The sequence below is a fragment of the Macrotis lagotis genome, chromosome 4, assembly GCF_037893015.1.
Source record: "Macrotis lagotis isolate mMagLag1 chromosome 4, bilby.v1.9.chrom.fasta, whole genome shotgun sequence".
NCBI lineage: Eukaryota > Metazoa > Chordata > Mammalia > Peramelemorphia > Peramelidae > Macrotis > Macrotis lagotis.
In genome coordinates this window covers 202,375,328-202,519,506 of record NC_133661.1, presented here as the reverse complement: position 1 = coordinate 202,519,506, position 144,179 = coordinate 202,375,328, and the positions used below count along the sequence as shown (strand labels likewise).

Here is a 144,179-nt window from a genome sequence, read left to right as displayed (position 1 = left end):
CCAAGCTGCCTTTAGAAAGAATATTTATTTCTCTCAATGAATAACAATTTTTATTTTATTTGAAAAATAAATCCTTCTCTAAATTGTCATAAACTCCAATAAAAGAAATCCCCACATTACCCATGTCTGAAAATGTATGCATAAGAAAATTTTTAAACCCTTTCCTTTTCAAAAACAATTGGGGTAATGACTTGCCCAGAGGCACAGTTAGTATTTGAACTCAAATCCTCCTGACTCCAAAGCCTATGCTCAATTCATTGTGTCATCTAGCTACTCAATCCATTGCTTTTCAGAGTCATACCTCAAGAATGGCCTGATCCACTGGGTTCATACCCAGTCTGATATTTCTACCTTTTAATTTGTGGTTCACCAAGTTGTGACATTCAAAGATTGGAATTCCAACAAAATAAAATTTTTTGCTACCAAGCTGGGTGAAGACAACATTTAAACACATATTCAAAGCAAGCAACATACAAGATAAATAGGAAGTAATTAGGACTTAACCAAACAGTTCAGTAGAGATAGATAAAACCAGAAGTGTCTTTCTCTCTCTATTAAAAAAGCATGATAGGGTTTTAATTTTAGTTTGCATTTTTTATTGCATTTTCTTTATTGCTTTCTTGAGTCTATACAAGTCAGCAGAAAAATAAATTAAGCCCTGGTTTGTAGGTTTTGCAATATCTGATCATAAATGCTCACTCTGAAAATTTAACAATTTGCTCTCAAGACCTGGCTCCAGCACATGCTCTTTGGGGGGGGGGGGTGAGGGTGGCGAGGGGAACAATTGGGATTAAGTGATTTGCTTGGGATCCCACAGCTAGAAAGTGACTTGAGGCCAGATTTGAGCATGGATCTTCTCGACTTTGGGACCAGTACTCTATCCTTTGCACCTCCTAACTGCCCCTCTACCAGAGGCTTTCCTTACAGAGAATAAGGAATGTCATACAAAATAGTTTGGTTGTGCCAAAGAGAGGAAAGACTTTTGTGAGTCTGTCCTGCTTCTCTAACTGAGCCTGAATCCAATTCAGAGCTGGCCCCTAAAGAACATACAGTCAGCACTTTGCCTCAGGTTGCTGGACATCTGAAGTTTCAACTTCCTCCCCCTTGAGATTCTCTCATAGCTCATGACAGCCCCTGCATCCACAGCATAATAACTTGTACTACCTGTCTCCTGAAATCAGACTCCCTAGAAACTTCCTAGAAACTTCCTAATTGGGTGATCCTGGGAAGTCGAAGTCCCCCCCCTCCCCTCCCTTCCCCTCCCCTCCCCTCCTCTCTTCCCTTCCCTCTCTCTCCCTCTCTCTCTTTCTCTCTCTCTGCCTCATTTTCCTAACTTGTAAAACAAGATGTAGAGATAGATAAATAGATAGAATTCTATACATTCTTTCTTTCTAAGCAACTTTCACTTCTTAAATTCCAATGTTGCTGTCTCTCTCCTTATGGAATTATGTCCTGTGGTATCTCCTTTAGTGGACCTTTGTTCCAAAGAAGATTTCCCCTCTTGCTCCAAATGCAAGGCCATTTCTTCTTTAATTCTTTCTTTTTTTCCAAACAGAAATATGAAGGAAAGTTGTCATGCCAAAAAGAGGCTGTGTGCCAGGGCCAGAATCCCCTCCCAATATACCTCACCCTCAATGTGAAAGATAACATAAGCAATCAGGATTTCAGAGGTAATTTCACATCCTTTGCATAGTTAACACACTTATATCTTGGGGATCTAATTTGAGATTACAGTTGGTGTTTCCTGCTCCTGTCCCAACATTCCTAAGAGACCACACTACCATCTTTCTTATCTCTACAACAAAGATTAAATAAATATCCTGTGCCTCAGTTTCCTCAACTGTAAAATAGAGTGGTGGGGGGAAGTTGGACTAAATGACCTCTGCTCACTTTATTTTTTTTAGGTTTTTGCAAGGCAAATGGGGTTACGTGGCTTGCCCAAGGCCACACAGCTAGGTAATTATTAAGCTTGTGAGACCATATTTGAACCCAGGTACTCCTGACTCCAGGGCCGGTGCTTTATCCACTGTGCCACCTAGCGGCCCCCTTTCTGCTCACTTTAGATCTATGATCCTATAAAATCTTTCTTTATAGCCCCAATACTTACATGCTAAAATTAATTAATTTAACATGTTAATTTGCTGTCCCCCTGGCTCTCATGACTCCCCTGCTTTGTCAGAATCATCTATCACTTTCCCAGTTTTGAATCATATAGGATAGGAAGAATGCAACTTCTGCAAAAGAAAGGAATTCTATACATTTTTTCTGTCTAAGGGACAGGACTCTGCAGATTCCTAGAGAGAATCTGATTTTCCATTTTCAGTCTTACTTTATTAGACTGTGGGGAGTAAATTTCTTTGGGCGATTTTACTTGTTTTTCAGTGTCATTGATTTGGAGCCAGCCCGCTTCTTCTGGGTCACTGTCTGTTTTGGGGCAGATACTGCCCTCCCCTGTCTTCTGTTGGAATTGCAACTTCTTCATTCCTCCCATACTCTTGAGAATAGCTTAACCCCTGGTGGGGACCATGAATAAATTTGAGCCCGGTCAATGAACTTACATGGGAAAAAAGTTACATTTTTAATTTCACTAATCTCTAATTGAAGTTTAACATTTCACTATCCACCCCCAGACAAAGAGCTGACTAAAAGCATGCTTTTTTTAAAAAAAACAACAACTATTTTTTGAGGGATTTTTAACCTATATTTTCTTTCATGACTCTAATGGAAATGTTTTGCAGAGTAAACAAATATAACCTATATCAAATTGCTTACTTCCTCAGTGGGCAGGGCCAGTGGAGGAAGGGAGGGAATTTGGAAATCAAAGTGTTAAAAATGAATGTTAATGGAAACAATGCAAAGATTATCAGATTAGGGGTAGGCTAGGTGGCCCAGTGGAAAGACTACCTGGGTTCAAATCCGATCTCAGGCACTTAATAATCACCTACCTCTGTGGCCTTGGGCAAGCCACTTAACCCTATTTGCCTTGCAAAAACCTAAAAAAAAAAAAGATTATCAGATTGCCATCTATGGGGTGGGGTAGAGGGAGGGAAGGGAGGGTGAGAGGAAGAGCTATGCTACATTTCTCAATAGTCCTAACTTTTTCAGATTGATTTTTTATTTTATTTTCACAATTACTTGTTATGAAAGTTTTTCAATATTCAACCACTTGCATACTTTTCTAGTTACACATTTTTCTATCAACCTCCCTTTCTATCCCCCCTCCCCTCATTGGCAAACAATCCAGTGAATATTGTACATTTTTACATATTAATATTTAATGTTTACATATTAGTCATTTTGTGTATGAGGAATTAGGACCAAGGGAAAAGAAAGAAAATCATGGGATAGGAAGGAAAAAACATAAGAAAAATTTTAGTATCCATTCAGATTCTGTGTTTTTTTTTGTCATTTTTATTGTTTGTTGTTTCTTTTTCAGTAGTCCTAACTTGAAGCTCTCTTTTGGGGTCCCCTGAAAAGAAATGGTTCCTCATACCTTTCCTTTTGCTATTTTGTACACAGAATGGGTGGAGTTCACCCCCTATGAAGTGGGATTCCAGAAATATGGAGCCTTTGTCCCCACGGAACATTTTGGCTCTGAATTCTACATGGGACGATTGATGAAAAAGCTCCCAGAATCCAGGCTATGTTACATGATGGGTAACTTTTTATCTTGGGACATCTATTTGTCTGGAAGAAGGCTGAAGGTTTTCAGTGTAGCCCTAGTAGAAAGACTATGTTGACTGTAGGGTTAGCAGACTTGGGTTCAAATTCCACCTCTGACTTACTTTCTGTGTGATCTTGGTTAAACTCTCTGGGTCGCAGTTTTTCCACATCTGTAAAATGAAAGGGTTGAGCTGGGTGACTTATGAGGTTCCTTATAGTTAGTTCTAAATCTGTGATCCTATGACTTAAGCTACCCTGGATGCTCCATTGGTTCTAGGTCACATAGCCAACTTGGGCTGCAGTTTCCCTCAGGGCTGCTGGTGATAACAATAGATAGAGCAGCTGACCTTGAGTCAGTAAGGCCTGAGTTCAAATTTGACCCCAATACTTAGTAGGTGATTTCTTGACCCTGGACAAGTCATTTAATCCTGTTACCTGAGTTTCATCCTTTATCAAATGAGCTGGAGAAAGAAATAACAAATCATTTTAGGATCTTTTTCAAGAAAGTCCCAAATGGGGTCACCAAGAATCAGATATGTCTGAAAAATGACTGAACAGCAATAACTTGGCTATTCTAAGTCAGTTTTAACCAGTCCATTGCAAAATTTTCATTGTGAATCTCAGAAATCAGCAAATGTTACAAATCAGGGCTTGATTTATTATTTTGTTCATTTTCTGTACTTAACACAATGGAGAAAATATTGATAATACTGATTGAACTTAAAACCCTACGAATATTTTCCCTAGAAAGTCAATTGTTAAACATTTACCAGCACACTGCTGCTCAGGCTCATTGTCTGTAGGGTCCCTTCTTATAAGTCTCAATCTATGATTCTATGGGCTTTGGGTGGAAGATGTCTGAGTTGAAATGATAGTAACTTCATAATTTTGTCCTTTCAGTGGTTCCCTATATACTGTAGGTGTACAATAAATGCTTGATGACTGATAAGAGAAAGGAATAAAGAATCATAGATTTAGAGCAAAAAAATGACCTTGGTAATCATCTAGTTGAATTCCCTCATTTTATTTGTAGAGAGACCAGAGAGGTTTTATGCTGGCCGTATATTTTATACATGTCTGTATAAAAGTGAGGAAACTGAGATCCCTTGAAATTAAATTACTCTTATCCAAGGGTACACAATACAGCAAGTGACAGAACTGAATTTGAATCATCAATCACTCTCCTTATGTAGAAGGCAAGTTGATGTGGGGGATTGGGATATTGGGGTTTTGCCTCCTTTTCCTCTTTCATTATACAGTGATCAGGCAGAAATTTAGCCTTCCTCTTTCCTCTGCCCTCCTTCCCTTCTCCTCTGGAGAATTTAATGGACTCAGACAATAACTCTGGGAGTTATTGGAGAAGGAAGGAAGGAAAGAAGGAAAGAATGAAGGAAGGAAGGAAAGAGGAAAGGATGGAAGGAAAGAAGGAAGGAAGGAAAGAAAGAAAGGAAAGAAGGGAGCGAAGAGGGAAGGGAGGGAGGAGAGAAGAAAGGAAAGAAGGTAGAGTAAAGGAAAGATAAAGCATTTATTAAGCACCTACTACATGCTGGGCACTATGCTAAAATGTTTAACAAATATTATCTTATTTGATCCTCACAATAACCTGCAAGTCAGGTTGAGGAAACAGAATTTAAGTGACTTGCCCAGGGTATCTGAGGCCAGATTTGTACCACTGGATATCCTAAGAATCTCACTGTTACTTCCTCTCCCCCAGGTCTATGGAGTAGCATCTTCTCCCTGAACATACTTGATGCCTGGAATTTATCCCAAAATTCGGAGGAATTTTTCCACAGGTGGACAAGAGAAAAAGTGAATGATATTGGTGGGTAACTAACCAGTTGACCTCCCTGAATAGGGGGGAATTTAGATACTAACCACAGACCTAAATTGCAATGCTGCATGGCTCTCTGAGAGGCTGAGGCAGACATAGAAGGAGGCACCATTTGGGGTGGATAGAACTGGAAGGGAGTAGTTTATATAAGGATGGTGAGGAGAATGAAATAGAGGATGATTGCTTTGGAATGCAGGGAACAGAAAAGCAGGCTGAGGTTTTATTATACTGCAGTAAGAGAATATACTCTGAATTTGGAGTCATTGGGCTAAATCTAATGAAATAGAAATGAAAAGGGATTCCCATCAAGTTTATACTTGGATTCAAAAAATTCTTCTCTACAAGTAAAGACAGACAAAGGGAAAGATTAATGGCATGGTGAGATAATTTATATGAAAAAGATCTGGAGGGTTTAGTGGACCACAAGCTCAATATGAGATAATAGTGTGAGATCTATACCCAAAATAACTAATGCTTCTCCATTAAGAAAGATAACTTCATTAAGGAATAAGAAGGAGATAGCTCCACTGGGTACTGTGCCCTAGTTAGACCACATCTGAAGTTTTATAATTAGTCTTTAGCCTTGCATTTAAAAATTTTCTTTAACATTCACTTTTATAAGATTTTTAGTTCCAAAAATTTTCCCTCCTTCCTCCCCTCTCATCTTCTCTCCTCCCTTCCCAAGAAAGCAAGCAATCTGATATATAAAATATACAATCATATTAGTCCTCTTTCACATGAAAAAAGAATCAGAAAAGGGAAAAATCATGAGAAAAAAACAAAAAAGAATGAAAATAGTATGCTTTGATTTGTATTCAGACTCCATAGTTCTTTCTTCTTTCTCTGGATGTGAATGGCATTTTCCATGCTGAGTCTTTTGGAATTATCTTGGGTCACTATATTACTGAGAAGAGTTAACTCTGTCATACTTAATCATCACATAGTGTTGCTATTACTGTCTACAATGTTCTCCTGGTTCTGTTCAATTCACTTGGAATCAGTTCACATAAGTCTTTCCAGGTTTTTTCTGAGCACTACATTTTAGAAAGAGGATGTTCAGGAGTCAGCTCTTCTAGCCAGCCAATTGTTAAATCGACATAAACATTTATGCCTTGAAAATCAGCACACTATAAATCAAGATTTGATGCTGAGTGCCTGACTTAAGAAAGTTTTGGAGAAGATGCTAATACAGATTAAATTTAAGAGGTGTCCAGAGTTTTCAGATCTGGTTGTTAAACACTTATCCAAAATACGCCTGGGAATAAAATTAGAAAGTACCCAAGGGAAGATAACCAAGATGGTAAAGCGTCTTGAGCTGATGCCTTCTGAGAACAAATTGAAGAAACTGAATATGTTTAATTTCACTTGTGAAAGTGAAGGTTCAGAACAAAAAGAACCTATTTACTTATGTGCTATCTCTCCCATTAGCATGTGAACTCCTTAAAAGCAGGAACTGTCTTTGTCTTTCTTGGTATACCTAGGATTGAGCACAGAATATTTACTTTATCTAGCACAGAATAAAAAATTAATTTAACTTTAAAAATTCTTGTTGATTGATTAACAAAAAGGAATGTTTAAGGGATATGATAACTATCTTCAATTTTTCAAAGACTCTTGTAGAGGAGATTAGACTTGGTCCCAGATTACAAAAATAGGAGCAAAAGATAAAATTGACAAAAATGCATATACAGTTTGATATAAGGTGAAAACCTACTGCTAATTGGAGTCATTCCAAAAATGCCTTTTGACACAGTAGCTTCACCATCATTGAACTCATTAAGTAGAGTCAGGATGACTACCTATTGGATACCTGATGGAATTATTTGGAGGACTGGGTTGGACTAGAGGGCTATAGAGATCTTTTTTGACTCTAAAATTCTGTGATTCTGTGATCCTGTGAATCTGAGATGGAATTTCATGCATGGAGAATAGTAAATAGACCATTTATATGGTCTTATTAAGGAGAACAGCATTTCTTAAGCCCCCTGGAAAAATAAGTTGAAGGCAGATCATTATTATTATTATTAATTCTGCTCGTTACTATCTGTGATGTGGGCTAGTCACATAACTTTTATGATCCCCAGTCTCTTCAGCTGCAAAAAAGAGAAAATAATACTTTCATTTCTAGTACTTGCATATATTTCTAAGTATCATAAAACGTATAAATATATTTTATAAAAATAGACAGCATTTCCAATATTTTCAGTGAAATAATACTTACTCAGCTCATGGGAGTCTTGAGAGGCAAAGTACTCTGTGAAATGCTTATAAATGTATGTCTAGGATTTTCCACTGAATTCCCACTCCAATCCCTGGAATCTTGAAGGCTCTTCCAGGGGAATACAACCTCTGAGAGATTCTGTCACTCTGGATGAGCATAAAGGAAGAGAAGAGGGACTTTGAGTGAGACTGTGTTTCTGTTGACTGAGTACCTACCTGCCCAGCTAGGTGGAAGGAGGCTCATTAATACATGTCTAGGGAGGTCGGCTAGGTGACACAGTGGACAGAGCACAGCCCTGGAGTCAGGAGTACCTGAGTTCAAATACAAACTCAGACACAATAATTACCTAGCTGTGTGGCCTTGAGCAAGCCATTTAACTCCATTTGCCTTGCTAAAAACTAAAAAACAAAACAAAAAAAAAAACATGTCTAGGGGAAACTAGATGGTGCAGTGGACAGAGCCCCAGTCCTGGAGTCAGGAGGACCTGAGTTCAAATGTGACCTCAGACACTTAATAATTACCTACCTGTGTGACTTTAGGCAAGTCACTTAACCCCATTGCCTTGCAAAAACAAAACATATCTGGCAGTCAGGATCATAAGCCCCAGATTTAGAGCTGGAAAGAGCTGCTAAGGTCATCTGGTCCATTCCCCTTATTTTACAGATGAGGAAATCCACTTAATTTGTAGAAATTAAGTGACTTACCCAAAGTCACACAGATGATAAGGGACCAAGCCAGAATTTTCACCAAGACTGATTCCAAATCCATACCATGCTGTCTCTAAGCTCCCCCCTTCCCAACTCTTAATTTTTTTCTAATACAAACTCATGAAAGCTTATTCCCTTCAAAAAAATTTTTTTCGGTATCAATAAAAGGAAAGCCAGGGCAACTAGGTGACTAAATGGATAGAGTACTACTGGCCCTGGAGCCAGGAGGACCTGAGTTCAAATCCAACCTCAGACACTTAATAATTACCTGTGTGACCTTGGGCAAGTCACTCAATCCCATTGCCTTAAATAAATAAAAAGAAAATTTTAAAAAGGAAAGCCTATAATGATGAAATCACAGATGTCTGAGTATAGGCACTCTTCAAGAAACTGAAGGACCTAGAGATGGTTAATTTGGGGAAGAAAAAGGTTCAGGGAAATATGAAAGTTGTCTTCAAATAGTTGAAGGGTCATAATATGAAAGATATTCTGTTAGACCCCAGAGGGAAGACCCAGGATCCATGCATGAAGGTTACAAGGGGATTATTAGTTACAAGGAAGAAGAAAAAAACTAACTAGACCTAGAAATGGAATGGGCTGTTTTGAGGAACTGTGGATGGATCACACAGATGCCAGATGATCATTTATTATGTATGATAGTAGAGACTGTTTCATTCTTCATTTTTGTATCCCCTTTATCCTGGCACATAGTAGGGGATTAATTAATGCTTGTTGATTAATTGATGGTTATAGTAGGATTTCTTTCAGGTATGGGTTGGATTTAGATGGTCCTTGAAATCCTTTCCAATTCTAAATTCTGTGACTTTGTCACATGGTTTTGTGACACCCCAAAAGATAACTTGAGTGTCCTTCTATTATCTCCTGATGGACTCATAGGCCAGCCTAAGCAGGATTTGAGTTGGAACTAGAGGGGCTTTGGTTGGGTTCAGTAAAGTTTCCAGATGAGGGGGAAGGGGAAGAGGAAGAAGCAAGGACATTCCAAAGGAGCTTTGCTAAAGGCTAAAGGTGGAACAGGATTGTGGCATAAGCAAGATCATAGGACATAGGTTTGTGAACTGGAAAAGTCAAACCATACTAGTGTGTTAAGGAAGACCCAAAGTCAGTGGCCAGGCTTGCAAATTGAGAAACTGAATAAGTTTGAAGAGGCTGTGTTGAATGGAGGAGCACAATTTGATGGGGTTGGGGAGGAAATGGGAAGTGAAGTTTAAGGTCCTGAAATTCTGTGGTTAGTAATTGTCAATCAATAAGCATTTATAACACCTATTAAGGGGCATTGAACTAGAAAATTCCAATTCTCCAAACTTGCCATTCTCCTCTCCTCTGTTAATCTCCATATTGACTGTGTGTGTGTCACAGACCTCCAACTTCAACTTCCCTATGGTTGGGGAGTACCGACTATCACTGTTTTACACACACCTAAAGGAATGCATGAACCTCTCTTTTATTTGTTGAATGTCATTATATTTTGTTTTTTCAATTTCATGCAAAGATTTGTTTTCTACATTCATCTTTTTGTAAGTTTTTGAGTTCCACATTTTCTACCTCCCTCCCCTTCCCTACCCCAAGACAGTTAATAAGCTGATGTAGGTTACACATAATACAATGATGTTTACTATATTTCCATATTAGTCAGATTATGAAAGAAGAATCAACTAAAAGGGGAAAAAACCATGAAAAAAAGAAAAAAACCATAAAAAAAAGTTTTAAAAAATGAACATAGTATGTCTGCATTCAGACTCCATAGACTTTTCTCTGAATGTGGAGGGCATTTTCTGTCTCAAGTCTTCTAAAATTATCTTTAATTACTGAACTGCTGAAAGGAGTTAAGTCCATCATAGTTGATCATCACATAATGTTGCTGTTAATTTGTTAAAATGTTCTGCTCACTTCCCTCAGCATCAACTACCGCAAATCTTTCCAGGCTTTTCTGAAATCTACCCACTCATGATTTCTTACAGAACAGTAGTACTCCATAACATTCAAATTTTATAACTTGTTCAGCCATTCCCCATTTGATGGTCATCCCCTCACTTTCCAATTCTTTGCTACTACATAAAGGGTTGTTATTAATATTTTGTACATGTGGGTCTTTTCCCCTTTTTTTATGATTTCTTTGGGATACAGACCTAGTAGAGGCATTGTTGGATCAAAAGGTATATTCAGTTTTATTGTCCTTTGTTCCAAATTGCTCTCCAGAATGGTTGGATTAGCTCATAACTCCACCAACAGTGTTCCAGTTTTCCCACATCTCCTCCAACATTTTGTCATTTTAGTCAATTTGATAGGTGTGAGGTACTACTTCAGATATGAACCGTTCTTTTAGTATCTCTTCTTTGAGTCTCTCTCTCTCTCTTCCCTTTATCTCTCCTGTCCATTCATAGTCCCTTGGCCTCTTCCTTGTACTGTCTGTCTGTAATGGTTATTGTCTTGGGTTCTTTCTACCTCAAGCCTGGGGTACAGCTACTTGAGTGAAAAGACAGCTTTTTATCAATCATTAATAATAACAACTAGTATTTATATAGCACTTAAATGTTTGAAAAGCATTTTTCAAAGATTATCTCCTCACCTCAGCCTCATGGGATTCCTAGCTTTTGCCAGGGCTAAATTCAAGCCCTGCCAAGAAGTCTTTCTTTCCATCCCTCAAATAACTTTGTATTTATTATATATGTTACTGTTCAGTCATTTGGTCACATTCGACTCTTTATGATCCCATTTGGAATTTTCTTGGCAAAGATACTGGGGTAGTTTGCCATTTCCTTCTCAAGTGCACTTTACTAATGAGGAAACTAAAGGCAAAGTTAAGAGACTTATGCAGAATCACACAGCTAGTAAGTGTCTGAGGCCATTTGAAGTCTGGAAGATGAGTCTTCCTAACTCTAATCCCAACTGTATCACCTAGCTACCCAATATGTCTGTGTGTATACATATGTGTATGTGTGTGTGTGTGTGTGCACATATACTATTTAAATATTTTTGCCAGTCAGCAACAACTCTGGGAGTAGATACTATTATTTTCTCCATTTTTATATTTAAGGAAATATAGACAGATAGAGGTTAAGGGACTTGCCCCAGGTCCCACAACTAGAGTCTGAGGCAGGATTTGAACCAGATCTTCCTGAATCCAGATCTATTGCTCTATCCACTGTGTTATCTAACCAATAAACCAATCAACAAGTATCTTTTAAGTATGAGAGCTTATCATTGTCCTTGGCACTTAGTAGGCAAGTAACATATGTTTCTGGAATTGCTGACCTATTTAAATATTTTTGCTACATACCTATTGCCAGGCTTTGGGGAAGCAAATATATGTATATATAAATAAGCATAAATACACATATATTTATTTACTTTTTTGTTACATGTTTTCTTCTAAATAGAATGAAAGCTCCCTGAGGGAAGGGACTGTTTCATTTTTGTATCTCCAATGCCTAACAATACCATGAGAAAATTACTTAAATTGTGTGCATATATATATATGTATATATATATATATATATATATACACATACGTATGTGTGTGTATTTATCTGTCTGAATATAAATATATCTTTATCTATCTGTATGTCTCTATATCTATCTATATACAAAGAGATAGATCAAAACAGAGGTGGGGGGTGGTAATTTGGACAAAAACTTTGAATCCCAAGAAGCAGAATTGAGGAGATGATGAAAGCATTGTATAAAGGTGTGATGGCAAGAGATAGAATATCAAGTGTGAGAGACTGCAAGGTCATTTTGACTGAAATGAAGGCATAGGCATAAAGGGTAGTCTTGTTTAATAAGTCTAGAAAAGTAGGCTGGAGCAAGACTGTTAAGAGCTTTTAATATTTACAAGAAAAGCACCCCTCAACCATGGAATTCCAACCCTTTCAGGAGATGGGTAGTATCTTGTCAAATGATCTTGTCAGTTTCTAATTCATTATGTGGAGAAATTTTAGTTTCCTCATTCTGCTCTCTTTTCTTCCAGAGGATGAACCGTTATTGCCTGAAATCCCCAAATGTGATGCATTTGCCCTGGAGACAACAGTGGTGACACCTGCGACAAAGCTGGCCAATACTCTACGGGACATCCTTACCTACCGAACCTTTGTGTCTCAGTTCCACAACTTCCTCAAAGGCCTGCAGCTTCACACAGACTACCTGCAAAATAGTCAGTTTTCCAAATGGAAAGGTGAGTCTGATTCTGAGACATTCCCATTTTGGCTTTATCCATTTGGAAGAAATGCAAGTGACTTTTTAGTTTGCCTTCTAGGTAGACAAAAATCCCCAAATATCTGCAAGTATTTTGTTTGGGCTTTTTGATGGGATTTTTTGTTTGATTGATTTTGGTCTGAGCTGTAAAAATTTCCCTCTTTGTCCCTCAGTTCAGTGGCATCAAGCATAGTGGGAGGTCAAGTAGTCAATCAATCTATGAGTGTTTATAAAGGTCCTACTATGTTCTGGGGGGAGAGAGAGAGAGAGAGAGAGAGAGAGAGAGAGAGAGAGAGAGAGAGAGAGAGAGAGAGAGTTCTTAACATTCTTGGTACAATGGGGAAAAAACCTTAGTTCTGGTGTCAGATCCCACCTCTAATAATTACTACCTGTGACTTCGACAAGAGAAGAAAAGGGGAAGGAAGAAGGAAATCAGTATTTATATAGAACCTATATATGCCAGGCACTATTCTAAGGACTGTTTGCAAAATATTATCTCAGTTGATCCTTACATCAACCCAACTGAGGAAACGGAGGCAACTAGAAGTTAAGTGACTTGCCCAGGATCAGAGAGCCAGCAAATTTTGAGGTCAAATTTGAACTCAGGTCCAATGTTCTATTCACTTCACCACCAGCTGTCTCTAACAATCACTACCTGTTTGATTTTAGCTAAGTTACTTCATTTCTTTGTCCCTCAATTTCCTCATCTGTTAAAAAAAAGAGATTCATCTCTGAAGTCTCTTCCATGATCTTTGAGGCTATGCACCTATAAGCACATAGTAGCAATGACCCAAAATCCTCTCATTTTCTCATCCTGACTTCCTTCAAGACTGAGATCAAATCTCACCTTCTAAGAGTCCCTCTCCTACTCCTTCCCTTGACTTTCCACCTTCCAGTCCCAAGGCTTTTTCCTCTGAGATTACCTACCATTCACATGATATACATACAATGAATTTCTAGTTGCATTACATAGATTTTTATTCATTATCACTCTTCTATTGGAGTTTAAGCTCTCTGAAGTCAAGGATCATGTTTTTGCCTTTTTAGCACCCTGGTGACTTAACATTATTCTAGACACATAATATGCATTTAAAAAATAATTGTTGATGATAGAGAGGAGAATCAAGTCTTTGAGTATGACTCTTTTAAAAAATGAATTCATTTTTATTTTTATTCTGAACATCAAACAAAATGGGCATTTGTATGTGTGTTTGCATGTAGGAATATGTGCATGTACATAAATATATAAATGAATATATGTTAAAAAAGGAGAATTGGTCATGGAAACTCACATCTCTATAATATGTACCTTGATTTTCTTTTAAAGTACATAAGAGGGGCAGCTAGGTGGCACAGTGGATAAAGCACTGGCCCTGGAGTCAGGAGTACCTGGGTTCAAATCCGGCCTCAGACACTTAATAATTACCTAGCTGTGTGGCCTTGGGCAAGCCACTTAACTTCATTTGCCTTGCAAAAAAACCCTAAAAAAATAAAGTATATAAGACCAGGGCAGCTAGGTGAGATGGTGGATAGAGCATCTGCCCTGGAGACAGGAAGATTTGAGTTCAAATCCAGCCTCTACACTTAATACTTACTTGGCTATGTGACCTTGGACAAGTCACTTAATTCCATTTCCTTGCAAAAATAAAGTATATAAAACCTAAGCTGTCCTTCCTGCATAATTTCCTTTCTAGACTCCCTTTAGTTCTTTTTTCTCCATTAAAAAAAAGAAATCCTCAAAGATGTACCTTTCATTCTCTACCTTTCATTTCTCTCTTTCCTTTCCTTTTCCCATTCTTTTTTATTCTCTTCCCTTTCTTCCCTTCTTCCTTCCTTCCTTCTTTCCTTCCTTCTTCCTTTCTTCCTTTTCTTTCTTTCCTCCTTCCCTCCTTCTTTCCTTTATTCCTTCCTTTTCTTTCTTTCTTTCTTTCTTTCTTTCTTTCTTTCTTTCTTTCTTTCTGTCTGTCTGTCTTTCTTCCTACATTCCTTCTTTTTTCTTCCCTTCTTCCCCTCTTTCATTTTTTCCCTCTTCTTCTCTTCTTTCTTCCCTTCTTTCCTTCTCTCTCTTTCCTTCTTTTCCCTCTTCCTTTCTTTCCATCTTTCTTTTTTCTTTCAATCCTTTTTCTTTCCATTTTTCTTTCTTTCTTTCCTTCTTCCTTCCTTCCTTTCTCTCTCTCTCTTTCTCTCTTTTTCTCTCTTTCTTTCTCTTTCTTTCTCTTTCTTTTTCTTTCTTTCTTTCTTTCTTTCTTTCTTTCTTTCTTTCTTTCTTTCTTTCTTTCTTTCTTTCTTTCTTTCTTTCTCTCTACTCTCACCCTCCCAACTATTGGGAAAGAAAAAAAAGCCCTTAGATATGACTTTTCATTTTCACCAATTTCTTACTTTGCTGCATCCTGATGGACTTGTAAGCCTGTCTCAATAATTTCAATCAACAAGTACTTAATGAATCAGAGTATATAGCCACATGTATGGCCCTGAGCCAGAGTAGTTCCATAAATTTGTTATGGCTATGTTGAGCCCTTCCCTTTCACTGAGATCTAATGGAATGACATAATTGATTTTCTCTGCTCATACTATGCAAGATCAGCTAAAATCCCTAAGAGAATGTGATCTCTTAATGACCCAGTTAGAAAAGGATTTCAGCTCGCCTAGAGATTGCATTCCATATTTGTGGAGTAGATGGCAAGACTAGAGAATATGCAAGGGATATCTGAGTTATCTTATTGTTTAGTGGGCCTTTTGAGAAAGAGATCAGGCTAGGAAGGATCAGACAGAACAACCAGTCCCCACTTAGAGCCCTTTGCTCTTGCCTGTTGCTAAAGGGACAGTTGTGTTACAATTAGCAAGGGTATATTAATAACTGAAAGGGCTTGACTTTCAGACACAGTGCTGGGACTGTTTCCCAAACCGTCTGACGCAATCTGATAATCATCTCTGCCTGCTGGATACTGCATTCTTCATCAACTCCAGTTACCCACCCCTTCTAAGACCCGAGAGGAAAGCTGATATCATCATCCATCTCAATTATTGTGCAGGCTCCCAGATAAAGGCAAGTGATGGGAAATAATAGTGGTCACAGTGTAATGAAGAAGAAAGAGGGCTAATTTGGAATAACAGGACCTGGTTCTTTCTTGGGCAAGGAAACAGAAACAGAAATAAACTTCCATTTAAATAGAATATCTTTTAAATTTTGAGAATTTTCCAGTACCTGAAATATTGCATTGGGGGGGGGGATATTATGGTATATGAATTTGGGCAAATAGCTTAAGTTCCCTTGCCCTCAGTTTCCTAGTCTGTAAAATGAGGAACTGGCTAGAGGAGATAACCTAAGTCTCTCTCAATTGTATACTATAAACAAGAATTTACTGTCTTCTCATGTATGTGAGATAGATACTGCACATGTGTCATGGAAAGAAAATTGATTCTGGAGTTGGAGACCTTGAGTTCAAATCTCTCCTCTGATCATTAGTTTGCTGTGAGACCTTGGACAAACCACTTAACATCCCTGGGCCTCAGTTTCCTCATCTGTCAATCAAGTGAGAGATTAGACTATATGACCTTTTAAGGTCCCTTCCAGCTGGAAGACTACTTATGATCCATTTAATTCCCATTTTATAGATGAGGTGGTAGTTAGGTAGATCAATGGATAGAGCATGAGAACTGGAACCAAGAAGACCTGAGTTCAAATGTGACCTCAGACACTTACTAACTGTGTGATCCTTTGCAAATCATTTAACCTCTGTTTGCCTTAATCTCTAGAGAAGAAAATGGTAAAAGCATTCCAGTAGTTTTGTCAAGAAAACACCTTATAGGGTGCCAAAGAGTCAGAAACAATTGAATAACAACATAGATAAGGAAACTGAGTCCAAGAAAAGAAGGGGCTTGCAAACAATCTCACAGGGAGAAAGTGTCAGAGCTGAAACCTGAATTCCAAGCCATAGAATTACAGATTTAGACCTGGTAGGAATCTTAGAGATAGTCAAACACTCTCATGTCTTCTTTCTAAAATGAGGGAAATGAGGCCTATAGAGTTAAATAAATTATCCAAGCATCTGACTCCAAGCCCAGAAGAGAAGGTGCTCTAATTTATGTTTTAATCGGGTCAGTCTAAAGAAAATCTGCCTGTACATATTCACACTAAATCTTTGGTCTTAGCCAAGAGTTTTGGATTCTCTTCTGAGATTGATTCATTGGAGCATGTAATTTCTTTCAATTGGGGGGGGGGGCAGCCACCTGGGAGAACACATGAGCTCTAAGTTGAGTGGCTCTCTGGAATCCTAGTCCAAGGCAGAACCTTTGTTCTTTTCCATGAATAACATGAGATCAGCTTTCCTAATGACTAATAAGGCATCCAGCTGGCAATCACATTCATCTAAACATCTGGACTGGAGTTTTAATCAACTCCATTAGTAGACACTTCTCCTAAATACTGATTTGAACCTGCTGCATATGGAAATTCTTAAGAAAAGATAGATCTTAATTCTAAAGCTTTATACCCTTTGAGGGAACCATAGTGTCTTCATTTTAAAAGAAGGGAAGGAAGCTTGTCAAAATTACCCCCAAAAAAATTGTTACAGGTTTCATACTTATTTTGATTTTTGCTTTTAATTTATTCAACCTATATTTATTAAGTATCTCCTAATGAGAGGTTCTAGTAAAGATACCAAGATGAATAAGACATAGGATCACCAACAAGAAAAAATCAAACTCAGGTATTGATTTCAGGATGCCAGTTTTTCAATTTCCTAGTCACCTACCTGCTTATAGTAAGGGACTGGGACAAGCAGAGAAAATTATTGGGAAGGGGTGTTGAAATCAAGTCTTTTGAGGATGAATACCTAAACCAAAATCCATTTCTCACTTCCACCCCTCTGCCAAATTAAGAAGGTCCTGGCCATTTCCTCTCTAACTTCCACCATTCATCTTTTCTGTCCCTTGTTCTTTTCACTACTCCAGAGAAATAAGGGAAGGTTCAGCCAGCTGCTGTACTCTGAATCCTTTACCCTGAGGTGACTGCATTCTCAGTCATAGCTTCCCTTGAAACTTCCCTAAAACTTATACAAATAAAATAAAATTGTTTTTTTTGGGGGGGGGAAGGGGATCTTAGAGCTAAAGCTAGAAGAAGCCCAGAGCTCATGATTCAGTCCAACCCTCTCATTTTACCAATGAAGAAAGTGAAGCTCAGAGAATTTAAATAACTAATACTGGAAGTAAGCATCAGATGTGAAATTTGAACCCAGGTCCTCAGAATCTCTAACCAATGCTATTTCCAATAATGTTTAATAATACTTATTAATGAATTGGTAGTATGATAATCAATTAACCAATTATAGTTGAATGCATTATAATGCTTTGAGGTTTGTAAAGAATTTTATATACATTATCAGATTTTATTCTCATACTAAGCCCATGAGTTCATTACTACAGATGTATAGAGGACAGGCTCAGAGAGGACAGGGGGCATTATAGGGGTAATAAGACATACATGCAATAGCTGACAGAAGTCTGAATGCAGTAAGTGCAGAAGTCCAAAGGAATACAAAACTATAAAATTGTTTCTATTTTTTATAGTGCTTTAGGGAGGCTTTGTTGAACATGTTTTCATTCAAATTTTCTGAGGAAGGTTTTCTAGTATAGCATTTCCCTGCTCTGGCTCTTCTTTATTCTAAAAATAATTGAAAGTGACCAGAACCATTTGGGAGCTAAGTTTGTTTGCTCCACCTTGAAAAACACGAAATTCAGTAGGGGTGTTGGACACTTCTAAAAGCAGAGTCCAGTAAGGTCTGTTGCATTGACAGCCCAAGTCAACAAGAGCTTATTCTGTGACTTCCAGGCACTGCTACATGCTAGGAATGCGTTGGCAAAAGTGAAACAGGACCCTGCCCTCAAATTCTTAGCTAGCATTTATATGGCACTTTAAATGAGGGAACTGAGGCTGAGAAAGATTAAGTGACTAGTCACACAACTAGTAAACATGTAAAGATGAATTTGAACTCAGGTCCTCTGGATTCCAGTTTCAGAGCTCCATCTTCTATGCCACCTGCATTGCAATTTGAGGTATTAGGGTATGGAAGGTTAAATGACTTGCCTGAGGTCATATAACTTCTCTTAGCAGTGAGCCTTCCTGGCTTCCAGACCAGCCTTCTATTCTCTACACCATGTAGCCTTGAACATACATATAGAAGTATATATAAAAGAGACATAAGATATTTGGAAGGGAAGGGGAAAGAAGACATGACCAGGTGAGTAGGATCAGGAAATGTTTCCTAGAGGAGAGATGGCACAGGAGCTGAGCCTTGATTTGGGACAGCTTAGGTGGTGCAGTGGATAGAGCACAGACACTAGAGTCAAGAGGACCTGAATTCAAATCCAACCCCAGATACTCACTAGCTATGTGACCCTAGGCAAATTACTTATTACTTAACCTCAATTGTGAAGCACATCCACAAAAAAAAAAAAAAATCCTGGACCCCAACACTCGAGAAGAAGGAAGAAAACAGGAATATTAAGAAGCAAAGTCACATGAGGAACTAACCTCCATCCAAGTGAGTCCAATCTCTCTTATGACTCTTGTTTTTTCCTCTAGCCCTTAAAACAGACCTGTGAATACTGTGAAGTGCAGAATATCCCCTTCCCCAAATATGACGTGAAAGAAGAAAGTGAGAAGGACCTAAAGGAGTGTTACCTGTTGACACCTGATGATGATGCCTCAGATGCCCCAATAGTACTTTTCTTTCCACTCATCAATGGCTCTTTCCAAAAGTATAAAGCCCCAGGTAAGTCACTTTTCCTTTCAGAATTCCCTCAGGCGTTATCCCAAGGATACTGTTGACTCTTTGAATGAGAACTCTAGAAATAGGAAGTCTTTTCTTAGGGGCTACAGGAACTCTGAGCTCACATAGTTCTTTGGTTAGAAAAAGGACAAACCATGCTGGTTATAAAAGCTACACACACACACCAGAGATTTTAACCAGGGCAACCAAGGCTTTTCCCCAAGGTACATGAATGTAGAAGGCATTGATAGTATTTGATCAGTAGTACAGAAACAACTGAGTTTAGCAAACAGTTATCAAGAATAATTAGCTAAAACAGGAAGCTTGTTGGTTAATTTTCTTCATGAATTTAATTTTTAAGATAAAATAAAATAAAAAAAGAAGTTTGATACTTCTTCCTGCATCCAAGTAAAGTGACATTCCAGGGAAGCTCCTCCTTGACCTAGCAGCAGCCCCTCTCCCCAGACAAGTCATTGATGTGTCCCAGAGCTGCTACTCTATCACTTTGTCCTAGAATGATTATTATAGCTTTGCTGTACATTTAAGTGAGAGTGGATAGAGTCTGTGGAGAGAACCAAGAAGTCCTGAATTCCAATCCTTCCTCAGTACATAACTCATTTAACTTTTCTCTGCCTCTCTTACTTCATCTGTAAAATAAGATTGTTAACTGAACTCTCCTCCCAAGGTTATTGCAAGGACCAAATGAGATAACATATTTAAAATGCTTTGCAAACTCTGAATGCTAGCTCTTATTAACACAGTCCTACACAGAAGGTGTAGGTTGCTTGCCTATGGTAAGGTGATAAAACCATCTAACCAGCCCTACTGGTCTATGTCCAATTGAAGGAGAAGACCAAAAACACAACCAGAGCATCTTTTCAGGACCTTGGTCTTAGAGGGTTGCCTAGAGCATTGAGAGACAAAATTATTTGCCCAAGGTCACACTACCAATATATTTTAGAGCAGGTTTTAAACTCAAGTCTTCCTAGTTTGGGGGCTCACCTATCTACCGTATCTAGCATGTATATATAGGGAAAGAAAGAAGCATGTGATCAGGAAGAATCTCAAGAATGATCATCAGCTTGGGGAATTTCAAGGAGACCTTAAGGGGAGCAGAAACTAGTATGGGAGGATTAGACTTCAGTCCAGAAAATATTATAAATCAAAACTTTTCCTTGACTGAGCTGCTCCTTATTTGGAAGGATTCATTCCAAATGCTCCAGCATCATTCAAATGTTCCCAATCCTTAAGAGGAATATAAGTCAGAGGTCAGCAGAATTTTGATAGTGATTCAAGGATCCCTTTGATATCTCTCCTTAGGTGTGGAGCGTGGCCCAGATGAGATGGAGGATGGAAATGTTGATATCTATGGACACAATACTCCCTATGCCACCAAGGAGGTAACTTATACAGAGTCTGCTTTTGACCGAATGGTGAACCTTTCTGAGTACAACATCCTGAATAATGCAGACATGATCCTTCAGGGCCTACGCCTAGCCATGGAAAGAAAGAAGCAGTCAAAGAAAATGTGTTCATCATAAATGTGATGATCCTCATGGACAGCGTTTCTGTTTCTTTCACCATTGCATCAGAGTCCAGTGTCAACTGATTTGTTGGTAGAGGATGACTACCACAGACTGATATCAGTCTGTGACACAGTCAACCTGACTTGGATATTAGAGGAAGAGATCTGAGGGAAGAAAATAACAAATAGCATTTTCTTATTTAAAAAAAGAAAAAGAAAAAAACTTCCCAAATAACTCCCTGAAATCAAGGAAATACCATTGCCACAGGTTAAGGCATGCCATCATCTGAGAAAACTGAGTGAGGGCTGTAATAGGGGGAAAACCCCAGAATCAGAGCTTCTTTTAACTGCGAGGAAACTTGATACAATAGAAAAAAAGAAATAAAAATAAGAGGATTGGAATCAGAAGATCCAAACTCAAATCTTAGTTTGGTCATTTATTATTTATATAACTGGAGAAGTCATTTAAACTCTCTAATTACAAAATAAGGAGAACTGGACTAAAAGATCATTCCTGTTTTTATAAAATACAGAAGTTTCAACCTCTTCTCTCTCTCATCTGTATGAATGTCCCAAGGAAAAGGGGAGATGTGATCTATAAGGCAGTTTTAAATTTCTCCTGAAAAAAAATTAAATTCATAACATTATGGTCATTTTTATGGGTCAGGATAATATGATGTGTATACAATGAAGCCATTTTGGCATCTTCAATGACATAGTCAACCAGGTAACCAGATTTTAGTTTGCCACTGACTGCTCAGAATTAGAATGAACTCTTGATTATATGAAATGTTGTTTCATCAAATAAATGGAACTCCCATCATTGGCATCTTAGCAAATGCTAGGCAGAGTTTAAGACATGTTTAGATTGCTGATTTTAATGAATAGCACTGCTCAGGAATATAGCTTAGAAAGCTAGGACAAGCTGTAAACCATGAGAGTCCTTCAAAAAGATATTTTAAGTCAACTTCATGGAATGCCATTGACTTTGCAGAATAGGTATTCTCTGGACTGAGAAGATAAAGTCAACTGAAAGTGTGCTCTAAGAGTGCTTGACTTTGGGTCCTTTTCCAACTCTACCTCTCTCCTTACCGTTCACAATCAGGTCATGATTACTATTATTTATCATGTAAGCATAATCTACTTAAGTTATTGAAAATTGATTTAAATTACAGGGCCTGTGTGTGTGATGAAGGCAAAAACAATAGGATCCTAATTTACCTTGAAGCTTATATAATGAAATTTATATACATACTGTATCATATGAAAGTACCGATTCATTGATGGACTTTAATATTGAATTAAAATAATGATCTAACAAATGTATTTGGTTATTTTTCTCTCATTGTCTGATAACATAAATATTAGTCACATCCTCAGCACTTCACACCTGAATTACTAACAGACCTCCAACTCTTTCCCTCCTCCAGTGTATTCTGCATATCTTGGTCATAGGACTCTTATGGATTTGATTGTCATCTCTGTATATATGACTCCCAGATCTATATGATAATAATAGTTAACATTCATATAGTGCTTTAAAGTTTGCAAAACTTTCATACATATTTTATTTGATCCTTATAACAATACTATATGAATTGTCATTCTTCATCCTTTTTTTTCAAAGAGGACTAATAACATCACAAGTGAGGCAAAGTTGTTCAGTCATCAGCCTTACTCCCTCTAATAAAGTCATCAGAGTCCAGTGGCAAGACAAAAGTCGAGATGACTGGTGATGGCAGCCTAGGATGCAGTGGGTGACCTTGATCTTTTTAAATTGTTCTTCCACAGATGTCTGAGGCCATGCTCATTTAATGACTAAAGAGTAAGTAAAAAATGAGACAAAAGATGGCCCAATTTACCATCCAAAAGATCTCAGTCTCAAGAGGTGAAAACTCTCAGAATTTTTGGCCAAAACAGAAAATAACTCTGATTTACACTGAACAATGAACCACAGAGGCCTGGGTTGGGCCTATTATTGGCCATTCAGAGAAAGCCAGAATTATTTGTATAATAATTATAAAGGATAATCAGAGTAGCTCCATTTAAAAGACAATGGGATTTTTAAAGCTTGTTTTTCAGAGTTGTGTTTCAAGAAATCAAATCTGAAAACTGTTTATTGAAGAAGCTATTATAAAATTTTTATTATATCCCCATTTTACAGATGAGGAAACTTGAATCAGAGGTTAATTGACTTGCCCAGGGTCACATAGTGTCTGAAGTAGTCTTGGAACTTGAGACTTCCTGATTACAAGTCTATCTCCATGCCACCTAACTGTCTTGGAGGCCTGGTCTCTCTCTTGAACTCTAGTCCTGAATCATTACTTGCCTATTAGACATTTCTAATTGCATGTCCTCTAGACATCTCAAACTCAACATGTCCAGGATTGAACTCATTATTTCCCCTGTCACTGTTCTTGATTTCCTTATTTCTATGAGAGACAAGGATCCTTCCTGTAACTCAGGTTTGCAACCTCAGAATCATCCTTGACTCTATTCTCTCTTACTTTGAGGCAGCTAGTAGCTCAGTGATTAGATGTCTGAGTCTAGAGTTAGGAAGACCTGAGTTCAAATCCAGATTCAGACATCAGACATGTCTTAACTGTATGACCCTGAGCAAGAAACTAACCTCTTGATTGCCTGACAAAATGGCTCCACTGGAGAAGGAAATGGCAAACCATTTCAGTATATTTGCCAAGAAAACCTCAAACTTGGTCATAAAAGTTCAGACACTGAATAACTGAACAACAGCCCAAGTATCTACTCAGTTATGAAATCCTGTATTTCCTATCTCCTAGCATCTATCTATCACTCTCTCCTCACATGGCTACCACCTTAGTTCAAGCTCTTATCATTCTTGCCCGGACTTTTGCAAAACCTGTCCCTTAAATCTCTCTTCTCCAGCATATCTCCACAATGCTGCCAAAAAGATTGTCCTCAAACACAGATTTAAGCATGGCACTCCTCTGCTCAGTAGGTTCTAATGACTCCTTATGGCCTCTGAGATTAAATATTAACTCCTCTTCTTGGCTTTAGCTTTTACAGCCTAGTCACAAATCTACCTTATGCTATTCCTCACACATAGTTCATCCATCTTCTCTTTCCCTCTATTTAAATTGGCTATTGCCATGGGGTGATTAGGTGATCTGTCAGGAAAATATGAGTTCAAATATAGCCTCAGATACTTACTGGCTATGAGACCCTTGGGAAGTCATTTAACCTCTATTTGCTTCAATTCTTCATCTATAAAATTGGACCACACAGGAAAAGGAAAAGGCAAACCACTCTAGTATCTTTGCCAAGAAAACTCTGTAGACATGTCTATGGGTTAGAAAAAATTAGACTTGACTCAACAATAATTCTCCAATCCTGGACTGTATTCTTCCTACCTCTTAGAATTCCTTGTTTCCTTTAAGATTCATCCTAGGGAACACTTTCCATATGAGATCTTTGGAGATTCTCACAGGTGTTAGTACTTTCACTGCCACAAAAAAAAAATATATATATATAGGTAAATTGGTAAATATATATATATATATATATATATATGGTAAAATGTATATACATATATATGTATGTATGTATGAATATAACTTTAGAATTAATTGTACAGCATGGGAGACACTGGCACAGGACCAGCTAGCATGACATACCCTCATCAGATAGTGCCATAAAATTTTCTCAAATGGCAGTCATCACAGTTCTCTTTGGGAAGTGCTCCTCAACCCTAGATGTCTACTTCATGTCATGGCCTTGTTAGGGGAAGTAAGGTACTATCAAGAGTTCCATTGTAGGAGGAGGAATGATTCCATCAACCCCTCCCCAGGATATTTGTGCCTTATCAGTTATATTATAAAGAATGGGAATCTCCCCTTCCAGGATTCTGTGTCATCCTGTGACTTTTGATACAAAGGGGAGAGCTATATTTGTTACAAGTCACCAAGATTTATATTTGTTTTAGATGACATCTATATATTCATAGACAATGTCTCATATATAGTTCTATACAGGTACAATAGCCATTCCCCAATAGATATATAGTCAAAGCATATGAACAAGCACTTTTCAAAGAAAGAACTTAAAGTATGGAGAAATACTTATTAAAACAACTCTGAAGTTTCACTTCATGTCTATCAGGAACAAGATGGCAAAAAAGCAAAATGGTGAAAGTTGGGGCACTGTGGGAAAATGGATACACATTCAGGACATTCTAGAAAGCAATTTGGAACTTTTTCCAGCCAAGTTGACAAGCTGTGCATACCCTTTCATTTGAAATCAAAGAAGAGAAAAAGAATCTGTAAATAAAAAAATATAGCAGCTCTTTTCTTAGTAACCTGAAATCGAAAACCAGAGTGGTATCCTCTTATTGGGGAGAGGCTCAATAAACATGGTATTTGAATATAAATGATGAAATGGACAGTTTCATAGACATCAGGAAAGATTTGTGAATTGATGTAGAGAAAGGAAGTAGTACTAGGAGAACAATTTATACAAAGATACTAAGTCTTCTGGAGCTTCCATTTTGTGGAAAGGCCAAAGCCTGCCTGCCTTCATTCATCTCCTGGCCCTGTTCTTTCTTGACTTTCTCTTTATTTAAAACCATTCCCCATCTACTGCCATCTCATCCTAGAACTTCCCTCTATAACTAGAGCCTCCTAGCTCTGGAACAGCCTACCTTCCCTATGGCTCATTCTCTAAGGTTATCCCTCCTCAAGATCTCCCTTTGGTGAGTTACTCCTGGATCTTCCATTTTGTGGAAGGTTCCAGGCTGGCCTGCCTTCATACCCCTTTCATACCCTTCCAAGGCCTTTTCTGACTTTCTCTGGACTTTAAAATCATGCCCCATACCCCTCACCATACCCCACACACACACACACACATTTTTGAGCTCCCTTTTTGTGTGTTTTTCTTTTCCCATAAGAATTTAATTTTCGTGTAGGTAGAGAATGCCTCTTTTTTTGTTTGTATTTGCACTCCCAGGGCTTAGCATAGTGTCTAACAAATAGTGATGATTATGATGATGATGACACTGGCAATGGCAGCTAAATGGTGCAGTGGGTAGAGGCCAGGAAGTCAGGAAGACCTGAGTTCAAATCCTGCCTCATATACTTACTAGCTGTGTGACCTTGAAGTCACTTAATTCTGATTGCCTCACATCCAGGGGCTGTCTCCAGTTGTCTTGATTCATTTCTGGTCACTGGACTCAGATGGCTCTGGAAGAGAAAGTGAGGCTAATGACTTAGCAGCAACCCCTCACTTAAATCCAATTCATGTGCTTATCATGGCATCAACTTCCCTAATGTCATGGTCTTCTTTGAGAACAAAGGACAAACATCATCCTCATTTGTATCCCCAGGGCTTAGTAAAGTGCCTAACAAATAGTAAATACTTAATAAATGCTTATTTTCTTGCTTCCTCTATACTAGAGAAAAACAAATAATTTAGAGCTCTGATCAATGCAATAACAAAATGTAAGACCAAAAGAATGATAGTGAAACAGGATACTCATCTCTTGACAGGTGATAAACTTAAAATGTAGAGATAAACATTTTTAAATATCACTAATGTGAGACTATGTAGCTGAAAAGACTTGTGAACTGATATAGATAGTTATTAAGGTATTTGTCATTTAAAACTTTCTTAAATTTGGGATTAAACAGATTAATTTTTTAAAAACTTATTATTTAAATAAAAGTAATAAACTATTTTGATAGATAATATTTTATTCTCCCATTTCATGTTAAATTTTTTTTTAACGTTTGAGTTTTTTTAGGTTTTGAGTTCCATCCTTCCCTTCCTTCTCCCTGATACAGTAAACAATCAGATATAGGTTATACATGTGCAATCATGTAAAACATTTCATATCAGTCAAGTAATAAACCATTTTAAAAGCATAATGTCTAATGTAAATAAGAACATTTGGAAAACCTCACCATAAATAGAGAAAATTTCTTTTATTTGTATTTTGTGTTAGGGAATGCTTCCTAACACTGGCAGACATCTTAGGAGATCATGCTTCCCTAGTTTACAGTATTAAATACAACAAAATTCTGATATAACAAAAGAATTTGAATACTTCACTGGAATTGGTTGTCATAGGACCTTCAACTGAAGAATTAGAATTTTAGTGGAATTTGTATGATGTTGAAGCAATTTAGCTTAGAAAAGGTAAAAAGGCACTAACTAGTCTTCTTCCAATAGATGCAAATTATTATCTGACTCTGTGACCCCATTTGGGATTTTCTTGACAAAGATAATGGAGTGGTTTACCATTTCCTTCTCCAGCACATTTTACAGGTGAGAAAAATGAGGCAAACAGGGATAAGTGACATGTCCAGGGTCAAACAGCTAGTAACTATTTGAAGTTGGATCTTAATACAGATCTGCCCAACTTTAAGTCAATGTTCTAGTTAAATATAATCATAGAAAGTCAATGAGCAGGTAGTCAATTAGCATTTAATTAGTGCCCAATCTGTGCCACTATATATAATATATATATAGTTTATAGTTTATATTTGTATTTATCTATATAATGTATATATATTAGAAATAATCAAGAGAAGGATAGCATTAGCATTAAGGGGATCCTGAAATGGCTTCTTGCAAAAGACCCTGAGAAGCTTCAGCCGAGACTTACAAAAGACAAGTAAGCTAGAAGGCAAAGATAAGGAAGAAGAGAGAGCTCCAGTCTGGGGAGAGTTGGTGGGGTGGGGGTAGGGGGTGTGCAGCCAGTGAAAAATTCTAGTAAAATAGAATAGTGGAAGGGACATTTTATTAGGAAACAACAAATTTTAGACTCATTGAATACTTATCTGATATTGAATAAGTAACATCTCTGGATCTTAGTTGTTTCATCTTTTGTAAAGGAATGTTCTCCCCCAATGAGAGAAGTCCTGGTTGAATTTGGTCTGTTGGAAATAAATATGTGTTAATCGTCCTAGAGTTTGCCCTACTCAAGGACAAGTTACCAGAGGGCTTGACCTTAAGAAAGAACAAACCAGAATTAGGTTAACAAACATATTTAATGCTATTTCTCTAGGTCAAGAATTGCACTAGCATGGGGGGATCAAGCCCAAGGGCCAGACCCCCTCTCTGATGTGCAGATCTCCTGATTTAAATAATGGTGTCCATCAGGAGGTATAATCTGAAATGGCATCTGTGGCTTGTCCATTCAAAGGGGAATGGTGCAGCCCCTAATGTAGGATGGGGAGGGGGTAAGAGTGAAAGAGGTGGAAGAGACTTCAACAATAAGGGACTTCTAGAGTGGGGCAGCTAGGTGGTACAATGGATAGAGCATCAGCCCTAGAGTCAAAAGAAACTGAGTTCAAATCCAACCTTGTACACTTAATAATTACTTAGCTATGTGACATTGGGCAAGTCACTTAATCCCATTGCCTTAAAATAAAATAAGGGATTCTAGAGAAAGGGATCATTTCTTGGAGCTTGTTCTATATAATGGTGTTCTATGGGATAGTAAGGAATGCCTATTGACCCCTTGAGACAATTGGGATTTGAGACTCTGCTCTACCACATAATATTGCTGTAATATTAGCCAAGTCCCACTGAGCCTCAGTTTCTTCATCTGTAAAATGGTTTAATAATACTTCTATAGATTACAGAGCTATAAAATATCATAAAGATAATTTAGTCCATCACCTTTTATTTTACAGATGAGAAAAGAAATCAGCTATCATAAACATTTATTAAGTTCCCACAATGGGCATCACATTAGATTCTGGGAATACAAAGAAAACATTTTTGTCCATGCCTTCAAGGAATTGACCTTCTATGAGAAAAATGACATGTGTGCATACAACTAAATAAAAAGTGATTGGGTGAAAGCAGATGGAGAGGTATTAATAGATGGGCACAAGAGGAAAGACTTCTTCTAGGAAGTAGTTTGAGCTGAACTTTGAAAGTTAATTGAAATTCTAGCCAGATATCAACAAGCTGTAGATGGTGCCTCACTGATACAGGAGGAAGAGAAACTAATTTAAAGGGCAAGAGACTCCCAAAGCATCCAGACCGGCATCAATAATACTGCTTCCTATTAGATTAGATCTTGGGATGGAATGGTTCTGGAAAAGGCAAATGAGAAGGTTGTCTTTGTACAACATTCACCTCACTTTAATAAACATGATTATGCATGCAAGTCATTTTTATCAAGCATATGACAATATGGCCATCTTCATTTACAAAGGATGAATATCATCATCTTCAATAGCTATTTTTTATTTCCACTTTTTTATTTAATATTATTCTCATTTTGTACAAATAATGTTTTTTTATACATTAATAAAATATTCTTGTTTAAGAGTAAATGAAATACCCCCTCCCCTCCCATAAATATTGACTCACTTGAACGATAAAGTAAAGGGGAGAGAAAAAAAAATTAAAATTAAAAAAATAATAGTAATAATTGTAGGTATGGCCAGGTGCCGCAATGGACAGAGCACCAGCCCTGGAGCCATGAGCACCCGAGCCCACATCCGGCCCCATACACCCAACAATCACCCAGCTGCGTGACATGCAAGGCACCCGAACCCCACTGCCCTGCAAAAACCAAAAAAAAAGGAAAAAAGGTCCAAAATAAAATAGTAATAATAGTAGGGGTGGCTGGGTGGCAGACAGAGCACTGGCCCTTGAGCCAGGAGCACCTGGGTCCAAATCCGGCCTCAGACACCCAATGATCACCCTGCTATGTGGCCCCAGGCAGGCCACCCAGCCCCATTTGCTCTGCACCCCCCCCCAAAATAATAATAATAAAAAATGTGCTTGAGTCTTTGTTCCAACACCAACAAATCTGTCACGGGTAGATCACATTCTTTATGATAAGTCCATCACAAAAGTTACTTCCATATTTTTCCACTGTTGCCATTGCTGATCGCAACTCCCTCCTTTTGTATTTCTCCACTACCATGTACTATATTTTCTCTCTCCTTTCACTCTGACTCTGCTGTAGGGTCGCTGAGTGGCGCAGCAGACAGATCCCTGGTCTTGGGGCCAAGAGGCCCCGAGCCCCCCTACCACCCCTTACCCAGCATCCACCTGGCCCTATGGTCCCGGACAGGCCTTCCAATCCCAGCCCCTTGCAAGAAGTAAAAAAGAAAATGTGTTATATCTGACCACTCTCCCCCCATGGTCCATCCTCTCCTCCATCACTCACATCAGCCCCCTTCCCCCTGTTCCCCCCTCTCCTTCTTACTCCAGATGCCTATACCCCATTGAGTATATATGCTGTTTCCTCTCCTAGCCACCTCTGATGAGAGCAAAGATTCCCTCATTCCCCGTTGCCTTCCCCCATTCCATATCATTGCAATAGCTCATTGTAATAAAGAAAAATCTTATTATATGAAATATCTTGGCCTATTACCCCTCTCCTTTTTCTTTCTCCCATTACATTTCCCTTTTTTCTATTGACTCCATTTTACACTATATTTTATCTTCAAATTCAGCTTTCTCCTGTGCTTCAACTATAAAAGCTCCCTCTACCTGCTCTATTAACTGAGAAGGTTCATATGAGTATTATCAATGTCATTTTTCTATACAGGAATACATGTAGTTCATCATCATTAAGTCCCTCATATTTTCCCCTTCTCCTGCAATCTCTATGCTTCACCTGAGTCCTGTATCTGAAGATCAAACCTTCTGTTCAGCTCTGGCCATTCCAACAGGAACATTTGAAATTCCCCTGGTTCATTGAAAGTCCATCTTTTTCCCTGCAAGAGGACATTCAGCCTTGCCGGGTAGTTGATTCTTGGTTGCATTCTAAACTCTTTTGCCTTCCAGTATATTATATTCCAAGCCCTATGAGCTTCCAATGTAGTTGCTGCTAAGTCCTGTGTGATCCTGACTGCAGCTCCACAATATTTGAACTGTGTCTTTCTGGCTGCTTGTAATATTTTCTCTTTGAATTGGGAGTTCTGTAATTTGGCTATAATATTCCTAGGGGTTGGTTTTTTGGGATCTCTTTCTTGGGGGGATTGGTGGATTCTCTCCATTTCTATTTTTCCCTCTGCTTCTAGAATATCAGGGCAATTTTCCTGCAGTAATTCTTTGAAAATGATGTCAAGGCTTTTCCTGATCATGACTTTCAGGTATTCCAATAATTTTTAAATTATCTTTCCTAAGTCTGTTTTCCATATCAGTTGTTTTTGCAATGAGATGTTTCACATTTTCTTCTAATGTTTCATTTTTTGGTTTTGAAGTATTGAGTCCTAATTTCTAGTAAATTCGTCAATCTCCCTGAGTTCTATTCTTTGTCTGATGGATTTGTTCTCTTCAGAATTTTCTTATCTCTTTTTCCATCTGGCCAATTTTGCTTTTAAAAGCATTCTTCACCTCAATAACTTTTTGAACTGTTTTATCCATTTGACCTAAGCTGGTCTTTAGCATGCTATTTTCTTCAGCACTTTTTTGGATTTCCTTGCCTAGGCTGCTGAATTCATTTTCATGTTTTTCCTGCATCTCTCTCCTTTCTTTTCCCAGTTTTTCTTCCAACTCCTTCATTTGATTTTCAAAGTCTTTTTTGAGCTCTATCATAGCCTGAGCCCAATTTCTGTTTTTCTTGGAGTCTTTAGATGCAGGAGCTTGTGCTTCCTCATCTTCAGACTGAGTATTTTGATCCTTCTTGGGCTCACAGACAAAATATTTCTCAATAGTGTTCTTCTTGTTTCTCTGCTTGCTCATTTTCCCAGCCTGAGCCTGGTTTGGGGGTGCTTCCTGAACTTTTGGGGCACTCCCACAAGGGTCTCAGTGTGTGAGGCTCTGTCCTCTCTCCTGGTCTGTGAATGACCATATGTGCCCCCCTCTGCCACGGGGCTGAGGTGGAGGGGGCCCTGCTGTTCTATGGGGGGGTCCTAGACTGTGATCAGGATCTGAATGTGTTCAGAGCCCCAGAGTCCTGTTCCAGGGACAGAGGACAGAGCTTGGCAGTCTCTCTCTCTTCACTTCCCTCCCTAGGTTCAATGGGCTCATGCCCTGGAGGCTCCTGCTTCTATTTCCTGGAACTAGGCTGCAGCTGAGTCAGGAAGGTGACTCAGCCACAGCCCAGCCCCAAGGCTGGGCTTCATGTGCTTGCTCTGCAGAGGTCCCTCCCCCCTTCCTCCAATTTGTGTCTGGTGCTCCCTGGGGTGTAGCTCAGGAAACTCCCCCCGCTACTGTGAGCCTCGGCTCCCAGCACCCTGGGGCTGCCTCTGGGAGGCTGAAGTTCTTTCGCTCTGGCACTGCCCCTCCAACCCTGGGGAGCAGAGCCTTTCTGCTCTTTTCCAGGTTACCTTGAGTAGGAGAACTGCCTCATTCGGTCCCTCTGTGGGTTCTTTCTCTCGAAAATTTAGTTAGAGTACTTAGCTTATAAGTTTTATGAGAGAGTGCCTAAGACATGATCCATTCTTGTCACCATCTTCTTCAATAGCTATTTTTCAAAAAGGTTTTATTTATTTTTCACCCTACTTACAAAGATAGTTTTCAACCATCTTTTTATTGTAAGGTTTTGAGTTTCACATTTTTCTCCCTCCCTCCCTTCTCTTCCCCATCCCCCTTGGCAGAGAGCATTTTAGTATAGGTTATAAATGTACAATTATGTCAAACATATTTCCATACTAATCACATTGTGAAGGAAGAATCAGAACAAAAGGGGAAAATCATGAGAAAGAAAAAATTATAAATTTTAAAAATTGAAAATAGTAAGCTTTGGTCTATATCCTTTTCTGGATGTGAATGGTATTTTCCATTCCAAGTCCTTTAGAATTTCTTTGATTATTGTACTGCTGAAGTGAACAAGTCCATCATAGTTGATCACCATCCACTGTTGTTAATGTGTACAATATTCTTTTGGTTCGGCTCATTTTACTCAGCATCAGTTCTTGCAAGTCCTTCCAGACTTGCATGAAATCCCACCCCTCACAGTTGTTTGTAGAACAATAGCATTTCATCATATATAATCATATATATATATATATATATATATATATATATATATACATATATATATATATATATATATGCCACAGTTTGTTCAGTCATTACCCAACATCAATGGTATTCTAAGGGGTGGAGATGAGGAGAGTGCAGTTCAAGCTTGGGAAATTTCAAAGGCACTGAAATGGAGAGGAAACATCTGGTATCCTTGAGATAATATATCAGTGAGATCAAATGAGAATATTATATGTATCTTTGTGCTTTGCAAACTCTAACATATATACATGTGCTTATATATCTGATATATACACACATATATGATAGGTTGGTAGGCTTTTTGGTTTTTACTAGAAGTTGATGAAATCAAATGCAATATTACTATGTAAAGCACTTTGCAAATGACAATTTTGTGTGTGGGGGGGGGGAGGGTTGTTTTCTGTTTTTTTACTAGAAAAGAATCGATTCTATGTCCATGAAAAAGTCATAATGAAGACAATGACCAATTTTCTATCATCACAGAAGTCCAATTAAATAATAATCCAGTTAAATATCAATCAGAGAGGGATAATATCATCCACATTCAGAGAAAACTATGGAGTCTGAATCCAGACCAAAGCAAACTATTTTCATTTTTAAAAAATTTTTTTTATTCCTCCCCTTCTGATTCTTCCTAGTATGGAAGTATGGTTAATGTAGTTGTTTGTTCATGTATAATCTATAGCAGATTACTCGCTGACAAAGGGAGGGGGGAGGGAAGGGAGGAGGAAGAAAAATGTGGAATTCAAAATCTTACCAAAAAATGAATGTTGAAAAGTATCTTTGAGTGAAATTGGAAAAAAATAAAAATAATAAATGAATGAAAATAAATCAATATAAATCCCAGGGAGTCAGTCAACTAGCAGCTAATTAGTTAAACTAGCCCCCTGTCCTTAGTCCCTTAATCTTAAATCACACACACGTGTCCCGCTGACATTAACGTTGAACTAGCTCTGGGGTGGTGTTGATGTTACCATGTACGAGGCCCCCTGGCTGGGACTCCCCCAGAGACTGTGACAATCAAATGGGCTAAAGCCCTCGGAGTGATGACGGGTCCGGAAGCAAGTGCCATCTGAGCTGGAGGGAGAGTGAGCGGAGGTGGCCCAGCCGCTGCCCAGCCCCGGAGCCACTGGGAAAGCGGGATGCCCGGCGCCCTCATGAATAATTCATGAGGAAGCTCCTCTCCATAGGCTGGCGGCCTGGAAAGCACCCAACCAGGAAGGAGCCCGGGGGGGGAACCTCCGGAGGCGAGAAGGTGAAAGGTGACGTGTCCGAGGACGATTGGTCCGGGCCTCGGGGGGGCGGGGCCCGGGCTTGGGCGGTGGCGGCGCGCGGGCGCCCGCTGCCTCATTCCGCCGGGCGGGCCGCGGGGGCGACGTCGGGGCGCTGCGCAGGGGCCGGAGCGGAGCGGGCCGGGCCGGACCGAGTCGGGATGTTCAGCTGGATGGGGCGGCAGGGCGGGCGCGATCGGGCCGGCGGGGCGGACGCGGTGCAGACGGTGACGGGCGGCCTGCGTTCGCTCTACCTGCGCAAGGTGCTGCCGCTGGAGGAGGCGTACCGCTTCCACGAGTTCCACTCGCCGGCGCTGGAGGACGCCGACTTCGACAACAAGCCCATGGTGCTGCTGGTGGGCCAGTACAGCACGGGCAAGACCACCTTCATCCGGTAACCGCGCCCGCGCCGCCCCGGCCTCCTTGACCCTCCCCTCCCCCGGGTCCCGAGCCCGTGGAGTTGGCCCAGTTCAGCCCGGGAATTAGGCCTCTGCCCCGGCGCCCCTCGCCCCCTCCTCCCCCGGGAGTTTTCCTCCCCGCTCTGTCCACAGCCCTGGCACACCAAAGGCACCTTCTGAGAATAATGCAGACGGGAACCAATTATGGGGCAACACAACTTTTTATCTGCCTCTATCTAAATCTCTATCCATCTACACACACACATTACTCATTCACGGACCTTAACCCTGGCCCCTGAATTCTCTGCCTACGTCGCCCCCCCAGGACTTCCCCCTTTTTCCCTCCCCTCCCTTCTAGGCTCCCTGTAAATTCCGACTCCTCCCCAGAACTTAATTCTAAGTTGAGTGCCAGCATCTCCCTTCCCCTTAGTGCTTTCATCTTAAGGTGCAGCTGAGAGTCGTCCCAGCAGGCCCAAGGACGGTGATCATCACCTGCTTAGTAGTCACCAAAAAAAAAAAAAGCCCTGGTAGCTGTTACCTTCTATTCCCATGTCGTTTCTGTCCTGAGATGAGGGAAAGTTTATTTCCAGTTGTCCTGACAGAGTTGTATAGAAGGGATGGGACAGAACTGAAACAGCAGCATGAGTTAGTGAGAGAAGGACCCTTGTACGTAGGTGTACACAGTCTAAGGGTTTTACTTTTTTGGGGTATGTTAATATAAAGGTGAGTAGATTAGAAGGACTTATTCCTATTGGACATAAGATTCTAGATCTCAGAATTTAGCGATGGAAGCATCAAAAATCATATAATCCAACCGGATCATTTTACAGAGAAGGAAACTGAGATCTGGAGAGGGTCAGCCACTCACTCAAATAGTACTGGAGACAGAATTTTAATCCAAGTCTTCTGACCGCCCTTTGTATGACTTTTAATAACTCAAATTACTTCTACCACCACATTCTATAGTAATAGCAATTTACCTTCCTTAAGCACACCTGCTCTCTGGTAACTATTATTAGTGATAATAATAACTGACATTTCATATAGAGTTTAAAGGTTTATAAAGTATTGGATGCACAGTTTCATATTTGAGCATCTTCACAAGTTGTCTATGATTTGCGCATCTAATATGTCTCAGACATATGGAACTTTGAACCCGGGTCATCCTAACTATACGTCCAATGGATCAGCTAGATGACGTACTAGGGGAAAACCCCTGGCTCTGAAGTCAGGAGGACCTAAGTTTAAATCCAGCCTCAGATACTTATTAGCTGTGTGACCTTGGGCAAGTCACTTAACCCTAATTGCCTCATATCCAGGGCCATCTCCAGTTGTCTTGATTTATATCCGGCCACTGGACCCAGATGACTGTAGGAGAAAGTGAGGCTGGTGAGGCACAGCACCCCCTCACTCAAATTCAATTCATGTGCATATCATGGCATCATCTTCCTGATGTCATTGTCTTCTTTGAGAATGAATAACAAACATCATCCACTAAACCATGTTACCTTTCATGTTTTGTATTACAAATGTTTTTATGTCCATTTTATGGATATAGAAACTGAGACCTAGAGAGGTAAATGATTTATCTATGGCCATTCAGCTGGTTAAGAATCAGAGTTGGGATTCAAACTCAAATTTTCTTGATGACAAGTCCAGAGCTCTCTCTAGTTCCTCTTTCCACTCCCTTCTCATTTCAGGGTTAATCTGGAGTTTAGGGCAAGGTAATGAGAATGACCATGCCAGCCTTGCTCCCTTATTGTGGTAGGGGAAACTTTATTAGTTTCCATTTCCTTAGGTGGGAAGTTTCTTCATCCCCAATAACTGAAAATATTTATAATTCTTACACTATTATTAAAAGCAGGCAGTTAAATGAACTCTGACTCAAATCAAAAACTGTCTCAAAGGAAACTTAAGATATTTCTAACTTTTCATGTGAAATAATTTTCCTTAAAATTGTTTGATTTTTGAGGCCATTTTATAAAAAAATGAATACCTCAATAAAACTCACTTCTTTTTTAAATTTTTTTTTATTTTTTAAAGATTTTATTTATTTCGAGTAAAACTCCTTAAAATCTTGAACAAATCTTGAAAAATATTTGTTTTCTTTTGCTCTTCAGAGTTTGTTTTGAATGATAGTTACTGAATATATTTTTGGTCCCAATTTTCCTAGGGCAAAAAAAAAAACATAGTTTGGAAACCACTTCATAAATGATACAAATACTTCTGGGAACTGAGAAAGTTTTGGCTACATGTCATCTCTATTTGACAGTGACTTATTTCTTTGCCCAAGTAGACTGAATAGTTCCTACAAATGATGAAAAATGTAGTTATTATTATTATTATTATTATAGGACATTTGTGTACTGAATGCAAGGATGTATATTTAGATATGAATATTCAGATGTATTCATATACACAACATTTTTTTTGTTTTGGCTAGACCAGTGTAGTTTAGAGTGCCCTTGATGAGATGAAGAACACTCTCCAAGAAAGCAGGTCAGCACTTGTATGTGCTTAAGGATTTGCCTAGAACACTAAGAGATAAAAGGGACTTGTCCAGGGTCACAAAGCCAGAGTATGAGGCAGGACTGCAGCCCAGGTCTTCCTGACTTGAAGGTCAGCTATCTCTCTACTACTTCCCATTTCCTCTCCATCTGTAAAATAAGGATAAGAATACTCACACTACCTATCTCACAGTGTTGTTTTAAGGAAAGGACTTTGTAAATCATGAAAGACTATATTTGTGTATTTATGCCTGTGGCATAAACAAGATATGTTACTGAAATTAGAATTCAGAATATATGTTCTAAGAAGCAGGTGGATAAACTGAAGGGATTCTGGGAGAGATCAACCAGGGTAGTGAAGGTCCTGTAGGTCTCATGCCATACATATTTAGAGACAGCTAGGCTAGAACACATGAGCCTGGAATCAGGAAGACCTGAGTTTGAATTCTGCCTCAAGCACTTACAAGCTGCATGATGCTGCACAAGCCACTTAATCTCTCTCAACCTCAATTTCCTCATCTTTATAATGGGAATAAAGGAGAGCATCTGCCTCCCAGGGGTGGGTAGTTAAGAACAAAATTAGATAATCTTTGTAAATGCTATATAAATAAGTTACTTACAGGGATCATTTGAAGGAACTAGAAATATTTAGCCTGGAAAAAGCAAGACTTGGGGAGTGGGGAGCAGGAGAGAGGGGAGCTGAACTGGGTAAGAGCTGCCATGTCTTCCTTGACTCCAGAGATCATAACCAAAAGCAGTGTGTATGAAAAGGTGTCCAACTTTTTAGCTCTTCTGGGCCACACTGTTCAACAAAAACCTGGCAAGCATAACATACAGAATTCAATATTCATTTATGACTACAATGTAAACCACACCACAAATAGTCATGAGTGACCCATGAGGGTCAGGTTGGACACACCTGGTAGAGGCTACAGAAAGACAGATATTTTTTCCATGTAAGGAAAAGATTTCTAACAATTGGCACTTCCAAAGTGGAATAGACTACTTCCACAAAATGTAATAGATTACCTACTTCCAGAGGTAATAAGGGCCTCCTTGTTAGAAGACTTCAAGCAAAGACTTGATAAATCCTGGATGAAAGTGCTAGAGAGGTGATTTTTGTTCAGCTAGGGGTTGAATCAGATGACTACTAATGGCCCTTCCACTGGAGAGAGTATTTCTGAACAAATTTGTCTTGTTATGCACTGAAGGAAGATGTCATTGAGCAATAATCCTGGTTTGTTTTTGTTTCTTGGAAGGGTAGTAGAAGGGGTACTTTTAAATCTATTTTAAAAATTATGTATTTTGTTCTCTACCAGAAATCTCAGTCTGAAATGCAGCAAATAAGTTTTACATCTGAAGATTCAGGCATATTGAGCATCTTTCAAATTCACAAGTAATAAAACCTTATATGTTAAGTGACAGGCACAGAGGTAGATGATGGGAATTCCATGGCATCTATAGATAAAAGGCACAATGTAAGTACATAATATATAATTACAGTACCCCAAATATTATTTGTTCAGAGGCTGGTGTTGTTATACCAGTTTGTATTTGTCATTATGACTTGTGTGTGCTGTTATTAATCATTTATTAAACACTAACCTGAAGCTTTACAAACTTGAAGATGACACATTGCATTCTTAGCTACAGTCCAAGTAAGAATTGAGAAATGAACTAGAAAAGCCCTCAAAAATGATGAATGAATTTCAGTGGAAATGCAGTTGGTTTAGATGTTGATGTGTCATCATTTTTTGGTGTATCCTTTCTGCTTTTATCTTTGTCATTTGGAGGGAAACAATTTTTATTAACAGAGTTTATTAAAGAAATTGTTATTCAGTCCTATCTGGCTCTTCATGACTCCATTTGGGATTTTCTTGGCAGAGACTGGACCCCATTTGCCGTTTCCTTCTCCAGCTTGTTTCACAGATGAGGAAACTGGCGCAAACAGGGTTAAGTGACTTGCCCAGAGTCACATAGCTAGTGAGGTCTGAGGCCAGTTTTGAACTCAGGAAGATGAGTCTGGGAAAGTCACAACTTCTGTCTGCTTCAGTCACCTTCACTATGAAATTGGGTGCTAATAATAGCACCTATCTCTCCTAGGGTTGTTGTGAGGATCAAATGAGATAATATTTTAAAAGCATTTAGTACAGTGCCTGGTATGACAGATGAACTTAATAAATACTTGTTCCCAACTCCTTCCCTAAATGATCTTGTATAAACTAGGCAAGATAAGTTCAAATAGTTGGAGAGCAAAAAGGAACAAGATTGTTTTGTAGTTGGAATAGCAAACAGGATAAAGGAAAAATTTTGCTAGATAAGGAAAGACCTGAATTGTTTTGAAAATAGAAAAGAATTAGAAGAAAAAAGAGACTATTCTTTGGGGAAAAAGGCAAAATAAATGAGAGCTCAGTAGGGTCAGAAGGGTACTCACTGGATTTGGAGTAAGGAAATATGGGTTTTAATCCTCACTCTGTCTCTCATTTGCATGACCTTAGTAAATCACTTAACCTTTCTGTGCCTTGGTTTCCTCATCTGTAAACAAAGCGTTTAGACTGTACATCTTCATGCACTAAACGGCTCTCTAAGATTTAAGTTATAGAGAAAGCACAAAAAAACCACAGATCAAGACCCTTTTGAAGTTTTACAGTTGAAAAAAATGAAGGTTTACTGTCAGACTGGCAAAGAAGACAAAAGAAAAAAATGACAAATGTTGAAGGACTGTGGAAAAATCGGAACTCTGGTGCACAATTGATCCATTCTGGAAAGCAGTTTGGAACTATGCCAATAAAGTTACCAAACGGTGCATACCCTTTGACCAAAGCTATTCCTCTTCTAGGTCCATACCCCAAAGAAATCAAAGAGTAAAAGAATCAATAGGTTTAATGTACACACACACACACACACACACACACACACACACGTACACATGTACACACGTACACACATATGTATGTTAGCTGTTTTTATGGTAGCCAAAAACTAGAAACTGGGAGACTGTCCTAATGGGGAATGGCATGTGAATATAATGAAATATTATTGTACCTTGAGAAATGATAGAATAGACAGTTTCAGGGAAAAATGAGAAAACCTTTTTGAACTGATAAAGATCAAAGTGAGCAGGCCTAGGAGAACAACTTATACAGTGATAATGATAGTATAAAGAAAAACAACTTTGAAAAATAGTCAAAAAAATGAAAATAACACATGTCCTTCACCTTCTAACAAAGATGTAACAAACCTAAAATGCACAAAGAGCCATATGTTCTCAGATTGTTGTTGTCTGATGACTTTTCTTTTCTGAGAATTTTAAACATGAAATTGACCCCAAAATTTATGCATTCTTCATGGTGATTCTCACTTAACAACTGAAGGAAAAAATTTATATAGCTAACTTCTTAGGACCACATGGAAACTATTTAAATGTTGACTGCTGATATGATTGTTTACTTTTTTTTTTTAGGTTTTTGGAAGACAAATGGGGTTAACTGGCTTGCCCAAGGTCACACAGCTAGGTTATTATTAAGTGTCTGAGGTCGGATTTGAACCCAGGTACTCCTGACTTCAGGGCCAGTGTTTTATCCACTACGCCACCTAGTCACCCCATGTTTACTTTTTTCAATGACTTTAGGAAGATTACAATTTTTAAAATGGGTGAGGTAAGTTGAATTGAGATTCTTTTCATTACCTCTTCCTATATTTGAGAGAAAATTGACTCATTGAACAAACAGCAGTTTTCTGCCATAAAGCAAAAACTTGAAAAAGCCTTTCTTAGAGTGAAAGAACTATATAGTTCCAAAACAAAAAAGAAATCTTTCTCATAGCTCTTTAAAATTACTCTTTAGGGGGCGGCTAGGTGGCGTAGTGGATAAAGCATCAGCCTTGGAGTCAGGAGTACCTGGGTTCAAATCCGACCTCAGACACTTAATAATAACCTAGCTGTGTGACCTTGGGCAAGCCAGTTAACCCCATTTGCCTTGCAAAAACCTAAAAAAAAAAAAAATTAAAAAAAAATTAAATTACTCTTTGAATCTAATATCATTAGCCACTCCGGCTAGGTTGATGTGGAAGTTCTACAAGATTGGACTCTATTTCCCTATTCTTAACTTAGAATTCAGATTTGTATAAACTGCCTCTTAGAACCCAGGAGAACTACAGCTCAATTAGAAATCAGGAACAAGGAACAGAAACTTCAACTCAACATGCTTATATCAATTTACTCAATAGTCTGCAGATTATGAGATTAAATTCCTTAACCTTCCTATAACATCAGGTTTCTTCAAACCCTTGGTGTGGCAGGCAAAGTCATAGAGACTCCTCAGACTCAAAATTTGCAGCTTTGGGAAAGCCTGGGAGACAGACAACAAAAATTCATCTATCTTTTCTCTGTAGCTGAGTGGCTGGCATGTTTTAGTACTTCCTTGTCTTAAAAGACCTTTGAAATTATACACTTGTTTGTCTTTACAAAAAATCAGCAATTAAAACCTGGCAGAGTTGTTAACTATAGTCCCAGTTCTGCTGCTCTGAAAGTGACATGTTTTCTAAGATAACTTTTTTCCAAGTGTTATAAACTCAGGAAAGGCTGGAAAAGAATAGAAGATAAAGGTATGCATGTAGCAGATAGGAGTCTGTCTGAATTCCCATCTGAGTATGTGATCTAAGTATGTGATCATGGCAAGTGGACATCTCTGAACCAGTTTCCTTATCTATACAGAGATAGGTTTGCCTCAGATACCCACAGGGTTAATGTAAAGAAAGCAACTTGAAACTTTAAAGTCCCATGTATGAATTTTTATTAATATTATGATGAAAGTATTTGTCACTATGTAAAAATGAAAAATGAAGGGTAAGAGATATCTTCAAAAGTTAACTAATGGAGGGGCGGCTAGGTGGTGCAGTGGATAGAGCACCAGGCTTGGAGTCAGGAATACCTTAGTTCAAATCTGGCCTCAGACACTTAATAATTACCTAGCTGTGTGGCCTTGGACAAGCCACTTGCAAAAAATACTAAAAAAAAAAAAAAGTTAACTAATGGGAGGAGAAAAATAAAGGTGAATGGTTAAAAGGAGAGGAAAAAAGGCTTAAACTACTCATGATGAAGGGTAAAAAGGATAGATGACTTTGAAACATAACAGTGTCCCATAAATTCTTCCTGAATGGCATTCAGGAAAGCCTCTCAAGTTGAGTCATTGATAGCCTGAATAGCCACAACAACTTTACATCAACCCTTGCTTCATGTCTTTTGCTACAACTATAGTCAGATATGTGGAGAAGATACCAGCATATAGAGATAGTCAACATGGAAAAGCAGAAAGAGCATTGGATTTGAAGATAGACCTTGACCTAGTGACAACTTCTGAAAGGGGGAAAGATCATTTTTAAACTGAGATAAACAGGATAGGAGAGTAATGGGAACTTAAGTCAGAAGGGACATGGGCCAGTTTGTGAAAAGTCTTGAATAACCAGGCTAAAGAATTTTAAGGCCCTTAAAAGGATTAACTGATTAGTTTTTTGTTAGAAGTAGGAATCAGAGCTGTTCTTAGGACAATGCATCTGGTAGCAATAATCAGGATAGTTTAGAGTGCAGAAAAACCAAACAGAAGACATGAGATAATCAAGGACTGAACCAAAGTGATACCAATAGGGATAGAATCAAGAGATCATAGAGGATTTAATAGAAACTAATGATTAGATTTAGAGAGCAATGAGGAGTCAAAAAAAAAAAAACCTTGTACTTTCAACGAGTAAACCTTTGAGCTTTTTTTGAGTTTGAGCATGTTTGAGTTGACAATGAGATTTTGAGGGGAAATTACCACTGACTCACTGGAAATACAAGAATGGAACTGAAGAGAGGATGAGGGCTTGCAGTCATCAGCAGAGTTGGCCATTGAAACTATATGAAAAGTTGCAAATAGATTCTCAAATTATAATATTTGTTGTCTACCTGAAGGTTCAAAGAGGAAGGATGGCATTTTGTGCTAACATAGGGTACTGTTAGAGTTGGAGATATCTGTGTACCTCTGGTGGTCACAGTCCAGTACTATTTGGAGGTTGTGTCTCTTTCTCTCTCTCTCTCTCTCTCTCTCTCTCTCTCTCTCTCTCTCTCTCTCTCTCTCTCTCTCTCTCTCTCTCTCACACACACACACACACACACACACGAAGGCTTTTTCAAGGCCAAGACACTTTGTGATTGTTCTTGGATTTCTTGAACAAGTACTATATGGGGGGTGGCTAGGTGGCGCAGTGGATAGAGCACTGGCCTTGGAGTCAGGAGTACCTGAGTTCAAATCCTGCCTCAGACACTTAATAATTACCTAGCCGTGTGGTCTTGGGCAAGCCATTTAACCCCATTGCCTTGCAAAAACTAAAAAAAAAAAAAAAAAAAAAGTACTATATGGAAAACCAAATTGTTAGATCAGCAAATGTCTCCCCTTTTCTGCCTGTCCCCCACGGTGATATAGGAATTCTTGATTGTTCATGGCATATTTTTTCATTATCCTTAATTAAATTAATTCTATTAATATTCTCAGTATCAACCAAAGCTTGCCATGATAGTGATTTCAAAATTTATTTTTTAAAAAAAGACAGAAAACAAACCCTATACTCTACCCCCTTCCCATTCCGCCCATTCCAAATAACAGCCTGACCCAGGATTTAGGTTCTTCTCAAGCAAAATAATATTAGTGGAACATGTTTGTGAAGTGTGGAAATGGTATCAATTAAAATTCTTTGAATTTCAACATATATTTTAATATGTCAGAATTCAGTTTTATTTGTGCCTGATTTTTTTTACACTACAGATATGTACCATGACCCTTCCCATCACAAAGAAAAAACTTCAGTTTTCTTAAAGGCTGTATGTGATGACTTTTTTCTTGTTAGAATTATTTCATCACATTATCTCTCAGGACTCTCTTCCTTAACAGCTCCATATGCTTTTAATATTTTTTAAAAAATTTTTAAATTTATTTAAGGCAATGAGGTTAAGAGACTTGCCCAAGGTCACACAACTAGGTAATTATTATTTGTTTGAGGTCTGATTTGAACTCAGGCCTTCCTGACCCCAGGGCTGGTGCTCTATCCACTACACTACCTAGTTGCCTCTCTATATGCTTTTAATGATCACTTAGTTTAATGACCACCCATTGTTTCTTGAAATAACCACACACACTAAACTGTAATGAATCCTGGAAATTATCATTTTGACAAGAGTGGTGATAAAGTTTTCTATCTATTAAAAAACAAGAGTTCACTAAGAAAATTAATAATATAAGCAAAATAAATAATCATTAAATAATTTTAAATTTAAAAGGAACTTAGAGATCATAGTAATCTGTTCTCTCTATATATTATAATCCCTTAAGAGAAACTTGATTGACTTTTTTTTAAAGACAAAAAAGAGGTTATCAATCCCAAAGTATCAATCAGCTGGAGTGAGGACTGTCCCTAGTTCAACTTTGAGCCACTTTTATTGTGATGGTAAGGCAATGCTGATTGGTAAACCTTTCAATGAGAAGGTGGGATAAGTGTCTCCTTAGCTCCTTCCCATTTTGCATCATTGAGAACTGGATTTAATTGACTTTTACAAACTCATTTTGCTGATCAAATAGTTTTATTTCTTTTTACTTCAGTATATATTAATTAAATACCCACTAGGTGGAAGGGGGAGGGATAACTAGGATGACATGAGGATGGAATGCCAGACCTGGAGCCAGGAAGGCTCATCTTCCTTAGTTCACATTTGACTTGAGACACTTGTTAACTCTGACCTTGGAGAAGTCACTTAATTCTGTTGACCTCAGTTCCTCATCTGTAAAATGAGCAGAAGAAAAAAATGGCAAACCACTCCAGTATCTTACCAAGAAAACTCTAAATGGTATCACGAAGAGTCATACACAACTGACAAATGACTCAACATCAACACATGTGGAAAAGACTGTGCTATGCAGTCTCATGAAAAATGATATAACTACCAACGCTAAGGAGTTTACAGTCTAATTGGACGGATGTGTCATATTCACAGATAGACATGGTACATGGTAGACTGTAATAAGAGCTAAGGAGAGATTCAAAGAATATACTCTAGGAAATTTTGATGTGAGAGTTATCACTTTCACTTGGGGAGTGGAGAGACTTGGAAGAGATGCTACCTGAACTGTCCTTAAAAGAAAGAATTTTAGGCTAAAATGAACAGGGAATGCATTCTAGGCACTCCCTATACTGCAAATACATGAAAGTAGGAAAGTACAGGCTGAAGTAGAGGAAGAGCTAGTATTCTAATTTGACTGATGGGCAGGGTCCATAAAGAGAGGGGAATTTGGAGGATTTTTTTGTCTTTGTAACCCATAGGGCACTAGTCCTTGACATGTAGCATTTGCTTAATAAATATACTGAATTAAATTGAAAACAGGATGGAAAGGTAGATTGGAACCAGATGGTAGAAATCTTGAGGTAGAGAGTCCTAAGGAGGTTGTATTCTATCCTAGAGGCAATTGGGAGCCACTGGAGGTTTGGGTACATTTCGTGACCATTTTCACTTTGGTGACACTCATTTTCCATGCATACAATCTGTGTATTACTTACAAACAATGCATCTATTCATTAAAGCAGTTCTGGAAAGATTTATAAAACTCTTAGCTATTCCTGTTACTTTGTGTACTCAAAAGTAGTAATTGCTCTTTTTAAAAAGTTCTATAATTCATATTTTTCCCCCGTTCTTGGTTGACACCCATTCTCCACCCCACACACACATATCCACTCCCCCCAGTTACTCCAAATTAATGAGGTTTATTGGACTTTAATTTAGATGAGTGTTTCAGAAAACCACCTGATGATACAGTGGGGTCCCCAGCATATGAGAGTTTGGAAGATTCTATTTATATCTGGCTTTCCCAGCTAGGAATTCCATAGAACCTATATGACTTCAGAAGTCATATAGCTGAGCCTGAAGAAGAATCTCCTCTCCAGCCTATCCAGCAAACAGGGCATATACTGAATGTTCATCCTGCTTCCTCCATGGTGGTGGGTCAAGTCTATCCAGTTTTAGGTTAGATACAAAAACATTTCTACATCAAATGATTGTCTGACACTAGAATGAATGACTAAGTGAAATTGCATAATTTCCTTCCTTAAAGATCCTTAGATTAAAATCAGCAGTTTTCTGGGTGCCAACCCTATATAAATCCTCCTGAAACTTGAGTCGTATTCAGTGTGTCTAACTCTTTGTGACCCCATTTGGACTTTTCTTGGCAGAGTTTTCTTTACAATTTCCTTTTTCAGTTCACCTTACAGATGAGGAAACTAAAGTAAACAGGGTTAAGTGACTTGTCCAGGTCACACAGCTAATGAGTGATGTCGGGTTTGAACTCAACACTCTATACACTCCACCACCTAGCTGTCTGCATGCTGTGACTTCTTAAGACCCCTTCTAAATAACCTAGTGATCCTGACCCGCTGTCATCTGAGCCACCCTTTCTCTTCCAGATGTCCCCAGACACATTGAGAGCTTCTCAACATTTAGACTGAACTGAAACTGGGACTTTGGGAAGGCAGGAAGAAATGATGTATTGTTCTTTGGGGTTTTAGATTTCAGTCCACTGTTTTGTCTGTCCCACAGGCAATACATTCCAAGAGTTTTCTCTCCTCCCCCCTACCTCCACAAATAGCTACTCTTATTTGTGGAGGAAGAAAGTGAGTCAGGAAGAGAGAGATCAAAATCACTCTTCAAGGCTTTTCTTTTCCTTCTCACCCCTAGACCTGTGTGCATCTGTTGTGTGCATGCATGCATGTGTACATGTGTGTAAATATAGATATCAGTATCCATATTTACAAGGTTTGTAAACTTAGTGCTAAAGCAGTAAGACTCTTGGTACATTCTGTTCTTTGAGGAAAAAAATCAACCTAAGTGGAAGATCATTAGAAAGGTACAACTTTTTAAAATATTTTTAATTTTACAACCTATTAATTTCCAAATATACCCCTTCTTGCTTCCTCTCCCCTCCCTTGCAAAACTTCCTTTGTAAGAAAGATTTTTTTCAAAAAAAAGGAAAAAAATTAGTTCAGCAAAATAAAACAAAACATCAGCTGTATCTGACTATCTGTGCAATAGTCCACAAGAATAGATAGATCTTAGCATGCTAACCCATCATTGATCAGGGTACAACAGTGGTTTATAGAAACCAAATTTGTTATAGCAAAACAATTTTCCCTTGCAGTTGCACTTCTCATTTCTTTCCTTAAAGGCCTGTCACTTGACTGAAACAATTCCTATTTTTCTTATTTCTATTCTGCATATCCCTTCACCCTTCTCAGCAGGAACCTAGCATGAGGTTTGCTTTGGTCAGTGTAGTATAATGGAAAAACCATTGATTGCACTTGCAATCCAATGAGAAGAATGAGTATTGAAGTCCCAATTTCATTACTTAAAATTTAAATGACCCCAAGCATATCACAAACTCCAATCTGCAGCATCCTGATCTACAAAATGGGTATAGTAATCCTTGGACTAGGTGTCCTCACAGGATGCATGAGAAAAGTTGACTATAAATACATGCATTGGCTTTGGAGCATTGATGTGAGAGTTATCACCTAAAGATGAAGAAATTCTACCATTGCCAGTCAGCAGTTTCTATGAAATTTCAAGGTAAATGACTAATACTAAGAGGGATTAAGTAATTACTCGGGATCATATGGTCTGTGTGTGTGTGTAAATATATATATATATATATATATATATATATATATATATATATATGTATATATATACATATATATATATATATAAATCAGAGGTATGTCTCTGACCCTGAGACCAGCTTTCTGTCTGTTTTATAATGCTACCTCCCTGAGCACTATAAATCAATCTGTAAATGTACACTACTCACATTACTAATATTTTTAGTACTATTGATAATAATAATTTTTGCTAATAATACTAATGATTGTTATTATTGGATATAGTCATCCGTGTCATCTAGTCTGAACCTTTCCGTGTCCCTTTCTGCTTAATTTTTGTTTTTGTTTTTGTTTTTGCAAGGCAAATGGGGTTAAGTGATTTGCCCAAGGCCACACAGCTAGGTAATTATTAAATGTCTGAGACCGGATTTGAACCCAGGTACTCCTGACTCCAGGGCCAGTGCTTTATCCACTGCACCACCTAGCCGCCCCCTGCTTAATTTTTGATAGAAATGTCTTTATCACTACCACTACATCCTGGGATATTGCAACAAATTAAGAAATATGTTAGTAGGCCAGTAAGGAAAAGATTAGGAAGCCCTGGTGTAATTATTGTTAGTGATAAGAAAACAATTCATCTCCCAGAGTGAATTTCACTTTCTGTTTTTGCTGATGTGCCCATTGAAGTGCTTATTAAAGAGGCATACAAAACTAGAACATAGCATGCTTTCAGAAGCAATTCTGTCAAAAATTTGACCCAGATGCTGGATACAATCCAAATAGAGGTTTTTAAAATGATGTTTGTTCATTAGCAAGATGATAAAGTAACATTTTCCTTTCTTGGAGGACTGTTTCTGGATTTTCCTTTTTATAAAAATGGTCAGACTCTGGGCAAGTCTTTTAACCTGGTTTGCCTCAGTTGCCTCACCTGTAAAATGATCTAGAGAAGAAATTATTGAATCATTCCAGTATCTTTGCCAAGAAAACCCCAAATGGGCTCATCAAGATTCCGACACAATTGAAAGAACTAAATAACAACAAACTCCCCAAAATGGTCAGAATTGTAACCAGGATAGGATGAACAAGTTGCTCCCCCCACCCCAGAACCTCAGTATTCAGAGTGTTCTTCCTTAGTTCTCCAGTGAGAACTGCCACAAGGGTTCCGTCCCATAACTCTTACTACCACCTTCTCATTCTTCCCATTCCCCTTGTCCCAGAAGGACGTCTGGTTCAGCTAACCATGACAGAAGATCCTCTGCATGCTTCATCCCTCAAAACTAATTTGTTTCTCATGTCAGAATCCTTAATTCCAGGAAGTTTTTTGGCCTCCTGCTTTGTACCACAAGTTCATCTTTTCTTTATTTCTTTGTTTTTTCTCTGCCTTCCTTGTCTCTATTAGGTACTTACTGGAGCAGGATTTTCCAGGTATGAGGATTGGTCCAGAGCCCACAACAGATTCTTTTATTGCTGTAATGTATGGAGAAACTGAAGGTAGCACCCCTGGAAATGCTTTAGTTGTGGACCCCAAAAAGCCATTCCGAAAACTTAGTCGCTTTGGAAATGCATTCCTGAATCGGTAAGAAAGACTTCAGTGTATGTCTTATTATGTTTGTCCTAAGGAAGATTCTTTTCTTCTGAATTTGCAACCAACTGCATGTAAAATACTATATTTAGGTTTAGTCAATACAGCAACATATATTGGATTTGAGAAACTGGGGTGAACATTAACACATGTTCATGCGGAAAAAAAGAGCTTTTAATTGACTCCAAGTTTAATATGAACTCACAGTCAGAAACAGCAACCAACCCTGCCCCACCTCAACAAAACAAAGCTAAATATTCTAACACAATTTTCTAAGGCTATATTAAAAAGAGAACTATTAGAAATAGAGAAACCATATGTCAAAGCTGATTGTAGTGTATATTGGTCAGACCACATCTGAAATATCACATTCCATTATGGCTGCCACATTTTCAGAACCATAGTGTTGAACTGAAGTCTGGTGAGAAAAGGGTTGCCAGAAAGTTGGAAGTATATGTTGTGATTACTTCAAGAAGTTGGGGATATATAACCTGGCTAAGAGATAACCTAAGGAAGGAGTTTATAGGATTTGATAGCCTTTAAATACTTGAAGAACTGATTGTTAGATGGAAGAGAAATTAAATTTAGGTTGAGTAATCACAGAACTTTTAGTTGGTGGAAGTTACCAGGAGACAGATTTATGTTCACTATAAGACCAATCTTTCTAATCAGAACTGTCCAAAATTGGAAATATGCTGCTTTGTTAAGGAATAAGCCCTTGGTCACTTATCTCTAAAGGGTGCTATGTAAAATGGATCCTTGTACTAGGTAGAAAGTTGTATTAATTCATCTCCAAAGGTTTGTGCAATTTCAGTGATGTCTAGGTTAGTCGATCCATTGCCTGGCTTCTTTTGCTGCACTGTTTGCACTTCCTTCTTCTCCCCAATACATACCTCTTTAAAACATTTTTTTAAGAACACCTTCTTTGGGGGCAGCTAGGTGGCATAGTGGATAAAGCACCGGCCCTGGAGTCAGGAGTACCTGGGTCAAATCCGATCTCAGACACTTAATAATTACCTAGCTGTGTGGCCTTGGGCAAGCCACTTAACCCCATTTGCCTTGCAAAAAACCTAAAAAAAAGAAAAAAAAGGAATGCCTTCTGTGGGGGTTGGGGGGAGGGAAGCAAGATTGGGGGGGGGAATTGTAAAACTCAAAATAAAATCTTTCTAAAAATATTTATGTTTAACATATAAAATAATTTCAGAATAGCAAAGAAATTTTGCTTACTAGCAACTCTGGTCAGTGTTCTTTGGTAGAGATGAATGGAATTATAGACTACAAAGAGTTTTGACTTACCTGAGGAATGACTAAATCTGTGCTTTTGCTATGAGAATCAATGTGACATAATGGACAGAGAACTGTGCTTAACCTGGGTTCACATCCCACGGCTGACACATATGGCCTATGTGACACTGGGCAAATTACTTAACTTCTCCATATTATAGGTAATTTTCAAAGACAAGTTTCCTAGTCTTTTCTGTCTTATTCTTTGGCACCCTGGATCACTTCTCAGAATAATGATTCTAAAAACTAAAGAAAATGCTAAATTTCATTTTGAGATTTGTGAAAATAAAAATATAAAAATTTCCCCATCCAAATTAACAGTATGCCTGAAATCTATCCACATTCACCCCTGGGGATCCTTGGTTAAGTATTACTGTTCTAAGTCTATATATCTTGGAGAAAATGTTTTGATCTACATTTGGTAGAAGGAAATTCCTCACCTGGAAGTTCTCTGTACCAGTGACTTAGATTGTGAGCTTCTTGAGAGCAGACACTGCTTTTTGCAGTTCTTTGTATATAATGCATCATTCTTTTTACATAGTATTATTTAAATGCTTACAGTGAAATCACAGGTCCAGTCCATATCCTTAAGTGCCTTGTCTTATTATTATAGATGAAGAAAAGACAGCAGATCTTGGGGGGGGGGGGAGGAAGGAACTAATAATGATTTTTTTTAATCATGACCTGCCACTCCCTCCTCCCCATACCCTTTATTCTTACTCCCTTCTTTTTATTGATACTCTTTTCCATACCTGTTTTCATTCACTGCCCTTACCTTTTCTTCCTCCAGTTCTTCTACCCTACTCCACCTTCTCCCCAGCTTTGAAAGGAAGACACGTGCTCTAGAATAGTAGTTTGTCTCTACTTAGGAATGGGGGAGTAACAGTCAGTCAATAAGCACAGTTCAGGTACAGGGCTAAGAGCTTGAGGATACAAAGAAAGACAGAAGGTAGTCCTTGCCCTGGATGAGCCTACAATCTAACAGGGAATAGACTGAAAACTGACAGAAGTCCTGAAGTACTACTTCTCCTTTCTAGATGTCTATTAAAGTAGGAAGAGATACTCAAAAATTTGGGAAAGCTCCAGTGTTGCCCAGCCCAAAAGCAGATAGTGGTGAACTGCATTACTTTTCCAAATCTCTTTCATTCCCATAAAGATAAGACACTAAATATTTAATTAAGTATCTTAAATCAGTAGAAATTTAATAATCAGAACCATGGATTTTCCACTGTTGTTGAATTTAGAATTATATTAATGCTTTGCAAGATTTCACATCTATAATCTAAATGCTAGACTTTTTAGTGGGCATAGGAGAGAGTGGGGGGAAAGAAGAGAATTTAGAGATAAAATTTAAAAAGACAAGAAGGTTTAAAATAAATAATAAATTGAGGGAGTGGCTAGGTGGCATAGTGGATAAAGCACCAGCCCTGGAGTCAGGAGTACCTGGGTTCAAATCCGGTCTCAGACACTTAATAATTACCTAGCTGTGTGGCCTTAGGCAAGCCACTTAACTCCATTTGCCTTGCAAAAACCTAAAAATAAATAAATAAATAAATTTAAATGCTAAAAAAAATTAAATTATATTAAAATATACCAAAGTAGAAATACCTTCTGAATGGTTGGTTTGTTTTTTCCCCAACTATTGTCATTCAAAGAGAACATTCAAGTTATACTAAATTAAAACATAAGGATGTTGGAAACTCAGAGATAGTGAATTACACATCTCATAGAAAATGATGGTGATACAAATAGAAAAATCAGGATTGTCTGCTCTCTGGGGGCTCCCAGTTCAGCTGTAGGGGCAGCTAAGTGGCACAGTGGAAAAAGCACCAGCTCTGGAGTCAGGAGTTCCTAAGTTCAAAAGAAGCCCCAGAAACTTGATACTTATAGCTCTGTGACCTTGGGCAAGTCACTTAACTTCATTACCTTGCAAAAGTAAAAAAAAAAAGTTCAGCTACAGATGGCAAGTTCCAGGGTTCCTTAAACAGTGTCACTAGGTCAAATTCCAAAGCTGGGAGTCTAAAGGTCATGGAGCCAGGACAGATGGCAAGACCTGGTAATCCTCTCTCTCATAGGAGGGAAGTTGGTAGCTCCTATCTCATCCAAATTGTTCATAAATTGTACATTGACCTAATAGGGGATTGATTATATAATGATTTGGAACTGGATGTTGGCTTTTCATTTTCATATTGATCAACTTTCTATTCTTTCCAATGCTAATAGAGAGGATTTGTGACCATGTGAGTAACTTTAGAACTCATTAAGGCTAACACTCATTAATTTAGTTTAGTTTGGAAGGTAGCCTGAGTTAATGACATTTCTGAATTATAGAATATTTTAAAAATATAAAATTTTGTTTATTTCAAGTACCTACTGTAATAGTTTGAAGTATGCCATAAAAGTATTGACCTGCTTTAAAAAGTAGATAGTCAATAAAAATTTATTAATAATCTACTAAGCACTATGCTAAGTGCTGGGGATTCAAAGAAAAGTAAAAAAAAGTAGTTTCTTATCATGGAGCTCTCAATCTAATGGGGGAAAACAACAAGCAATCAAATATGTACAAACAAGCTCTATGTAGGCTAAATAGGAAATAATCAACAGAATAAAGGCACTAGATTTAAGAGGGAAGGGGAAAGACTTCCTGTAGAAGGTAAAGTTTTAGCTGGGGCTCGAAAGAAATAAGGGAAGTCAGCAAGGATGGAGCAGAGGAGAGAAGGATGGGAAATACCCACTGAGAATATCTGGAGTGTCTTCTTGGAAGTTACCAGATTGCAGAGTACAAAGTGGGATGGTATAGTGAGTATAAGGTGTAAAAATGCTAGAAGGGTAGGAAGGGGAATTACATTATAAAGAACTTTGAATGACAAATAGGACTATTTATTTGCTTCTTGAAGTGATTGAGAGCCCCTGGGGTTGAGTTGAAGAAGAGGAGGATGATAGCATAGTGTGGCCTGGGCTTTATGAGGGCCACATTGAAAGTGAAATGGAAGATGGACCAGAGTTGGGAAAGATTTGAGATAGACCAACCCACAGTCTTTTGCATAGTGCAGCCATGAGATGATGAGGTCCTGTATCAAGATGGAAGCTACATCAGAGGAGCAAAAGGAGAAGTATGTAAGAGATGTTATGGAGATAAAATTAACAGGTCTTGGAAAGAGATAGTATGTACAGAGTGAGAGAAAGAGAGATGAATCAAGGGTAACACTTAAGTCATGAATCTAGTTTACCAGGAGGCTGGTGTTGTACTTGACAGTAATGTGGAAGTTTGGGGTGGGGGGTATTTTAAAGGAAAAAATAAGGGGTTTAATTTTAGATCTGTTGAGTTTTAAATGTCTATAAGATATCTATTTCAAAATATCCAATAAGCAATTAGAAAAGTTAGAATTCCAGGGTCAGCCCAGAAGTTAGAGCTGGATAAGTAGGTATAAGAATTATTAGGAAAGAAGTGATCATTAAATCCATGAGAGATGGTGAGATTGTCAAGTGAAACAGTATTGTGGAAGGAGCAGAGATGAGGACCCAGGATAGAGCCTTGTATGACACCTGTGGTTAGATTCATGACCTGGATGTTACAAAGGAGACTGAGGAGCAACTTGATAGATAAAAGAGTCAGAGAAAGGAGGGAAAATCAAAGAGGTTCAACAGTGCCACAAGATTCAGAGAAGTCAAGAAGGATAGGAACTGATAAAAGGCCTTTAGATTTAGCAATTAAGAGATTGTTAATAACTTTTCAGAGAACAATTTCAGTTGAATGATGAGATCAGAAGCCAGACTTTAGAGAGTCCATTGCTTTACAAATATCTCATTTGATCTTCACAACTATCCTAGGAGGTAGATGCTGTTGTTTATCCCCATTTTACAATTGAGGAAACTGTGGCAGACAGAAGTTAAATGACTTATACCATTTCCTACAGCTAGTGATTGAGGTCAAATTTGAATTTGGGTTTTCCTGACTTCTTGACTGAACCACTGGCTGCCTAGAAAGACTTGACTTGAAATAATAGGTGATGGAATGAATGGATGAAGTGAAACTTTTTTTAAATAACTCATCTGGCTAAGTGACGAACTAATCTTGTAATTACTTGATTTACTACTTAAGTATAAGTGGTTCAAAATATTTGTTCTTTTACGTGCATAAATATTTTCTCTGAAGTCTTGCTGATACAACTAGTTTTTTAGCAGAATATTTTTAATTGATAAAAGGAATGTAAATAAGCCAACTTTTCTAATAGCTTCTAGTCTAAGGTCAAATTAATTAAGTTTTCTTACCCACATTTATTACTTGGTTGGTTTTCTTTTGCAGGAGTAGGAGGTGGAGAGGGGAGGGAATTGTTTATGGATGAATCTTTTGCTTTATATAAGAATCATTTTCCTAGAAATGATTTGCTTGAAAATTTGTTTCTGTTTCCTAAGAGAAAGGAAGGAAGTAGTGTCTTTTTTTGGACAAGGTTCAGTCCAGAATTTAAATCTTCTAAATGTAATGTAGAGAGAGAAGGAACTTTAAAATGTTTCTAATTCCACTCCACCCCTTTCTACATTAGAAGGAAATGAAAGTTAGTTATATAACTAACAATATATAAAAGAAGAAGTTGGGGCACAGAGCCAAGATGGTAGCATGAAGGCAGGAATTCCCAGAAACTCATTCTCCCCAAAACTCAAAAAGCTGTCAAATTTTGACTAGCCAAAATTTAGAGGGGGCAGAATCTACAGAAAGACTGAGTGATACATTTTCCCAGTCCAAGATAACTTAGAAATTTCATGGGAAAGGTCTGTTTCACCAGGACCAGGGATTGGAAAAAGCTGCTGCAAGCTCAGCCCAGCCACAGCCAGGCTGAGTGTCTAGATCCCTGGGTGGGGGCACCTGGGTCTGTGGCAGAAGTGGTGATTTCTAGACCTCTTGGCCCAGGGATCACCAGGAACAGCTTGAAGGGTTGGTGAGCACTCGCCAACTGTTTGCCCATACCCAAAACTAGGTTGCAGTTTGGCTCCCATATCGCCATAACTGAGCAGGGAACTTTCCTCACAGCTCCAGGACCTGTGGTCGTCCACATACAAGAGCACAGGCAAAAGAGCAGTCAGAACCTCTCATAAGACCTTGGAGGAATTAAGGTCCCTGTGATGGTCCCCAAAAAACCCCCAAAGTCTTGAAAGTGCAGTAAATCAGTCATAGGCTGAGAAAATGAGCAAACAAAAGAAAAAGAATCTCAACATAGAAAATTACTTTGATCCCATGGAAGATTCAGAAGATGACAAAATAGAAGCTTCTGTAGCCAAAACCTCCAAGAGGAATAGAAAATGGACTTAGGCTATGGATGAGCTCAAAAAAGACTGAAAAGCAACTAAAGGAGATAGAGAAAAAATTGGGAGGAGAAATGAGAGCAATGCAGGTAAATCATGAAAACCAAATCGGCATCTTGGTGAAAGAAATACAAAAAAATACTGAAGAAAATAATATATTAAAAACCAAACATAGGGGGTGGCTAGGTGGCACAGTGGATAGAGCACTGGCCTTGGAATTGGGACTACCTGAGTTCAAATCTGGCCTCAGACACTTAATAATTACCTAGCTGTATGGCCTTGGGCAAACCACTTAACCCCATTGCCTTGCAAAAACTAAAAAAAACCAACCAAACCAAAAAAAAAAAAACACATAAAAAGCAATAGAGAAGGCAGATGAGGAGAAAAATGCCTTGAAAAGCTGAATTGGCTGGAAAAGGAGATTAAAAAAACTCTCTGAAGAAAATAACTCCTTCAAATGCAGAATGGAACTAAAGGAAGCTGATGACTTTGCAAGAAATAAGGAAGCCATAGAACTATTCCCAAAAACCCACCAAAAATTAGAAGAAAATATGAAATATCTCATTGGAAAAACAACCAACCTCAAAAATAGATCCAGGAGTGATAATTTAAAAATTATTGGGCTACTTGGAAATCATGACCAGGGAAAGAGCCTAGACTTAAATTGTCCTGAGATCCTAGAAGCTGTAAAAATAGAAATTGAAGGAAATTCACCAATCACCTCCTGAAAGAAATCCCAAGAAAAAAGCTTCCAGGAATATTGTGGCCAAATTCCAAAACTCCCAAGTTAAAGAGAATACTAAAAAGCTGCCAGAAACTAACAATTCAACTACCGTGGCTCTATAGTCAGGATTACAAAGGATCTGGCAGCATCTACATTAAGGACTCTTAGGGCTTGGAATATGATATTCCGGAAGGCAAAAGATTTTGTTTACAACCAAGAATCAACTACCTAGCAAAACTAAACATCCTCTTTTGGGGGAAAAAATGGACTTTAAATGAAACAGGGGACTTTCAAACTTTCCTGTTGAAATAACCAGAGTTGAACAGAAAGTTTGATTTTCAAGTACAGGTCTCAGGTGAACCATAGAGAGGGTGGACAAGAAGGACTAACTATGAGGAACTTAATGATGCTGAACTGTTTGTATTTCTGCATGGAAAGAAGATACTGATAACTCATATGAACTTTCTCATATATAAGAGCAGTTAGAAGGAGCAAATACAGACAAAGAACAGGAAGGAGCTGAATATAATGGTATAATATAGTAAAAAGATGGAGTCAAAGGGTAATAAAGGAAATTACTGGGAGGAAGAGAAAGAAGAGGAAGAAGTGACTAAGATATTTCTCATAAGAGTCAAGAAAAAGCTTTTTCAATGGAGTGGAATGAGGGAAGGGGAGAGGGAATGAGTGAGCCTTCATTTTCATCAGAAATGGCTCAGAGAGGAAATAACATACACACTTAGTAGGGTATAGATATCTATCTTACCCTAGAGAAAAATGAGAGGAAAGGGATGGGATAAGGGGGAATGGGGAGGGGGGAAGGGGGGGGAATAGGTGATAGAAGAGAGGGAAGATCATGGGAGAGTGTACTCAGGTACAACATTTTTGAACAGGGACAGGGTGAAAAGGGAGAGAGAATAGAACAAATGAATGTAGGAAGGAATGGAGTGGAGGGAAATTCAGTTAGTAATAGCAACTGTGGGGAAAATATTGAAGCAATTTCTTTGCTGGATTCATGATAAAGAAGGCAATTCATTCCAGAGACAGCCACTGGAATCTGAACACAGACTGAAGTACTTTTTTTCCTCTCACTATTCTTGAGGTTTCTCATCTTTTTTTGGGGGGGGAGAAGGGGGTTTATGTTTACTCTCACAACAAGATTATTGTAATAATATAAAATAAATAAAAAAAAACCCAAAAAACCTAAACAAAGAAGTTAGGTCATTCATTTAATGAACCATTGAAGAAATGTTTCTCCATGTCCTAAGATAGTAGTTCTCAAACTTATACAGTGCTAGAACTCTTCACAATAACTAAATCTCAGCTAAACCCTCAACAAAATCTTTAAAAAGGATTTTTTTTGAGTGCCTACAATTAATGGTACCGAATAAGACAAGACAAATTTAATTCCCCCCATCAAACTGATTATATTTCAAATTGAACATTATTACAGACAACATGGTGAGAAGAATAGTTATTTGCTGTGTACCTCACAAAGTTTATTTTAAGGTAAAGTAAAAGAAGATATGAAACTGCCTTGTAAACCACTATACTAATAAGTGTTATTTAAGCCCAGAGCAGTCAGTGGAAGAAGGAAAGCATATATAGACATTGTGGTTTTGACACATTCACTTGTTTTTTAAGAGAGGCAAAAAGGTAAAGAAAAGAAGTATAGGAAGAAATGAAGAAAAAGGGGGAGAAAATTATTAATTTGCATAATAAGGTGCCCAAGAAGAATATACCAAATAACTGTGGAGAGAAGTTGTAGAAGGACCAGATATCTCAGGAATCTTTTTTCATTTGAACTTGAAAAAAAAAGTAGGTTTGAAGAAAAAGGGTGAGAAATTTACTAATACCCAAGAAGAAGAATAAAGAAAAAAAGTGTGGAGGGTTGTGGAAGGAGCTGATATCTCAAGAACCTTATTCTTATCTGAAACTACAAAAAGTGGGTTGAACACACCTACACATCGTAAACTCAATAAGAAAATAGGCAGGGCATGTGAAGAAGGAGTTTAAGAGGAAGGTGAGAGTCGGAGAGAGAAAAGTCACAAGTAAAGTATGTTAGTTTCAGAGTGTGGATGGTAATGGGTGAATGAAAAAGAGGAAGAAAGTGTAAGAATCAAGCATCTGGGTCTGGACTTGATATTGAAGGAAGGGTAGAGGAGAAAGAAGAGATCAGTTCAATTCTAGATTACTGGTATTGATAAAATTCCTTCTTTTTCCTCTTTCTATTCTTTTCAAATACCATGGGGGTAGGGGTAAGAGAAAGGAGAGGGGAAAAGTATAAGGTCATACAATGGAGGGAAATTAACAAATATATCAATTGTCATAATTGCCAATGGCATAAATTTATTTGCAAAATGAAGATAGAAAGCAGAATCCAGCAATCTGTTGCTTATAAGAAAAGCACTTGAAACAAAGATTCACATAGTTAAAACTAGGATCTGTAGAAGAATTTATTGATCCTTTAGGTGAATTCAAAAAGCAGACAAAGCTACAGAAAAATGGAAATGGCTAAAAGAGATAAGCAGGGAAATTAAATTATGTTTAAAGGTACCATAGTTAATAATATACTTAATTTGTTTTGTTTTGTCAAATGGCATAATATGAAAATACTTGAAAAAAAGTAACCAAATTCTATGGAGACATACAGCAAAATTAGAATCATTTTCTCTTTCAGAATTAGACAAAAAAAAGATAAACATGAAATATTAAGGAATTGAAAAGAATCTATATAGATAACTATTATTCATTGAAAATTTAAAGTAAGCATTGTCTAATCTGATATTCTTTAATTTGAAATTAATACTTCTGATCTATATATTTCTGATTTAAAATTGGTCTCTTAATCTTTAATAGTTATAAAATGTCAGTCTGCTATGAAGGCCTGTCTCCTAATTTCAAATGTTGACTTAGTCTGTGTCTACTCTCTGGTCATCTCAGTGATGGTAACAGTAAATTCCTTACCTGATCAAAAAACCTTGAGATAAGAGACATCTTAGTTGAGGAGAGAGAAAATCCTATTGTTATTTGCCTAAGTAGGATCCTTGTCAGTAGGAATTTTTTATTATTTTTTATTATTTTTTGTTTATTTAAGGCAATGGGGTTAAGTGACTTGCTCAACGTCACACAGCTATGCAATTATCAAGTGTTTGAGATCACATTTGAACTCAGGTCCTCCTGACTCCAGGACTGGTGCTCTATCTACTATGTCACCTAGCTTTCCCCATCAGTAGGAATTTTAAGCAAATATAAGATTTGAGAGAGTTATATTGTAAAACTTTGTCATCTGTGTGAAATCTTATTGGTTATCTAACTCAGTTTTCATTCTTTTCCTTTCTGTATAAAATGCCCCCCAAATTTTGTATCAGTTTGGCTTTCTTAAGGATGCCATTCATCTATGGATTTTGGTAATATCCTAGATAATAAAACTTCATTTATAATATTAACTTCATTATTTCATTTTTAGCCTAAGAAAGTTATGGTTAACATATTTCTTGACTGTTTATGATAACTTTAAAATTGATCATTTCAGGGGCGGCTAGGTGGCACAGTGGATAAAGCACCGGCCCTGGAGTCAGGAGTACCTGGGTCAAATCCGATCTCAGACACTTAATAATTACCTAGCTGTGTGGCCTTGGGCAAGCCACTTTAACCCCATCTGCCTTGCAAAAACCTAAAAGAATAATAATAATAAAAAAATAAATTGATCATTTGCTGAACTGAAGAATCTTCATGAAAAATACAGAAAAACAAATATTAAACATATTCTTTGCTAATGTTTGGTTATTTTTCAATCATGTCCAACTCTTTGTGGCCTCATTTGGGGTTTTCTTGGCAGAGATACTAGAGTAGCTTGCCATTTCCTTCTCTAGCTTTTTTTTTTTTTTAACAATTTTATTTATTTATTTGTTTTTTTCAAGGCAAGTTTTTTCAAGTGACTTGCCCAAGCTAGGTAATTATAAGTTTTTGAGTACAGATTTGAATTCATATCCTCCTGGCTCCAGGGCCAGTGCTCTATATCTACTGTACCACCTAGCTGCCCATTCTACAGCTCTTTTTTTTTTTTATCAAGTGTTTGAGATCAGATCCAAAGGCAAATGGGGTTAAGTGGCTTGCCTAAGGCCACACAGCTAGGTAATTAAGTGTCTGAGACCGGATTTGAACCCAGGTACTCCTGACTCCAAGGCCAGTGCTTTATCCACTACGCCACCTAGCCACCCCTCTACAGCTCTTTTTATGGATGAGGAATATGAAGCAAATAGGACTAAATAATTTGCTTAGGATCACACAACTAATAAATATCTAGGACCAGATTTGAACTCAGGAAGATGAACCCCAGGTCCAGAACTCTAACCACTGTGTCACCTACCAGAGTAAATAAAATTATAATAAATATTTGAAGAAGAATTCAAACAAGTGGGAATAAATAATTTTATCTAAATATTTGCATAAACATAAAAGAGAAAGAGATTAGTGAATTGAACATGCCACAAAAGAAAGCTAGAAAAGCAACAGATTTGCTTTAAAAAAAATCTGTTAAAAAGAATTTTTCAAAATCAAGAATGAACAAGAACCCTGAATTGTTGAATAAAATAGGACTTTTTAAGCTAATAAATTAAGCTGTCACCTAATCTTATAAAAGAGAAAAAAATATTAATATCAAAAAAGAAAGCAGAATAAAGAAAATATGAAGGAAATAATTAGAAACTATTTTGCTCAATCATATGCCAACAAAATTGATCTCTTAAATGAAATGGATTTATATTTACACAAATATAAAATGCTTCCACTTAGCAAAACAGGAAGTAAAGAATCTCTACAACCCAGTCTCAGAAAAAGAAATTGAATAAGCCATAAGTGGAGGAGAGGAAGAGAGGAAACTCTAGTCCATCAAACATTCAAAGACCAATTCCAATATCCCATAAATTGTTTGCAAAAACAGAAAAAGAAGAGAACCTTTAAAATTCTTTCTGTGAGATAAATATGGTACAGATAATAAAATGAGACATAAAGTAAGGCAAACATATCTAAGACATGACTGCTAATATTCCTTAGTGTGACCAAAACAAAATTAAAATATAATTGAAAGATATTTAGCAAAATAAATTAAAATACAATAAAGCATAGATAATATTCTCTTTTAAAACTAATCAGTATGTGATTTTCAGGGATCCTCATGTAAGGCCTAGTTGCCCTTGTTTTCTATTTGAGTTTGACACCACTGAAGTAGAGGGGAAAAAAACTATAGACCAAGATCTCTAATGAATATTGATGCAAAAATATTGAATAAAATGTTAGAGGAGTTACAAATATTTCAAAGATTATATACTATGACAAGATTGGTCTTATATTAGGAAAATTGTAAATGTAATAGATAATGTTAATGACTAATTAAATCAACAAAAGCAGAAAAAGCTTTTGACAAAATAATTGTTCATTTATGTTTAAAAATGTAAAAACCTAGTAACAAATGGGTCATTTATTAATGTAGAAAACAGTATCTCTAAAGCCAAGAATTCAAATTATCTGTAATGGAGAAATGCTAGAGGTTTTTCCAATAAGATTAAGGGCAGAACAAGAATGTTCATATAATTATTTTTATTTAATATAGTTTTAGAAATACTATTTATTTGTTTATTTATTTTTAGGTTTTTTGCAAGGCAAATGGGGTTAAGTGGCTTGCCCAAGGCCACACAGCTAGGTAATTATTAAGTGTCTGAGACCAGATTTGAACCCAGGTACTCCTGACTCCAAGGCCAGTGTTTTATCCACTACCTAGCCGCCCCCTAGAAATACTATTTATTGAAATAAAGTATAAAAAAAAAGAAAAAAATTGAAGGAATAGGTCAAGAGTAAGAAGAATGATCACTTTTATAGATGACATAATGCTTTACTAAGGGAACAATATTCAGTCAAAAATTAATTGAAAGTACCAGGCTATAAAATAAACTTGCAAAAATCATGAATTCACAGGATGAATGGGTGAAGCATTCTCCCCCCCCCCACCCCATTAGCTGAGAGGTGAGGAGTTTAGAGCAATGGTATCAAATCAAATAGGATCATTAATCTTGTAAGGGTTCCTGAAAGCCACATATTGACTTGGTTTTAAGATGTGATATTATCCATATTATATTGTATTTTTCTCTATTTTGTTAAATGTTTCCCAATTATATTTTAATTATATTTTAATCTGGTTCAATTGCACAAGAGAATATCGGGGTTTACATGGTGTCTGTGGAGTTCACTAATGCTTTAGAGAGTTTTCATAAACCATTGTACAGTTTGTTTTGCTTAACTGTACTTTTTTGTTATAAATGTGATTTTTTGTGGGGAGTGATGGAGGGAGGGGAGACACAGTTATGGGAGGAAGAGTATGGATAATAACAATTAAAAAAGAAAAAGTTCTTTTTTTGTTTTAAATATACAAAGAGGTAGTTCATAAGGAAACAAATAGCAGTATTAGAACTATATGATAAAATATGTGTGTGTGTGTGTGTGTGTGTGTGTGTGTGTGTGGTTGCTAATAGATATTGGTGTTGTCTTTATAAACCTCTTTTTTCTATTCTTTGTGTAAAGAAATTTTACATCTCTTGATGTACAGCAAGTTTAGCATAAAAAAGAAATTTTAAAATAAATAAGTATAACTCAGCAGTTTCAACTTAACAGACATTTGCTAAATACTTCCTATGTTCAAGATATAGGATAAATTATACTTAACAGTGGTGTTTCTAAAGGAATCATAGTTTGTGTTAAAGTGCTGGATTTGAGTCAGAAAGACCTGGGTCCAAATTCTATCACTCACACATGTTGTATGACTATTTCTGTTTTGTATTGTATCTCTGGCACATTGTACATAGTAGGTACTTCATAAATACTTCTTAGATGATTGGTATTTATATTCTTTTAACAGGATTTATCAAAGAGTATTAGACAAAGTTGATCTCTCTCAGAGGTAAATTTGTGGGTAGCCATCTGGGAAGCATATTCCGGGCAGGTCAAATATACAATACAACCTCCTGATTTTTCTGGTACCGCAGGAAAAAACACAAGTGGGTCAGAGTACATTGAGAGACATTAACCAACCTGAATACTGTGTTAGTTCCTATACCATCCCATCCTTCCATACTTTGTTGATAAATGGTCATTATAGTTACTTCTCACTTTAGGTAACAAGCAGTCATCCCAAGGGGCAGATCTCCCTTATCCTTGTAACTGAAGTTTGTGCATCATCCTAAGAATAATCTGCGTGAGATTGCTCTTAGATCAGAGTGATCCTGAACAGGTCTTGAAAGAAAGTACCAGCTAACTATAGAAACACCCACACCCACAAATATATATACATATGCTCCTCTACCTATATCTAGGTATAAACATGAGTATATACCTTCATGTCTATATATATATATATATATTTATATACATATATATATGTATACACACACACACACACACACACACACACACGTGTGTGCTCTTCAGGTTTACTTCCAAAAGAAAAAGGAAAGTTTTTTTGCCATGCGTTTCTGGGAAACAGGAACAGGTTTGTGGGAATCCAGTACTTCTACAACAAAAGAAATTTTAATAGCTTCAGAAAAGAATCATGATAATATGGGTAAGGTGTTTCTATTTTCTGCATTGAAACCATACAACACCATCCTACACTTGCTTTATAATGAAATTCAGCATAAGGCAAGTCTGTCTTGGAGTCCATCCAAAGGCATTAGTTACTGAAATCTGAAAAGATTAAATCAGATGACACTTCACTCTAGTTGCAAGCCTGAATGCTGAGGGCAGTTATAGTGAGGTTCTGGCATATTTTAGTCCATATGTGAACATGAAGGCATAGTGACATAGCAACTTTTTCCATTTGTAGTTTGTCCTCATTATGATACTGAAATTTTTCCAGGGTTTTTTTCCTCTTCACTATCCCCTTTCTCTGTTGACTGCAATAGTTTAGTCCTTTTTAATTCATCAGTTAGACATCTTTTTTGAGAATAGGAAGGATGTAGGGGTGGGATCAAGATGGTAGCATGAAGGCAGGAATTCCCAGAAACTCGTTCCCCAAAAAACTCCAAAAGCCATCAAATTATGACTCTAGCCAAAATTTAGAGAACCCACAGAAAAACTGAGTGATATAATTTCCCAGTCCAAGACAACTTAGTAGTTCCACAGGAAAGGTCTGTTTCAGTGGCATTGGGGGTTGGAAAGAGCTGCAGCCACAGCACAAGTAGCCAGGCCAGGCCATGGCAGAAGGGGGTGGTTTCCAGACCTCTTGGCCCAGGGATCACTTGGAACAGCTGGAAGGGGTGGTGAGAGAACTCTGCTGCACCACAGTAGAGCACTGGCCTCAGAGCAGCTCGGAAGCGAGAACCTGCAATGGGAAACAGTGGAGCCTCCCAGCATTTCCAGAGCCCATAGATGTTAAGGGGGTCGGGGGAGACTGTAGAGGTCTCTCCGCTCTCCCTGGGGAAGGACTCTGCTGTCTGTCCACACTCAGATCCAAGTTGCAGTTTGGGCTCCCATACTACTGTAGCCAAGCAAGGACTCTCCTCATAGCTTCAGGGCAGAGGAGAGCACAGTGGTCATCACATCCCAGAGCACAAGCAAGAGAGCAGACAGAGCCTCTCATAAGACCTTGGAGGAATTAAGGGCCCTGTGAATTGTCCCCAAAGCCTTGGAAGTGTGACAAATCAGTCATAGGCCGAGGAAATGAGCAAACAACAGAAAAAGAAGAATCTGACCATAGAAAATTACTTTGATCCCATGGAGGGCCAAAATATATACTTAGAAGATGACAAAGTTGAATCTTCTGTAGCCAAAACCTCCAAGAGAATTTAGAAAATGGGCTCAGGCTTTGGATGAGCTCAAAAAAGACTTTGAAAAACAATTAAGGGGGCGGCTAGGTGGCGTAGTGGATAAAGTACCAGCCTTGGAGTCAGGAGTACCTGGGTTCAAATCCGGTCTCAGACACTTAATAATTACCTAGCTGTGTGGCCTTGGGCAAGCCACTTAACCCCATTTGCCTTGCAAAAAACTAAAAAACAAAAACAAGGAAGGTAGAGGAAAAATTGGGAGGAGAAATGAGAGAGATGCAGATAAATCATGAAAATTAAGTCAACAGCTTAGTTAAAGAAATACAAAAAAATACTGAAGAAATATTAAAAACCAGTTTAGGTCAAATGGAAAAAGCAATACAAAAGGCAAACGAGAAGAAGAATGCCTTAAAAAGCAGAATTGGCCAGCTGGAAAAGGAGATAAAAAAGCTCTCTGCAGAAAATAACTCCTTCAAACATAGAATGGAACTAAAGGAAGCTGATGACTTTGTAAGAAATCAGGAAGAAATAAAACTATACCAACCCCCCCCAAATTAGAAGAAAAATGTGAAATAGCTCATTGGAAAAACAACTGACCTCAAAAAGAGATCCAGGAGAGATAATTTAAAAATTATTGGAGTGCCTGAAAGTCACAACCAGGAAAAGAGCCCTAGACTTCATTTTTCAAGAAATGATACAGCAAAATTGCCCCGAGATCCTAAAAGCAGAGGGTAAAATAGAAATTGAGGGAATTCATTGCTCCTGAAAGAGATCCCAAAAGAAAAATTTCCAGGATTATTATAGCCAAATCACAAAACTCCCAAGTCAAAGAGAAAATACTAAAAGCTGCCAGAATCAAACAATTCAACTACCATGACTATAGTCAGGATTACACAGAATCTGGCAGCATCTACCTTAAGGACTCAGAGGGCTTGGAATATGATATTCTGGAAGGCAAAAGAGCTTGGAATGCAACTGAGAATCAACTACCCAGCAAAACTGAACATCCTCTTTCAAGGAAAAAGATGGACTTTCAGTGAAAACAGGGGACTTTCAACTTTCCTATTGAAACAACCAGAGCTGAACAGAAAAGTTTGATCTTCAAGTACAGGACTCAGGTGAACCCTAGAGAGGGTGGATGGGAAGAACTAACTTTGAGGAACTTAATGATGTTGAACTGTTTGTATTCCTGCATGGGAAAAAGATACTGATAACTCATATGAACTGTCTCATTCATAAGAGTAGTTAGAAGGAGCATATATGGACAGGGCACAGGAGGGAGCTGAATATAATGATCCCACTTATTGTGGGACTTTATATGAGCAAGTCACTGTCTTTCTCAGCCTTTGCTGCTCTGTAAAGTGAGGCTATTGCCACTTCCCCTTCGAAGAATCCTCAAAATACAATGTTGTCCTGAGGATCAGATAATAATGGTAACTCACATTTTAGAGCTCTTTAAGGTTTACAAAGTATCTTACAAATATTATCTCATTTCATCCTTACAATAATCCTGAGAGGTAGATGCTACTATTATCCCTGTTTTTTTACAGTTGAAAAAAACTGAGGCAGGCAGCAATTAAACTACATGTCCACAGTCAATGGTTAAGTGTCTAAAATTAGATTCGAACTTAAATCTTCCTAACTCCAGGTCCAGTTTTTCTATCCACCTACCTAACTTGTGTGGGAAAGTCCATTGTAAAATATCAATTGCTTTCTAAATGTTAGATAATATTATCAATAAACTTTCCTTGGAATGGGGAAATGATATCCTGAGAACCATATCTTGTTTTAAACCACTTCTTTCACCTATTTGCACAAGTTTTTTTAAAAAATTTAAACCTTGTGAAAGGAGACATTCATAATTGCATAAAATTAGAGTCCTTAAAAGATAGTTTAGGTATGCAAAAGTAAAAACTTATTTAGGCCTAAAAGTAATTTGTAGAAATTATCTCATTTAATATGAAACATCAAATTTCTATTCCAGTTAACAATTCAGTAAACATGAATTAAACTCTGGGTTAGACTCTGAAGAGTGTTATAAAGTTTAAATAAGATTTGTTTTGTGCCTTCTTCAAGTTTGCAACCTAACAATTCTTTAAGTTATCGCTAGAGTGATTCTGTCTTCTTCATTCCTTCCTTTTCTTCTTTTTTTACCTTCCTTTCTTCATTTAAAAAAATTGAGTTCTAAATTCTCTCCCTCCTTCCACCTCTTCCCCATCCTTTGTGAAGGCAAGAAATAAAATATTTATTATACATAGGAAATCATGTAAAATATTTCCAATTTAGCCATGCTGCAAAAATAAATTAAAAAGCAAGAAACAAAAAATTCTTTAATCTGTGCTTAGAATTCATCAGATCCTTTTCCTAGAGGTGGATAGCATTTTTCATCATGAGTTCTTTAGAATTATCTTGGGAAATTGTATTGAAGAGAGTAGCTAAGTCTTTAACATTTGATCAATCCTGCAATATTACTATGGGCAATGTTCTCCTGGTTCTGTTCACTTCACTTTGAAACATGAGTTTATGAAATATGTAAACCAAAAATACAACAATAAGTAGAAAGTATTTATTGGCAAAAGGTAGAAATATTTTGGTTAAACCTTTCTAAATTTCCAAAGGAACTCTGACCTGCCAGAAAAAGAACCAGATATCTTTATTAAAAACAAAGAAAGTTGAACTCCACTATCATCTGGATGCAAATACTGCCTTTTTGAAGACTCAAAAGCAATAAATAAAGAAATTTTGATAGATTTTTAATGTGCTCAATTATTCTTGTGGACCAGTTACTACCCCTAATTTTTTTTAACATTTGTAAGAGCTTTCTAAGTTAATATTTTGTAATGTTTTCTTCATAAAGTCTTTTCAGATCTATCACGAGAATTTGGAACTCATGTAATGGCCTATTTTGTAAATATTGTACTGTTTAAAACTTTGAGTATGATTCTGTATCCTACATCTTTTGTAGTTTTAACAAAATGTCCTACTTATCACCATCTCAGGAAACAATTATTGTGGTCTTTGGAAATGAAATTATTAAATCAATAATGCACATTTTGGCTACTTATTGAGTTCTTCCCAGTTTTTTCTGAAATCATTTTGCTTATCATTTTTTATAGCACAGTAGTATCCATCCCATTCCCCAACTGATGAGCATCCCTTTGATTTCTAATTCTTTGCCATCATATAAAGAGCTGCTTTAAATATCTTTGTACCTATAGGTCGGTTTTTTTAGTTTTTAAAAAATCTCTTTGTGATACAAACCCATTCCTGGATTAAAGGGCATGCAGTTTTATAGCATATTTCCAAGTTGTTCTCCATATTAATTGGATCATTTCATAAGTCTACCAACAATCCATTGCCGTCCCAATTTTCCTACATTCCACATCCAATATTTATCATTTTCTTTTTCTGTCAGGTTAGTCAGTTTTATAGGTGTGAGGTGGTATCTTAGAATTGTTTGAATTTGTGTTTCTCTAATCAGTAGTGATTTAGTTCACTTTTTCATATTATTATTACAGAAAGCTTTGGTTTCTTCTAAAAACTGATTATTTACATATTTTAACTATTTAGCAGATGGAGGATGGCTCTTATTTTTATAAATTTGACTCAATTTCATGTATATTTGAGAAATGAGATATTTATCAGGAAAATTTACTATAAAAATCTTCCCTAAGTTTTCTGCTTTCCTTCAAATTTTGACTGCAGTGGTTTTACTTGTGTAGAAATTTTTTATTTTATGTAATCAAAATTATCCATTTTGCTTTCTATGATCCTCTACATCTCTTGTTTGGTCATAAACTCTTCCTTTAGATCTGACCAGTGAAATTTTCCATGCTCCCCTAAATGTTGTCATCCTTTATGCCTCAAGCATATTGCCATTTTGACCTTATTTTGGTATATAGTGTGAGATATTGGTCTATTCTGATTTTTTCCCAAACTGCTTTCTAGTTTCCCAGCAATTTTTGTCAAATAGTGAGTTTTTGCCCTCAAAACTTGAATCTTTCACTTTATTTGTCTCATTTATTCACTGATCCACTGCTTTATTTCTTTTTTAAAATTTTATTTATTTAAGGCAGTGAGATTAAATGACTTGCCCAAGATCACACAGCTAGTCAATTATTAAGTGTCTGAGGTTGAATCTGAACTCAGGCGCTCCTGACTCCAGGGCTGGTGCTCTATCCAATGGAGTCAAGAGGACCTGAGTTCAAATCCAGCCTCAGACACTTAATTACTTAGCTGTGTTACTTTGGGCAAGTCAGTTAACCCCATTGCCTTGCAAAAACAAAAACAAAAAGGATATTTCCCCCCAAATACTGCTTTGACTGCATCCCATAAATTTTGGTTTGTTGTCTAATTGTTGCCATTATCTTTAATGAAATTATTGATTGTTTCTATGATTTGTTCTTTGCCTCTTTCTTTGGGACTAGATTATTTAGTTTTCAAATGCTTTTTAACCTATGTTTCCATGGTCTTTTATTAGCTGTAAATTCATTTCACTGTGTTCTTATAAAGGTGCATTTACTGTTTCTGCTTTTTTCTGTATTTGTGAGTTTTTCTGTCCTAGTTTTTGTGAAGATATTAGAGAGAAGTTTTCAGTAGGAAATATTTAGGTCAGTCTTTTTGTTGAAACAATTATTGTTTCTTGACTGAAGTCATTGTATGATGTGGAAGCCAAACTTCTTGGTGCCTTCTGACCTGATGCAAAAGGGTAAGGTTAAATACACATATTTGAAAAGAAATCTTTATCAGTTAATTTATTAGTTAATAAAGTTGCAGTAGTTCTATAACATAGAATTACCTAACTCCATATATCTCAAACTGTGTTCTACAAAAGCTAAATTTTTATATTGCCTCTAAAATATTAAATATGAAATTGTGTATATATATATATATATTAAGAGTAGTCATATATGCAGCAGTTTTTTGTATGAAAATAAGTTAATTTGCCTCTATTTTGTTATATTAGTTCCTAAATTTGTTTTTATCCTAGGGATATTTCATACCTCCACATTTACCCATTCTCAAATATTTATGGGTTCTGATGACCATATTTCAAAAGTAAGTGTCTTCTGTGGCCAAAATATGTTAGGAAATGTTGACTGAATTGTTCAAGATCCATCAGTGTACATGATGACTATGGTAGTATAAATGAAAACATTGCTGAAAGACAGCCGAACTCTGATTAATTAACTGTAATGAACCAATCTAAACCAGAAGGTCAGATGATAATTATCTTCTTCCTTTTGCAGGTCCATTAAAGTTGATCATCACCCCCATGTAGCTGTTAGAGTGTACAGTGTTTTGGTTCTCCTCTCCCTCAGCATTAGTTCATGCAAATCCTTCCAGGCTTCTCTGAATTCCCATCCCTCCTGGTTTCTAATAGAACAGTGGTGTTCCATGTCATATATATACCATAGTTTGCTAAGCCATTCCCCAATTGAAGGACATTTACTTGATTTCCAATTCTTTGCCACCACAAACAGGGCTACTGTGAATATTTTCTACAAGTGATGTTTCTGCCCTTTTTCATGATCTCTTCAGTGTATAGATTCAGTAGTGGTATTGCTGGATCAAAGGGTATGCCCTTTGGGCATAATTCCAAATTCCAGAAAGGGCTGGATGAATTCATAGCTCAGTGTTAAAACAAACCAACAATATTAGCGTCCCAGATTTCTCACATCCTTTCCAACGTTGATCATTGTCCTTTCTGGTTATATTAGGCCTTGATATCTTTAGGGAACAATCTGCATATTACCTGCAAAAACATTTTACTCCTTATTTTTCACTGGTTCACAGAACTCTCTTGCTAGGCAAAGTTACCTCTGCTCTTCAGATGCTGAAACAATGTTAAATTCTTTTTGCACGTAGCCTCCCATGACAGGGGCCTGAGGAAGTGTTATGTTCTTTTAACAAAGTAGGTCAGTATTCTATTTTGGTGAAAAGCAATTTCTTTAGGACTGAAATTTGTCTGGTTAATTCAGTGCTCTTCTCGATGGGCTCTGAGGATTTTCACTTTCTCAAAACAGAGAGACAAAAAAGACAACACAGCTACTTCTGAAAGGTTTCCTCTTCTCAGGTAGTAGCTGACACTAAACTCAATCAGCTCTTTGGCTTCTGCCAGCTATAGCACACTCCAATCCAACAATTCTTTACATCTTCTGCAAAACCTGCCTATCAGCCGTATTACCTCTAGTTGGCTTTAGTATTCTGTAATCAGCTTCTCTCATAGTCTCCTTTGTCTTCTGTTTACCAGCTTCTTATGACTCTTGCTATTTTTCGTTTTCTTTTTTCTGTATCTCCATCTACCCATCATTAGCTGGCTTCTAATGTCTCAAATCAGGGCATATTTGTGCTTAGTGTCATGTCTACATTATGATGTGCAACTCAAAAAAATACAATTTCCTATGAGAGATACAATTATGACATATTAATATAATAGAATATTATTGCACCATAGGAAGTGATTCGAGTTAATTTCAGAGAAACCTTGGAAGACATACAAACTGAGGCAGAATAAAGTGAATAGAACCAAGAGATCAATTTGTTTAGTGGTAATATTGTAAAAACAAACAACCCTGAAAGACTTAAGAGCTCTAATTCCTTCAGTGACTTTCTAGGATTCCAGAAATGATAGTGAACTGTGCTACTGGATTCAAGATACAGAACAACCTATATTTTTAGACATGGGCAGGGCAGGATTTTATCTTGTTTGACTATGCATATTTATTACAAGGGTTTTCTTTTCTTTTTTTTAATCCAGATATTTAACTGATAGGCATTCCCAATTCTTTGCCATTAGAAAATTTTTTTTGTAATTCATATCAGTCCTTTTCTTCTTTCTTCGATTTCTTTGAAGCATAATGGTAGTGGTTTTGCTGGATCAAAGAGTATGCACAGTTTAGTGACTTTTGGGTCATAGGTACAAATTGTTTTCCATAATGATTGAAACAATTCATAGTTCTACCAGCTATACATTTATTTGCTTGTTTTCCCCTAGTCCCTCCAAACATGTTATTTTTGTTTTTTTAAACATTTTTGTTAATCATAATCATAAAGATATGAGGTAGAATCTCAAAGATGTTTTAATTTTTTCTAATTGTTTTTATAGTTTGGATAACTCAGATTTCTTTATTGAACTGATATGAAATACCTGATCATGTCTGTTTGAAAGCAGCTTATTGGCTTTTTTGTACACAACTGTTTTCAGAATTTTAAAGAATAGAGCTAGTTAGGAATCATGAGAAGATTATAAAAGGATTGATCATGTCCCTGTGCCATTTATCATTTTGGGAGTGACTCTTATTATAAATTTGAATCACTTCCATATATATTTCTGAAGTGAGACTTTTATCAGAGAATGTTGGTAAAGATTTCTTCCATCTAATTTTCGCTTCTGATTTTTACTGCTTTGGGTTTTTTTTTTTGTGACTCTCTATTTTTATAAGAATTTTCTTCCTTGTTCCTCAAATTTGTTTAATATGTAACCTTCCATATCTTAGTCATGAATATTCATCGGAAGTTAATTTTGATAGAATCTGTGAGGTGTTCATCTGAATCTAATTAATGTCTGCCAGCTTGCTTTTCAGTTTTTACCATCAACTTTTGTGACATAGTAAATTCTAACCACACTAGCTTACTAGGTTTGTTGGATTTTACATATTGTACTGATTTGTTCCACTGATGGACCTATTTTTTTTAATCAGTACCGAATCATTTTGATGATAAGTACTTTGTAGTATAGTCTAAGATCTTGGTTTCCCAGACAAGGGTTAGGTTCTCAAAACAGTCTGTCTCTCCTTGAGGACTTTTATCAGAGGCTGTGTTTCTTCTCAAGCAGATTTTATCAGTACTTCACACACAACTGTTCTTTTCCTTCTCCTTTCAGCAACCCCAAAATGTCCTCAGAACACAGGGGCGGACAGTACCTTCAACACAAAGAAGCATTCAAAGAGGAGGAGCAGGTTTATGGAGAAATGATTGTTATGTGAAAAAAATACATCACTCAAGCTTTAAAATAAGTTGGCTTAGATATTGACTAATTTTCTGTGATTATGTGGCACTGAACCTTCAGCCAGTTCCCTGTTTGTTCTTGATTTCCATACTCCTCCCCTTCTCTTTTTCTTGCCTGTTGCATCTCTCCTGGAATAGTGCCAGCACAGTACTGTAATTTTGTTTAGCAGGAATTGAATGTACAGTTTCCAATGGTACATTTCTAACTCCACTCAGAACCCTGAAGAGGTTCTGGAAATTTATAATGTGGTACTACTGTCATTCCTTTCTGGAGAAAGTTTGTCAATATTGTGGTAATACTAGGTCTCCTAGAATAGTTTCCACTCCTGCTATTTTTCCAGCAAGGGGCAAACATTTCTTCAGAAAGTAGGGTAGTATTAGACTGAGCAGATTACTGTTCTGTTGATTTGTTGCTTGACCCTCCCATTCCCTCAGGTACATCCCAGCACTTTATTCCTCCCCCAAATCTAAGGTATGAATCAGCTAAGGAATAAATCAAGTTGTTGTGTGCATTTAAAGAACCAGTTAGCAGAGGATATTTTTAGCAGTCCATATTTATTTTGTTCTAGCAAGTCTGTTCTCTGTTCAGTACTAATGTTTGTTAAACAGACTTCTTTTAAAAGTAGAAATGAGTAAATTTTCTTAAGTGGATTGAGCTTCTTGTCTTAACTGCTAGCTTTCAAAATCTTTGTTCTTTATTCTAGTGAAAATTGAATTTTAAATTTGCTTTTAGGAGATCTGTGTCATAGTCTTCAAACTACATACTATTTAGTTACTCCCTTCTTGCATTTCTCTAGCTGGAGGAATAGATGTAATCCTTTATGAAAGGCAGCATAGTATGATAGAAAGTTCAGAATTTGAATCCCTGCATTGTGACTTACTACTTGTGTTGTTATCTTTGAGCATTTCACATCACCTTTCCAGGCCCCAATTTCCCTCAACTGCAAAATGAGACCGTTGGACTAAATGATTTCTAAAGGATATCCTGGCTGTCATTGGGACCCTATGATCCTCTCCTTTATGCCCTCCTAGGAATGATTTTAAGATAAATGAAAGAATACATGTGAAACCCTTTGAGATCTATGTGAGAAAGCTATTTTTTTTTGCTAACATTTGTATTTCATGTTCCAAGCTGCCTGTTCATGCTTACATCAGTTATATTATGCAGTGGTTTTGCTTAGCTATACATATACTGGTAGAGTCTGATGCAGTCATTCCTCATCTCACATTCTGGGCATATTTACCTTCTGAGTAATAGCCACTAAATGGGAAAAAAAATTGAGTTTTAAGCAAGTTTTTGAAATTTCTGCCCACTGGCATATACATCAGCTATTTCAAATACAAAGAAAAGGAAGGTCATTATAGGTTTTCTGCATTTATATGTATATCACATTCTTATTAGAATAAATAGATTGAAGTCAAAAGTTTTAAGATAGTAAGAGAGAATTCTAAGAAGAATTCTCCTGAGAAATAAGTGATTTTTCTTATCTTTCCCTTTTTGTTCTAATGGGTTTTTTTCCATTTTGTTTAAATTTTTATTTTTAAGTAGGGGGAAAAACATACATTTAACCCAATTTGGTTGCAAGTTCCTTAGCCTTTGGTTTTTCCAGCTTGGCAATATGAGCTACTGATTTTGGACCCAGAATATTGCCACCCCAGTGATGACAGATCTCATCATATCTATCATTGTAATTGGTTTTGATGGCTTCTACCAGCTTTGCCAGGGCTCCTTTATCTTCAGGATTAACTTGTGTGAAGGCGATGCTTGTGCAGGCTTTCTGTGAACTAAGCAACCAAGTCTGGATTTACCTTTGATAATACAGTAGGGAACCCCCATTTTTCAGCACAAAGCAGGAAGGAAGACCACTAGCTCAGTGGGGTCCAAGTCATGTGTAATCACTACCAACTGTGCCTTTTTGTTTTCTACCAGAGTAGTAACAGTGTTAACACCTGCTCTGAGGACAGGTGATGTCTTAGTGGGGACATCTCCTTTGCCAGCAGCTTTTTGTTCAGCCCAAGCCAGTAAGTAGCCTTTGCTTCTTCTTTTGCTTTGTCTCGGATCTGTACTTGTGAGCCAGTTTAAGAAGCTGGCGATCCAAAGCTTGAGTGAACTGGTTAATTGCTGGTGGCACTTTCAAACACTTATAAAGGATGGACCTCTGATGCTGCAGTCTGACTCGATTTGTCAGGTCCCTTTTAGGCTGAATGTCCTGACCAATACCAAAGTTCTTGGACTGCTTCTCAAATAAAAGATTGACCACTTTCTTGACCTCCTGCTTCTTCACAACAGCAAGGGGCTGGAGCCACCTTCTTCCCCTTGGCCTTCTTCCCTTTGGGTATCTTGGCTGGCAGATCGAGAAAAGCCTAATGGTATTTTTTTAAAGCAAAAAAAGAATTACACCTTTATTTTCTACCACATTTCCCCAAAATTAAGCCAGGTTTTATATTGATTTTTGTTCCAAAAGATGCAATAGAGTTTATTTTCCAGAGTTGTCTTTTTTTTTCCATGTACCTACATTTATTCATTTATTCATGTACAAAAATCTACATTTTATTCAATTACAGTCATGTCATCTTCTTCTGGAATATCAACGTACCTCTCCGAACCCTAGATTCTGGCTTGAATTTCTTGCAACTCTATTTCCTGTTGAACCATTGATTGCAATCTCTCATGTTTAGCAATCAAACTCTTCTTAAATGAGCACTTCTTGTCCTTGTAGCCTGCTTGTAGTACATTGGCAACCCGCTGTCAGTGATTTTTAACCCATGAATTCTTCATCCAAATCATAACTTATTGCAGATTAGGCTTCACAAAGTATCCGTGATGATTTTTTCCTATTCCATTTTCAATTTAATCATTGATTTCCATGTGCAAATGGTTGCTAAATGACTTATTTATTGCAATAAGAGTCTGAAGATAGTCATTCCTGCCTGAATCATTATTTGATCTATTCTCTCTGCAAGGAAGTTCTTCATGTCTCTAGCGTGGTGAGTATAGCAATTGTTTCTGTTATGGTCAAAATTGTCTATGAAAAAGGCCAATGTCTCCCCACTGTATATGGGGCCATCTCCAGTTGTCCTGACCTATGTCTTACCATTGGACTCAAATGCTAGAGGAGAAAGTGAAGCTGCTGGACTTTGCACAGTTCTGCCTCACTTAAATTCAAGAGATTTAGGTATTCTTTCTTTTTTTCTTTCTTTTTTTTTCTTTAAGTTTTTTGCAAGGCAAATAGGGTTAAGTGGCTTGCCCAAGGCCACACAGCTAGGTAATTATTAAGTGTCTGGGGCTGGATTTGAACTCAGGCCCTCCGAACTCCAGGGCCGGTGTTCCATCCACTGTGCCACCTATCTGCTGCCCCCCCCCCCCGTATTCTTTACTAAGAAAAAGGAATTCATTGAGTACTGTTTTAGGCCTGTGTCGGGCTAACTATAGGAAAAGGGGGAAAAAAGGATGACTTAAAAATGATCTAAGAATATAAGCAGTGGGGTGGCTAGGTGGCACAGTGTATAGAGTACCGGCCCTGGAGTCAGTCAGGAGTACTTGAGTTCAAATCCCGCCCCAGACACTTAATAATTACCTAGCTGTGTGGCCTTGGGCAAGCGACTTAACCCCATTGCCTTGCAAAAGCTTAAAAAAAAATATAAGCACTACCAAAGCTTCAATTCCTTATGTCTATGGCTGATTACATGCCTTATGCTTTGACTCATGAGGCCATGTGAGGGCAGATGTAGAGAATCAAAACCAATACAGGGGAAGTTAGAGAAAAAGCAAATTTGTGTGGACAATATGCTGCTCCTGTGCAGGGGTTTTGGTGAAACAGAGCATCTGAGAGAGATGCAGATGGGGAAGGTTGACTGACTGTGAGACAACCTTTAGTAAACTTTTAACTCATAATTCAGTATTATATTATAGGTAGTAAGGAGTCATACATAGTACACTGAACATTAAAGTCATCAAATCACAGGAGTCAGGGAAATACATGCAATGTTTCTCTTCAATAAATACCTATTTTTTGTTTAGTTCGAAGCTTGATGTATCCTGAGGTTATTGTGTACATGCAATATGGAAATTTTTATTTTGTGAATACATAACACACACAGTGATAGCAGCACTGATACATATTAAGTATCAATATCTGATACATATTAAGTCCTTAGTAGGTGTTGATACAAGTATATTTTGGCTTCTGTGAAAGAAAAAATTATTAATGTTTTGTAAATCATCTCAACTCCCCTCCCTAGTAATATGGCAGGCAAAATTTAATAGAAAAGCTAGAAAATATTTTAAAATATTAGTGTGCTATGGTGTCTCCTATGAGAATTGACCTGTAAAGACTGTGTAGTACTTGAGTATAACTATTATTAAAAATAAAAAATCTGAATCCCAGAGTAGCATACTTCCTTGGCCACCTAGCAAAACAAGTGGCAACATTAAATGGAACCACTTCCTTGTAACTGCTTATGTGAAACAGGCCTTTTCAATTTCAAGAACTTAAATGCCTAAAACACATACAATCTTATCTTTCTTATCCTTAGTGATGATTAGAGGTGGGGCTTTCTTTCCACCACACATTATCAAGTGTATACGTTATTCATGTGTTGTGTCTGTACTCCGATTGGTCATTTGGAAGTAAGTTCAGGTTCATCTGTTTATATAGCTATTTACTTCTGGTCCAAAGGTATCCACTTGGGTATTTACAAATACCAAATTATAATTTACATTATCATTTATTTTAAGTATTAATATAGTACTATTATTCATATTTAATTATATATTAATATTATTTTATAATTCAATACATCCATCATGTGTTACAGTGGACATACTAAATGTGTCTGTCTGGCTGATGATCTTAACTGGGGCTTATACATTTAAAAATATTCAGAGAAATTGAAGGGATACTCATTAGTCGGAGAATGTCTGAAAAATTGTGAGATGTGATTATGATGGGATGTTTTGCTGCTATAAGAAATAATGAGCAGGATGCTCTCAGAAAAACTTGAAAAAGACTCACTAGAGGAGAAAGTGAAGCTGCTGACTTTGCACAGTTCTGCCTCACTTAAATTCAAGAGATTTAGGTATTTCTTTTTTTTCTTTTTTTTTTTTAGGGTTTTTGCAAGGCAAATAGGGTTAAGTGGCTTGCCCAAGGCCACACAGCTAGCTAATTATTAAGTGTCTAAGGCTGGATTTGAACTCAGGCCCTCCTGACTCCAGGGCCCGTGTTCCATCTACTGCACCACCTATCTGCCCCCCCCCCCCCCAATATTCTTTCACTAAGAAAAAGGAAGTCATTGAGTACTGTTTTAGTCCTGTGTCAGGCTAACTATAGGAAAAGGGGGAAAAAAGGATGACTTAAAAATGATCTTCTAAGAATATAAACACTGGGATGGCTAGGGGGCAAAGTAAAATCTACTGTCTACAAAGTATCAGCAATATTATAGAATGATCAGCAGTGAATAATTTAGCATTTCTCAGAAATACTGTGTCCCAAGAAAACTCTGAAGGATTTATGATCAAGAATGCTATCTATCCCCAGAGAAAAAACTGATGGTGTCTGAATATAGATTGAAGCATACTTTTCTTGAAGTATCTTTTTTGTTAGGGGGGGATTTACCCATGTTTTCTTTTATAATATGCCTGTTATGGAAATATTTTTATGACTACACATTTATAACCTAAATCAAATTGCTTGCTTTCTCAATGTGAGTTGGGAGTAGGAGGAAGGGGGAGGATTTGGAACTCAAAGTTTTAAAAGTGAATGTTAAAAATTGATTTGATATATTGCTGGGGAAAATAAAATATTAAATATTTTCTAAAGGGAAAAATATAAAATATTCAGAGAAAGGTTCTATAGACTTCAGACTACCAAAGAAGTCCTTAACACAAAAAAAGTTTAGATTCTGGCCTTGGAAGAAACTCTTACCAACCTTTAATTATCCATATTAGCAGGGGAGGATTGGTATATATAACATCAAATTGCAGATAATTTTAAAACCACTTGTATCCAGCTTTAGAATATATGTTTATGTTTACATTTGAATGCATAAGTGTCATTTTAGAGATTCAGTCAAGTGTATATTAACCATAATGAGGCAGAGATGATTCAAATTTCAAAATATGCAGTCAAACTTCCATTTCAAAGCAGACATTTGTTAAGCAACTCTGTGCAATGCGTTAAATACTTTGGATACAAAGATTAAATAAAATACAGTTTCTCCCCTCAAGTAGTTGCTAATTTTATTGGAGAATAAGAAAAATACATATAGTAGAGGCCAAAGCTTCTTGAGAGATTCAAAAAGAAAGAGGTCACAATCCTATTTATAATTCATGTCATGCCTAAGTGACTGGAAGAGATTGTTGGGACAATCAGAAAAATCAGTGTTACTTTAGCAGGTTTTTTGTTTTGTTTTGCTTTGATGTGATCCTGTAATTTTATTAGTGTCAAGAATTCCTATTCCAACAATGAAAGGACTAGCAAATTGCCTTCTGTGGGGGGTGGGCAGAGGGAAGTAAGATTAGGGGGAAAGTTGTAAAACTCAAAATAAATAAAATCTTAAAAAAAAAAAGAATTCCTATTTCACACTTTTACATCAGAACCTGCATCTTACTGTTTTAGAGAGTTGTCAGGGGCATTGAGAATGTGACTGGCTCAGTTTCACAATCAGTATGACAGAGATGAGACTTGAACCCATCATCCAGGGTCCCTAGCCAATAGACTATACTGTCTTTCACACAGTATTAATGATTTTGTATTAGCATATCCTTACTTTAATTGTTAAGTATTTTTCACTTTATGAAAAGACTCATAAATGTCACTTGACCGGTTTTTTTTGTGTATATTAGTCTCGAAAACTGAAATTTACCTCTTTCTTTTCTTACTAGAATCGTAGGACTTAATCCACATCCACAGAAAAAACTGTAGAGTCTGAATGCAGACCAAAGTTTACTGTTTGCAATTTTTAAAACTTGTCTTTTATTGTTTTTTCATTATCATGGTTCCCCCCCCCCTTTTAGTTCTGTTTCTTCTTTCACAACATGACAATATGGAGATATGTTAAACACAATTGTTCAGGTATAACCTATTAACAGATTACTTGCTGTCATGGGGAGAGGGAGACGAGGGAAGGGGGGGAGATAGAAAAAGTTGTAACTCGAAAACTCACAAAAAGATGAATGTTGAAAACTATCTTTTTATGTAATTGAAAAAAGTAAAATAAAATCACGTTAAAAAAACAATCATAGGGCTTAGTGATGGCAGCTTGTAGATCAAGTACTTCAGCTTCTAAAAAGACCTTGAGGTCCGAGGATATAGTGACTTTCTGCATTTGTATGCAGAAATGACTTGTACAACTTAAGTTATAGTGAATACAAAAGCTGGACCTGGATTTATCATTCATGAGAATGTTTTTAAGGGTCTAAAAAAGACTTCATAATTGTGAAGCATAGTATTGTCATCACTGGCTTCTGTGATTTACCTCGGTGAGCTTTGGCTGACGTGGTTCAATTTCCCTCATTCTTTTATACATTTTGTAGTGTTCTCATTTGTTTTGATCATAGGTCAATGTAAATAAAGTACAGCTATGATATTCTCGGATAATGTAGTAAAAAAGTGATGATGATAGATATGCTAGGGAATAGGAAACTAGCTAAGAGAGGCACTGATTAGAGCCTGGGAACTGATCTCAAGAAGTCCTAAGTTCAAATCTAGTCTCAGACACTTTTTGTATGACCCCAAATAAGGGTGAGTCACTTTCTCTCTGCCTTCCAGGATTGTGAGGATTTTATGAGGTAATATTCATAAAGTGCCTGGGCATTAGTTCTAAGTGTGTAATAAATACTTATTTCCTTTTTTCTTTTGATTGATGCTTAGTTTTGTTCATTGTTTATGTTGTATGTGTTCTTTTGATTCTGCTTTCTTGGCTCTGCATTACTTCATACAAGTCATTTTATATTTCTGAATTCCTCATATTCAGTATTTATTATAATGCAATAGTATTCTATTTCATTGTGTGCCACAGTTTGACCAACCTTTACCCAATCAATAGGATCATTTTGTTTCTACATTTTTGCTACCACCAAGTGCTGCTATGAATATTTTGTTCTATATAGGACTTTTTTTCTGTCATTGATCTTCTTATGGAATTGTCTATTAGTGGAATTGCCCTGTCAACAATTTAGTCCTTTTTTCTAATAAAGCAAATTGTTTCCCAGGAGAGTTGGATCAATTTACAGATTTACTGACAATATATTAGTCATCCTGTTTTTTCCATGACCCCTCCAACACTGATAATTTCCATTTTCTAAAAATCATCTTTGGAAATTTGAACTCACCCCCTTGTTTTACAGATGTGGAAATTATGGTCTAGAGTAATTAAGTGACTTAATACCTAAGATCACACAACTGACTAGTTGGTATATTTCAGGTATTATTTTAATTCCATTGTTATTTTAATTCTCTTTAGGTTCATGTGTTCCCAGCTTCCTAACCAAGTTCTGAAGAGCATCAGCATCATTGACAGCCCAGGAATTCTTTCTGGAGAGAAGCAACGTATCAGCAGAGGTGAATGTTTTTTTTAATTATAATTATTCACTTTCCCTTATTACATTATTTATCAAATATAATTTTATGTATTTCTTTCTCACTTTATAAGATAAAGGCAGAAGAGTATGAGTGCTTCCTGAGTTCTTTCTACTGTTTGATTTCATCATTCCATAAATAAAGCCACTAACAATCTTTGTAGAAAGCCTTAAGATTCAAAAAACCCCAAGAAACTAACAGGGAAGTGATGGATTAATGTTAAGAAATAGATTCAGAGGTCATTATTAATTCACCCTAGAATTCCATAAACAGATGCACTTAATATTAGCTCCTATCTCAAATAAAACTTATGCACCTAAAGTGCATGACCACTTCTTGTTTGTTGTTTTAATAGATTACTAGATTTTGATCTTCATAGGAAAAGTACAGAACATAGTAGAAAGCAAGCTAGTATCAGAGCAAGAAAGCTTCCTTTTCTTTTTTTCCAGGTAGAAATACCATTCATATAATTGCTACACCATAGGCAGGCAAAGGAATCTCTCTGAGTTTCTTGTTTTTTAGTTCAAAATTACAACCATACCAATTCTGTGAGTTTTAATTTCTGGAAAATGATGGAACTTAATGGTGTGTCAATAGTGTCTAACTCAATAGAGTTAGATTTTACACAGTTCCACCTGTAAGATAATAAACTCTATAATTCTTGGAGGTCCCTGGAAATTCCTTGAATGATAGAGAACCATTTAAGTCTCAGGAAAAAAAAATGGATTTAATTTTCCAGACTAAGAAAGTCTTGAATATAGAAATTCCATTTGACTAGCACTAAAACAACCTCTGGCAAATCATTTAGAGAAACACTGTAGAATCTTCAAAAATGTATTTGCTATGTGCTTTTTAAAAAGCATACTAGAGATGCCATCGCCTCAACATGGCATTTCTCAAACTTTTTGATCTTGGGACCATTTATACTCTTAAATTACTGAGGTTTTCCCAAAAGAACTTTTGTTTATGAGGGTTCTATCTGCTGATATTTACTATATTAGCATTATTTTATTATCTTAGCATTATTATTTTTCAGTTTTTTAACTTTTTTCTTTAGAGTTTTTAAATTCCAAATTCTATCCCTCCCTCCCATCCCCTTACCCTGTGAGGGCAAACAATCAGATATAGATCATACATGCAACATACATGCAATTATGAAAAACTTTTCCATATTAGTTATTCTATGCAAGAAGACTCATAAGTAAAAAATGAAAGAAAAAAAGTGAAAAATAGCATACTTCAAGTTTGGATTCAAACTAAATCAGCTCCTTTTTTTTTTGCAAGGCAAGTGGGGTTAAGTGGCTTGCCCAAGGCCACACAGCTAGGTAATTATTAAGTGTCTGAGACGGGATTTGAACCCAAGTACTCCTGACTCCAGGGCCGGTGCTTTATCCACTGCACCACCTAGCCGCCCCCAATCAGCTCCTTTTCTGGAGGCAGATAGCATACTTCATCATTTAGTCCTTTAAAATTGTCTTGGATTATTGCATTTCTGAGAATAGTTAGGTATTCACGGTTCTTCATGATACAATATTACTGCTACTGTGTACAATGTTGTCTTGGTTCTATATTCATTTTACTATGTAATAGGTAGTGTAAATCTTTCTAGGTTTTCCTGAAATCAATCTGCTTGTCATTTCTTATAATAAATTAACATTCTTTTACCTTATATACCACAGCTTGTTTAGCCATTCCTCAATTGATGGGCATCTCTTCGATTTCTAATTCTTAGCCACCACAAAAAGAGTTGCTAAAAATATTTTTGTACAAATAGGTTCTTTTCCTTTTTTTTTTTTTTTTGATGTCTTTGGGATATAGACCTGGCAATGGTATTTTAGCATTATTGTGATAATGGTTTTGACCCTGTGGACTCCCTGAAAGGGCCTTGGAGATCCCCAAGAGCACTTAGAACATGCTTTGAGAATCACTAGCCTAAATAAAAATATAACCATAGGTGAATATTAGAACATGGCCAGTAGAGGATTTAGTTTAGCTCAATTATATATATATATATATATGCCTATATATTCAGATAATATATGTATATGTCTATTTGATTAAAAATAATAATCAGGTAATAACTAGAACTCAGAGGCCTCTTAGTACCTGTACATGTTCTCTTCCACTTCATAGAGGCAGTTAACTAAGACAGTCAAAGCAACTGTTACAGAAACCATGGGGCAAGAATATGGGAAGGATTGACAGGATAAGGGAAGCATCCAGGGACAAAGAAAGGAAGGGGAGAGAAAAAGCACAAAATCAATACACAAAAGATAAGCATATCTTTCTGCTGGCATTTCAGAAATGCTGCCTTGGCTTTTCAGCTAGTCTCACTCCCACAGAACACATGGAAATTCTTTGAAATCAGGTCTTTGTATAACAGTTCTGAATGTAAACCCTCTGTGGTTTCCACATTGGAAGGAAACAATGCATTTGCTTGAACTATGAAATCAGTGGACTGGAAAAGATCATTTGCAAAGCTGTCCATTAACCTCCAGGAATAATTGTACTTTCCCAATTTAGATAGTTTGGTTTGTTCCAGTCTTTGCTGGGTTCTTTTTAAAACACACATATTTATCAAGCTGCCAGTGGGTCTTTAGCTCTTGATTCATTATTTTAGAGCGGGAAAGAAGGAAGTGGGGGGGGGAGCATTTAATAAGTGATTACTATGGCCGTGACACTATGTTAAACACTGGCAATATAGGCAAAAAAGATAGTCTCTACATTCTAATAGTGGAAAACAGACCAAGGGGGAATTAAAAAGGGAAGGACTGAGCAGAGCAGGGGTGAGGGTTATTGGGAGAGGGAGGAACCTTATGGAGGAACATTCCAGGGTGAGCAGGTCACTGGGGTTATAGACTGTTCCTGGGCAAGGAAACTCCAAGTGCTGAGGGAAATTGCATGAGAGAATCATCTACTTTAGAAGTAGATGACACGGGGTGGCTAGGTGGCATAGCAGATAAAGCACCGGCCTTGGAGTCAGGAATACCTGGGTTCAAATCTGGTCTCAGACACTTAATAATTACCTAGCTGTGTGGCCTTGAGCAAGCCACTTAACCCCATTTGCCTTGCAAAAACATAAAAAAAAAAAAAAGAAGTAGATGACACCAAAGATTGTAACAATACCAGCATTCCAAAGATTGTAACAATACCAGCATTACATTACAATACTGCTTAGTGTAAGAAAGGACTTAAAAGAGATCATTTTAGGAAAAGAATTTGGTACCTTAATTTATCACTCAAAAATATATTGTGCCAAAATATAGGTATTTTAAACTACAATTTCACATAAAGAAAATGATACTTTGTTTATTTCATTTGAAGATTTCAAGAATTCTGTCTGACTCCATCTCTGTGTCTCTGTCTCTGATTCATTCTCTCTCTCTCAATACATATATGTGTGTGTGTGTGTGTGTGTATGTATATGGCCTTACTTTCCAAATTACCACCACCGAAGTGCACTTAAAAAAACCTTAAAATTAGTAAACTAACTAGGAATCCAAAAAAAAAAAATAAATTGAGAATAGCTAGAAACTTTATAAGCAAAATATTCAGAGAAATCATCCTTCTTCGACTTTAATTGCACCATAAGCAAATCATCTCTCTAAAACACCAATGTTACTTCAGCAGTATTTATTCATGGGAAGACAAAAGAAGAGTCAGCTGGGGGTTGGGAAGTATTTTTATTCTTCTTGGCTACCTTTATCTCCATTACTTTTTTTTTTTAGTTTTTGCTGGGCAATGGGGTTAAGTGACTTGCCCAAGGCCACACAGCTAGATTATTAAGTGTCCGAGGTTGGATTTGAACTCAGGTATTCCTGACTCCAGGGCCAGTACTCTATCCACTGTGCCACCTAGCTGCCCCTCTCCATTACCTTTTAAGCTCTTTTCCCCTGTGAGTTGTTGGGATAGTGGAAATTTGAAGTGAATGGTGAATCTATTTTTATTATAATATATAGATTGAATATATTGAATATATATTATATATTATAATTGAATAAAATTTTTATTCAATAGTATGATTTCTTTTTAGTTAAATTCTGTTTTTTCTAACCACAGGTTCCATGTCTAAACTGATTCTCTCTCTCTCTCTCTCTCTCTCTCTCTCTCTCCCTCCCTCCCTCCCTCCCTCCCTCCCTTACTATTTCAAGTAGCCAGTGGGGCTGTTTGACTGCCATAAAGTGTCTTTATTGGGGAGAGGGGATGTCAGAGAAGTATAATGAATAGGTTGAGTGTTTTATATTTTGTATCTGTTCCAGGGTTCTGGTGACTTCTTTGAATAATAAGCATTTTCTATGGTAGGATGAAATAAATGTTGTCCCACATGGCATATTGAAATGCTCTCAGTGGAATTGGAGACCCTGTTATTCACGTTTGGAAAAACTTAAACATGAACCATACCTAAGTTTTCTTCAGGATATGATCTTCTGTGGGGTAGAGGGGTTGGTGAGAAGATCAGGCTCCTAGGAGCAAATCTGGTCTGTGTAAAACCTAAATTCCTCCTAGGGCAAAAGGTGACACTAGCTTATTTCAAAGCCTAGCAAAACAGCATCTCAGTTTCTAATCTCCCCCCGCGACTATTGCCTCTTCTGTTCCCTGTTAATTAAAAATTAACTTCTACTTATTTTGTAATTACTTATTTAGATACATGTTGTTTTCTCTCAAATAGAATTTAAGTTTCTTGAGGAAAGGAACTGTTTTATCCTTCTATTTGAACGGTATCTGATGTATAGTAGGTCCTTAATAAATATATGTTAATTGATTGATTGATTGAAAACTAGCACCAGAGGGTATTAACAACTATGGTAAGTTTAGAAGCTTTATCTAAGAGGATATGATTTACAAATGTGATCTTTTATGAATCTTTAATGATATCTTAAAACATCAAAAATACCATTTGTTGAATGATTGACCTCACTAGAATCCATTTCCAGATTGATAATACCTCAAGATCCCTTCAGCCTATGAACCCCAAGCTCTGTAGGCAACTAGAACAGTTGCTGTGACAAAAGTGGGATCCCACCACTACTATTCATTATATGTTCCAACCTAAGCTGTTTCTATGGACAGTGTTAGCACCTATGAAAACTTTAAGTAACTACTCCTATATATTAATTTGGCATTAAAGATCAATCTTCAAATCAGGAATGGTTCAAGTCCCACTTTGATATTTTTGGCTGTCAGATCCTGGTCAAATTAACTTTACCAGGCTGACACTTAGGAAGTCTCAAATTTGAACAACAACAGCAACAAAAGTCATGCCATCGAAGTTCTACTCCAATGCCACTTGGGTCCTAGAAGGCTCTAAAAGTGAAACACAAACTCTGGTAAGTCCTTCTAAGCTGGACCTTGCTCATGGACCCAGTGAAAAAAAATTGATGTCTTTTGTCTGAGGAGCAGCCTAGTTGATCATCAGAAGATAATTTTGACAGCAGGAGAATGACCTTATTCAATCAAAGGAGCCCTGTGAAGAGTATCTGTGTGGGGTGTGGGCAGGTTGAGGGAAAGCAGAGAGCCTAAAAATATGGAAGAAACTGGTTTTAGTTATGTGTTAATAGTCAATGGGTAAAGCAGATAGATTGGTAGAGGAGAGGCAGAGAAGAATGGGTTCTATAGAGTATAAAGAAAATTCCATCTTGGACTAGGAAATAAGCATAGTAGAACACAGTATATACAACATCTTTTCTGTTGGACACAGATAGGTGACTAAAAAAGAAGCATCCAAAATGGATATAGTATCTGTGTTGTACATTGTAGTATATAGAAATAGTGAAGGTTACCCTATATCTCTTGTGTATACTTCATTTGTCTACCTGTACTGTATAAAATGTGTAATCATGTAAGCCCCCATTTGGGAAAGTAGATTTTGTTGATCTTGAGAATATATTACTGCCATTTAATTATCCCAGATGGGGCATGTCCCAAACAAGATCATGAAGTAGGGGGAGTAAGTCTCTCTGCAGACCCCATCTTTTTTTTGCTCCCCTACTGTGAGGTTCCCTTCTCTCTGATGTCTTATTTGCTGTCTCTCAATTTCCAGCTCCAGCAAAACTTGCTGGAAAGGAAGGTATTACCTGTCATTTAGTTGAATTTTAGTGTCAATTTCAAGGTGAGATTGCATTTAAATCCTTATTCCTGATTAGAGTGTTGTCTTAGTTAAAGATATCAAAGACTATGAGGGCAGATAGCTGGTGCAGTAAACAGAGCACAAACCCTGGATTCAGGATGACCTGAGTTCAAATCCGGTCTCAGACACTTAATAATTACCTAGCTATGTGACCTTGGGCAAGTCACTTAACCCCATTGCCTTAACAAAAAAAAAAGATATCAAAGACTCTCACAAAGCTTCCTATTATATAACATTACATATATGTATGTATATGTGTGTACATACACATATGTTTAATATTTTTACACATAGAGACATTATATATGAGATGGGGAATGGAGGAAAAGCCTTCCTAAGATTGAAACAATATGAACAAAACTCTAGGAGATAAGGAGAAATGCTTCTCCATAGTGGAGCTTTGTACCCAGTGAGAGCCTTTAAACCTATAATAATTTCCCTATAGAGTATCCCAATAGACTTTAAAATCATCGACACAGGGACTCATTTTCTTCTTTTTTAGCAGTTAATAGATATTTATTAATTGATTTAAGGCAATAGTGCCTGAAAAAATACATTTGAGTCATAGTAGTTATAGATACAGGAGTTGGGGGTAGTAGGGTGAGGGCAGGAGGACAGGACCCAAAAGAATCAGAAGAACTGAGAAAATTGTTTATTTGTGGCTTTAAGTTTCAAAGCTACAAATGATAGTTTAAGGTAATTATGTCCAGCTCAGAAATGAGAGCTACTAAGCTATACAAAAGGTTACCTATGGCCTTCCTATTGATATAGTTTTTAAAATGTATTGCTGTCTATGTCTTACTGTATTTTTATTTATTTTCCTAAATATTTCCTATTTAAATTTTAATTGGTTCAAGTCAAAATTGAGAATATTGGCCATGTGTTTGAAACCCTCTGGCTTAAGACATTTTGAGAAATGAGGTGCATATAAATGATGTGGTGATGAGAAATCCCCAAACACAGTATTCCAGAGGTTTGGGGTTTGTGATTTTTTTCCTTGCAAGGCAGTGGGGTTAAGTGACTTGCCCAAGGTCACATGGCTAGGTCATTATTAAGTGTTTGAGACCAGATTTGAACTTAGGTCCTACTGACTCCAGGGCCGGTGCTCTATCCACTCTGCCACCTAGCTACCCCCGGAGTTGTGACTTATTCTTGTGTAGAAGAGGTTGATGAAGCAATGTGTATGCTCAGTCATATATGATTGAGTATGTAATGGAACCCACAGAGAATTATTTCTGGAAAACATTCTGTAAAACATGGAGCACATTAAACTCGAAGAAGATTTTTGATGGTAGTATTAAAGAAGATAACAGAAAAATATAACTTTAAAAATTGCTTTGAAAAGTAAGCAAAGATTGAACCATAGAAATTATGAAATATTGACATATTGGAAATAAGAAAGGATTTGCTTTTGTATCTTTTGATGGCCAGGATACAATGGACAAAATTATTATTCAGAAATGTACTTGGCAAAACTAATACAAGAAAAGGCCCTTTCACAGAAAGAGATGCAGACTACTGCCTCCAAAAAAGGATGCTGGCTCAGGAAGCTTTAGAGGTCATAGAATAAATTTGGACTTGGTGACAGAGGCAGTTATGGTGGTAGAAAGAGTGGACGTAATGCATTTGATGGAAATGGTGGCAAGTTTGGAGATGGTCCATAGTCCTGGCTATGCAGTAGAGAGGATTATGATGGTAATAAGTGGTGGTAGACCAGGATACAGAAACCAAGGTGGTGGATAGGGATTGGTAACGATGGTGGAAAGTTAATATGATTACAATGAAGGAGGAAATTTTGGTGATAGAAACTGTGATAGCAAAGGGAATGATGATTTTCAAAATTATAGTGGTCAGCTTCAAATTATCAAGCCATGAAAAAAGAAAGTTTTGATGGAATGAGTTCTAGCATTCTTATGGTGGTGGCTATGGTAACCAGAGATTCTAAAAAACTATCAGAGGTTCTTATCAGAAGAGACTGAGTTGTCAAGAAATCTTAAGGTTACTTTGAAATAATTGTGTGTTCCAATTGAAAATGTGCAATGCATTAAAGAAACTGTAAAAATCAATTACAGAAGGAATGAAGATCCATAGTGGGAAAAGTAACTGCAGCTTGGAAGTTTTTCTTTTTCAGGTCTGTCACAGCTACAGTTTGCATGAAGTGTGCCTATTGATTAATGCAAGGGGTGTCAATTAGGTATATTTTTTAAACATTAAATCTGTTGTAGTTTTATCTTTTGTTTTCCTTTTCACAATGCCCTATAAATTGTGGCAATGTGCCAGGAATAAATAAAAAGGAATTTTTAGCCTTTCTCAAAAAGTAAAGAAATAGGGGCGGCTAGGTGGCGTAGTGGATAGAGCACCGGCCTTGGAGTCAGGAGTACCTGGGTTCTGGGTTCAAATCCGGCCTCAGACACTTAATAATTACCTAGCCGTGTGGCCTTGGGCAAGCCACTTAACCCCATTTGCCTTGCAAAATCTAAAAAAAACCCCTAAAATTCTTCTTAACACTCTCATCCTATGAGCCATTTGGCTCAAATCTTAGAATTGGTATTGAGTATTAAGGCCACCTTAAATTTTTTTTTTTTTTTTTTTTTTTTTTTTTTTTTTTTTTTTAGATTTTGCAAGGCAATGGGGTTAAGTGGCTTGCCCAAGGCCACACGGCTAGGTAATTATTAAGTGTCTGAGGCCGGATTTGAACCCAGGTACTCCTGACTCCAAGGCCGGTGCTCTATCCACTACGCCCTAGCTGCCCCTTAAATATCTTTCTTAGACTTTTCTAGCCTCTAATTCAATTCAGCAAATTCATTTATTAAGTGTTTACTGTATGTCTGCTATTATGGCTAACAAGGACAAATATAAAACATTCTGCCTTCTAGGAGTTTAAGATTTAGAGAAGAAACACATATATAAAATGTGCATGCGCATACAAAAATTAAATATAATTTTTTTAATGGTACTGAAGCAGTTACAAATAAATAGTGTGTATCCTTTTAAGCAATTTTCTGGAATAACCAAGTCATTGTCTTTAGGAGTTCTGAAAACAAAAAAGACCCAGGTGATTGGTGTGGGAGTAATTTAATATGCTCCTTCATTTGAATGCCTGTGATTCTTCCTTCCCATCACTGGCAGTCTTCAGCTCAAGAGTTTCCTTTGTTTCTTTATGATTATCAGCAGGTCTGCAGGAACAAAAGAAAAAATATACAACTAGTTTTTTTTGTTGTTTGATTATTAATCCATGACCTCATGGGCTACTTCCTGTTTGCAACATGTCATAAATACTGGGTTTTTGTTTTTCTTAATTTAATATCAAAACACCAGGAGGGATAAGAATATCCAAATATTCAACAATAGCAAAAAGTTAAGGGTTACAAACTATTTTCCACACAGCAGTTGTGAGGTAAGCAATGATTAAGCAATCTACCCCTAGTCACAAAGCTCCTTATCTGAGTCAAGTCAGGAACCCCATTTTCTAACATAAATTCTAAGTCTTTCTCCAGTACACCAAGTAGTACAAAGAAGTATTTATAATATTAATGATTTTGTCCAAATTGTCACATAGAAGCCTAACATCCTGTAGGATTTAATTTCTTTTTATTGATGAATGCCTTTCAGTGAAAGGGGTCAGTGAGTGAGATTTGGAACGTTAAGTGTTTTTTTTATCTTCTCCCTCCTTCCCCCCCCCCCTTTTCCTCTCCTGCCTCCCTGGGTCATTGGTTCATTGAGGTCATCCTAGGAGTCTGTGTCACTTGCATAACACTTTTAGCCATAATGCAGAAACTCCAAGGGCTTAATTTTTTAATATGTCATAACATCATAGATTTAGAACTCTTTAAAAATTATTTATTTAAGGTAGTGGGGTTAAGTGACTTGCCCAAAGTCACACAGCAAGGCAGTTATTAGTGTTTGAGGTTGGATTTGAACTCGGATCCCCCTGACTCCAGGGCCAGTGCTCTATCCACTGTACCACCTAACTGCCCATGCCAACCAGCTGCCCAGATTTAGAGCTTAAAGAGATCTTGGGGTCATCTAACCTAGCCCCATTTTTACAAATGAGGAAAGGTCACATAGGTAGTAAGAGGAAGGGTCAAGATTTGAACCCAGGTTTATTCATTCCAAATCCAGTTTGTTTTCTCTTGTACCATACTCCTTAGGATATGGTCACAGTTTTCCTTAGGTAACTGCCTATGCTATCTTCTCCTCTGTGTCTCTAATTAAAATGCTAGTTAGTATCTTTATTAAGATGCTTAAAATGAGAGCAACATCTGAAAAATTAAGATAATTTCTTCAGAACTTAAAGAGCCAGTATAGAGGATAGGGTGCTAGACAAGAGTAGGAGTCAGGAAGTCTTTTGTTCAAACCTCTCTTTAAATTGCCAAAAATGTCTGCCAAATATTAAATATCAAATTATCATTAAGGAAATAAATATTATTGTTATTAAGCATTTTGAGGTCTCATAGGACCATAGATTTTGAGTTTACAGGACCTTGGAGATCATTTCATCTAAATCTTCATTTTACAGATGTGGAAACAGATCTATGCTGAATAAATAATGTCACACAAGTAGTAGGTAGCAAAGCTGGGATTTGAATCCGGCTCCTCTGACTCAAATCCAGTGCTTTTCTAGTATCACTATGGTTTCCAGAGAGAATTCTAGATGTAGTGTGTGTTAGAAAGTCCCTTAGAGGTCTTCTATTTTTAACCCATTATTTTACAAAGGAAGAAACTGAGGCTCAGTGAAATGACTTGACCACAATCATATGGAATGTAAATGGAAGAGCTGACATTTAGCCTCAAATCTACCACTGACTGCAAATCTACCATTGTTTGTTTTGCAGCTTCAACTGACAATAGTTATAATGGTAATTCATAGTGCTCCAAGACTTCTTTGATGATGAAAATAGAAACAGTCTCATCTTTTCCTGTCATTTTAAATAATTGAAGAAAAGCTCTGGATGGGCAAGTCACTTAACATCTATGTCCCAGACAATTCTCTCTGAGTATAAACAGCAAAAGAGTTACATTAGGAAAGGTATTTTTCCTTATCAGGAGTTCCCTGAATGAACAAATATTCTATGAGATTTTAAGATTTTCCTTAGAAAAGACAAACCTGGGGCAACTAGGTGGTATAGTGGATAGAGCACCTGTCCTGGAGTTCAAATTTGACCTCAGACACTTAATAATTGCTTAGCTGTGTGACCTTGAACAAGTCTCTTAACCCTATTGCCTTGCAAAAGAAAAAGAAAAGACAAACCTCTGTTTTAGGAGAGACATTATGTAAGAAGGAAATGGGCAATATCTCATGCCAAACACTGGTGCAGCAACAGACATGAACCCCACAGCATGAGCAAGATCAAGTTAGAGGATCCTTATTTTATAATGATATTTAAGAACAATAATGGCAATGTCATACTGCCTCAACAGAGACAATTCCAAAATAGTATAATGTGAACTTGGTGGTATACACCTACAATCCCTGCTACTCAGGAAAACTGAGCCTAGTAGTTCCCTTGAGTTCAGAAGTTCTAAGCTTCAGTTCCAAGCCATTCAGGTGACTGCTAGTCTAGCACAAAAGCCACCAGGAATGGGGGACTATCAAATTGTGTAAGGAAGGGAGAACCAGACGAAGCTAGGAAAGATAGACAAAGTGAAGTTTCCATGCAGATCAGGATTGGGATTAGCCCCATGAGTGTCTGTGGCACTTCCAGACTGGGTGAGAAGGGGAGACCCAGTCTCCAAAAAAAAAAAAAGTATAATACCACTGTTCTGCCTTCATGCAGGAAATCCTGGTTTCCTTTTGTTCCGGAAAGATTGCTGACAAACAATTCATGTTGCCTCTCCAGCTGGTACCAAAGGAAATTCTAAATCACAAAAATTGTCATTTCTCTTCTTAAATGGGTTCTCTTTCTTCACCAAGTTGCAAACTGGAAAATATCAGCTACCTGCTGTCCATTTTGAATATCATCTAATATTTTATTTGCATGATTTTTCTTGGCATCTAATTTTTACCTACATTGACAAAAACAGGAAAATATAGAAGCAAACATATACAACTTAGAGTCAGGAAAAGCTAGATTTAAATCTTAACCTCTGGCAATTATTATGTAACCATGGGTAGTTCACTTAACATCACTGAGTTTCTGTTTCAACTTCTTTGAAGAAGTCATAATTACTTTAGCACTTATCTTACAGGATTCTTGTGAAGCTCAAATAAGATAATGTAAAACAATTTTACCTTTTTATTATTAACTTGAAAATAACTCAAAACTTTTAAAAATTAATACTTTTTATGTGACACCCTAGTCAGGTGCCAAACTCAGAGTCTGAATTAAGTGTGAATCCTGCCTCAGACCCTAATAGTTGAGTAACTAGTGAGTAACTTAACCTCTCCAGTAGCAGTTTCTTCACCTCTAAAATGGACATAGTACCTTACAGGGTTGTGCCAAAGGTCAAATCAGATAAAGAAATATATGTCAAGTATCCTTTTTTTTGTTTGGTGAGGCATTGGGCCAGTGCTCTGTCCTCTACACCACCTAGCTGAACCACCAAGAACTTTTGTAAAGCATTTTGCAGACCTTAAAGCTCTACATAAATGTCTGCAATTATCACAGTTGCTGATGTTGTTATAATTTCCATTCCAGAGGAGTTTGTTAGCCAAATCAAAAACCTGCCTGCTCTTCAAGGCTTTGTGCTACAGTGAAACAGTCCCTGACCTCAAGGAATTTGTATTCTTTTTAATTAACGTTTTTTGAGTTCCCATTATGAACACAACATATTCTGAGACACTCTGATACTGATGGAATGGGGGGAAAATTATTTTTTGTTCCTTTGAAGCTTATATTATAGAACAGAATGGCAATCCCTTGTGCTATATATAGATCACTTCAGAGAATTGAGCAGTCAGATGCATATAACTCAGCAATGGCTCATTCATTTGTCAACCTTGAAGACTGAGTTAGTTTTCCAAGTAATTGATGTTTATCCCTTCAAGCATCAAAATATCTGGTGTACAAAGCCGGAACTGAGGTGAGGGCCAGGTATTTTGCTTCAGAGTCCTGAATTTAGAGGGCTGCTGGCATAATCCTCCTATACCCTAGAAACAACAGATTTTTTAATGCCTAGTTAATGAGATTAATTTGTGAAAATAGGAAATTTCCTCAGGCTGGTCCAATGACTCTTTCTTCTATGTGTTAATCATTTCTATTGTAAATATTTCTAAAATGCTTTTCATACATTTTTGCTTTCTTAAGCAAGGAGTTCTGTATATAATTTAACCTTTTGGAAGCCACTAAGGGTTTTCATGGACCATAGTGCAATTTCCTGCTTTTTGACTTTTTCAAGTATCAAGCTTAAACTAGGGTGATGCCTCTGGAATGGGATTGATGTGAGAGCTAGTCAAGAGAAGAACAAATGTGGAGTTTTCAAGCATGGCTGACTAAGAGATCAGTGATGCCATTAACAGAAATAGGAAAGTCATAAAGAAAAACAGGTTTTTGGAGGAGATGACAGGTTCTGTTCAAACTTCTGGTTGTTTGAATTGCCCTCAGGGTGTCCAGGGTGGAACCATCCAGTAAGGGATTTGGAATGTAGGTCTAGATTGTGGGAGGAAGGTCAGAACCAAAGTTATCCATATAGAAAACTGAGTCCAGAAACTTGTGTAAGCCTGTGGATTCTGCTTAAGTTCTGCTTAAATCTTCTTCCTCCTTCCCTCCCTCCCTCTCCCTCTCTTCCTCCTTGCTTCCTGCTCTCACCTCTTTCTTCTCTACTCTGTCCCCTCTTCCCTCCCACATCCCCCCTCTCTCTTTCATATGTGTGTGTGTGTATGTATATACATTCAGCACAGTAGTAGAAAAAGAACTACTAAAGCAGAGAAGGCATAGTACAAAAGTTGGAAGACAAGCTTCATTGTCACAGAAGCAAAGAAAAGGAAATGGGCAACAATATCAGATTCTAGAAGGAGGTTCAAGAAAATATGTCCTGAAAAAGATGATTAGATTTGGGAATTGTCAACTTTTTTTAAGATAACAGTTTTATTAGGGTCATGGGACTGGAAACCATAGAATTAAAGGGTATGGGTCATGAAGCATAAGAGAGAAGAGAAATAGTAATGTAAGAAGATAGCAAGATCAAGGAAGGTTTTTCTAAGATAAGGGGAAATCTAAGCGTATTTTAGGGAGAAGGGTAGGAACCAACAGAGTAGAAGAAGAGTGGAAAGGTTGATAACTGATGATATATGATTCTGGAGAAGTTTAAAAGGAAGGAACTCAAGGACACTGTTGGAGAGATTGTTTTTGCCAAAAAGGAACTTCCTTTGAAACAAGATGAAAGAATGGATTGAGAAAAGGCAAATTTTGAAATCTTAAGAAAGACAGTAGAATGAATTCAAGGTCCCTCTGAAGAGAAAATTTTCTGAAACCTTCACTGTCACTCAAAAGTATAATAAATTTCACTGCCAATAAGGGGAAATGCTTCCTTTTATTCAACATAAATGTTCCTTGCTGCTTTCAGCAAAGATTCTTTCCCCAAAAAAGTTAGTGTGCATTGATAGACTAATAAAGAAGATTGTTAAAATGTAAATGTGGGGTTTTAGGAATGTCATATAGTAAAGAACAGTACTGGCACACCCCAAATTTGGGTAATTTGCTACTTTCTGTTGTGGTGGCCTGATGATTCTGGAGAACACAGATGCTGATAAAGTGAAAAATTTTAGGGGACAAATACAGTGAAAAAGGAGAAATTGGGTTAAACCTGAGATAGTGTTTTAAATTGAAGACAGCCTAGATAGAGGCAACACTAGTCAGCAAGTTCGAGATAAAGGGTTCAGGGAGACACTAAGCTGGAATTCAAGAGGCTTCAACAGAAAACAGTTTCAACTTGAAGCTGAGAGAAAAGCTCCCCAAAACTTAGACAGAAAAGGACCTTGCTTTCCCCATAAGTATAAGGAAACTCAAGGAAATATCCCCACTTGAATTGTAGGATAGAAGTAGGAAGATAAGTGAGTCTTACCCACCATGATATAGTGGAAAGATGAATTTGTCAGTCAGTCAATAAACATTAAGTGTTTACTATGTGAGGGATGCTGTGCTAGGCCTAAGGCAGGCAAAAACATGGTCTCTGTCTCTCCAAGGAGCTCACATTCTAAGGGAGGTATTGACATGCAAATAACTAAGTATAAATGATATATAAAGAATGGAAGGTCATCTGCAAAGGTTATTAGTAATTAAAAAATCACAGATTGGGGCAACTAGGTGGCACAGTGGATAGAGCACCGGCCCTGGAGTCAGGAGTACCTGAGTTCAAATCCAGCCTCAGTCACTTAATAATTACTTAGCTGTGTGACTTTGAGCAAGCCACTTAACCCCATTGTCTTGCAAAAAAGCCCTAAAAAACCAAAACAAAAAATCACAGATTAAAGAACTAAAGGGTCATACTAGATGAGAAGCAAGAAATTAAGTGCAGTTGAGTAGTAGAGTACATGTAGGGAAATCAAGTGTAGGAAGACCAAACTAAGGTAAGAAATGACTAGATTGTAAAGAGCTGGGGGAAGCTAGGTAGCATAGTGGATAGAGCACTGGCCCTGGAGTCAGGAGGACCTGAGTTCAAATTTGGCCTCAGACATGTAATACTGCCTTAGTTGTATGACTTTGGACAAGTCACTAAACCACATTGCCTTGCAAAAATAGACAAAAAAAAGAAATTTAAAAAATTAGATTGTAGGGGCGGCTAGGTGGCGTAGTGGATAAAGCACCAGCCTTGGAGTCAGGAGTACCTGGGTTCAAATCTGGTCTCAGACACTTAATAATTACCTAACTGTGTGGCCTTGGGCAAGCCACTTAACCCCATTTGCCTTGCAAAAAAAAAAAAACCTAAAATAAAATAAAAAATTAGATTGTGAAGAGCTTTAAGTGACAGAATTTTATATTTGATCCAGGAGCTTATAGGGAACTACTGGAGATTACTGAGTCAGTTGTTTGTTTTTCAGTCATTTTTCAGTTGTGTCTGACTTTCTGCAATATCATTTCAAATTTTCTTGGCAAACATACATGAGTGGTTTGCCACTTCATTCTCCAAGTCATTTTACAGATGAGGAAACTGAGGCAAATGAGGTTAAGTGACTTGCCCAGGGTCACATAGCTAATAAGTATATGAGATCAGATTTGAACTCCATAACTTCTCACTCCAGGCCTGGTACTCTATTCACCATACCATTTAACTGCCTAATACCTGAATAATCCATCAGACCTTTATTTAAGAAAATCATTTTGGCAGATGAATGGAAATTGGATTCAAGTGGGGAAAGACTTAAGTAGGGAGACCATCCAGAAAACTATTTTAATAGGCATGAGATGACAAGGGCTTGTGTCAGGGTAGTGATAGCTGTGTGAGTAGAGAGAGATGGGACTGACTTACACAAGAAACGTTATAAAGGTGAAAATGCTAAGACTTGGTGACAGATTGAATGTGTGATGTGAGTGTGAGAGAAGAATTCAGGGTGATGGTGAGGAGTTGAGCCTGGGTGACTGGAAGGATGGTGATGTCCTTGACAATAATAACCAAGTTTGGAAGGGTGACAGTTTAGGGGAAGATAATGAGTTCTGTTTTAGATGTGTTATCCTATGGGACATGATGTTGATGATGGCTGAGAGGCAATTGGTGATGATTGACTAAAACTCAGGAGAAATATATAGATCTGAGAACCATGTGCATAAAGATGATTGTTGAACCTATTTGGAACTGATGAGATCCACCAAGGAATTCAGAAGACCTGTACTTATATGGCTTTGATCATATCTATTCACCTCTAGACATGTTTTTCCCACTCTATAAAATAAAGAGGGTAAGATTAGCCCTAAGAAACTTTCCACCTTAAAATTTATGACCCTGTGACTCCAAAGACCAAGGAGAAACCCTCCTGACTTGAAGGTGACTGTGAAACTGAAAGAAGCAGATTAGTCTGAAATCTGTGCTAAGGCACTCAAGTAATAGAAGTCCTATGATGATTTGTATATTATTTGTTTGCTGAGTTCTTCTCATATTGTATTTAAATTTTTAGACAGGTCCTCAGTGAACAGGATAAGAAAGGATTTGGGAAGGGGTCCAGACATAAATTCCAAGGTGAGAGAGGTCAAAATGAGAAATTTCTTATTTTTAATTTAAATTTTAGCGATATCTTTTGATTATTTAAAATGTTCCACACTCAAGAGCCCTCATTATTGCAAAAGGAGGAATATCCTCACCTTTTTATTTCCAGGTAGTGAAAAGCTATCCAAGACTTTCTAGTTTAAGGAATGTGCTGTTTAGAAATTGTCATAAAGGAGCCTGTTCTTTCACACTGTAGTGGAAGCCATAGGTTCTGGGCTGAAAGGGACATCAGAGGCATACAATTTAATCCATACCTGAATAAAAATCCCTTATAAACAGATAGTCATTGGTTTTTATTTATAGAGGTCCTAGGTTTGAATCCTTCTTCTGTAATTTATGACCTGTGTGATCTTGGACATTAGCTTCCATAGGCCTCAGTTTTCTCATCTGTAAAATTAGGAGAGATGAGCTAAATGGCCTTTGAAATTACTTCTCTCCCTAGGTTTATCATTCTATGACTTCTAGTGAGGGGAATTCATGACCTCTAAAGGCAACTTATTACACTTGGGGATGAATTTACTTGTTAGCATTTCTTTACACCTCCCCAGAGTGTCTCACTCTTCCACTTTTTCTAAATTCAGTTTCACCTTTTTTTAGTACTCACTGTAAATGAAAATAGCTCTTTGTGTACGAAAAAGATAGACAATTGAGAAAAAGGAGGCAAGGGTGGGGAGGAAGAGGGAAGACTGTATATATGAATAATTATTTTGATTTTAGCTGTTGTCCAAAATAAATTTAAAAATCCATATGTCATCTGTAATAACTCACATCTATAACTTTTAAGGTTTGCAAAGTGTTTTTAGATTTTTCAAAGCACAATTCCATTAGGCAAATATTACTGTCCCCTTATTATCAATGAGTTAACTGAGGTTCTGAGAGATTAATTTAAGCTCTTTTCAAATAGAGATTGTTTCATCTTTATATTTGTATTTGCAATGCCTGGCTCAAAGTAAGCGGTTACTAATGCTTGTTGATTGGTTAAGTGACTGGCCATGGTTGTCCAACTATTATAAATGCATGAAATACATACCTAGATCTTCTGACTCCTAAATTCAGTATTTTCTATCAGTTACACCAAGTTGCCTCTTGTTTTAAAGGAGCAATAGGGTGGGAACCTGGAAATTACTTGGAAGATTAGACCCTTAATTTATTTCAGACTTGATTTAACTTTTTTTTTTACTTTTGGAACACAGTGGCCTGAAGAGTGTATTGTCTTTCTGCCCTTCTGAACCAAACACAAGATGACAAGATGTATTACTCTTTTCCAGGAGTTTGAAGTGTTACTTGGCCATGTGGCACTTGGGTGGAGTCTGTAAATTGTTGGCAACTTGCCTTGAAAAGATTGAGGAATACAGTTTGCCAGACTGCCAGGAAAATTCTTGTCTTTGATACACAAACCCGCCTGAGATAGGTGGGGAATGGGCATTGTTCCCCTTTACAGGACACTTAGATTCCTGAATTTAGTTACTAGACTTTTGCAAAAATGTGAGACCCCCCCCCCCAAAGGACTTGAAATGTCTTCCAGTAGAAAGTTGAATGGAATTTTGTCATAAAATTTGAGTAACTAATATTCTCCTAAAATATGAAAGATCTGTTTATTTCCTACACCAAGCCCTCTTATCTAGTTTGGCCAGAAATGACTACATTTTGCCTCAAAAGATCAATTGGTTGGGTATAGGATAGAGGGAAGAGGGAGATAGTACTGGGAGATGGTGGGGGGAGATAAAGCACATTAAATTCAGTTCAACAGCATTTACAGGAACCTAGCTTTAGCTTTGGATAGAAACCAAAAGTTATCGAGTCCAACCCCCTTATTTAACAGATGAAGAAACTGAGTCCTAGAGAGGTTCAGTGACTTGTTCAGGGTCATACAGTCAGTAAATGTGATAAACCCAAGTTCTTCTAATTCATTCTTCTTTTGCATCAGCTCCATACTAGTTAGTGGACTAAGTCCTGGGAACAACCAAGACCAAAAAATCGACTAGTCCTTGCCCTTAAAAAGCTTATCTTTTCTTAGGAGAATGCAGTGCACTCAGGTCAATAACTGCAGAATCTATGGAAAGTCAAGTCAAGCTAGCAGAGCTGTGAGTATTGGCAAAGAAAATCTGTTAGTCATACAATTACATTTTTCTCATCCCAGTTAATCATTTGTCAGCACTTTGAGCTGAAATGTTCTTTATAATGAGAGATTAGCACTGTGAGTGATTTGATGCTTGAGCTATTCAATTTAGTCACTGGAGAAGGACACAGACCAAATTTAGTTCATGAACATTGGCTCTCAGAGTTGCATGCAGACCTTTTACCAGTGACATTTCCAAGAACCATTCTAGGGCCATGTAGTCAAAAAAGGACAATGGCCTGGGAGTCAGACTGAAAACTTCCTTTTGAATCCTAGCTCTGATATTTACCATCAAGACCTTGAGTCAACTTTCTTGACTTTACTGAATCTTGTTTTCCTCATCTATAAAATGGGTCTAATTATATTCATGTTCTCTACCTTACTGAGTGGTTATGAAGAAAGTGATTTATAAACCTTGAAGATACATGGAAGAAATGCTGTTAGACTTTGTAACATTGCTATCTTCTCAGCTATCTGTCCTTCTCTTGTACTTTCTGCATATTTTCTTTTTCATTTCAATAATGAGAAATGGCATAATATTGAACCCATCTTATTCAAATTCTCTCATATTATAAATTGCAGAATAATTATCAATGTGATTTCCTTAGTAATTCCACATGCCAGAATCATAATAAAATCACTAGTCCAGACCAAAACAAACAAAAAAATCAGAATATATTACTGGGCTAAACCATAAAGTAAAAACCCTTTCTCAGTTTCTTTATCTTTAAAATTAAAGATGTAACTATGTCTTCCATTGCTTCTTTTTATATTCCTATCCACTCTTGTAGCTAAGAGGGACATCAGGAGTTCATCACAGTCATCCATCTGCCAGGACATTATTTTTAAAACATCCTCATGAGATAGGGAGGGACAGGTTATGATGATGGACTTGTTTACTTTATGAGGACATAAACACAGAAAAATAAAATTATAGTAACTTGGATCAAATCCCAAAGAGATGGCTGGAGACAAAGAGGATGAGGGGTCAGTTATTTGTGGATTCCATAGGATGCCCCATCAGCTTTGGTAAAATATATCAGGATGCTTTGAAAGCAGGAACCTCATGGTAGCTAATACTGATATTTACCAAAGGAACAATGAATTTGAAAACTTTCATTTTAATTCATCAAGTTTTTTTTTTATTAATTGTCCATTATATTTCAAGTCCTGGGGTTACAAATACAGAAAAGGCTCCACCCCTCAATGATTGCATATTCTCTTGGAGGGGGTGGAGCAGAACAGAAAAGAAAAATACAAAAAATATGAACCAAACAATTTAAAGTGTTTGATGTGGAATCAGGAAGAGCAGAGTTCAAATGAGGCCTCAAACACTCTAGTTGTTTGACCCAGGGCAAATCATTTACCCTGTTTGCCTCAGTTTCCTCAACTGTAAAATGGTCTGGAAAAGGAAATGGCAAATCACGCTGGTATTTTTGCCAAGAAAATCCCCGTGGGTCACAAATAATCAGCCAGAACAACTGAATACCAACAATTTCAGGTGGGGAGAGTAACATGAACTTGCAGTTCTCTAAAATTCCTGTCTTTTTCACCCTAAATTCAGCATTTTAAAGTACCACCTATGTACAAAGTACATGATGTCTAGACATATCCTCTGCCATTTTGTTTTTATGTCATTGGGTTTTTTTTTTTAATAGGACTTTGCATTTGCCCCTTTAAATGTCACTAAATGCTTGGAAGTGTTTTTCCTTATATTGAACCAAATCTTCCTATATCTCATATCTCCATTATTCCTAGTTATACCCTTTGGGGACAGAGAAGTAGTTCAATTCCAGTTCTTTTCCACATGTTCCAATTCCAATATTCCACATATTCCAATATTTTTTGCATCTTCAATGCTAACATAGTGCCTGCACATTGTAGGCACTTAATAATGTCTGCTGACTGATTTGAAAACAACTTTAATGTCCCCCTTAGATCTTTTTTCTCCAAGCTAAACCAACTTCAGTTTCTTCCTTATTAAAAGAATTTAGCAAACCTTAAAAAAAAATGAAAATTCTTCTCCATCATCCTTTTAGAGCAAGATTGAGACATTTTTGGACACACTCTATGTTGTCGGTGTTTTTCATAAAATGTGCCCAGAACTGAACGCACAACTCCAGAGATGGAGGATAGGGTACATACATCAGGATTATCATATCCCTCCATTCTGAATACTACAGTTCTGTTAATAATGCCTACGATTATATTAGCTTTTTTAGCCAACATGTCATATTGTTGACTCACATCAGCTTGCAATTCTCTAAAATTCCTCTTTTTCACCCCAAAATCAACATTTATTAAGCACTACCTATGTACAAAGTGCATGATGTCTAATCATATCCACTGCCATTTTGTTTTTATGTCATTGATTTTTTAAAAATTCAAGCATGGGATTTTTCATTTGCCCTTTTAAATTTCATCTTAGAGTTACATATACTATTGTTCTGTCCTGCTGAGATTTTATTCTGTCATCCAAGTTGAGGCTGTCCCTCCCAGCTTCATAATATCTGCAGATTTTATAAGTATTTAATTCATACCTTCATTCTAGAAGCATGAAAAGGCAAAGGTCAGATCCCTGGAATATTGCTACAAGAGATCTTCCTCCAGGTTGACACTGAGCCATTAGCTAATTACCATTCTGTGGGTTCAATCATTCAAGATATGAATCATAGGCTCATAGATTATAGAGCTAGAAGAAAACCTAGAAGTTATCTAGTTCAACCCTCTCATCTTACCGATGAGGAAAATGAGCCCCAGAGGCACTAAATATTTTGCCCAAGGTTAATCCTGTAGTAAGTAGCAGAGCTGAGATTTGAGCTCAGGTCCTTTGTGAGGATGGTATATATTTACCATATGAAATTGTCCATATCTCCCCAACTTGTCTGCAATGATTCCATAAGCTACTTTCTTTTTGAATTTTTAAGAATCTCCTCAAAATGATTATTTTATTTATTGTGTATGATACTAAAGTGACCACATTTTGAAACTTCCACCTTTCTTCCTCCATGCCTTAAAATCCCTGGATTCCTTTTAATTCTCAATTTAGGTTTCACTTCCCCTCTCTCCAGTAACCCCAGCAGTAGTGTGTCCCCTGAAAGATTGCATTCTGTATATTTTTGTTTGTCTCGCATGTACTGATTTACATCTTTTGTCTCTCACAATAAAATGTTAGTTTCTTGAGGGCAGGGACAATCTTTGCTTTTCTTCATATCCCAGGGCTTAGCACAGTGTCTGAACTATAGTAAGTACTTAATAAATATAGATTGAATGATAATAATTATACATATATAGGCACACATAGATAAAGGAATATAATATGTATATATGTAAATATATAATATATATACATACACCATCTGTATATAGACATACACAAACACTTATACCCCTTTACTTCTGTCTATCTGATCCTCACAACCACTTGGTTACACTTATATCCACTAGGATATAAATACTAAACATAAATATTATTATTATCATCTTCATTTTATAGATAAGAAAACAGGCTCACTGAGTTTTAGCAAGGTCATAGTTAAACCAAGCTCTTCTTGATTTTATCCATTATGCCAAGGATAAAGATTCAGTTCATGCTAAAGAGGGAAGTAGGGGGTTGGGAGAGAGAGAGGATTGTAAGAATAGAGGGAGAAAAATAAATCTGTCCTGCTTGATTTCAAAAGCAAATAATTTGCAAGCACTGGTTTCTGAGTTGCTGGATGGAATAATCAGGTGTGGAAAAGTTAGAATTTCTTCAAAGCTCTTCAGAGTAATTCTGTCAGAGTTTTCTTAAGGGGTACCCTTATGATGAAAATGTCATGATCTCTACATAAAGAAGAGTTAGAAACCCAGACTCTCTTTAAGCATTCTTAACTTAAAAGGAGAATTATTGGCAATATTATTGAATACCTCCCTGCTGATAATGTTAATCCATTGACATAAAGCTTAATTCTGGCCTCCTTTCAGAAAAGCCCACTTTTCCCTTTGTTGATTTTAATTTACTATTTTATTTTTTCTAATTACATGTAAAAAGTTTTAACATTTTTTTTTCACATTTTAACTTTCAAATTCTCTTCCTTCCCTTATGGAGAAGGTAAGCAAATTTTCATAGATTTTATATGTGCAGCTATGCAAAACATATTTCCATTCTGTGAAAGAAAACAGAAAAAAATACAAAGAAATGTAAAGAAAAAAAGTAGTTTTTCCTCTGAGATGAACAGTACCTTTCATCATATGTCCTTCAGAATTGTCTTAGATCCTTGTATTGCTGAAAAACAGCTAAGTTTTTCATACTAGATCATCATCTAATATTGCTGTTACTATATATAATATTCCCCTAGTTTTATTCATTTCACTTTGCATCAGTTCATGTAAGTCTTTCCAGGTTTTTCTGAGAGCATCCTGCTATTCATTTCTTATGGCACAACAATTTTATCACAATCACATACAATAACTTGTTCAATCATTTCCCAGTCGATGAACATCTCCTCTGTTTCCAATTCTTTGCCACCACTAAAAGAGCTGTTATAAATTTGGGGGTTTTTTGTTTATTTTTTTAATCTGTGATACAGACCTAATAGGGTATTGCTTGATTAGAGGGTATACCTGGTTTTATAGCCCTTTAGGCATAGTTGCAAATTGCTTTCCAAAATGGTTGAATAAGTATACAACTTCAACAGTACAGTAGTGTTTTAATTTACCCTCCTTTGATCATTTAAAATACAAACAGATTTCAGTTCCTAATTCAGTACCAAGTCTACTTTGATCTTATAGTAGAGATTTTATGCAACTTCTGTTCTGACTTATTTATTTTGCAAATTATAGTAGCAGAATCAATTAGATACTCTTTTTCCCTATGAATTCACATCTTTTAAAAATATATCTCAATCCTCTAATTTGAGGATTTGGGAGAGTAACCATTAGATGAAAATAAATTTTCTAAAAAATATAGTTTAATTCCTGCCCATCATGTCTGAACTTCATTTTCTCAGGACCGATCCTGAGCCAAAAAGGAGCTTTCCAACTTGAACAAGATTCCCCTCCAATATGCCAAATAAGTGGTGGTCAGGAAATCTTTATGGAAAGATCACCTGTGAGAGAAACTCATTACCTCTCTTGACAGCTCATCCTTTTTGAATCACTCTAAATGTTAAGACTGTCTTCAATTACATAAAGCTTCAGTCTTCATCTTCCATTGCTCCCTAGTTCTGCCTTCTGGGACCAAGCAGAATCAAGACTTTGGGGGGGGATAAGAAGGAGTACTGGAAAATCTTTCAGATGGGCTTTGAGTAAGATGCCCCTGAGATCATTTCGGAGAATACCTGCTCCAGATAACTTGGAGAGTTCTGATGGATATGCCCATCTGATGAAAAAAAGATCTGTCAGATCCAGAACTCTAGCAGAGTGGGAGAGCACTAGAGTCAAAGGGGCAGGACATGGAAAGATAATGAATTTACAACAAAAGTCTGGCCCCTAATGCTTGGGCCAGCTGTCACTGAGAGGCTTCTCAGAGTTTGTAGTTCCAGGGCAGAAACCTTGGATCATATGGCCCTTCAGTGAGGACCAAGGTGAGAAGGGATCATAGATTTAGAAATAGAAAGTACCTCAAAGATCTAGTCATAGAATTTCAGAGGGGGAAGGCACCTCAGTAACAATCTAATATAACTCAACACTCCCTCCCCCCAATTCCTTCATTTTGCCAATGAAGAAACTGAAGCCCAGAGAGGTGCCTAAGGGCACACAGGAAGGAAATAGCAAGAACCCAAGTCCTCTGAAACCTGCTGAACTCTTCCTCTCGCCCCTGACTCATGGGGTCTTTCTGTTTAGTTCTCCCCTCTTTACACTCTGATCTAATGCAAGTTTATTTCTGTTTTCATTTGTTCCCCTCTTTGGTCTATGAGGGAACAAACCTCTTTTCTTTTGGGGCCTCAGATGTACTTCTAATATGTTTTTGGTCTAACCAAACACCCACTTCTCTTCTCTCAAAATTCATGTGTATCCCATTGGGTCCTAATCCAATAATCTTGTTTTATCCCTTTATTAGATTTTGGGTCATACTTAGTAGCTGTACCTCCAACCAAGCTGGAGGAACTCATCCCGGATTGTTCATCTTTGTCTCTGCCCTTATTCTCTGAATCCAGGAAGCATGAAAAGTTATAAAAGTTAAATTTAGGCTTGATATGAGGAAAAATTTGCAGTTAGTGCTATCCAAAAGTGAAATGAACTGTCCCCTGGTGGGCAAGGTGGAAGTGGTTAAGTAAGTTTTCCTTCACCTTAAGTCTTCAGGAGAAGGCTGGTTTATTGTTTGATAGGTGTGTCATATGATAAGGATTCAATATTTGCTGTTTTTCAGTGTAGTGTTTCAGATATGGGTTCTGCTTTAAAGTCTCTGGAATCTCTTCCAATTCCGGGATTCCCAAAGCAATTTAGATTGTTAGAGCTAGAAGGTATGTTAGGGAATATCTGGTCATTCCCATATAAAGAATTCAAAGCCCAGAAAAAGAAAGGGAGTCCCTCAAGGTAGCACAACTAGTAAGTGTCAAAACTGACTTGAATCCATTGTACCACACTCTCATCCTGCATTTTCCTTCAACTTCCATTTTGGACCAACCCATCCTGGCAACTCTCTATCACCTCCAACCACAAATGGAGTTGGAAATTTGGCTCTAGGAAGAAATTTAAAAAGTTAAATTTAAAAAATTATCGGTTGTGATAATTTACAAAGTCATGAAGAGCCCCTTTGCTCATGCTTGTCTTCCTCCGCTCTCCCTTTTCACTGTCTCCCCTTTCTGATTTTATTATGTATATTTTCCTTTGCCCCAGTTCCCTCCTCTACTCAGACTTTTTTCCTTCACCTTTCTAGGCAGGAGAGCATTAGCCACCTAGCCAAGCTTTGAGTGGAGAAGTGGTAAAACCTTGCCTCCAAGGTCATAAGATGAGTCTTCTATTCCCATTGACTTCCTCCCAAGCATTTAAGAATTCTTTTTTTTTTTAAGTTTTTTTCCAAGACAGTGGGGTTAAGTGGCTTGCCCAAGGCCACACAGCTAGGTAATTATTAAGTGTCTGAGGCCGGATTTGAACTCGGGTACTCCTGACTCTAGGGCCGGTGCTCTATCCACTGTGCCACCTAACCACCCCCATTTAATAATTCTTAAAGGAACAAAGATCTGCCTATTTATAAATTAACAAAAGAAAAGAGACCCTCTCTGACATTTTTACTCAAGGTTTTAGAATTAAACTTTTCTCTAATTCTGACTCATAACATTAATAGATTCACACACTGTCTCTAGGGACAATAAATGAAAGAATGACCAGACCCACAGAATTCTGATATAATGTAAAATGTTTACCTCAGGTGTCCTTAAATCTCCTGTTTGAAGGACAGCATCAAGGTCTGGCTATCTTTATCGGTTTCTTCCCTGCCTTACCCTCTTCTCTAAAATGAGCCTACACTTTTCAACCCCCTCCCCCATCTCTGAGTCAGTTACTATGGTGACTTGATTAAGACAAAGTTGTTAATAGTTCAAATCTATTGGACATCAATTATGAGAAGTTAAAATAGACTTTGTTGCAATAACTTGGTAATCTTAACAGAGATAAGTGTCAATCCCTGCTCTCTCTGAGGCTGCCATTATCTCCTGCCTGGGCTATTCCTGTCGCTTCTCAGCTACTCTCCCAGTTTTCTGGCCAAAGATAGACTTAATTAAGCTTACTACTCATATAGGGCTGAAGTCGTTAAATCATGTGGAGTATTACTTCAAGTAGAAGAAAATGGAGTGTGAGTTTGGGCTAGCTGAGGAGTAGGTCTTGTATTTTAGTGCCCTGGCTCACATTATTATCAGTCCTAAAGTCTATTGTTTAGCCAACATCTTATTTTAAATAAAAGAAATTGGAAACTTGGCTTTACGAAGAAATTTAAACATAACTTTGGTACTGTGCTTTGTTTTTGTAAATTTTGTAAATCAAGCTGATGAAACCTGGTTAGAAATAATAGTCCATCAGCTTTGCTTCCGTAGGGTCTCCACCCTATATTTACCTGTGCCAAAAAACAACTAATCTAAGTTCAGATCCCATTTCCCCATAGTGTCTTTCTCTCCTGAGTCCAAGATTTAAGTCCAATATAGGAGATTGTGACAGGAAACATGAGTTGGGTGGACGAGCCCCTTCCTTCCTGCCTCCACCCTTAGTTCCCAGAATATGTGTGCCAATATCCAAACTCCTAAGAAGCATATCCTCTTCTTCCCTGGTCCCCAGGATATAGTGTTTTGTGTCTTGGTGCAGTTTCTTGACCTTCAGAACATGGACTGTATGGCATTTACAAATACTAAGCAATAAATCATGGGGTTTTTCCCTTCTTTTGTGCCTAAGCTGATTAGAGTTTGATTTGCACTTTTTACTGAATTGAAACCTCTACTTTAGTCATTTAAAATTGTACAAAAATTTTGCTAGTTCCAAATAGTGAGCACCACAGTCTAATTAAGTACATATTTTTTTTATTATAACTGAGTTTTCTCCCATCTTTCATCCAGTTTACCACTATACTCATCCCCCCACCTATAGGAGAGTACCTGGCATTGCCCCCCCCCCCAAAACTCCCAGTGAACCAATTTCCATTCTGAATACTGGGGATTCATTCCCAGGGTCTTATGAAGGGCACATCGTTACAAAGGTCAAAATGTAAGACACTTAACAAAGTGTCTGCTTTTAAGAGCTCTAAAAATAGTCAGCTCTAGACTGCAGTGGTTTGGAGGAGTTCATAACCTCGACTTTAGCTAAAAAAGAAGGGCACTCACTTGAACTGAATGTAACTGTCAGTAAAGAAACTGACCCCACTTACAGCTCTATTAATTACTGTAAGACCGAGCCCATGAATGCATTTGTCTTTCCATGTATTTTGATCCATTTGTGAAGATGCAAATCTTAAAAAAAGGTTTAGCAAGATTAAGTTTTATAGGGGCGGCTAGGTGGCGCAATGGATAAAGCACCAGCCCTGGAGTCAGGAGTACCTGGGTTCAAATCCGGTCTTAAGACACTTAATAATTACCTAGCTGTGTGGCCTTGGGCAAGACACTTAACCCCATTGCCTTGCAAAAACCTAAAAAAAAAAGATTAAGTTTTATAGAACTGTATCACTTTAAACAGTCCCAAGGATCCTTGGGGTATGCAACAAAAATAAATTTGAAATTATAATTGAATTAATATGTTAAACTCTAAGAAAAGGTAGAGCTAGACAAACAAATTGTGTTCCAAAAATGTGTTTATCAGTCCAGTCCTTTGGACTACACGTGGAAAGTGTCTTATTCAGCCCAGCCTGTAAAACCTATATAGCCTTTAATGTTGGTTCTGTGGGGAAATTTCATTCCTCCATCCGCAAGGAACCTGCAAATCTCAAATATGGCACCTGCTGGTGGATGGAGGAAGGGCTGAAGAGTTCAACTCTGACTTCCCTCAGGGGGCTTCTGTGAGGCTAGAATGAGACAGTGCACAGAGCCCCTGTAGACAGGACGAGGGCACACATAGTCTTGCTTGTTGGGTAATCATCACAGGACAGCGAGTGGGGTGGTAAATGGAGCCAGGAAGAAGGATGTTCAATGAAGCCTCAGACACTTGTTAACTATGTGACCTGGGCAAGTCATGCAAGCTGAGTGCCTCAGTTTTCCCAGCTGCAAAACAGGGATGATAACAGAACTGTCTCTGTGTTGCCATGGGGATCAAACAAGACAAATGTTTTAAGTACTTAGCATTGTGCTTGGAACATAGGAGGTGCTTAATGAATACTTCCTCCTTCCCTTCTTCCCTCTGTTTTTTTCTTCCTTCCCTCTTTCCTTCCTTTCTTTCTTCCTAATTTCCTTTCTTCCTTCCCTCCTTCCTTCCTTTCTTCCTTCCTTTTTTCCATCCTTTCTTTCTAATTTCCTTTCTTCCTTCTTTCATGTCTTCCTTCCCTCCTTCCTTTCTTTCCTCCTTTTGTCCTTTTCTGTCTTCTTCTCTCCCTTCCTCTTTCCTTCCCTATCTCATTATGCCCTGCCCTGTCTTGCTTCCTTTCCTCCCTCTGTCTTTTTTCCTTTCTCCTACCTTCCATTCTTTTCTTCCCTCCCTCCCTCCATCCTTCCTTGTCTTCTTTCTTTCCATGTTTTTCCATCTTCTGAAGATCTTGCAGGATCCAGCCTTAGGTCCTATTTCTCAAGCTCTCTGCATAAGACTTTTTATATACACAGTTTTCATAAGTTTTTGTGACTCAGTCCTCTTCTTCTCAGACTCCTTTGCTGGCTCATCACCTACATCACCCCCCCCCCATTGTGAGTGTTCCCTAAAGTTCTGTCCTAGGCCCTTCTCCTCCTCCTCCTCCAGCTCCTCCTCCTCCTCCTTCTTCTTCTTGTTCTTCCTCTTCCTCCTCCTTCTTCCTCTCTCTCTCTCTCTCTCTCTCTCTCTCTCTCTCTCTCTCTCTCTCTCTCTCTCTCTCTCTCATTTTCCCAAGCCTTCCCCTTTTCAAACTTGTTTATTTCTATCAAAGTCACCAACATAATTCTAGTCTCTCAGGGTTATGATATTATCCTTGACTCTTCACTCTCCCTCAGCCTACATATCCAATTACTTGCAAACCTTATAGTTTTTACCTACACACACACTCTCTTGTATATGACCTCTCTCCATTCACATGGTTACTGTTGTAATCAACTCCTTCATAACTTCTTGCTTAAATCATTGCATCATCAGCATCCTAATTGGGTTTTCCATTTTACACATTGCTGTCAAAGTAATTTTTCTAAAGAAGAGATCTGATCATGTGATTCTTCTGCTCAGTCAACTCCAGTGGCATCCTATTGCCTCAAAAATAACGTGTCAGTTCCTCTACTTTATTTTTAACTTCAGAATCTGACCCATCCTCCCTTTCCAGTTTCATTAGATATTACTCTTTCTCCAGAATTCTGAGATCCAGCTCAACTGACTTTCTTTCTGCCCCTTACACATTAATAACAGCCAGATGGTGAAGTAGATAGCATACTGCACCTGAAGTCAAGGAAAACTGAATTTAATGTCTGATTTCAAATACTTATCTGTGACTCTGGGCAAGGCACCTAATCCTTGATGGCCATGGTTTCCTCATCTGTAAAATGGGTATAATAATAGCACCTCCCTACCAGCACTGTTGTAAGGATCAAATGAGCTAACAATTATAAAACATACCCTTTACCACTTCTGTTCTTCCTACCCAATTGCCTTATATCTAATGATTTTGTATATATATTTTCATTTATTAATTTTCATAAATGCTCATGATATCCCTCATTAAGGTCCTTGCAGGTAGAGATGGCTTCATTCTTTATACTTTTATCCCTAGCTCCCAGCACATAAATGGCAATACTGGTAAGTTTTTGTTTATTGATTGACTTTATAATAAGCTAGGGAGTGCCTGGACTTTGGTTTAGAATTGGATTTTAAATGCCTCTTAAAAATCTAACCTTTTCATTTTATAAAAGAGATTGGTTTGAAGATAGGGATCTGGTTTTAAAATGTGAGTATTTTCTACCATGTAGTTTGACTAGCTATTATCTGAGCATCTGTATCTGACATTGCTCATCACATTAATTTAGCCAAAGTTTTGAGGTTTCCAGAAAATTTACTCTATTCTCTGCTAAGGCTATAGGGAGTACTTCAGCTTGAACTAGACATCCTCCAAATAACTTGAAGTTTTAAACTGTCTTCCAAGAGATAGGTAACTATTTTCTGTAATAGTTCCTTATTGGTCATTATTGAAACAATTTAAAAGAAATCCATCTGTGCAAATCTGTCACAGCTATTAGAAATTGAATTTCAGTCTGCATGCCCTACTCATTGGGGGTCTGGTGAATCATCTTGGAGTGCAAACAAAAGGTCTTTCACTTATAATCTAAAGATATAACATCTTAGGAGCTGATGCAGCCTGGTGCAGAAATAGGTCTCAGATGACAGTGATACTGTCAACTTGGGAGATCATTTGTTCTAGTCTATGGAATTTACAACTAAGAATTAAAATCTTAAAATCCTGGTATACCATAGTGCAATCCCCTCCATTGACTCTATAAGTATTTCTCAATTCTAAATTGGGAGCACATAGCCATGAAAATTAATTTGACCTTTGTGTTAAAAGTTCCCATAAAATCCGGGTAAATTGGGGAAGTCTTATGGAAAAGTGAGGAAAATGTGGGCCTGGAATCAAAACATCAAAGTGCTCATTTGGGTTTCTCTGGGTGACTTGAGTCTCTTGTGTAAAATTATTATTATTATTATTATTATTATTATTATTATTATTATTATTATTATTATTACTAAATTATCTCAAAGTCTCCTTCCAGTGCAAATGTTCTGTGTTTCAAATACTAAGGAAGCATGAAAGAAATGGATTGTACTTTCCCTTTTCTCTGAACTTTACATATATGGCTTCTCATAAGAATTGGTCTTAAAATTTTATTGTGTCTGCTCTGTGCTAAGTACTGAGGATACACAGAGAAAAAAGGAAGCAGATCCTGCAATCAAGAAACTTGCATTGAGGAGAATGGAAAACATGTTCACATTAAGTAGATACAAAATTTAAAGTAAATACAAAGTAACTCTGTAGTAGGAAGAGGCACTATAGTCTGATACTAGCATTTACATAAATTTTTTGGAGAACCAAGACACTGATGATGCTAAGAACTCATAATCTGTTATTTGGCAAAACCTACATTTTTAAAAAAATTACTTTTAAAAGCTCTAGATCGAATAACTTTATAATCCAAATTTTTCATACATGAGATCTCCCAGATTATTCAGCAAGAATTTGACTATTTCAGGAGGCCCATTCTGGTCCTGAATAATTCTGAAACTCTGTAAGACGTTGTCTCCTTCTTTTGAGGATGAATTCCTGTTTTACTCTTGTCAAAGGCTAAAGTGAGAAAATATCTTTGGGAAGAAAATTCAGGTATTCTATTAAGCTTGTGCTTGAAATAACTCCAGTTTTTTTTTAAGCATTCCTTGCCTTCTGTGGGGGGTGAGGGGAGGGAAGCAAGAATGGGGGGGAAATTGTAAAACTCAAAATAAATAAAATCTTTTGTTAAAAAAAAGCATTCTTCAGAACTCTATACTGACACATTTTTCCTTTAATTTCTTTTTTTTTTAAGGTTATGACTTCTGCCAGGTCCTACAGTGGTTTGCCGAACGAGTTGACAGAATCATCCTTCTCTTTGATGCTCACAAACTGGATATCTCTGATGAATTCTCAGAAGCCATCAAAGCCTTCCGGGGCCAGGATGATAAGATCCGTGTTGTATTAAACAAGGCTGACCAAGTGGACACTCAGCAGCTTATGAGAGTCTATGGTGCACTCATGTGGTCTCTGGGAAAGGTGATCAACACTCCAGAAGTGCTTCGAGTCTATATTGGCTCCTTCTGGGCTCAACCCCTTCAGAATACTGACAATCGAAGACTCTTTGAGGTGGAAGCCCAGGATCTCTTCAGAGATATCCAAAGTCTTCCTCAAAAGGCAGCTGTGCGCAAACTCAATGACCTCATCAAGAGAGCAAGGCTGGCCAAGGTAACCCAAAGGACAGCTTTTTCTCCTCTGAATTTTCTCTTTTCTCCTTTCTCCAAAACAGGAGGGCTCTCTTCCATAGGAAATATATCAAGATGTGGAGGTTTTCCACAAAATTCTAATGATCATTTGAGATCAGAAAGATCCTGTAGTTGAACAAACCACCCTTTGGATAGTTGCTGTGGTTTGTGCTGATGGGAAAGGAATAATGGTCGTATTTAATCATGATTAAAGATTACTGACCTACAGAGTGAAGATTTAAGGGATGATAGACAAATTGTGATCCTTGTTAGAAATTATTACATCTTATAGTCTCAGGACCATTCCAGGCATTCTGGACAAGCTCAAGGCTTTTCCACTGAGACCACCCAAGAAAAAATAAATTCATTAAAGTTATTCTAGAGGGAAAGGAAAATGACCCTTGCAAGAGAAAAAATATTGGGAAAGTACTTTGAGAAGAATTTTATAGTTGGAAGGGACCTCAGAGGTGTAGCCTAGCCTCTTCATTTAGCAGATGCATCTGACATGCATGCTATAACACACACATGAATTGATTTTGAGGTGGCACTGTGCTAAGTAACTAGCTTCATGTTTTCCTCCAAAACCATCTAAGTCCAGGGACCAAATATAAATCAGGATGGCCCTGGATGAAGGGATTTTGAATTAAGTTTATCTCAGGTTACATGACACACCCTTGTTGAACATTTTTCTATCTAGCATCTTAAAACTTTAAAACTGAAAGAGAACTTAGAAATCATCTAATTTAATCATTTTCTCAACAAAGAAACTGAGAGATTAAGTACTATGCCTAAAAACACACCTTAGTTCACTGACAGGGTTGTGCCTAGAACCCAGATTTTCTGACCTGTAGACCACTGTTCTCATTATCTCCATCACTTTGAATATCAAAGTGATGGAAAAAAATGGAGCTAATTTTTCCATCCTCTGAAGCCAAATCATTAGTGTTTTTGTTAGGAAGAAAATGCTATTGTCTATCACTGACTGTGAGTCAGTTTCTCCTCCTTTTGCTACGTCATAGCAGGATCTTCTGCTGACCTCAGATGCCCAGCCAGTCATCAGTCAATATTTGGACATCATTTTCCTTTAGATACCATGACCTTGTTTAGATACCATGTCCCTCAGTCCCCAAAGAAGATCACTACTTTTTATATTTCTATTTTTAATCTGGGCTGACTTTTTATTAATGCCATCAAGCTTTCATAGCCACACTTTTCTTTTGCCAATAAAAATAACTGTCTTGGTTCCTCTGCCCTATCTATGCCTTTATCAACTTCTGCCTAAAAGACATACATTCCATTCTTATCTTTCAGCTAATGTATAACTATCTAGTAATTGGGTAAATTGCTCCATCTTTAACAAATATTTCTCATTCCAGAGTAAGCAGCTTCCTTTCCAAATGTATGAGTGCTCATGTCGAAAATCTGTCTTCCCTTATAGTGAATTCTGTTCATTCTCTGAGTTCCATGCATGTGTTATCTTCCTCAAGGGATTTGAGTTTACTTGTCTTCAATCTTACAAATAGGGAACAGAGATAAAAATCAGCTGAACTCAGCACCTTCCCACTTCATGTAAAAAACTTTTCTAGGTGCCACAGAGACAAAGACTAACATGAAACTACTTTTCAGGAGCCTACCTTCTATACAGTTAATATACAAATGAGTGTTATACACAGAAAATTAAGAAGTGAAGTCACTGAAAAACTCACTGGATCCTAACACTAGAGCAGAAGGAGCAGGAGAGGTTATCTTTCCATCATTTTGCAGATTAAGAAACAGGCCTAGAGAGGTTAAATAACTCATATAGGTAATAAGTGGCAGAAACAAGATTTGAACCCAAGTTCCCTTTTCTCCAAATCCAGTCCTTTTTTCATTTGTACCATTCTGTTCCCCACATTCTGACTGAAAATTTTTCATGCCTTTCCTGAAAAGTTAAACCCTGAGCTGGTGTAGAGAGCTTGGTGGGAAAACCTAGCTAAGGGGCCAATCTCTGCTACAAACTTATGTAGCACTATAAATATAGAAGATCCTTGCATTACTAGAAAGAGGAGAAGCCTTCCTGGAAAAGACCCAATATTTATAGGAGGAAAATTTATATTTCTTTTCTTTAAGGACAGTGTATAGTGTGTTTTGTTATAAAAAATAAAGCCATTTGCACCACAAATGAAGATGAAGATTATTACCAAAATAATTGGATAGATGATAGAATAGTTGTAGGGAAAGGAGAGAGGAATGGGCAGTAATAAGTCACAAAAAGGTTCTTTTCCTTGAAGAGAGAAATATAAGAAGCAAGTGTCTGAATTGGACAACCTTTTGAACATAACTGATGATAGAAGATCATAGATTAGAATTGGAAGGGTCCTTCAGTATTATTGCATCCAGTCCTCTCATTTTAGAGATGAAGAAACTGAGGACTAAGAGGTTGGGGGATTTATCCAAGTTCATATAAGCATTAAGTATCAGATCTAGAATTTTAAATTCAAATAGTCAGATACAAAATCCAGTTTGCATTCCATCATACCACGATGGCTTCCTTTGCACATCTATTACCAATAATATGATATTCTAAAGAAATTTAGCTTTATTTTTTGGTAGATCAGTCTTTATGTCCCTTCTAATTCAGATCCTCTGTTTTACAGGTACATTTTGAAATATTAAATAAGAAGCCTTTTCCAAATATTTATGTAGTACATATACTATAGATAAAACCCCTAAGACTCTAATTACTTCCTTGCTTTCTATATTAATCATGCATTCCATATATTCCAGAAAATTTTTTATTCCTTCAGAATACAAACTATTTCAGTAAAATATATTTAGAGCAGAGGGGAAAAGGCACAGAGGATAATTTTCAGAGATGGAGAGTTTCAGAGACAGAGAGTTCCAGGCTCTGAATTGAAATAGAGTACACAGCTGTTCATCACAGTGACAGGTCAGTGCCTGAAGCAAATGGCTTCATATGCAGGATTCATCACACATTCAGAAATAAATCAGTCATAGTAATGCACATTTTTGCTTTGTTTCAGAAAGTACTTTAGTACAAAAGCTTTAAGAGGCTATATAGATTCACACTGGAGAAAAGGAGGGTTATGAGGGTTAAAGAGCTTGATCCCTTCTAGTGTTCAAGCAAGATTCAAATCCAAGACCAGTGATTTCTCTGCTGTGCTGAATGGCTTGTCTTGGTATTCATGTTTACCAGTTTTATTCTTTTTGGAGACATAGTTTAAATTTGTTCTGAGAAAGGGCAAATCTTTTGACAATTTCTTTGTTTTCATACATCCTGGTATAAAATTAAAACCATGGAAATTTGGAGATAGTCTTATGATATAAATGAATGTGATTTTACCAAAAATATATATACTTGCAGAAGTACCTACACTATGTTGACATCTTTCCTTAAAACTCTGTAATTCAAAATAAAGGAAAACCCCTTAGTATTATCTATTTGGAAACCCTAAGGGAATAATTGAGTCATAGATTTTTAGAACTGAAAGGGATCATCTAGTCTTAACTTCTTTTTTACAGATGGAGAAACTGAGGCCCAGAGAGGTAGAGTGATTTGATTTGTCCAAGACCACACAGATAATAAGTAGCAGAGTCAGAATTTGTACTCAGCTTCCCTGCTAAATCTGGTGCTTTTTCCATTGTAGCTGTCCCCTAGGACATTTTTCATTCCTACCTAGTTCTCTGACTTGAGAAGGGCCCTTACCTCTTTCCATAACTCATGCACAAATGAAACAAGTCACTTAAAGGTAATAATTTTATCCATAGGCATTCATGATTTCTGGTTTTATTCTCAAAAAAAATTTGCATTCATGATTACTAGTTTTATTCTCTCAAAAAGAATTTAAAATGTTCTGGAAAAATTTAAACAATTTAAAATGTTCTGGGAAAGAATAAAAAAGTGTTTAAGAAGTGAGAGAGCATATGTGTATAATGAATTCTTAGTGAAATTCTCTTGAATTCTACTAATCAAAATCAGACTAAATACAGGAACTTGCTAATTAGTCACAAAACACATTTTGGCAGGGAAATGAGGTATTATGGGTGAGCCATGTTCATTGTCTGACCTCTATATCTTTTTTTTTAACACCTTTCAATAAAATAGGAAAGGTTCCAACCCAATTGTTTATAGATTTATGCACAGCGAGAATGAGTCAACATGTGAGGAAGGAAAAGCTGAAAAGAAATAAGAAAAAGATGGGTTGATTATTTTAGAAGTCTCATAGAATTAGACCTCGTCTTCAAGGTTTTCCCATTTTAGTAATATCTGGCACTAAGCCAGACTCATTCAGTTGTAGTAGTCATATCCTGATTTTAAGTTAGTGAACCACATGAACCTTTCACGAACAGAATTGTACTTTTTTCCTGCTATAATGTCTTCTTCATTGTAGGATTTTTAAAATCATAAGCAAATAATATAAATATGCTGATAATATGCACATATAAGTACAGTGTGTCATATAAAAGGTACATGTGAATGGAAATTTCATTTTTGCAGAGAGGCAGCTTTCAAATGGTCACACAAGCGATGCTGGGGCAGGAAACCTTATTCAGATCTTCCTCATGTGAAAGTGTAATTAATGTATTTAAATAAAGAAAGAAAGAACTAAAAGAAAGTAACTGCTGATAACTGCAGCAAGAACACAGAAAGTATGAGAATGAGAGCTGGAAGGGGTCTCTGACACAGAACTGAATGTCCATTTCTATTGATTTCCTGTATTTTGCTGTGGCTTTTCTGTGTCCTGAAGAATGTCCTGTGTCTATTCCCCTGGGCTGAGTTTTGTCAGTTTGCCCACAGAAGGCAAGCAGGATGCCAAGATAAATGCCCTCACATGAAAGGTACAACTAATTGTTACCTCCTTGAAGCTTCCTAATGAAGTCATTCCTTTCCCCCTAAGGATGTGCCTGCTTCGGAGGTCATACCTTTCCACACAATGGTCACCAATCAAAAGATATTTCAAGACTGACCTTTGAATAAGTCTCAGGGGGCTAAGATATGCCAAGTTTGGGGTTTCCCCCCCACTAGACCCCCTTGCTTTGGGGTCTAATCCTCCTCTCATCCCCATCCTCCATTACTGATGACACACTAAATTCATGTTTTTCTAATTTCTAGGAATATATTCATCCATCTAAGAATGTGTTTTTGAAGTCAGTGTAATTGATTTGTGATTTGTCCATTTTGGGTCCAACTCTAGGTCATCCAGGTCATCCAGTTTGAATATCCATGTCTGTGATCTGATAGAATTTAAGCTCCTGAAGGGCAGGGACTATTGGGGGGGGGGGGGTTTGGGAGGGGGGACTTTGTATCTTGGTCCCTAAGCATACTTCCTCAGACATTTGTTCTATTTGTTCAGCCATTTTAGTCATGTCCAACTCTTCAGGACTCCATTTGAGGTTTTCTTGGCAAAAATACTGGAAGTAGTTTGCCATTTCCTTCTCCTGCCCATTTTACAGATGAAGAAACTGAGGCAAATCAGCATTTACCAAGCCTCTACTGTGTACTGTTTGATCTTAAATTGAAAGGGACCTTAGAGGTCATCTAAACCAATCCTCTCATTTTACAGATGAGAAATCTCAGGTCCAGAAAAGTTAAGTAACTTACTCAAAGTCACAAAAATTGTAAGTGTCAGGATAGGGACTTGGACCCAGTCAGCTTTGTAAGGCTTAGCCTGTGGTGAAAATTGATCCCTTCATTTTTCCTAATTTAGTATTGTTTTTTTCCTTCCTTGATCCTCACTATATCATGCAACTTTCAATGCAGTAGACTTTTGGCTTTAAAATTATTTAAATAATAATGTTTAATGATTCCTCTTTAGCATCTTTCAACTATGTCTTTCAGCAGTATTTTTAAAACAAATTCAGATGGCAGCAAGTACAACCAAAAGTATACTCTTAGATAGAAAAACAGGAAGGATAAACAGTGGTTGTCAAGTGCTAGCAAGTTTTTTTCCCCTAAGGTTTGGTTTTTCATCATTGGTACTTTATGTTGAGGCTTGTCAAGTAGCTAAAATAACATTTATGAGACTTTGTGAAGGGCAGTGTGACTAAGGCAACATTCAATCAATCAAAAGTTCACCATGTGAAACAAACAAACCCAAAAAAACCCACAATGCCTCTGTTTGGTCTTTCTTTGTTCCTTTACCTTTATACAGCTAGAAACCCTGTCTTTGAGAAGTAATTTTTATATTTATTGATTTTATTTAGTTGTTAAGCTAAATAAATTTATTTAAGTTGTTAATATCTCAAGGAAGTGCTTATATTCTACATACTAACCATGGTTGATAATGAGCCCAATGGATGTCTTTGTTTACTTACTTCATTAATTTTCATTGTGCCAGCAAGATTATAGTCTGAGCTCATTTTTCTTTAATAGAATTGCCTATAAGCCACTGTCATTGTTTTTCTTTAATTACTACGCTGATTTTCATCTTCTCTTGCTTTACTTGTATATTACATATATATTCTTATAGAGTTTGGTTGCCCAACTTTTTAGCTCTTCTAGGCTACATTGCCCAAAATAATTTGTCAAGTGCCTCATATAGAATTTAATTTTTATTTCTAATTGTAATGTAGTCCACTTTACCAATGAGTATAATAATAAAATATAAAGATGCTGAATGAATGGACTTTGTCACAGGTTGGACATACCTATTATAGAGTTCAAGGTTCGAGCTATGCAAATAGCTTTGACCTGGAATATTTCTGAATATGCCTTAACACTGGAAATTTATAGAAAAATAGAGGTATCAGGGAATGATGTTATTTATTCCACAATGTCAGCACAGTCAGAGCCATCTAATTATAGTGCAAAAAAAATTACATATCTATGTTTGCTGCAGTTTATAAATTACATTCAGGGAGATAATTACAAGTAAGATCCTTTACTCCCTTGTACAGGTTAGCTACCCCAATAGGACTTTGATAGTTGGTTGATTAATTCAACCTCTTGCATAGGTAAGCTTTTTGTTGCATGATGACCACAAGAAAAGTCTCAGAAAAGATCTTTTGTGTCCATGACCCACATCTGTCCCTTAATTAATGTTCATAGTGTTTTCTCATTACTCAATTCAGTCATTTCCCTGTATTCGGCTTACAGGATTTTCCTCAACCCACCACTGTGTATCTTCTGTATTCCCTTTTGTCCTGTGTTTTGGTAACATGGAGTTCACATCTACTATTTTAGATTTCTTTGTCCTCAGAGAAAACATTAGGATAAATATTAGTTATAATACCTTCAACAAATTTATATTGCCAACTGAATAAAGTTGGGCCTCTTGCCCAGTATTCAAGGCTGTCTGTGATCTAGCTCCAGCCTAAATTTCCAGCCTTTCAGTAGTCTGTAGATGACAGACAAACTGGATTGCTCCATGTTCCCTAGGCAGCAGTATATTTTCCTCACTGTGTGCCTTTGCTCTTGTTCTTTTCATCTCGAAGTCAAGGATGACTCTGAAGTTGCAAACCTGGGAAGGATAGTGGTTCCCCATCTAAAATTACCTTATATTTACTTAATGTTGTCTTTAACCAAAAGAATTTAAGTTTCTTGGATGCAGAAAAAAAGTATAATTTTTGTCTTTGTAGTCTCAGTGCTTAATAGAATACCTGGTTGATTGAGTAACGGGAACAACAATATTTAAGTGATGTAGCAAGCCAATCAGAGAAGAATAAAAGTTTTGGTATCCATCAGTGAAATTGAATAACAGATTTATAGTGGACCTACTTAGTGTGGATATAGAACTTCCTAAATGGCATTCAGCAAGATGTGAGCAGGAATAGAGAAAGCTGATATTTCCAGTAATAAACCCTTTTGGCCAGGTTTTGAGGTGGGTGGACCTGCCTCATGCCAAATTTTATATTCGAATAGATAGTGCAGTGGTCTGTACTTCCTCATCAATGAATGAAAAAGTCTTTTAAATACTTGCTATGTGCAAAGCACTGTGCTAAATTTTAGGTTACAGATAGAAAAGCAAAGCTACCCTTGTATCTCTGAGCTCACATTTTTCTTTTAGGTTTTTTGCAAGACAAATGAGGTTAAGTGGCTTGCCCAAAGCCACACAGCTAGGTAATTATTAAGTGTCTGAGACCGGATTTGAACCCAGGTACTCCTGACTCCAAGGCCAGTGCTTAATCCACTACGCCACCTAGCCGCCCCTATGAGCTCACATTTTAATGGAGGAGGCAACCCATATAGCAAGTCAGATGCAAAGATTGCTGGCCTTTGAACTACAGTAGCAGAGTAGATGGTAATAATCTTTAGTTTTCTCCTAATAAAACCACATCACTCCGATGTAGGGTCATTTGATGGTGCCAAGGGATTTATGGCAACAACTTTCTATTTTGAGTCTTTAATAGCTATGATTGCTGAGGTGGCAGACTAAAGTACCTGTGATATAGAACAAGAAAGGAGAGGATGTGATGGAGCTTCTTCCTCAGCTGGAAGTAATTCAGTATTTCCATTTAGAAAAGGATGATCCCCTAAAGGGTAAAGAGTCAAAGGATTCCAGAGGCAAGGAGTATAAAATTTTCCTGGGGAGTGATTTGGAGGGAGACTTTAAAATAATTATATAATAAATTATGCATATAACTTTCAAAATGCCCTGCTTGTTTGTCTTTGCTTCTTTTTGTTCTTTTATGTGCATTTAAAAAAATTTTGCAATAGCCTTCTTTTGTTTTTGGCATCACTATTGCTTAGCCCTCCTCCCCTGACTTTCTCCTCTTCCAAGTAAAAAACCAAGAGAATAATAAAGGTCCTTAATAAAAAAGCAAAATCCAGGCCATAACCAAATATGTCTTTGCATCTTGTATCCATCACCCCTCTTGAGAGGTGGGCAATGTGCTTCATCATAGTTCCTCTGGGGATATGGTTGGCCACTGCATTAATCAGATTTCTTAAGCTTTTTAAAGTTTTGTTTCTTCCTTTACATTGTTGCACCCTTTATAGTTCATCTCACTTCAATCTGAATCTCTTTATGCTTCCCAAGATTCTCTGAAGTCATCACTTTTGTCTTTTCTCATACACAGCAATATTCTATAACATTCATAGAATACAAATTGAAGAACAGGGGTCTAAAGGGAAGAAAGTAAGTTCAGAATGGGGATGAAGAGAAAGGGGCTATGGAGTGATGACAGTGACCTGAGAATGTTTTAAGAAGGGTGAGACATGGGGTGGGGTTACAGAGTATAGTGTGAAACACTTTTGTATGGTGACCAAATCAAAGATATGATCATCCCTATGTATGACTGAGAGAAGAATAGAGAGATAAGACAGGAAGCCCAAGCATTTGAGAGGACATCAACAAAAGATGAGATATCTCTCTTTGTACTCCTCATAGCTCTTAAGCACATTCTGCCTTGTATTAATTGTAACATAATTAATTGTACACACATCATCCCAATAAGATTTTAATTTAAGGTCAAGTACTGTGATTTTTTTTTTCTTTCAACTCCAACCCTTGAGTATAACCCCACCCTTGAATGGGTACTCAAGAAATCTTTATCATATGTTTAAATGAATCTAAAACAAGTTATATTTCATTTTCTCTGGCACTAGCCAGATTGGAGTTACACTCCAACCCATCAGTTTGTCAACATGTGGCTTAGAGTGTTGATAAGTGACTTAGAGAGGCCCTGTGCTAAATACTTTACAAAATTATCTCAGTTGATAAATAACTATAAAAAATGCAAATAAATACACTTATATTGTATTAGATTAGAGAACAATAGAATATCCTGAACCTTCACTTTAACAATGACCTTGAGGGTGATGAAGGTCTTTTATGTTACTTGGCAAAATGGTGTTCTTGTAAGGCTCTCACAATCTTAGGAATTTAAGGGTCATCTAATCCAACTATTTAATAATGGGGAACTTCACTCTGTAACATCCTGAATAAGTAGTCATCCATTTATCTGCCTCAAACTCACATGAAAATATTCAGTGATGGGAAGTTATCCTACTTTGCAATGCAGCCTTTTCTTCTGGTGCTTCAAGAAGAAACCCCTTCAGACAGGTTCTGGGGTGACCTGCTTTATGTCATACCTCCTCTAGGTCAATAGTGTAGTGTACTCTCCAAAGTCTTTGCTATTAAGAGAATAGGGCTTGTTTCCCCAGCCCCTTCCTCATCCTGAGATTCTGTTTCTGCCTGGACAAGACTTGATGATAAAGGAGAGTTGAAAAGCCAATAGGAGGGTTCCTAGAGCAGAAAGGTGGTCTGAGAGACCTCACTGGGAGACTGTTTCCTCCTTAGCAGTCATGAATGGTTTGACCAAATGGAAGGACATCATTTAAAGTCTATAGACTGTTGTCTTCCCCCATTAGATTGTGAGCTTCTTGAAGACAATCTTTTTCCTCTTTCTGTATCCCTAGTACTCTGCATGGTGCCTGGAAAGTTCCTAACCAAAAAAAAAAAACCTTTCAAATCAAAAGCTAGACTCTCTCCTTTAATATTCAATATTTAATATTCTATTTCAGCAGGACTAACTAATCAAAATTTTTAATTTTAAAGGTTGATCTTATTTGAGGGGTGGGCTAGAAGAAAGGACAGAGAGTTATCATTGAGAAACAGTTTTTAAGGAGACCTGTAAGGCAGAGGTCCAAGAAAAGTAGCACCGGTAATGTTCATTTATGATGATTTATAGACAGCAGAAAAAAGTATAGAGGAGTGAGTACTGGCTTTACAGTCAAGGCCTGGGTTTAAGTCCAGTTTCTGGCACATACTGAGTGTGACCAGGGGCAAATCACATAACTTCTCCCAGAGCCCCTCTGTTTTAGCATCTCTAGGATTGCAGGATTGTACATCCTAGGATCCTAGGATCTCTAGAACAGTAAACCACAGGTGAATTGCCAGTCTGCATTGATGGTGGGTGGGAATCCCTTACATCAATAAAATAACATTTCTACTCTTCCCTCCCCCTTAAAGAATCATAAATTGTAATTTATCTCATGGATAAAGGTAATGGAAAAGAACTGTGAACTCAGTACAACTTAATTTCCATCTTTTTAATCTTAGGTACATGCTTACATCATCAGCTATCTGAAGAAGGAAATGCCGGCAGTATTTGGAAAAGAAAATAAGAAGAGAGAGCTTATCAGTAGGTTACCAGAAATCTATCTCCAACTACAGAGGGAGTACCAGATTTCAGCAGGCGATTTCCCTGAGGTTAAATTGATGCAGGTATTGTAGAGGGAAGGTGGCTTATCTTTGTCTGATGGCTATTTGTTAACTATGCATGAAATCCACATTAGGACCAAGAAAAGCGTGATGAATTATCTGTCCTGGCAAATAATGTAAAAACTTACATTAAAAAATGTAAAAAATTCTTTAAACCAACTACCAGGTTCTTTAAACCAGCCTATGCTAACTTTAGATAGTGCAGAAGCAGCAAAAATGAATGAGGTTTCTGAATTGTCCACACTGTGACTATCTGCCACACTATAAGAAAAGGCAGATGGGCAGTGCTATTGAGCTCTGTCAGAGGACCTTGTCTTGACTTTGAACTGGTGCCTTGCTGGTCTTTCTTGAAGGGGAAGAATGGGAAAAATGGGAAGCTATATGTCTACAGCTGTTCCGGTAACATTGTATGCTCTTGCATTCCAGTAATTGGCTTCCAGGCCTCTAACTCAGGGAGCTGAATCATAGCATGTGGAGTCATGTAGCTAACTGTGACTCACACCCTATGGGTGACTTTTTACTATTTAGATTCTCAGAGGCTAGATGCCAAATAGTGCAACAGTTCATTCAGCCTGACCCTTCTGCCAACTGGCATTGACCTACTGGGATCAGGTTTTGAGTTCAAGTTCAATACAAAAGTCACAATAATAGGCACTGTTTATATATCTCAATTAAACATGAGTAAGTTTGACCTTCATAATCACTCTGCTAGAAAGCAGTATCATCCTAGTTTTTTCTAGAGAAGAAATTGAGTTAAGTAACTGCTAAATCAGGCAGGTAGGTGGCATAGTGGATAGAGCGCCATGACAAGTCAGAAGACTTGAATTCAAATTTGGTCTCAGACTCTGGCTCTGTGTCCCTAGGCTAGTAACTTAATTCCATTTGCCTCAGTTTTCTCATCTGTAAATTGAGCTAAAGAAGGAAATGACAAACCACTCTAGTAAACCTGAAAAATGGGATTACAAAAAGTTGGACACAACTGAAATGACTCAACAACAGCAGCAAACAATGTGCTAAATCCAAATTTGAGATGGCTAATGAATGGTAAAGCTGAGACTTAGACTCAGATCTTCTGATAAGGATCTCCCCACCCCATTAGGTTGTCTTGTTTTATGTGATTTGATTATTTAATTCTTTCATTCAAAGATACACTCCTCCTCCAACTCTGCCTCTTAGTTTTACCTAGTTCCCTTCAAAGCTCAATTCATGTATTAATCTCATAAGTAATAAAAAATTGTTATCTTTGGGCAAGAGAATGGCTCATTTGAGGACCATCTCTCAGAATTAGAGCTGAAGGGATCTCTAATGCCATCTAGTTCAGCCCCTTTAATTTTATAGATGAGACAAATGAGGTCCAGATAGGGAATGATAGGGCTAGGATTCAAAGTAAGATAATCTGACTCCAAATTTGACACTCTTTCTACTGGTAACATAAAGAAATTCTTCCATTATGAAAATGTCATTATCTGAGGTTTTTGTTGCTATTCAATCATGTCTGACTCTTCATGATCCCATTTGGCATTTTCTTGGCAAAGATACTAAAGTGGTTTGACATTTCCTTCCCCAGCTCATTTTATAGATGAGGGAACTAAAGTAAACAGAGTTAAATAAGATTTGCCCAGGGTCACAGAGTACATTTCGGAGGTCAGAGTTGAACTCAGAAAGATGAGTCTTTCTGACTCCAGACACTCCTATCTACTGCACCAGATAGTATCTGAATACTTTTCTTAATAGAAGACTTGCCTTGAATCTACTTCACATGTCTTTTGCTATGTTTTGTACTTCAAAAAACAACCTCCAGCTTGGGTGTTTGCATTCTTTAGATACTCATGGCAAAAATTATTTTTCTTACTTAAATTTAAAAGGATTGTGTAGGAATGATATGGCTATTCTTCCCCTTCCCCTCCCACATATACACATATATACAAGGAATGATTTGGGGTTTGGTTTGGTTTGGTTTGGTTTTTTGCATACCACCACCTACTACTACTACTACTAAAGTTATTTAACCTCTCTGGACTTCAGCCATAGGATCATAAATCCAGAACCAGAAGGAATCTTAGAAACAATCTAGTCTAGCTTTATCATTTTACAAATGAGGAAAATGGGGCCCAGGAGGCTTGTGACTTGCCCAAGGTCACAGAAGCAATGTCAGAGGTGAAGTCTGAATCCTAGTCCTGTTCTCATCTATGAAGGGAGTGGGACTCTGACCTCTACACTCCCTTCCAGAAGTAGATCTATAATTCTTTCATCTACCATTTGAATGGTGCTTTTTTGGTTCACAAGGTCCTTTCTTCACATCAAGTTGAGATAGTTAGTGCTCAGATGAAGATTTGAGACTTAGTGAAGAGACTACTGGCTCAAAGCTATTAAGTGTCATATTTACCACTCTAATGATAACAAAATGTTGATAGGGCTGAAGGAAAGGCTATCCAGTATAAACTAAGCACCTTAACAAAACTACCATGAAACTATATCAAAAGACCTTAACAGGGGATCTGCTTCAGGCCCCCTTGCTGATGCCTCTGCTAAATAGGAAAAGCTGATTCTCTAGGAGCAAAGCTCTTAAAAATTATGTTGTTGCTTCATCTACATGTGCACAACCAAATCCTTCCTGTAACAAAAAAGGAGATAAAATAACTATTTCACAGGGTTTGCAACACTCTATACCTATAGCTTCACATATACACCTTCCTTGACTCCACACACACATCTTTTTACCCTGAGGTAATATTTTTATTATTTGTTCTACAGAGCTCAGATATCTGATTTTCATTTTCACTGAAATCATCACCTCGGGTCAGCTAGCTAGGTGTGGAAGTAGATGGAGCACCAGGCCCAGTAAGCTTCTGAGTTCAGATCAGCCTCAGGCACTTAGTAGTAATATGACCCTATGGCACCACCTGGTGCCAGAAGTCACGGCTACATCCACCTTTATCATTGCCAATTTGACAGGTGTGAGATGAAACCTCATAGCTGTTTTGGCTTGCATTGCTCTCCTTAGTAATTTGAAACGTTTTTATTTGGTAGTTGCTAACTTAACATTTCTTATTAGAACTTTTTGGAACAGAGTTCTGTTTATCAGACCTGGCTTGGATTTGAAGAGTCTGGGGGACGTTCTGGTGTTTCCTAATGTTGTATCAGAGAAAAGGAGAAAGCTGACCTCTCCTAGAAGAGAGGGAGCAAGATACTGCCCTGAGGAGAACTGACAAGGGAGAGCATCCATATCCCTATATTCTCTGTAATGAGAATTTTCAGGAGGATGATACTTACATTTGTATGAAATGTTTTTTAAGTTTCAAACATAGGGCACTTAAAGGACTCTTTAATAATAATATTTAATTTAATAATAACTAAAAGGAAACTTAGAGGTTCTTGAGTCCAGATCTTTTATTTTACATATGATGAAACTGAGACACATAAAAGATTAAGGGTTATATAGTCAGTCAGCTATAGATTTTGGGAGAATTATGTTTATTTTGGAGGTTTTTTAGCCTTTTTAAGTATATTTTATGAAAATGAGGTTCTCGTTTCCTTTCCTCTAAAACAAGGGATGACCAACATCAGCTGGTCAATAGCAGTTTTCAAGCAAGCTTAGGAGAGAGAAATATTAGGATTTGAACATTTGTCTTTTTTTCATATTTTTGATAGCTTGTTTCATCTTCATTTCCAAACATATTCCTCCCCTCTTCTTCTACCCAGCAACCCATTGCTTGTTTTAAAAGAAAAAGAAGTTGTGGTGGTGGTGGTAGTAGTAGTAGTAGTAGTAGAAGTAGTAAAAGAAGAAATAGAAAAAAGAGGAAGAAGTATGCAGAGTTGAACACTATTTTTATTTTTTTTTTATTTTTTTTTTATTTTTTTTAGGTTTTTGCAAGGTAAATGGGATTAAAAGTGGCTTGCCCAAGGCCACACAGCTAGGTAATTATTAAGTGTCTGAGACCAGATTTGAACCCAGGTACTCCTGACTCCAAGATCGATGCTTTATCCACTACGCCACCTAGCTGCCCCTGAACACTATTTTTAAGACATTTGCAAAGGATCAGAGACTCAGTCCTAGAAGAGACTTTAGAGGTCATTTAGACCAATCCCCATCATTTTGAATAGAAAGTAAGGAACAGACAGATCCAAAGTGCATTCCTCAGGATCCAAATCAAAGGCTCTTGCCTCTTGGTCCAGTAGTCTAAGGCTAACAAATGACTTAATTTATGACCTTACTAGCAAGGGGCAAATAAGACTGTTTTTCAAACCTATGCTAGTTTAACTGCATGTATGTATCAGTCCTGCATAATGTAGGAAAATATGTGACTGATAAAGGGGCTGATGACTGGAAACTTGACCTTGAGTCGCTTTAAGTGAGCTTTGAAAAGCAAGTCGATGCACAATTTCACCAGCAGAGGGGAGCACAAACATATCTTTGATCTAGAATGTTAAGGCAAGTTTGAAAGGTTCTGCTTCTCCCCTATGCCACCTCCTTAAACCTATTACCACCCTTTCCCATAGAGTTGAAAATATACCTTTCTTCATTTCTTTGCAAAAGTACATTTCTGGAAGACTATGGGTGTGGAAAATTGCACATATTGTCAGACCTAGAAAATTGTATATATTGTCAGACCTCATAATGGCTGGTTGATTTTGCTCAAATGCTTTTTTCCTTGTTCTTTGTTTTCTTAGTCTTTGTTTCAAACGGTAGATGTTTGGAAGGGCAGGGATATATTTGGAAATGATGAAAGGGATTTTGAAAAATAAGTTTTAAAAAAAAAGAAATGCTGCTCTAAATAGATATTATGTAGGATTCAGGATTTCAGTACTGAAAGGAATTTTAGAGAGCCAGTCTGGTCCAGCTAGACTCTAAGAATCCTAAGGACATTGCTGGTTCATAGACTAACTTGGGAACCTGTCTTCTTGCCCTAAGGTTGTGATGAGACACATGGTCCCATCTTACCCAGAGAGTGCAAATGGTCATGCAGCTTATCTTTCCTCTAGATTAGTAAATGATAAATGACAAAAATTAACTTGAGGCAAAAAGTTTAAGTTGGCTTTTGCTTCTTAAGGAGATCATTTTCCTAAAGCATAAATAGGTTATATCATATCACTCTCCACTTAGAAAATCCATTGGCTCTTCATTACCTCAATGGGAGACTTTTCTATTTCCTTTTAAATACCTTCACAGCTGGTTCCACCCTGCTTTTCTAGGCTTATTAGTCACTTATGTCATCCATATTTTTTTTTGCAATCTGACCAAAAATGGCCTTATTGCTATTCCTCACATATGATGCCACATCTCTTAAACCCATGTCTTTGCATAGACCTTGCCTCTCATGTACTTCTGTATCACTTAAGTCTCTTAGAATCCCTAATTTTCTTCGAAGCTTAATTCAGGCATTGCTTATTTGAAAGGTGGGAGGAGGCAATCAGGGTCAAGTGACTTATCCAGGATCACACAGCAGTCATCATTGTCTATATGTGCATAGTCTCAATCTTTGCAACTAGCAATGCCTCCCCATATGAATGACTGAATATTGACTTTCAGTATGTGTGTGTGTGTGTGTGTGTGTGTGTGTGTGTGTGCTTACAATAGACTGTAAGCCACTTGAGGACAGGGACTGTTTCATTTTTTTCATTGTCTTCCTGCTACCTGATGAAGTGCCTCAAATATAGTAGGTACTTGATTGATAGTTTATAGGATCATAGATGTGGACAAATCCTTTGCAGCTCCCTCATTCTGTGAATGAGGAAAGTGAGGCCCCAATAAGGAACTTGTTCAAAGGGGTGTGAGTGTGTGTGTGTGTGTGTGTGTCTGTCTGTCTGTCTGTCTCTCACACATACACATTTGTTTCCAAGGTCAGGAATTTTACTACTGTACAAATCTGTTCTCTATGACATCAAACAGAACAAGATGGCACATATCTAACAAATTCTCTAGTATATACTCACTTGAGTTCTCAGCAAGCATTTATTAAGCACCTACTTTTGCTAAGCATTATGCTAGGTGCTGAGAATAAGATATGCCCTACTTTCAAGGAGTTTACATTCTTATGGGGGAGACAAGTTTATATGTACTTATGTACAGAATAAATATAAGAAAAATAAATAAATAAATCATCCAGTACAAGGTAATTTGGGAGGGAGGGAACTGGTAGGTAGTGTTGTTTGAGGCACATCTTGAAGGAGGAAAGGAATTTGTGAGGTAGAGGTGAGGAGAAAGGAATTCCAGGCCTGAGGGACAACCAGTGCAAAGGTGTAGAGTTGGGAGATGGAATATTATATATGATGACTAGTTCAAAGGGTCACACAGTTCTAGAGGATCTGCAGTGTCCAAGGAATTTAAAAAGATAGGTTTGTGAAGGACTTTAAAAGCTAAACAGAATGGTTTGGGTTGTGTCCTGAAGGCAACAGGGAGGGAGCTCCTGGACTTGTTCAAGAAGAGATTTGCACTGAAGGAAAAATCTCTTGGGCAGCAATGTGGGGGCTACAGTGGAAGGCAAGAGCAGGTGAGTTCAATAATACAGATACGTGGTAATGGATAAGCACCTGAGCTAAGGTGGTAGCTGTATGAGTGGAGCTAGGGGGTTTGGATTTGGAAGGTTTCTATGGAATTTGAAAGATTTGCAAGTTGATTGCCTGCATGGTTTAAAAAAGAGCACATAGTCCAGAATGCTGTGGAGGTTCCAAACCTGAAAGATTAGGATAATGATGCTAGGCAGTTTGGAAGAGAGTAGATTTGGGAGAGAGAAGGATAATGAGTTAATTTTGAATATATTGAGTTTGCACTGCCTGGGGGATATCTAGTTTGAAATACTCAGAAGGCATTTGGTATAAAAAAGTAAAGCTCAGGAAAAACCCTGAGGCTGCCCAAATAGAGCTGAGTCCTAGGAGCTGCTGTGGGGCATGGGCCCTGGTGGGCTTGTAGATGAGGACTCAGGCAATGGAGCAGCTAGGGTTCATTTCCTTTCTATTCTCCAGCATAAGAACTGCAGAAACTTCCTGCCTTCTAATTGCAAATAGCTGACCTTTCTCCCCTGCCAGCTGTCCACATATTTGCCCTCACCATATGTATTCCTCCCAAGCCTGGGCTCTCTTCCTCCTGCTGCCCCCACCTGTCTGTCTGCTCCCCCATATGAAGGGATTCTTTTGTGTTCCCTTAGCATCCCTGGGAAAAAGGACTTGAGAGCAGTTTCTGAAAAGATAGGGTAGGTGTGTATATCCGCCCCAGAAGAATCTTAAATTGTTGATCACCAAAGTCCTGGCATTTTTGTGTAGGCTCTTCTCCTTCTACACCTCCTCCTCAATTTGCTTCTTGATTAATGAAATAAATGTCATGGACAACTTGTTTGTCTTTTTCTAGTCTGCTTGACTACGTGGTATCATTGGCAGAAGGGATTGACCTATAGCTTCAGGGCTTTAGAAATGGGGCAGAATAAATGTCCTCAGCAAAATGTAATCCCTTATGTAAGAGTCTTCAAGAACTTTCAGAGAGATTGTTGTCTGGTATGTCTTTCAGCATGGAGAGTTCTAGCCTCTCTCTACACTGACCCACTCGGAAGACAAAACCCTCTTTCCTTTGATGGGGAGGTCCCCCTTACTAGGAGCCAGAATTAGATCTTTTGTCTAGACTTACTATTTAAATTGAGAGGTTTCATAAATTCTGATCCAATTATGTTTTTAATTAAATTAAATTCATATAATTCTATTTCATTTCCTGCTTTTACTTCGTTGCTTCCCATAGATCAACAGCTGATTCAATAGATGTGATGCTCGGTGGCTTGGGTATTTTAATAGCTTTGCCTCTTTCATAAATACCTTTTTGATGTGGTATCAAGGTTTCTAACTAGTCCCTTTGTGTAATTACTAGTTTATAGCCCCTTTCAGATTATAAAACTTAGTCAAACATTGAAGCTGACATTGTTAGCTCACCTTGTGAAAGGAAGCATTGATGTAATTGTAAAAGTATGTGAGATTTTTCCTCCTTCCCCCTCTGTGTGGAGGAGGACCATGGATATCAAATTCTCAATTAATGTGGTAGTTAGTTTTGCCTAACTGACTTTCCCCCTTTCTTGTTTAATTGTTACAAGGAATAACTTGCTGAGTAGGGAAAAGGAAGTATCTGGAAAGAAGATGATGGAAAAGCAAAATATATAGATGAAAATAATTTTAAGAAAATTAGAAGGCATCTAAAATTGCTGTTTGTTTTTTTAAGCTAGGGAAAAAAATAATGTGAACAGTTCTTTTCTCTTAGAATAATTTTACCCAAAATAGAATTGAATCCACCTAACTACAGTGACTCTGACTTAACCCTTTTACAATGTGATATAGAAGAATATCCAGATTCTCAGGTGGAGAAACCTGAATTCTAGGACTGATTTGACCAACTGATTTTCTAGGCAATGGCCTTAGGGCAGTCAACCTTGGGCCTTGATTCCTTCATCCACAAAAATAACGATAATAATAATACTTCCTCTTTCTCCCTCCCAGAATTGTTATGATGTCTAAATTGGAAAATGTGATGGTGCTTTAAAATATTATATATGTATATACATATACATATATATATAATTTTATAAATTTAGGTGTTATTATTGCTCAAACATGCAGAAAGAACTGCCTCTATTAAAAATAAAATTAAAATGTCTCAAGCAGCTTTAGTTTTGTTCATTTAAAAACAAATGTGCTCTGTGTTTGAAAATCATTCATGTGGGTGGAAAGGGCAGACTTGTAATCCCCACCAGGGAGAAGACTCTAGAAAACAAGCTTGCAACCAGGTTTAAGTACTTGAAAATGACTTTAAAAGAAAAGTCATTTCCCTGGCTGGTCATTAAAAAGAAAAGTAATTCTATAATTTGACCTTCGGAGAATGTTTAAATGTCTCTTCTATTTGTCATTTGACAGGAGCAGTTGGAAAACTATGACTTTACGAAGTTCCACTCCCTAAAACCAAAACTGATTGAAGCTGTGGACAACATGCTGACAAATAAGATCTCCTCTTTGATGAACCTCATCAGCCAAGAAGAACTCAACATGCCCACACAGATGGTGCATGGTGGGGCTTTCGATGGGACTACAGAGGGACCCTTCAACCAAGGCTATGGAGAAGGAGCCAAAGAAGGAGCTGATGAGGAGGAGTGGGTCGTAGCCAAAGATAAACCAGCCTATGATGAGCTCTTCTATACCCTGTCACCCGTCAATGGCAAAATATCTGGTGTCAATGCTAAGAAGGAAATGGTGACCTCCAAGCTGCCCAATAGCGTCTTGGGCAAGATCTGGAAACTCGCAGACTGCGACAATGATGGCATGTTGGATGAGGAAGAATTTGCTCTGGCCAAACATCTCATCAAAATTAAATTAGATGGTTATGAATTACCCAGCAGCCTACCCCCTCACCTCGTACCCCCCTCTCACAGGAAATCTCTGTCAAATATAGATTAAGGACAAGAAGTAAAATGAGGCTATGGGATACAGTAGAAAGATCTCTGGACTGGGAATCTGGAGACCTGGGATCTAGGATCTAGTCCTCAATTTGCCATTCTCTCACTATGTGACTTGGAGCAAATTACTTCATTTTCCTGGACCTTAAGAAGGTTGAACTAGATGGTCTTTTCAGTTTCCTTCCAGCTCTAGAATTCAAAAGGTTCTCTTCTAAGTCAGGGGTAAGAAAGAGGTATGGGAGAAAAAATGAGAAGGGAATAAAATTGTCCAACAAGTTATTCAGAAACCTACTGGAACCACAATTTGAAATTGGGCTTTCAGCTATGCATTGCTTTCTACTTGCACCACTAAAAACATCATCTACACCAGGCCTTCTGCACATGCCCAGGTCTGTTTAGCATCAGTCAATGACTTATATAGCTACTTTTATCCTTACAGGTCAGAGAGAGAGGCATGATGCTATTTCTATGGCTTCTGCCATCTTTAGGAAGAAACCAGGGATTGACTCCACAATTGCCAAACTACCTACTTACTAGAAGAAAACTACTTCTTGAATCCTTAAAACCTAGATTTTAAAATGAGTTTTCTTAATGCTGTGTAGTCAGCCTGAAGGCTCTAGGCCTAAAGACTTGAGCACACACCCTTGCCTAAATGAACGCAATCTGAAACAGCAGATCCTAAAGTTGATAGAAACCATTTTTACCTCTCCACCAAACCTGTACTCAATTAGAAAAACTAAGAGGAACATTTCTCTAACCATAAGCAAGAATATTAGCATAAGTTGTATTAAACAGCCAATTGGTTACTCCAAATGGAATACTTACTGGACCAGTACCAGTTTAAAATGAACCTGCCACCATTTTGAGACACCTTTGAGTTCTCATGATTACTTTCCTTATTTATATGTTCAGTCATATGAAGCAGTCTGTTTTCCTTAGATGACCATCAGTGGAAGAAGTTATTCTCTGTAATGTCACAATGATAATATATAACATTATGATAACTTAGAAATTCCAAGTTCTCAGATTATTAGCTAAGTTCCCACCTTATCTGATAAAAATGACGGATCTTTATGAATTCCAGCAAAAGAGGTAGAGTGGTGGTAGAATAAAAGCTATGTTTCAAAGGTAGTTCATTAACTGCTCTTTTTTTAAAGTCAGACATTATATGTATCAGTGCCTTAATTCAGATGATATTACCATTTTTAGGGTTGCATTTACCCCAAAATTGACTATTTGTCCCCTTCTAATGTTCCTTGTAGTAGCCCTGTTCTCTCTGGACCTTTTGTCCAAATTCTTGTTTCATGAGGATAATCATTAGATCTGCTTGGGCATCAGCATGTGGAAATCTCCAGTCTGATTTTTTTAATTAGATGAAGATGGGGTACAGGGAACAGAGCACCAGCCCTGGAGTCAAGGATCTGGGTTCAAATTCAGCCTCGGACACTTGCCATTTACTAGCTGTGTAACCCTGGGCAATCACAATTCTCTCTCTCACACACACACACACACACACACACACACACACACACACACAGCAAAGAGTGAAAAGTCTATCTAGTCAAAACTCCAAAAGTCATATGTTTTCCATGACTTTTCCAGAAAAGCATCTTGTCACTTATTTGTCCCTTTTTCTATTTGGAAAGGTTTTGGTTTTTGTTTGTTGTTTTTCTGTATCTCAATCCCCATATTCTCTAGTTTCTAAATTCTATTTATTTTAAAGGGAATTAAATGTCTAACAATGCAAATTGTTTCAGCTAATGAACTTCTAAAACATAATTTAGGTTAGCATTTGTAAGCCCAGTACTAAAATCAGAGCAAAGGGTATTTGCCCCCCCCATTACTATGGGAGCATTGGCCCAGTTCTTATATCACAGCGGTGTTGTACTTAAGAACAAAATGGGACAGGGAGGGGAGGGCATTAAATAATTCTTCAAAAGCTTTTTCTAAAGTCTGCTGGATTCTCTAGATTGATTTTTGTTCTCTAACTGTTCAATTGATTGTCATATATAAACACTTTTTTCATATATTCTTGAAAAATTTTGACATATATAAACTTTATATTCAGAGATTGTGTATGTGTTGTATATGTTATATGTGTAAAAACAACATAGTAAATTGAACTTCACACTGGATTTGAGATCAGAGGAAACAAGGTTTGAATCCTAGAATTTCTGAAAAGACCTTAACTATCTAGTGACAGTGGACAAATCATTTCTTCAAAGGATCTCCATTTCATGTTGATGAAAAAATAATTTAATTTGCAGGTTATCTCAGGGCTGAATTTTTTTGTATTTTGTACAAAAATAATTGTTACATTTTCTGGACCATTGATAGATGAGTGATAGCCCAATGCAAGATAAAAATGAATGAAAAGCATTTATTAGGCACTTATAAAGGTAGCTAGATGGCACAGCCAGGGCTGGAGTCAGGAAGACTCATTTTTATGAATTCGAATCTGACTTTAGACACTAACCATCTGACCCTGGGCAAATCATTTAACCCTGTTTTCCTCAGTTTCATCTGGAGATGAAATTGCAAAATCTCTAGCATCTTTGCCAAGAAAAACCCAACTGGGATCACAAGGAGTCATCCCAACTAAAAACAGTTTGAATATACGCTTAACAGTGTGCTCAGTGTTAGGATAAAAATACAAAATTAAGAAAGATTTTTTCTTGGGGTTTGGGTTTGGGTTTTTGGGGGGAGGGATGAAGCTTTTCATTGTATGCCCAGCATTTAGCACAATCTCTAGTACTTGGTAAGACCTTAATAAATACTGGTTGACCAATTTAAGGAGGTTTCTCTAATGGAGAAGATAACATCTACAGGAATAGTGGCCAGAAAAGAGAAGATCAGAGATTGACAAAAACAGTGAGTCTTTGCCACAGGATAGTGACTTAATGACTTAGTGACTTTCCAGAAGTTCTCTGAGTAAGAGATGGAAGGGAGAAGTTGCAGGTGCAAATATGGGTGAGCACAGAGACTGGTTGGAGTGAAGATGAGGCTACAGAGACCCAGGGATTCCAGATTCAAGGTTGCACCAAGAACTGAAGCACCATGTTTTATCTCTGTGTGTGCTCTTTGGTTCTTCTGCATTACCCTTACGAATAGCAAACAAAAGACACTCGTGCATTTTTCCAGTAGCCTAACAGGAAATTGTTCCTGTTGAGAGGTTGATAGAACAAGAAGAGTGAAGAACAAAAAGTTCATAGGAAAGAGGAGAGTTTCTCATCTTAGCATCTGGGAGCCAACAATGATAACTAACCCAGAGTTCAGATTCTTTTGCATTCAGTAAGGAAGTTGGAGCATAGCTTTGGTTCAGTTATTCAGTCTCTAGCTGAGATATAAATTAGAGAGGTAAAAACAGACCTGTTTCCAGCACCTAAAAATCTTGATGAGCTGTCATATACAGACTTGTCCTGCTTGGTCCAGGACAGCTGAACAAGAAGCAATGTTAAAAGTTGGCAAAAGACAAATTCAGACTTGCTGCTGGGAAAGATGGCCTAAAAATTAGAACAGTCAAAAAGTGTAATTGACTGCCTGGAGTGGTGACAGGTTCTTCCTCTTCGGAGGTCTTCAGAAAGAGGCTGGATTGCTATTTATCTAGTACAGATTATGTCATAGGGCTTCCTTTCAGTTATGAGTTGGTTACATGGCTGTGAAGGCCCTTCAGACTCTCAGATTCAGTGCCCCTTTCTTGATTTCATCTACTGTTTTCTCCAAGTCCACAGCTGCCAGTGAAACAGGAACGTGGCAGCCTTTATAGAGTTGACAGAGCTTGATGCATAAAGAGGGATTTCTGATAAGGACCTGAAAAGCTCTACCTATATTCTAGTTCAATACCCTCCTTGGCTACTTAATGGAAATGGTTTTTCCCCTTTACATTGAAATTTTTAAGATTCTGAACTTGAAATTCCCCCCCCCCGAAAAACAGTATTTCTATAAGAATAAAAAATAGGACTTCATATGAAACCATCTCCATTTCATACTAATTACCATTTCAAGTATACAATAAATCTTTATATTCAAAACTGCCCTTCTTGTCTGATTTTTAAATTTTTTAAAAAATATTTTTAACTCCAGCCACTATACAGAAATAGTTGCTAAGGAATTGGTGGCACATACTTATGTTGCTTTGAGTTTAGAAAAAAGTACAAATTTTTCCAAAGTAAAAGTCCCAAGGGGTTACATTCCTACTATTTAGGCTACCCGCCCCCATGTGCCCCCCACTGCCATCTAGCCACTCAAGAAATAAAACAATAGATTTAAAAAACACGTGCCTAAATTTCACTCAATTCCATGCACTGCCCCCTACCCCCACCCCAAGCAAGGGCCCCCAGCTAAATATTTTGTTTCAAAGTTAGTCATCTGCTTTTTGTTTCTCTCAAGTCTCACCAAGTCACCTTGCCTGCTCTCTAAATGGCATTCACTATTTAACATGGGAAACCTTTGGTTTAGTTTGATGTTTCTTAACTTATCAGTTATAGTTTCTTCACTTCTATTGAGATGGTTATCTAACAGCAAAAGACAAAGGCAGCCTACATCTTAGGGGAAACAATAGCTATTAGGAGGCAGCATGATAGATGCAGTGAAAAGAATTCTGGCTCTCATCTGAGAACCTGATTCAACTCCTGCTACCTATATAACTACCTATGTAACTTTGGCCAAGTTCATTTCTTTTTTAATTTCTTTTTTTAACATTTCATTTCCTTTTTCACTTATCATGAATTTTCATTTTTAATACCAACAATTTTTCTTTTTTGACTTTTTCTATTTTTTAAGTTCTTATTGTGTTAACATTTATTTTCTATCCCTTCCTCCATCCCTTTTCCTACCCATTGAGAAATCAAACAATATGATACCTATTATACATGTAAAGTCATGTAAAACCCATTTCCATATTAGCCATTTTAGCCATATTGGAAAGAAAAAGTAAAAAAAAAAAAAATGTGTTTCATTCTACACCCAAAGTTCTCTGTGGAGATGGATAGAATTTTTTTATAGTGAGTTCTTTGGAATCATTTGTGCATCATTATACTCATCAGTGTAGCTAAATCTTTCACAATTGATCTTCATTACAACATTACGGTTACTGTGTACAGTGTTCTGGTTCTGATCACTTTAACTCATTTCCTATGTCTTCCAATTTTTTCAGTAACTATCCCCCTTGTCATTTCTTAAGAACATAAGAGTATTCCTTGAACAAGTTTCTTAGCATCTCTAGGCTGCAGTTTCCTCATCTGTAAAATGAGGAAACTGTACTAAAATTTTTCCCAAATTGCTCTTGGGGAAACATAAAACCTGGAGAAGAAGAACTGAGCTTTGTTATCTGCTATGAATTTTAGAGTCCACAGTAGATAACCAGACTTTTATTTCTTCTAGTTTTGTAACCTAAATGGTTGGGGGACAAGGAGCATACCAAAAGTAGAATACTCTCCTTATCTTTATGTTCCTCAAAATCCTCTCTCCCTTCCCTACTGTCCCCCAAAAGACCACAAATATTTCATGAGAAAGTACCTACATTGGATTATCCTTTTCACATAGGGCTCACTTCTATGCTCAGGTGGCCTTTCCTTTCCTCAGTACACTGATGATTCCTGAAAAAAGGAACACAAATGCTCCTGTTCTTTTCTCATGTGTCTTGAGCAATTCTCTGTGGCACCACCTGGGAGACCTGTAGGTGAATTTACCTGCCATTGAGGGTAGGCACATGAATTACTCTGATTCATTGCATATCAACATGTCACCCTGACCTTTGTTCCCTGTTGTTCTTCACTGTGCTCAAGACCATAGGCAGCACATGTTTCCTAAATGATGAGAGAAGCATTTTAAAAACTCTGTTTACTCTATAGAAGGGGGAGATGAATATCCTCTTCTTGTCTATTCAAATAAATATGAATATAACCTTAGTCTAATATTAATGCTTTAAGAATAAATAATATGCTCTTTGTGCTAGTTTTGTGTAATCTTGTATGGAAATGGTATTTTTTTAACTACTGATTAATAAACTTTAAAAAATGCAACCTTTTCCCCTAATTTGAGTTTTGGTGAATTTACAGTGATAAACCCTAAATGGTTCAGAGGTCAAGACCAACAGTAGGTCATTGAAATTCTAGGGATGGGGAGAGAGTATGCAGAAGAGGAAAATTTGGAGACAAAGGCCCCAGGTTCAAATCTAAACCCTGCTACTGTTCAAGTAAAATCTTGACTAAATCATCTCAACTCTCTGGTAAAATGAGAAGTTGGAGTTGGGGGAAATAATAGATAGAAAGCAAATAAGCACTGCTATTATCTATTCAGGAATTTAATGATAATAACAGCTAGTGTGTTCAGGTTTATAAAGCACTTTACAAATATCTCATTTTGTCCTCACAACACCCCTGGGGAGGTAGATTATTTATTTGTTTATTATTATTATATTGTTATTATTTTATCCCCATTTTACAGATGAAGAATCTGAGGCAGACAGAGGTCAAATGACCTTTTCAGGGTCAAATGCTTATTAAATGTATGAAGTCACATTTGAACTCAGATCTTTCTGATTCCAGGTCCATCCACTGAGCCACCTGGCTGTCTAAAATAACTAGTCTTTCCTGTAGCATTGGGAAACACTCAAACAATGCACAATGGCCTGCTACAATTTGGGATTAGAAGATGATTTGTCCAAAGATCATAGATAATCTGAGACTAGCCACAGATGAGCCCCTCAGTCTCTACCTCCCTTGGCTCTTTAATTAAGCACAGATTTCAGTTGCCCAGCACTAATTGGTCTAGCTAAGAGGTTCTTGACCTGTGTTCTATGAACTTTTTTTTCATAACTGTTTCAACATAGTTGGTTTCTTTTATAATCCAATGTATTTTACTTTGGGCATTTAAATACTTTCTGAGAAGGGGTCCATGCAGCTACCAAAGAACCCCATAGATCCAGGAGTCCTAGCCCATCAATAGTTAGTGCATGACTCCAACCAGACTTCTGACCCATTGACCTCATGTGTCACCAAAAGCCACTCTTCCCCAACTTCAGGAGATGCTTTCCTTGGCCATCACATTGCAGTGACCAAAACCAGGTAGGTGAGTTCACAAGCCTTCTAAACAGCTGGGGCCATCTTGCTAAGTCATCCATAGCAGAAACTTTTGGCCGGGTAGGGGGTGTGGGGAGAAGGTAATTATGGGCTATCTTGAGTCCAACCCTTACTAGGTGAGAGTATTGTTATTCAACAGACATTTGTGAAATGCTTCTAAAGTGAAAAAAACACTAAGCTAGGCATCTGAGATACAAAAATGGAAAATAATAGGCCCTGCCTTCAAGGAGTTTACAATCTAATGATGGAGTGGGAGATGTCTATGCAAGTATGAGAGGCAGTGGACAACTAGATGGCTCCATAAGACACAGAGTGCCAGGCCTGGAGTCAGAAAGAATCGTCTTCCTGAGTTCAAATACAGCCTCAGATACACTAGCTACGTGACCCTGAGCAAATCACTTAGCCCTGTTTGCCTCAGTTTATTCATTGGAAAATAAAAATCACTATAGTATCTTTACTAAGAAAATCTTAAATGGGGTTGTAAAGAGATGTACACAACTGAAAAAGACTAAACAACAAAAATGAGAAATAGTCTGCATTGTAGCTACAGAATTTGCCTGAGTTCAAGGCCTGCCTCTGATATCAACTGCTGGCTGTGTAGCTCAGAGAAAATCACTTAACCTCTCTGTTCTCTAGGCAAGTCTTTAAGACCTTTGAAGTTGCAGAAAAATTTCCAACCTGCATTAGTAGATGAAGTTCCTTCATGAGCTCCCTTCAACAATAAAATCACAGGTTCAGTCCCTCTCTCTAAATGCAATATAAAAAAGATACTTAATAATAAGGGCAAAAGAAAGGACTAGAAAAGAAATTGAGAAAAGTCACTTTCAATTGGAAGGAATATTGTTAATTCTTCATTTTTAAAGAGAACCTTTGATATGGTAATGTCTTGATTTCCCCATGAATTGGATTTATGTGAAGCAGATTTGCAAAGTCAACTCACCCTCTCTTCCACAGTTAAAGTCAATCAAAATACAGTGGCCAGACAAAAGTCAAGGCAGTTGGTGATGGTCCAGGGTGCAGTGAATGACCTTTGGTCATTGGTCAATCTCTGACCAATCCCTAAGTGTTCCACAGTGCCTGCTTTTGACCATTGGACTCATCTGTCCATTCTATTAGGGAAAGCTTTTATATGCATAGGGTAGACATCCCCCTAACTCACCAACAAGTTTGAGGTCTGTTGGTTATCCTCAACCTGATTTAGCCCATCTGCCAAGACACTTTTTGGAAGAGGAGATGGCATCTAGCTGGGTTTTGTCAGAGGAGGATTTCAAAGGGTGGAGATGTGAAGGAAGTATGGCTCAAACATAAAATTCCTGGAGTTAGGATGAATATATGACTAAATGAGTAAATATATGAATAAAAAATAAATGAAAGAATAAAACATTCATTAAATGATTTCTTAAATGTCATCCTATATACAAAACACCATGCTAAGTGCTGACTATACAAATAACACAGGCCTTACTCTCAAAGAGCTCCCAGTATCTAAAGCCTTCCACAGTCCTTTAGGCCTCCAACCTTTACTGTATATTACT

The 144,179-nt window shown here is 37.3% G+C and overlaps 2 protein-coding genes and 1 pseudogene across 2 annotated transcripts in view; 2 read left to right on the top strand and 1 right to left on the bottom strand.

Annotated features, from left to right (window-relative positions):
• LOC141522074 (cytosolic phospholipase A2 epsilon-like) overlaps positions 1-22,234 on the top strand; it is a 23,325-nt gene extending 1,091 nt beyond the window's left edge. The window contains 8 exon segments of the mRNA XM_074235167.1: positions 1,556-1,670; positions 3,520-3,657; positions 5,378-5,485; positions 12,411-12,614; positions 15,513-15,523; positions 15,525-15,680; positions 19,218-19,407; positions 20,725-22,234. Of these exon segments, the coding sequence (XP_074091268.1) occupies positions 1,556-1,670; positions 3,520-3,657; positions 5,378-5,485; positions 12,411-12,614; positions 15,513-15,523; positions 15,525-15,680; positions 19,218-19,407; positions 20,725-20,945 (1,143 nt within the window). The 3' untranslated portion in view covers positions 20,946-22,234.
• Positions 22,235-34,297: 12,063 nt separating this feature from the next.
• Positions 34,298-141,598, top strand: EHD4 (EH domain containing 4). Its single transcript, XM_074235166.1, has 6 exons — positions 34,298-34,549; positions 49,134-49,310; positions 81,912-82,009; positions 114,546-114,958; positions 125,979-126,143; positions 135,027-141,598. The coding sequence occupies exons 1-6, from the start codon at positions 34,317-34,319 to the stop codon at positions 135,561-135,563; spliced, it is 1,623 nt and encodes a 540-aa protein (XP_074091267.1). The 5' UTR covers positions 34,298-34,316; the 3' UTR covers positions 135,564-141,598.
• Positions 75,014-80,963, bottom strand: LOC141520485 (large ribosomal subunit protein eL8 pseudogene; annotated as a pseudogene).
• Positions 141,599-144,179: the final 2,581 nt, after the last annotated feature.

What these genes read in the sequence shown, in the direction of transcription:
- EHD4 (XM_074235166.1), top strand. Translation starts at nt 34,317, where the DNA reads ATGTTCAGCTGGATGGGGCGGCAGGGCGGGCGCGATCGGGCCGGCGGG. An exon ending in GAAGCAACGTATCAGCAGAG is followed by an intron (nt 82,010 to 114,545) that starts GTGAATGTTTTT and finishes TTTTTTTTTAAG; the next exon opens with GTTATGACTTCTGCCAGGTC. An exon ending in CTGAGGTTAAATTGATGCAG is followed by an intron (nt 126,144 to 135,026) that starts GTATTGTAGAGG and finishes GTCATTTGACAG; the next exon opens with GAGCAGTTGGAAAACTATGA.